General features: G+C 35.3%; 1 protein-coding gene and 1 non-coding gene across 2 annotated transcripts; both read left to right on the top strand.

Moving 5' to 3' along the window:
- Window positions 1-46,721: 46,721 nt before the first annotated feature.
- ST8SIA4 (ST8 alpha-N-acetyl-neuraminide alpha-2,8-sialyltransferase 4) lies at window positions 46,722-141,278 on the top strand. The gene is made up of 5 exons (NM_001037302.1): window positions 46,722-46,834; window positions 53,888-54,019; window positions 63,076-63,333; window positions 94,994-95,287; window positions 140,996-141,278. Exons 1-5 carry the CDS (start codon window positions 46,722-46,724, stop codon window positions 141,276-141,278), a joined length of 1,080 nt encoding a protein of 359 aa, NP_001032379.1.
- MIR548P (microRNA mir-548p) lies at window positions 136,563-136,645 on the top strand. Its single transcript, NR_035895.1, has one exon. It is a non-coding gene; the product is annotated as a microRNA mir-548p (primary transcript).
- Window positions 141,279-144,179: the final 2,901 nt, after the last annotated feature.

Genomic DNA, 144,179 nt, shown 5'->3' with positions numbered 1-144,179 from the left:
TTTGTGGCTCTCAATGCCTGGTAGATTTCATTATTGACTCTAATACTTCTCCTTCTTCTGTATCTACTCTTGTTATTTAACTTTGCAAGTCTTCTCATCTCCATGAGGGAAATGAATTCCTCCATCTCTTTTGGCTTAGTTATGTGACTTGTTTTGGCAAATAGTACATGGAGAAAAGGGTCAGTTAGCCAAATGCTCTTTATCATCTTTGGTGTTGCTATGAGAGTAACACCCCTTGTTAAGCTCACTCATCCAACGATGATCAGTGAAACATAGAACTTATCATCTCAGCTAGTCTTTTTGTCATCTCAGATGTATAATGACAAGAATAATTCGTGACAGTCCTGCCTGGAAGGTCAGAAACCAAACCAACTCATAGATATGTGAGCAATAATTAATATATTTTTGGCTTGTTTTCACCGAGTTTTGGAGTTTTTTTACTCAAGAAGAGTGAACAAATGTTCAGTCAAGATGCGAAGTCCTGGGATAGTATTATTGACCTAGAGTGAGTCATTGGCTATATAAGAGTGGTCAAGGTAACTTGATTTATCATTCTATCAATTTATCAACAATAAGGGGAAGTGATAGATCCCTCCCCCCAAAAAATAGAATGTTCTTAGGAAGAGAAAATGGATGCTGTCTGGGTCACCAAAAAACAGATTAAACAAAAACAGAAAAGCAAGCAAGAAATAAAGTGAGAGAGAAAGAAAGAAGAAGGGAAGAAAGAGAAAGAAAATTCAGCATACATTATATATATATATATAAATAAGGCATATATGTATTTAATATAATGTAATATATGGTGTATAAAACACACACATATATACTTTGATATTTATATATTTGAAATGACATATTAGTGATTAGTGTTATTCTGTAGCCAACATGACAAAGCAGGACTTTTAAATATATTTTTATAGCTAATTAACATAATAAAGCATTAGTATATTACTGAATATAATAAAAATATACATGAGTGCATGATAAAATTTGTTAGTATTTCTCAGTAAAAACATTAAGAAAAATGTAAGGAAATTGACAAACCAGAAGAAGGAATTTGAAAACAACAATTACTTCAATTACTAAAAAGCAAAAACAAAACACTATAACTAAAAGCACGTGAGGCCAGTGTGGAGGCTCACGCCTGTAATCCCAGCATTTCGGGAGGCCAAAGCAGGCTGATCACGAATTCAGGAGTTCAAGACCAGCATGGCCAACATAGTGAAACCCCGTCTCTACTAAAAATACAAAAATTAGCCGAGTATGGTGGCATGCACCTGTATTCCCAGCTACTCAGGAGGCTAAGGCAGGAGAATCACTTGAACCTAGGAGGTGGAGGTTGCAGTGAGCTGAGACTGTGCCATTGCACTCAAGCCTGGGTGACAGAGAGAGGCTCTGTCTCAAAAAATAATAATAATAATTAAATAAATAAATAATAAAAGTATATTTCTAATGTTGCTACAATGAACAAAAATGTAGAATTATTGGAAAAGAAAATAACAAAAATTGCAATGTGTTATAAAAATAAAAATTACTGGAGTTAAATAGTACCTGATTTCAAGCTGAAGATGCAAAAATCATGAAGTATGAAAGGAAAGCACTGACATTCATTACCACAGTTAAAGCTATTAAGTAATAATGAAACAAAAATGACTCCACTTTAGTAATACAATATGATATTTATAGAGAAAAGAATCTTATGAAAACACGCCTGTAATCTCAGCACTTTGGGAGGCTGAGGCGGGCAGAACACCTGAGGTCAGGAGTTCCAGACCAGCCTGGTCAACATGATGAAACCCAGTATCTATTAAAAATACAAAAAATTCAGGTGTGGTGGCTGGCACCTATAATCCCAACTACTCGGGAGACTGAGGCAGAAGAATCGCTTGAACCCGGGAGGTGGAAGTTAGAGTGAGCCACGATCACGCCACTGCACTGCAGCCTGGGCGACAAGTGTGAGACTCCATCTCAAAATAAGAAAAAAAAGGAAAAAAAAAAAAAAAAGAAAGAAAAAAGAAAACACGTAGGTAAACTTTTAGAAAAACTATAAAACCTGACAAGATAAATCGTATTCCTACCCAACTTTCTATGTAAAAATAACTTCCCAATAGATTACAATAATAAATATGAAAAACTAAATATGAAATATGAAAAGTTATTTGAATTACAGAAATACTAAGAAAAAGGTGGGGGCAGTAAATATTTGACAGACTTCTATAGCAGGGTTCTCCACACTTAGTATAGTAAGTTCCTTGGCTGGGAGCCGTGGCTCATACCTGTAATCCCAACACTTTGGGAGGCCGAGGTGGGCAGATCACCTCAGGTCAGGAGTTCAAAACTACTAAAAATACAAAAATTAGCCGGGCATGGTGGTGCACGCCTGTAATCCCAGCTACTTGGGAGGCTGAGCCACGAGAATCACCTGAACCGGAGAGGCAGAGGTTGCAGTGAGCAGAGATGGTGCCACTGCACTCCAACCTGGGCGACAGAGTGAGACTCAATCTCAAAAAAATAGAAAATAAAAATAAAGAAGTTCCTGTGTCAAAATAAATTTCAACTGCCTACATTATAGGTATACTTCTTTTGGTATCTGTTAGATCAATTCAATGTTGCATATGCTATCTATAAATTTATTAGCTTTAAATACATATATGGCTTATTAAGCTTAAAATATTTCACACAATTAAAAGTACACAAACTATTACTTATGATGTCTTCAGAAAATATTTGATATTCAGTTGGATTTCAGGAATCCTCCATTTGCTATTGATCCTTAAGTTCCACTGAGATTAATTTAATACAAGCTAGATAGGAAACTTGTTCAAGAGGAAGGACATTCATTATGGCTTTATTACAATAAGGAATAAATCATAATGGAAAAAAGCAATAGATTTAATATATAATTTACAACTACTGTATGTCAGAAGCTTTAACTAAAATTAAGAGAAAAAGAAAGCAGTACTAAATTATGAGCAACTATTTCAGAACGTAGCTTGATAGAAAAGCCCACATAAATCCATAAAATAATTAATAGAACCTCAATTGTTAAGTGGAGCCAAAAAAGATGAATCAAATAATTAAAATGCCATCATTTTAGCCATTTTATACTATTCTTAAAAATGTAAATTAAGTCAACCAAATAGTAAATACAATTTTTTGAATTATAATGACAATGTTTGCAATGGTGAGATGAATGATCTCATACATTGCTAGTGGTAGTAACGTATAAATTTGGCAAAATAATTTGATATAAAAATATTTTGTTCTTTCACTTACTGAATTCATTTCTAAAGCTCTTTTAAAGAGATAACTTGCATGCTGTAAAATACGCAAAATATCTGTAATGCATTACTACATTTGTACATTTATACTATATTGTTATTCACTACAAAAGTACTATTGCTTTGAATTATTTTATCCATAGATTTTTAAATCTATACTATCTTATTTATTTTGTTTTCTAAGAAAATAAATCCAAGCAGTAAAATTGCAAGGTGTATGTAAATATATATTACTTATGTGTATACCCCATATATATATAATGTATATGCATGTATTTAAATATATGAATGCTGTATATGTACAGTCATGACATGCTAACGATTCTTCAGTCAATGATGGACCACATGGATGACCATGGTCTCATAAGATTATAATACTGTACTTTTGTATGTACCTTTTCTATGTTTAGATACATTAAGATCCACAAATGCTTAACATCCAGTTACAATTGCCTACAATATTTGGAACAGTAGCATGTTGTACAGGTTTGTAGCCTGGGAGCAATAGTCTATACCAGATAGCCAAAGTGTGAACTAGGTTTGTGTAAATACACTCTATGATATTTGCACAAGGACAAAATTGCCTGACAACACATTTCTCAGAATGTATATCCATCGTTAAGTGACACATAACTAGTGAACATAAACATTATATATATGTGTGTGTGTATGTGTACCCATGTATTTATATCATTCTGTGGGTATATGTATGTACATTTAATCAATTCCTTCTCATTTAACTTTGCTTCTAATTTTTATACCACTTTAGTTGTACAAATCACATATGTAATTTTAAACAAATGTAAAGTATAACATTCATATGACATTTTAGTGTATTATGGTTTTATGTTTTTTATACCACCCCATTTATCTTCTTCACTACTCCCATTACACACCCATGGGATATGACAATCAAGCATGCATTCTTTCATATTTTTCTCAGTACTCACATAGTTTGGTAAACACATATACATATATGCAATTTTTAAATAATTTATATTGAAAACATGAAATGATATTACAATGTTTGTATCTTGTTTTATTACATAACCGTTTTTTGGAAATCTGCCTATTACAACGGGTTTAGTTGCTTTAACTATGTGCTAAATTAAGACTGAATATTACTTTTTAATATGAATATATTATAATTATTTAACATTCTCTGATTTTTCAATTCTGTGAGCATTTCTTCAATACTCATTCTTTAAATACATCCTTACTGTGTTTTACTTCAATAGGATATGTTCTCAAATGTCTGACGACTTGGTATAGAATACAGATATTTTTAAAATATGGGCCGGGCATGGTGGCTCACGCCTGTAATCCTGAGGCGGGTGGATCACCTGAGGTTAGGAGTTCGAAACCACCCTAGCCAACATGGCGAAACCCTATCTCTACTAAAAATACAAAAAAAAAAAAAAAATAGCTGGGCATGGTAGTAGTAGCCTGTAATCCCAGCTACTTGGGAGACTGAGGCAGGAGAATTGCTTGAACCCGGGAGGCGGAGGTTGCAGTGAGCCAAGATTACGCCACTGCACTCCAGCCTAGGCGATGGTGTGAGACTGTCTCAAAAAAAAAAAAAAAAAAAGAATTGCTTCACATTGTTTTTCTCTTTCTCTTTCTTTTTAGTATTCCACCCCATGTATTTTGTTGCAATTGATATTGTCTCTGATATTAATATTGAGGCCATTAATATCTTGTTTTTTCCCTTTTTGCATTTATTTATATTTATTTTATATTTTAATTTTTGTTGCCATGTTTTCAATTTCACTGACTTTCTATTTCAGGGCCTAATCTACCAATCAGAATAATTTTAATTTTTGGTATCATAATTTTATCTTTAGAATTTCCCTTTGGTTCTTTTTTTATATCCCTATGACTCTCCTCATTATGTTCATTTTTAAAAATATTTGCACATGCTGCACTTGATAATTATACCTATTTTAAAAAATGTTTTCTACTTTTGTCATCATCTATGTTATTTTTTGATTTGTTTTACCTGGGTATAGAGGTATTTTATCCTCCTTCTTTGTATGTGTGGTAATTCTGGATTGGATGACAGACATTGAAAATGTTAAATATTTGATTACTGAATTTTGTTGTCAGACTTTTATCAGTGTTGAATTTTGTTCTGATAGGCTGTTGAGTTGCATGAAAGTCCTTTGATTAGGGCAAGTCTAGAGGAGGAATCAGCAAGGGATTTTTTTTCTGTCAAGAGCCACACAGTATTTATCTAAAGCTTTGCAGACCGTTTGATTTCTATCACTCTATTGTTGTAACACTGAAGTCTCTATAGATAATATGTAAATAAGTAAAAAGCCATTTTGCAATAAAATTTTAGTTACTGGAAAGTAGTGGTTCAGATTGGTCCTTAATTTGCTGATCCCTGGTCCAGAATAATCTATTTTATGGGACTAGTTTAGCCCAATTACTAGAGCATGGGCCTATCTTGCATCTCTACTACTGCCCATGTATTCAATGACATTACTTCACTTTGTTTGCTAGCACTTGGAAGGAGTCATGACACTGTTTGTCCTATGGAAATTATTTTGACTTATATGCACCCGGAAATTATTCTTTCCTCAGAAATTTTCTTTGCCTATCCTCAGGGAGTTTCACCTTAACATGCAGATTTGCATTCAACTAAAGACTTTGTTGATTCATTATGTAGATTTCTGGAGCTGTTTCTCTGAGTAACTCTTTCTTCATTGGTGATCCGTCCCAAAATATTCTAGCAATCTCAGATTTATACTACAAACACCATCTCCTCATATCAAAAAATAATAAATAAAATGTTAGCTACAGCTCTTGGGAGCTAGTGGGTTGGCTCTCCCTGCCCCAAGATTTATAAATATCCTATAGGCAGAAAGTCAGAATGATTGTAGGTAGTTACCTATTTTATTTCTTTAGCTCACAGTATTTACTGTTGTCTAGTATCTAAAAACATGTTTTATCTAAGTTTTCAATTATTTATGGAGAGAAGTAAGACCTTACCTGAAAGTAGAAGTCATCTATGCAGTTTTTAAAGAGAAACATTTTATCAAGAAACTTATTACCTGTATTTTTTTTTCCCTGAGGAAAAAATTTGGATACTTATGAAAAAAAATACAGAATAGATAGATTACTGTTTTCCACATAATCTACAAGAGGTCAAAGGCCTGTAGAAGTTTTCTAGTGTTTTAGGACGGCCGAACACAACTTTTGAAGTATATGTTAGGAACCACTGCTATAGTTAAAAATGTCCTTACATATAAATTTTGTATGTTACCTGTCAGATAATTAAAACCACAGTTATATTTTTTAAAGTTTAGAATTTTATTTAATATTCTCACTCTTTTACCCATCTAGAAAGGTGTTCAGCAGGAGAATTTTAGAAGAAAATTCAAGTTTTAACAGTGACTTTAAAAATTTTTCCTTATCTGGCCATTCTTTATCTACTTATTGTTACTTTTTCCTAAAACAAGTAATGTTAATATTTTTACTCATTTTTAATTCCCTCTTTCTTCATTTTCCATTTGCTATTCTTGTACTCTAGGATTTCAAATATGAAAAAATTGCTTTTATTATCACTTTCTTGAGAAAGATAGCTGGTATGTAGTCAAAAACCTGTCCTGGCAATATAGTTAGAGATATAATCTCTCCACTAAGCAAACCCTGCTGTCTAAGCAGAGAGTACTTAAGGACTTAGGATAAAGCCATAGAGAGAAGCTAACAATGTGATCCTGGTACATTTCTGAAATATACTTTTATCTAATTTGAATATCCAAGTTTTTCATGACAGCTGTATTAGGTTCTCCAGAGTAAAAGAACCAATAGAATGTCTTGTTTAATATCTCGAAAGAGATTCTTATCTCTTAAGGAATTGGCTCACATGATTACAAAGGCTAGTGAGTTAGAATCTTGCAGCACGGGCCAGGAGGTTTGAGGCGTAGGAGAGCCAATGGCATTGTTCCAGTCCAAATGCTGACAGGATGGAGACTCTGGAAAGCTGATGGTGCAGGTGAAGTTGAAAGGCAGTCTGCTAGAAAATTTCTTCATGCTCACAGAGGCTGGAAATTTTGTTCCATTCAGGTATTCAACAATTTGGATGAGGCTAACCAACATTGTGGATAATAATCTGCTTTACCTAAAATTAACCAATTTAAACATTAATCTCATCCAAAAATACCCTACAGGTTGACACTTAAAATTAACCATCACAATAGCATTTATGCTCTTTCCTTAGGCCTTATTAAAATGCCAACAAGAAGAGAGACAATTTGCAATTGATATAACCAATAAACTAACAAAGAAATGCCAATTTTATAGAACATAATGTAGAGGTAGTATCATGAGGAGGGGAAAGAGGAGATTAAAGAAAATGCATTAGAATGGGGAACACTCAGGAAATTGAGATAATGGCAAACAATAGTATATTTTCTGTTATCTATTATTAAATCTCTAGAGTGTCTACTGTTATCCAAAAGGCCTTACATAAAGAGAGCTGTTAAGACTCATGAGCACTAATGACTTCAGATACTTCAAAGAATAATACGTGAAAGCCATACAATTAATGTGATAATTAGTTAGCAGTTTTAGTAACACAAGAAATAAATTTTTTCAACCATACCCTTTGGTGTGAATATTCTCAAAGAGAAAGAAATATTATACACAGTAATAATTAAATAATTAAACTTTATTAAAGGGAGTTCTTTTTTTACCTACCAACATACAGAAATCAGATTTATTTATGTATGTATATATATATATATATATTTATATGTGGCTTTTTTTCTGCAGCTCTTTTATCAGTCTTAAAGTAAGAGTCAAAAAATGAGCGTGTTCCTTTTCTTAAGTGGGTTCCTTTTTTCCTTGCTTATTTGCTATTGAATTGCATAAATTTCTTACATATTTTGCATACTAACCTCTTATCAGATATATGGTTCACAAATATTTCCTCTCATTCTGTGGATTCTCTTTTCACACGATTGATTATTTGCTGTGCAGAAGCTTTGCAGTTTAATGAAGTTCTACTATTTTTTCTAAATTTGTCTATTTTTGCTTTTGTTGTTGTGTGTTTAGTATCATATCCAAAAAAACTTATTGCCCAGACCAATATCAAGGAGCTTTTTCCTGTAGTTTCTTCAAATAGTTTTATGGTTTCAGGCCTTATGTCTAAGACTTGAATAGATTTTCAGTTGATTTTTGTATATGGTGCAAGGGTTCAAAATCATTCTTCTATGTGTAGATAACTAGTTTTCCCAGTACAATTTATTGAAGATACCATCCTTTCTCCATCATATGTTCTTGGCACCCTGTCAAAGATCAGTTGACCATACATGCATAAATTTCTGGGCCCTCTATTTTGTTCCTTTGGTTTATATATCTGTTTTTATGCTAGTACCATGCTGTTTTGGCTACTATAGTTTTGTAATGTTTTGAAGTCAAGATAGGACAAAGAACCTGAATAGACATTTTTCAAAAGAAGTCATACAAAGAACCCAAAGCTGTAGGAAAAGGTGTTCAATATCACTAATGATTGGAAAAATCCAAGTAAAAATCACAATTAGATATCACCTCACCCCAGTTAAAATGGCAATTATGAAAAAGACAAAAGGCAACACATACTGACAAGAATCTGGTGGAAAGGTAACACTTGTACCCTGCTGGTGGGAATGTAAATTGATACACTCATTATAGAAAACAGTCTAGAAATTCATCAAAAAGTTAAAGATACAGCTATCATATAATATCCAGCAATCCCATTTCTGGTGTATATCTGAAGATAATGATATAACTATGTCAAAGAAATATTTGCACTCTCATGTTTATATTGCAGCATTATTCACCATTGCCATGATATAGAAACAATCTAAATGTCCACTGATAGATGAATGGACAAGAAAACCCAAGATATATAGATAGGTAGGTAGGTTGGTAGGTAGGTAAACACAGTGGAATATTATTCAGCTTTAAAAAATAAGATAGTCCTGATATTTATGACAAGATGATTGAACTGGAGGACATTACACTAAATAAAGTAAGCCAGACACAAAAGGACAAATACTGTGTAATCTGACTTATATGTGGAATCTAAAATAGTCAAACTCAGAAGCAGAGAGTTAGAATGGTGGTTGTCAGAGCTGAGCAAGAAAAAAATGGAGAGATGTTAAGGCTTACAAAGTTTTAGTTATGCAAAATAATCTGTTCTGAAGATCTCCTGTACATCCATTAACAATAATGATTTACATACTTAAAATTTGCTAAGATGATAGATCTTAAGCGTTTTCATCAAAAATAAAAATAAATTTAAATGTGTGAGGTGACACATATGTTAATTAGCTTGATTGTGGTGATTATTTTATAATATAACACATGCATCAAAACATCAAGTTATACTCCTTAAATACATACAACTTCGACTTGTCAATTGTACCTGAATAAAGCTGAAAGAAATGAATTAGCATGTTCTTGAGTGATTTGTAAGGAATTCTTCCCAGCCACCTTGTTTTATTTCTATCTCTTCCCTCAGGATACTTAGAACGTGTAAAATTCCTATGCTTCCTTGATTCTAACCCACCACCCTCAAAGCTAAATGCTTTATTCAGTGATTATGAATATTTTGGTTCAGCTATGCAACCACACTGAGTAAAACTGGGGGAACAAAGAAGTAGAATCCTGCTCTTTTGTGTCAAACATGGCACATAACCAGCACACTCCAGGTACTGAAAGGTAATTAAGCCACATCCATTTTCACAAGCTTCTAAAACACCGCTTTGGAAAATGTCTCTCATTATATTTCTTTGAACTATGAAAAATACTAAAATGACTTCTAATTCATTTGTATTATTTCTTAATTCTTTTGGGATAACTAGTAAAATATTTTTAAAGCTCTCATATTGCATTTTGTTATTTTGTTTGAAAACAATACCAAGAACTATATAAACATTAGAGAGAGTAGATGAGGCTAGAACAATATCAAGTAGATCTATTTTCATCAATCATACATTCAAATGTGTGTTTTCAGGCTTTGTATATGAATGTATCTCAGCAATATGAAAACATTCAGGTAAGTGTTGCTGAACATTAAGTGCAACCGTGTGATTATTCATGAACAGTTGTATAAATTTTTCATTGCCCGTCCAAATACATGCCACATTGAGTATTCAATATGTTTGAATGTGAAATCTCTCACAAAAATACTCTTTCTTCAAACCAAAATGTTATATATTAACTTACTACAGGGCTTTTAAATATTATGTTAGAGTATAATTCTCTGCATATCTTATTTGGGATTCTGTGCTGTGAGCCATGTGATGCTCTTACACAGTCGTTCCTGGATCAATGGACCTAAGCTTTATTATCCCACTGCAAAGAGATAGTAGAGCAGAGGTGTTTGCCACTTACATGACTGTTTCTTATTTTGATTGTTCATTTAGATAGTAAATCTCAGTGGCATTAAAAGTGATCCAAAAGTAAATATTGTAAAAGATTTCCAAAATTAACAATGGCTGCTTCAAACAGCAAGATGAACAAAATTTACTTAAAACTGAAGGTGGCATTTATTGTTTTCTTTACTTCTTTTTATTTTCCTTTAGGGCTCCTAGAATTTCTTAAACAGCTCTATTTTACTAGTCTACAGAGATATTGGGGACATTCTTGCCTGTATTAGGAAGGAAGGGACATCTTCCTTTTGCTGAAGTTAGCTTTTGGAAAATGTGTCAGGAATGAGCTGTATTTTTGCTACAAAATCCTGGGTTTCATTAAAAAAAAGCATTCTAATTCCCAAATATATATTAAACAGCAAAACTATAACATGTATCACTTAAAATAGCCATCATATATGTCAACATTAACAGTAGAAAATAAACATAAGGAGGGGAAGTTCCAAGATGGCCAAATAGGAACAGCTACAGTTTACAGCTCCCAGCATGAGTGAGGCAGAAGACTGGTGATTTCTGCATTTCCAACTGAGGTACCAGGTTCATCTCCCTGGGGCTTGTCGGACAGTGGGTGCAGGACAGTGGGTGCAGCCCACAGACCATAAGCAAAGAAGGGCGAGGCAACACCTCACCCAGGAAGTGCAAGGGGTCAGGGAATTCCCTTTCCTAGCCAAAGGAAGCCATGACAGATGACGCCTGGAAAATCGGGTCACTCCCACCCTAATACTGCACTTTTCCAACAGTCTTAGCAAACAGCACACCAGGAGATTATATCCTGCGCATGGCTCAGAGGGTCCCATGGCCACGAAGCCTTCCTCACTGCTAGCACAGCAGTCTGAGATTGAACTGCAAGGCTACAGCGAGGCTGGGGGAGGGGCACCCAACATTGCTGAGGCTTGAGTAGGTAAACAAAGCAGCCAGGAAGCTCAAACTGGGTGGAGCCCACCACTGCTCAAGGAGGCCTGCCTGCCTCTGTAGACTCCACCTCTTGGGGCAGGGCATAGCTGAACAAAAGGCAGCAGAAACTTCTGCAGACTTAAACGTCCCCGTCTGACAGCTTTGAAGAAAGTAGTGGTTCTCCCAGCATGGAGTTTGAGATCTGAGAAAGGACAGACCGCCTCCTCAAGTGGATCCCTGACCTCCGAGTAGCCTAACTGGGAGGCACCTCCCAGTAGGGACCAACTGACACTTCATACAGCCACGTGCCCCTCTGAGACTAAGCTTCCAAAGGAACGATAAGGCAGCAACATTTGCCATTCTGCAATATTTGCAGTTCTACAGCCTCCACTGGGAATACCCAGGCAAACAGGGTCTGGAGTGAACCTCCAGCAAACTCCAACAGACTTATAGCTGAGGGACCTGACAGTTAGAAGGAAAACCAACAAACAGAAAGGACATCCACACCAAAACCCCATCTGTACGTCACCATCATCAAAGACCAAAAGTAGATAAAACCACAAAGATTGGGAGAAACTGGAGCAGAAAAGCTGAAAATTCTAAAAATCAGAGTGCCTCTTCTCCTCCAATGGAACACAGCTCCTCGCCAGCAACAGAACAAAGCTGGACAGAGAATGACTTTGATGAGTTGACAGAAGAAGTCTTCAGAAGATCAGTAATAACAAATTTCTCTAAGCTAAAGGAGGATGTTTGAACCCATGGCAAAGAAGCTAAAAACCTTGAAAAAAGATTGGACAAATGGCTAACTAGAATAAGAAGCATAGAGAAGACCTTAAATGACCTGAAGGAGCTGAAAACTATGGCACAAGAACTATGTGACACATGCACAAGCTTTGGTAGCCAATTCTGGAAGAAAGGGTATCAGTGATTGAAGATCAAATCAATGAAATGAAGGGAGAAGAGAAGTTCAGGGAAGAAAGGGTAAAAAGAAATGAACAAAGCCTCCAAGAAATATGAGACTATGTGAAAAGACCAAATTTACATCTGATTGGTGTACTTGAAAGTTACGGGGAGAATGTAACCAAGTTGGAAAACGCTCTTCAGGATATTATCCAGGAGAACTTCCCCAATCTAGCAAGGCAGACCAACATTCAGATTCAGGAAATACAGAGAACACCACAAAGATACTCCTTGAGAAGAGCAACTCTAAGACACATAATTGTCAGATTCACCAAAATTGAAATGAAGGAAAAAATGTTAAGGCAGCCAGAGATAAAGGTCAGGTTACCGACAAAGGGAAATCCATCAGAGTAACAGCTGATCTCTCAGCAGAAACTCTACAAACCAGAAGAGAGTGGGGGCCAATATTCAACATTCTTAAAGAGAAGAATTTTCAACCCAGAATTTCATATCCAGCCAAACTAAGCTTTATAAGTGAAGGAGAAATAAAATCCTTTACAGACAAGCAGATGCTGAGAGATTTTGTCACCATCAGGCCTGCCTCAGAAGAGCTCCTGAAGGAAGCACTAAATATGGAAAGGAACAACCGGTACCAGCCACCGCAAAAACATGCCAAATCGTAAAGACCATCGAGGCTAGGAAGAAACTGCATCAACTAACAAGCAAAATAACCAGCTAACATCATAATGACAGGATCAAATTCACACATCACAATATTAACCTTAAATGTAAATGGGCTAAATGCTCCAATTAAAAGACACAGACTGGCAAATTGGATAAAGAGTCAAGACCCTTCAGTGTGCTGTATTCAGGAGACCCATCTCACGTGCAGAGACACACGTAGGCTCAAAATAAAAGGATGGAGGAAGATCTACCAAGCAAATGGAAATCAAAAAAAAAGCAGGGGTTGCAATCTTAGTCTCTGATAAAACGGACTTTAAACCAACAAAGATCAAAAGAGACAAGGCCATTACATGATGGTAAAGGGATCAATTCAACAAGAAGAGCTAACTATCCTAAATATATATGCACCCAATACAGGAGCACCCAGATTTATAAAGCAAGTCCTTAGAGACCTACAAAGAGACTTAGACTCCCACACAATAATAATGGGAGACTTTAACACCCAACTGTCAACATTAGACAGATCAACAAGACAGAAAGTTAACAAGGATATCCAGGAATTGAACTCAGCTCTGCACCAAGCAGACCTAATAGACATCTACAGAACTCTCCACCCCAAATCAACAGAATATACATTCTTCTCAGCACCACATCACACTTATTCCAAAATTGACCATATAGTTGAAAGGAAAGTACTCCTCAGCAAATGTAAAAGAACAGAAATTATAAGAAACTCTCTCTCAGACCACAGTGCAATCAAACTAGAACTCAGGATTAAGAAACTCACTCAAAACCGCTCAACTACATGGAAACTGAACAACCTGCTCCTGAATGACTACTGGGTACATAAAGAAATGAAGTCAGAGATTCAGATGTTCTTTGAAACCAATGAGAACAAAAAAAGACACAACATACCAGAATCTCTGGGACACATTTAAAGCAGTGTGTAGAGGGAAATTTATAGCACTAAATGCCCACAAGAGAAAGCAGGAAAAATCTAAAATTGACACCCTAACATCACAATTGAAAGAACTAGAGAAGCAAGAGCAAACACATTCAAAAGCTAGCAGAAGGCAAGAAATAACTAAGATCAGAGCAGAACTGAAGGAGATAGAAACACAAAAAACCCTTCAACAAATCAATGAATCTGGGAACAGGTTTTTTGAAAAGATCCACAGAATTGATAGACCGCTAGGACGACTAATAAAGATGAAAAGAGAGAGGAATCAAATAGACACAATAAAAAATGATAAAGGGGATGTCACCACTGTTCCCATAGATATACAAACTACCATCAGAGAATACTATAAACACCTCTATGCAAATAAACTAGAAAATCTAGAAGAAATGGATAAATTCCTGGACACATGCACCCTCCCAAGACTAAGCCAGGAAGAAGTTAAATCCCTGAATAGACCAATAACAGGCTCTAAAATTGAGGCAATAATTAATAGTCTACCAACCAAAAAAAGTCCAGGACCAGATGGATTCACAGCCGAATTCTACCACAGGTACAAAGAGGAGCTGGTACCATTTCTTCTGTAACTATTCCAATTAATAGAAAAAGAAGGAATCCTCCCTAACTCATTTTATGAGGCCAGCATCATCCTGATACCAAAGCCTGGCAGAGACACAACAAAAAAAGAGAATTTTAGACCAATATCCCTGATGAATATCGATGCAAATATCCTCAATAAAATATTGGCAAACCAAATCCAGCAGCATATCAAAAAGCTTATCCACCATGATGATGGGGGCTTCATCCCTGGGATGCAAGGCTGGTTCAACATATGCAAATCAATAAACTAATCCATCATATAAACAGAACAAAAGACAAAAACCACGATTATCTCAATAGATGCAGAAAAGGCCTTCGACAAATTTCAACAGCCCTTCATGATAAAAACTCTCAATAAATTAGGTATTGATGGGACATATCTCAAAATAATAAGAGCTATTTATGACAAACCCACAGCCAATATCATACTGAATGGGCAAAAACTGGAAGCATTCCCTTTGAAAACTGGCACAAGACAGAGATGCCCTCTCTAACCACTCCTATTGAACATAGTGTTGGGAGTTCTGGCCCAGGCAATCAGGCAGGAGAAAGAAATAAAGGGTATTCAATTAGGAAAAGAGGAAGTCAAACTGTCCCTGTTTGCAGATGACATGATTGTATATTTAGAAAACCCCATTGTCTCAGCCCAAAATCTCCTTAAGCTGATAAGCAGCTTCAGCAAAGTCTCAGGATGCAAAATCAATGTGCAAAAATCACAAGCATTCCTATACACCAATAACAGACACACAGAGAGCCAAATCATGCATGAACTCCCATTCACAATTGCTTCAAAGAGAATAAAATACCTAGGAATACAACTTACAAGGGTTGTTAAGGACCTCTTCAATGAGAATTACAAACCACTGCTCAACGAAATAAAAGAGGACACAAAAAAATGGAAGAACATTCCATGCTCATGGATAGGAAGAATCAATATCATGAAAATGGCCACACTGCCCAAGGTAATTTGTAGATTCAATACCATCCCCATCAAGCTACCAATGACTTTCTCCACAAAATTGGAAAAAACTACTTTAAAGTTCATATGGAACCAAAAAAGAGCCCACACTGTCAAGTCAATCCTAAGCCAAAAGAACAAAGCTGGAGGCATCACGCTACCTGACTTCAAACTATACTACAAGGCTACAGTAACCAAAACAGCATGGTACTGGTACCAAAACAGAGATATAGGCCAATGGAACAGAACAGAGGCCTCAGAAATAATACCACACATCTACAACCATCTGATCTTTGACAAACTTGACAAAAACAAGCAATGGGGAAAGGATTCCCTATTTAATAAATGGTGCTGGGAAAACTGGCTATCCATATGTAGAAAGCTGAAACTGGATCCCTTCCTTACACCTTATACAAAAATTAATTCAAGATGGATTAAAGTCTTAAGTGTCAGACCTAAAACCATAAAAACCCTAGAAGAAAACCTAGGCAATACCATTCAGGACATAGGCATGGGCAAGGACTTCATGTCTAAAACAACAAAAGCAATGGCAACCAGAGCCAAAATTGAGAAATGGGATCTAATTGAAACTAAAGAGAGTCTGCACAGCAAAAGAAACTACTGTCAGAGTGAACAGGCAACCTACAGAATGGGAGAAAATTTTTGCAATCTACCCATCTGACAAAGGGCTAATATCCAGAATCTATAAAGAACTTAAACAAATTTACAAGAAAAAGTCAAACAACCCCATCAAAATGGGTGAAGGATATGAACAGACACTTCTCAAAAGAAGACATTTATGCAGCCAACACACACATGAAAAAATGCTCATCATCACTGGCCATCAGGGAAATGCAAATCAAAATCACAATGAGATACCATCTCACACCAGTTAGAATGGTGATCATTAAAAAGTCAGGAAACAACAGGTGCTGGAGAGGATGTGGAGAAATAGGAACATTTTTACACTGTTGGTGGGATTGTAAACTAGTTCAACCATTGTGGAAGACAGTGTGGTGATTCCTGAAGGATCTAGAACTAGAAATACCATTTGACCCAGCCATCCCATTACTGGGTATATACCCAAAGGATTATAAATCATGCTGCTATAGAGACACATGCACACGTATGTTTACTGCGGCACTGTGCACAATAGCAAAGACTTGGAACCATCCCAAATGTCCATCAATGATAGACTGGATTAAGAAAATATGGCACATATACACCATGGAATACTATGCAACCATAAAAAAGGATGAGTTCATGTCCTTTGTAGGGACATGGATGAAGCTGGAAACCATCATTCTCAGCAAACTATTGCAAGGACAGAAAACCAAACACCACATGTTCTCACTCATAGGTGGGAGTTGAACAATGAGAACACATGGACACTGGGTGGGGAACATCACACACCGGGGCCTGTCGTGGGTTGAGGGGACTGGGGAGGGATAGCATTAGGAGATATACCTAATGTAAATGATGAGTTAATGGGTGCAGCACACCAACATGGCACATGTATACATATATAACAAACCTGCATGTTGTGCACATGTAACCTAGACCTTAAGGTATAATAAAAAAAAAAAAGAAAATAAACATAAGGAAACCTGAATCAATATCCTTACTACTCCCAGAAGTTATAGTAGAAGCAGGGAGGGAAAAAGCACCTAAAGTACTTATGAACATGAAATCAAGAAGAAGTGAGTAACACAATGTAATTTGCAATCACTTTCTGTAATGGATAATATGACATGCCACCCAGACTCCTCCTGCAGGACTGAGAAACTCGTTCCACCACCTTCTGAAAATGTGAGCAGCTAAGTCTCTCTTTAGAACTCTCTTTTAGCTGGAAACGTGTGCTCGTGTCAGGACCCCTCCCAACATTTAAACCTATTCATTGTCAGTATAAAAGTGTAAAGTCATGGCTCCTTTGTCTCAAGGCAAGATGACTCTGAAGGGTCTTTTCGGCTCAAGCGCTTCTCCTGAAACTATTTGAGGCCATCCTTGTAACTGCATTGAAGCTTAACTTCTTCCTTTGCCAAATTCTAGTGACTTTACATGTTTAAAATGTTGATTTTGAGGATACTGCCCAACAGAGTCCCCACATGCAAAATCCATCTTCATTTCTTTTCAGGGAATCCTGACTTAAGACATTGGCATCATCAAGTCTAAGTAAACATATTTTAATATGAGATATTGAAGCCTGTTCCTCTATCAGCCAGCTGGTAAGGGTGGCATCATTATTGGGAGGAGATGATGGAGTACTGTAATTATAGCAGTGCAATTGTTAAAACTCTAACCTTTGATAAATTGGGATGGTATGCTGGTATAAGTTAATGCACTCAAAATTTCAGTGTCTCGACTTTTGAGTGGCTAAGGGAAGTGTTAGAAGGAAATTGAATTAGATGTTTTAGCTGAGTGACATTGATACATCAGAGAAGACCAATAAAATGTTGTGGGTGATTAATCACCCATGAAAGTCAACTGTAAAATTCAGAGGGCCTCCTTGGCAGGTTAAAAAGAGACTCTTATTTCCTAAAGATAGAGGGCAGGAAAAAACCTGAGAATCAGGTCCAAGAATCAATTATAGTATTGTAATTATAATAGCAGCAGAGAGCTTTCCAGAGGAGGTCGAATTCATAGCCAACAAAGGCTATGTTAATGCCAATGATAGATTCCTGGTTGGAAAAGCTTGGGACCCTGAGCCTTGAGTTGGAAATATTTTTGTTGATGGATTAAAAATCATTAAACCCAAATCCCCTGAATACTCTGGGCTTGAAGAAGATGCACATTCCTTCCTAATAAAGACTAGAATGCCCCCATTGTCTGAAAATGATGCAGTAATTTCCACCTCACCCAGTGTCTTGAACACTCCTCAGCATCTAAACTCAACTCCATTTTTAGCTTACATCCTGGGAAAGTGCTAGGCATGTTAAGAAAGATAAGCGACTATATCCCAAAAAGACCTGAGGACATCTCTCGACAAACTTCTAATGGGTTCAGCAAGACCTAGTCAATATACAATTAGTCCTTTGTATTCACACGTTCCCCACCCACAGATTCAACTAACTGCAGATTGAACATACGACAAAAATACAATAAAAAATAATACTGTACAAATTTTTTTAAAAAGTATAACAACTACACAGCCTTTACATTGTGTTAGGTATTGTAAGTAATATAGAAATGATATAAAGTATACAGGATTATGTCCATAGATTATATGCCAATGCTATGCCATTTTACATAAGGGACTTGAGCATCTACAGATTTGGGTATCCAGGGGAGGTCCTGGAACCAATCCCCTGTGGATACCAGGGATGACTGTATACTGGAAGGAGTTAGGAGAGTGTGATTTGGTCTGTATCCAGAGGCTCTTGTATCAAAGAAGGTAGAATATGAGAATGGATAATGGCTGGCCAGTTTATTGATAAAGGAAAACTATCCCAAAAGGATTTGACACTTTGATGAAAACCTCAGAAAACAGTGTTAACATACTGATTGAGTTCTTAGAAGTTTTGAGAAAGTGGTAGTTTATAGTACGTAAAGTATAAATGCCAAAACTGCCAGATGTGGCAAAGAAGAGTTTAAAATTTTACAAAAGTGGCCAACCTACTGAATATACTATGTAAGGCCAGAAAATTCGCCATTTAACCATATTCTGAAGAAGAGCCGCATTTGCCAAAGCAATATGTGATGTACTAGTGAGAGAAATATCATCCTGGAGAAACTCAATGTCACCTGCCCTCTACTGGGAGGACTTATGAGTAATAAATACTGTTACAGAACTGGGTTCCTCGATGACACAAAAGGTAATGGAATCTTGAAAAGGTGGAGGCCACAAACAGTATTTAATCATCAGAAACAGGATGGAACCAGTTGCCATAACTAGTGGCAAAATCACAATGGCCACCTGTAGGCCATGACTCTCAGAGAGTTATGGAGGTAGTTAATAGATAGCAGCATCCTCAGGTGGGGAGCTGATGAAAGTTTCTCCATATGCACAATCAAAAGAAATTAAGCATGGATGGTCAGTAGACTGAGGGCAGCATCTCCAATAAAATTCCGTGGTTCTTGACAGTTTCTGAACTTGAGCCAGTTTTCATATATGGAGCCTATTGAGATAAGGAAAGAGAGAGGAGGGGGTGGTGGAAAAGAAAAAGAGAAGTAGGATCTCCCACACTTAAGAATATTGCCACAAGCTATTAACAAAGTGACATGCATACCTGCCATCTTTGAGTAGGTCCAGACCAGGAAAGTATTCTGCAGTAGAGAAAAGCTAGAAAAAGTAAAAGCTGTACCAACCTGGCATATTCTTATACAGAGGTTTGGGTAATGGGTAATGATTCTTTGTTATTTATGGCATAGTGGAGAATTATGCAACATTAAAAAAAAACTCTGTTTCTAGCATGTTATTTGACCCTGGTATAGAAGAAATACTTAACCATAAGAAATTAAGTGGCCATTTGCCCTGCAAATCATGAGCTGAGTTCTGTCAGACCCTTCATGTCATAAGCAAGGCAGGCCTAGTAGAAACACATTGTAACATAGAAATGATACATCTAAAATCAGGAATGTGCAGTGGTCCAGACCCTTGTAACACCCACCATTGGTGTACCAGTCCCTCTATATCTGCCTACGTTTATAACAATATAGGAATTTATCTTGTCAAACTAATGGAAGTTGAGCTTAATCAGCTGCTGTACTACAACCCTAATCAGTAGTGGTCCTGAAAGGTAATAATGATAGAAAATCTACATGGTAAAGCCTCAGTCTTAAGACCACTTGCAGAAGCAGGGATGATAATTTATCCCACTTCCCTTCTTTTTGTAAGTTTATCTTGAATTATAGACTAATAAGTGTCACATAAAATATGTGTGAAATTTATCATAGAGTGGAAGTGGACTAAGATAGCACAAGGGGTGAACCATAGTGGATGCTGTGGTGCACAATCCAGAGATCTCCTTCAGAACTGTCAACAGATAATGGTTCCCTGCTGAATCCCTCTCCATGAATTGCCTTAAGTCAAAGAGAGCTGCCTGCTCAGGGTAATATTTGTACCCTGAAGAAACCCAATCTATGACTGATCAATAAAATGATATCAAGACCTGATCCCTGTTCTTCGAGGCTGGATAACACTGAAAGGCTTTCTCAGATTCAGAGTTCCTTGTGGATATGCTAAGGGTTTTGTTAAGACTGAATCACAGTTTACATTTTCTCTGCCCAAACTTTCTTCCTTCACCCCAACACAGATATTAATATCAAAGGCACTGGTAAATCAACTTTCTTCATTCAAGTCTTCATCTCACAGTCTGTTTCCTGTACCAAATATAAGGCATAATCCTTACAGAAAATCAGATTATCTTTATCAGCTAACATATTAATATAATAATTAATTTTAGTTCATTCCAATGCCTAGGCCTTTATTGGTCAACAGGATGACTCAAACTTGTTTAAATCTAGAAAAACCTGAAGATTTTTAGTACAATATTAGTAATACAGAATTGAAGCTAGAGTTCTGATCGAGCGAAAAGCCATTGTCCCTGGCAATCTCTCCTGGATATCTGGAGTACTTCATTTATGACAGAGCATGGTGATCATAATTAAGCATAAAGGGAGATTTCTGGCACACTAAAATATTTGTTGGACACTTATATTTCTCCAGGATAATGCCATTTCCCCTCATAATATAGGATATTGTGACCTATTTCTAGTCTTTCCCCAACCCCAGCCATGCATTCATAGTTCTCTAAGAAGATGAAAATACTTTCCAGCTATCTTGATCTGTTTGTATTGCTATAGCAAAAGAACATGGATCATAGGTTGGGCAGCTTAAACAACAAACATTTATTTCTCCAGTTCTGGAGGCTGAGGATTTCAATATCAAGGCACCAGTAGATTCCATGTCTGGTGAAGGTCTACTTTCTGGTTCATATACAGCTATCTTCTTGCTGTGTTCTAACATGATAGAAAGAACTAGTGAGCTCTATGGGTCTCTTTTATAAGGGTGCTAATCCCATTCTTGTGGGCTCCACCCTTATGATCTTCCAAAGGCCCCACTTCCTAATATCATCATATTGGGGAATTAGGATTTTAGCATATGAGTTTGCGGGATGCACATGTTCAATTCATAACACCAGCTCAAAGAACTTGCCACTCTAGAATTCAGGAGGCTTTTTGTTTTGTATAAAGTACATTGTTCATGGTGCCTATAACTTTTATACTGTTGTATTGGACTAATCTTGGTACTATTTTTGCATTATTTCATGTTGTCTAAAAGACATTAAGATTGGACACTACTACAGCTGATGCTCTCTTGAAAGCCCACCTCCTGGCAAGAGGCCAACTAGCACAAAACATAGTGCACTAAACAACCAAAACTAAAGACCTTCACAGAGTCCATTTCACCTGCCTGTTACTTCCACCAGAGCAAATGCTGATATTCATGGCTAAGATACCTGCAGATCATTCACATCACAAGGCACTGTGCAGATATCCCCCAGGACCAGACTGGAAACGGGTAGACCTGCTGGGTGGCTAGATCCAGAAAAGAGATAACAATCACTACAGCTTGGCTCTCTGGAAGCCACCTCCCTAGGACAGGGGGAGCATACTACATCAAGGGAACACCTTGTGGGACAAAAGAAACTGAACAGTAGCCTTGAGCCCTAGACCTTCCTTCTGAAATAGCCTACCCAAATAAGAAGGAAACAGAAACACAATTCTGGTAATATGACAAAATAGGGTTATTTAACACCCCCAAAAAATCACACTAGCTCACCGGCAATGGATCCAAACCAAGAAGAAATCCCTGATTTACCTGAAAAAGAATTCAGGTTAGTTATTAAGCTAATCAAGGAGGTACCAGAGAAAGATGAAGTTCAATGTAAGGAAATCGAAAAAAAAAAGGATAGAAGAAATGAGGGGAGAAATCTTCAGTGAAATAGATAGCATAAATAGAAAACAATCACAACTTCAGGAAATAAAGGACAAACTTAGAGAAATGCAAAATGTTCTGGAAAGTCTCAGCATTAGAAATGAACAAGCAGGAGAAAGAACTTCAGAGCTTGAAGGCAAGGTTTTTGAAGTAACCCACTCCAAAGACAAAGAAAAAAGAATACGAAAAAAATGAACAAAGCCTCCAGGAAGTTTGGGATTATGTTAAGTGACCAAACAAGAATAACTGGTGTTGCTGAGGAAGGAGAGAAATCCAAATGTTTGGAAAACATATTTGGGGGAATAGCTGAGGAAAGCTTCCCCAGCCTTGCAAGAGACCTAGACAACCCAATACAAGAAGCTCAAAGAACACCTGGGAAATTTATCACAAAAAGATAATCAGCTAGGAACATTGTCATCGGGTTATCTAAAGTCAAGATGAAGGAAAGAATCTTAAGAGATGTGAGGCAAAAGCACCAGGTAACCTATAAAGGAAAACATATTAGATTAACAGTAGATTTATCAGCAGAAACCCTATGACCTAAAAGGGATTGGAGCTCCATCTGCAGTCTCCTCAAACAAAACAATTATCAGCCAAGAATTCTGTATCCAGCAAAACTAATCTTTATAAATGAAGGAAATATACAGTCTCTTTTAGACAAACAAATGCTGAGAGAATATGCCACTACCAAGACAGCATTATAAGAACTGCTAAAAGCAGCTCTAAATCTTGAAACAAATCCTGAAAACATATCAAAACAGAATCTCTTTCAAGCCATAAATCTCACAGGACTTATAACATAAAAATACAAAAAAAAAAACCCACAAGGTATACAGGCAATAAATAGCACAATTAATGGAATAGTACCTCACATCTTAATAATAATATTGAATGTAAATGGCCTAAATGCTCTGCTTAAAAAATACAGAATTGCAGAATGAAAATAATTCATAAATCAACTATCTGCTTGCTTCAAGAGACTCACCTAACACATAAGAACTCACATAAAATTAAGGTAAAGTGGTGGAAAAAGATATTCCATGCAAATGGACACCAAAAGCAAGCAGGGCTACCTATTCTTATATCAAACAAAATAAACTTTAAAACAACAGCAGTTAAAAAAGACAAGAGGGACATTATATAATGATAAAAGGTCTTGTACAAAAGGAAGATTTCACAATCCTAAATATACATGCACCTAACACTGGAGCTCTCAAATTTATGAAACACTTACTACTAGACCTAAGAAATGAGATAGACAGCAACACAATAATAGTGGGGGGCTTCAATACTCCACCTACAGCACTAGACATGTCATCAAGACAGAAAGTCAACAAAGAAACAATGAACTTCAAGTATACTCTGGAACAAATAGACTTAACAGATATTTATAGAACATTCTACCTAACAACCACAGAAAATAGATTCTTTTCATCGGTGCATGAAATTTTCTCCAAGATAGACCATATGATAAGCCACAAAACAAGTCGAATAAGTTAAGAAAATTGAAGTTATATCAAGTACTCTCTCAGACCACAGTGAAATAAAACCGGAAATCAACTCCAAAAGAAACCTTCAAAACCATGCAAATACATGGACATTAAATAACCTGCTCCTGAATGATCATTGGGTCAACAATAAAATCAAGATGAAAATTAAAAAATTCTTCAAACTGAATGATAATAGTGACACAACCTATCAAAAACTCTGGGATACATCAAAAGCAGTGCTAAGAGAAAAGTTCATAGTCCTAAATGCCTATATCAGAAAGTCTGAAAGAGCACAAATAGACAATCTAAGGTCACGCCCCAAGGAAATAGAGAAACAAGAACAAACCAAACCCAAACCCAGCAGAAGAAAGGAAATAACTAACATCAGAGCAGAACTAAATGAAATTGAAACAAAGAAAAAATACAAAAGATAAATGAAACAAAAAGCTGGTTCTTTGAAAAGATAAATAAAAATGATGGACCATTAGCAAGATTAACCAAGAAAAAAGAGAGAAAATCCAAATAAGATCAATTAGAAATGAAACAGGAGATATTAAAACTAACACCATAGAAATACAAAAGATAATTCAAGGCTACTATGAACATATTTGCACACATAAACTAGAAAACCTACAAGAGATGAATAAATTCCTAGAAAGATACAACCCTCCTAACTTATATCAGGAAGAATTAGATACCCTGAACATACCAATAACAAGCACTGAGATTGAAAAGGTAATAAAAAAATTACCAAAAAAAAAATTTGGGGACCAGATGGATTCACAGCTGAATTCTACTGGGCTTTCAAAGATGAATTGGTACCAATCCTATTGATACTATTCCACAAGATAGAGAAAGAAAGAATCCTCCCTAAATCATTCTATGAAGCTAGTATCACCCTAAGACCAAAACCAAGAAATGACGTAACCAAAAAACAAAACAAAACAAAAAAAACTACAGACCAGTATCCCTGATGAATATAGATGCAAAAGTTCTTAACAAAATACTAGCTAACCGACTCCAAAAACATATCAAAAAGATAATCCACTGAGATCAAGTGGGTTTCATACCAGGGATGGTTTAACATATGGAAGTCAATAAATGTGATACACCACATATACAGAATTAAAAATCACCTGATCATCTCAATAGATGCAGAAAAGCATTTGAAAAAAATCAAGCATCCCTTTATGATTAAAATCCTCAGCAAAATTGCCATAGAATGGACATACCTCAATCTAATAAAAGCCATCTATGACAAACCCACAGCCAACACAATGCTGAATGGGAAAAATGTGAAAGCATTCCCTCTGAGAACTGGAATAAGACAGGGATGCCCACTCTCACCACTTCTTTTCAACATAGTACTAGAAGTCCCAGCCAGAGCAATCAGACAAGAGAAATAAATAAAGAGCATCCAAATCGGTAAAGAGGAAATCAAATTCTCACTGTTGGCTAATGATATGATTTTATACCTAGAAAATCCTAAAGACTCATCCAAAAAGCTCCTAGAACTCATAAATTAATTCAGCAAAGTTTCAGGATACAAAATTAATGTACACAAATTTGTAGATCTTCTGTACACTGACAACAACCAAGCAGAGAATCAAATCAAAAATTCAATCTCTTTCACAACAGCTGCAAAAAAAAAAAAAAAAAAAATACTTAGGAATATACTTATCCAAGAAAGTGAAAGATCCCTACAAGGAAAACTACAAAACACTGCTGAAAGAAATCATAGACAACATAAACATAGAAACACATCTTATGCTCCTGGATAGGTAGAAACCCTATTGTGCAAATGACCATACTGCCAAAAGCAATCTACAAATTTAATGCAATTCCCATCAAAATACCACCATCATTCCTCATAGAAATAGAAAAAAAAATCCTAAAATTCATTTGAAACCAAAAAAGAGCCTGCATAGCCAAAGTAAGACTAAGCAAAAAGAACAAATCTGAAGGCATCACATTACCTGATTTCAAACTATACCATAAGGCCATAGTCACCAAAACAGCATGATACTGGTATAAAAATAGGCATAGACAAATAGAACAGAATAGAGAACCCAGAAATAAACCCAAATACTTACAGCCAGTTGATCTTTGACAAAGCAAACCATAAAGCAAAGCATAAAGTGGGAAAAGAACACCCTATTGAACAAATGGTGCTGGGATCATTGGCGAGCAACGTGTAGGAGAGTGAAACTGGATCCTCATCTTTCATCTTATACAAAAATCAACTCAAAGTGGATCAAACACTTAAATCTAAGACCTGGAGCTGTAAAAATTCTAGAAGATAACATCAGAAAAACCCTTCTAGACATTGGCTTAGGCAAGGGTTTCATGACCAAGCACCCAAAAGCAAATGCAATAAAAACAAAGATAAGTAGCTAGGACTTTTAAGCAGAAGAGCTTTTTCATGGCAAAAGGAATAGTCAGCAGAGTAAATGGACAACCCCCAGAGTGGGAAAAAATCTTCACAGTCTATCCATCTGACCTGGGACTTAATTAAGCAAAAGAATTTTGCATGGCAAAAGGAATAGTCAGCAGAGTACTTAGACAACCTCAGAGTGGGAGAAAATCTTCACAATATGTCCATCTGACAAAAGACTAATTAATATTCAGAATCTACAATGAACTCAAACAAATTAGCAAGAAGAAGAAACAAACAATCTCATCAAAACATGGGCTAAGGACATGCATAGACAATTCTCAAAAGAAGATATACAAATGGCCAAAAAACATGAAAAAATGCTCAATATCACTAATGATTAGGGAAATGCAAATCAAAACCACAGTGCTATACCACCTTACTCCTGTAAGAATGGCCATGATCAAAAAATCAAAAAATAATAGATGTTGGCATAGATGCAGTGAACAGGGGACACTTCTACACTGCTAGTGGGAATGTAAACTAGTAAAACCACTATGGAAAACAGTGTGGAGATTCCCTAAAGAACTAAAAGTAGAACTTCCATTTGATCCAGCAATCCCACTACTGGGTATCTATCCAGAGGAAAAGAAATCATTATGTAAAAGAGATACTTGCACACAGATGTTTATAGCAACACAATTCACAATTGTAAAAATGTGGAACCAACCCAAATGCCCATCAATCAACGAGTGGATAAAGAAACTGTGGACAAAGAAACTAATAAATAATTTTAGATTTATTATTGAATGCGAGGTTAATGCCTTTTAAAAAGTTATATTTCTATTTAATAGCAAGAAAGAATTGAAAAATAACACCTTAAAATTACCATTCAAAGTAGTATTTAAAAAATGTTTAGAAATAAATTTAACATAAAATGTGGAAGACATCTCCATTAAAAAGTTTAAAACATAGCTGAGATAAACTAAAACCTAAATAAATGGAAAAATATGCCATGTTTATGGATTAGAAAACTTGATGTTGTCAAGATGTCTTTTCTCCACAAATGGATTTATATATTCATTGCAATCCCAATCAAAATAATAACAGGCTTTTTGTTTGTTTTTTAAAGAAATTGACGAACTGATTCTAAAATGTGTATGGAAATGCAAAGAACCTAGGAAAACAAAATTTTTGGAGCATAAAATAAATGGAGGATACATTCTGCTGATTTTAAAACTTACTATTAAGCTACATTAATCAAAATAGTATTATGCTTGTATAACAATTAACAGATATGTCAATAAAATAAAATACAAATTCTTGAAATAGTTTTACTCATGGCCAAGTGGGTTTTAATGAAAATGTCAAAACAATTAAAGGAGAACAGAATGTATTTTGCATAAATAGTGCTGAAACAACTCAATGTTTATATGGACAAAATATACTTAACCAATAATATATAACATACAAACATTAATTTGAAAAGGATAACAGGCCTTGATATTGAACCTAAAATTCTGAAGTAGAATATGTGTGCGTATATGTATATATGTATATATATATATACACACACACACACACACACACAACTCTGTGGAGAGCAAAGGGGTTTTTAGACAGGACACAAAAAACACAAACCATAGAAGAAAAGCTGATAAATTGCACTTTACCAAATTTAAAACATCTGCTCATTCTTTTTTTTTTTTTTTTTTTTTCTTTTTTATTGATCATTCTTGGGTGTTTCTCGCAGAGGGGGATTTGGCAGGGTCACAGGACAATAGTGGAGGGAAGGTCAGCAGATAAACAAGTGAACAAAGTTCTCTGGTTTTCTAGGCAGAGGACCCTGCGGCCTTCCGCAGTGTTTGTGTCCCTGGGTACTTGAGATTAGGGAGTGGTGATGACTCTTAACGAACATGCTGCCTTCAAGCATCTGTTTAACAAAGCACATCTTGCACCACCCTTAATCCATTCAACCCTGAGTGGATACAGCACATGTTTCAGAGAGCACAGGGTTGGGGGTAAGGTCACAGATCAACAGGATCCCAAGGCAGAAGAATTTTTCTTAGTACAGAACAAAATGAAAAGTCTCCCATGTCTACCTCTTTCTACACAGACACGGCAACCATCCGATTTCTCAATCTTTTCCCCACCTTTCCCCCCTTTCTATTCCACAAAACCGCCATTGTCTTCATGGCCCGTTCTCAATGAGCTGTTGAGTACACCTCCCAGATAGGGTGGTGGCCGGGCAGAGGAGCTCCTCACTTCCCAGTAGGGGCGGCCGGGCAGCAGCGCCCCTCACCTCCCGGACGGGGCGGCTGGCCGGGCGGGGGGCTGACCCCCCCCACCTCCCTCCCGGATGGGGCGGCTGGCCGGGCCGGGGGCTGACCCCCCACCTCCCTCCCGGACAGGGCGGCTGGCCGGGCAGAGGGGCTCCTCACTTCCCGGTAGGGGCGGCCGGGCAGAGGCGCCCCTCACCTCCCGGACAGGGCGGCTGGCCGGGCGGGGGGCTGATCCCCCCACCACCCTCCCGGACGGGGCGGCTGGCCGGGCGGGGGGCTGATCCCCCCACCTCCCTCCCGGACGGGGCAGCTGGCCGGGCGGGGGGCTGACCCCCCACCTCCCTCCCGGACGGGGCGGCTGGCCGGGCGGGGGGCTGACCCCCCCACCTCCCTCCCGGACGGGGCGGCTGGCCGGGCGGGGGGCTGACCCCCCCACCTCCCTCCCGGACGGGGCGGCTGGCCGGGTGGGGGGCTGACCCCCCCACCTCCCTCCCGGACGGGGCGGCTGGCCGGGCGGGGGGCTGACCCCCCCACCTCCCTCCCGGATGGGGCGGCTGGCCGGGCGGGGGGCTGACCCCCCCACCTCCCTCCCGGACGGGGCGGCTGGCCGGGCAGAGGGGCTCCTCACTTCCCAGAAGGGGCGGCCGGGCAGAGGTGCCCCTCACCTCCCGGACGGGGCGGCTGGCCAGGCGGGGGGCTAACCCCCCCACCTCCCTCCCGGACGGGGCGGCTGGCCGGGCCGGGGGCTGACCCCCCCACCTCCCTCCCAGACAGAGCGGCTGGCCGGGCAGAGGGGCTCCTCACTTCCCAGTAGGGGCGGCCGGGCAGAGGCGCTCCCCCACCTCCTGGACAGGGCGGCTGGCTGGGCGGGGGGCTGACCCCCCCACCTCCCTCCCGGACGGGGCGGCTGGCCAGGCGGGGGGCTGACCCCCCCACCTCCCTCCTGGACGAGGCGGCTGGCCGGGCAGAGGGGCTCCTCACTTCCCGGTAGGGGCGGCCGGGCAGAGGCGCCCCTCACCTCCTGGACGGGGCGGCTGGCCGGGCGGGGGGCTGACCCCCCCACCTCCCTCCCGGACGAGGAGGGAGGACGCTCCTCACTTCTCAGACGGGGTGGCTGCCGGGCGGAGGGGCTCCTCACTTCTCAGACGGGGCGGTTGCCAGGCAGAGGGTCTCCTCACTTCTCAGACAGGGCGGCCGGGCAGAGACACTCCTCACATCCCGGACGGGGCGGCAGGGCAGAGGTGCTCCCCACATCTCAGACGATGGGCGGCCGGGCAGAGACGCTCCTCACTTCCCAGATGTGATGGCGGCCGGGAGGAGGCGCTCCTCACTTCCTAGATGGGATGGCGGCCGGGCAGAGACGCTCCTCACTTTCCAGACTGGGCAGCCAGGCAGAGGGGCTCCTCACATCCCAGACGATGGGCGGTCAGGCGGAGACGCTCCTCACTTCCCAGACGGGGTGGCTGCCAGGCAGAGGCTGCAATCTCGGCACTTAGGGAGGCCAAGGCAGGCGGCTGGGAGGTGGTTGTAGCGAGCCGAGATCACGCCACTGCACTCCAGCCTGGGCGCCATTGAGCACTGAGTTAACGAGACTCCGTCTGCAATCCCGGCACCTCGGGAGGCCGAGGCTGGCGGATCACTCGCGGTTAGGAGCTCAACATCTGCTCATTCTTATGCCGCTCTAAGGAAATGAAAAGGGAAGCTTTAGATTAGGGAAAAATACTTAGAATAGGTATATGTGATGAAGTATTAAATTGGTGCAAGTTACTGCAGTTTTTGCCATTAGAAGTAATGTCATTAAAATCACATTGCTTTTACAACCTTATATTTTGTCCAGATTGTATAAAGAGCTCCTATAACTCAACAATAAAAAGAAAACAGACACAATAAAAATAGGTACATTTATTTACAGAAATTTCAAAGATGAATATACACAAATGGCCAAGAACATAATGAGATAATACTTCACATTCAATAGAAGGTACAAAATTGGGAAAAAGACTGAAAATATCAAATGTTGGTGATAATGTGGAATAGCTAGAACTTTCATACAATGATAGGGGGAGTGAAACACACACACACACACACACACACACACACGTATTAAATGACCAAACATTATCACCCCAGAAAATAAAAATATTTTCCAAGAGAAATGAATATCTTTTTTCCACAAAAGACTTGCAAAGTTCTAAGTTTATCTATAAAAGCCTCAAACTGAAAATAACCCCAACTATCCATCAACAAGAATATAAATGATCAAGCTGAGGTATATTTATTCAATAGAATACCAAACAATATTTTTTTGGCAAATGAACTGCTAACAAACACAACATTGAGAACTCTCAAAACATAGATGTCAAACAACAGATACTGCATACATCAATTTTTATGGAGCTCAAGAACAGGTAAACATTTATGGTGAGATAAATAATAGAGAATGATCGTTTATGATAGATGGGGTTTACTAGGGAGAGGGAAAAAGGGATATTCTGGGATGATGAAAATAGTCTATGCTTTGATCAAAGCGCTAGTTATTGCTTACAGATTTTACCAAAATTATTACATTGAACACTTAAGAACGGTACACTTCACTGATTGCAAATTATTACCCAAAAGTAAAAATGATTCTGGCAATGGCAGAGACACAACAAAAAAAGATAATTTTAGACCAATATCCCTGATGATGTATCTCAAAATAATGAGAGCTGTTTATGACAAACCCACAGCCGATATTATACTGAATGGGCAAAACTGGAAGCATTCCCTTTGAAAACTGGCACAAGACAGGGACGCCCTCTCTCACCACTCCTGTTCAACATAATGTTGGAAGTTCTGGCCAGGGCAATCAGGCAGGAGAAAGAAATAAAGGGTATTCAATTAGGAAAAGAGGAAGCCAAATTGTCCCTGTTTGCAGCTGGCATGATTGTATATTTAGAAAACCCCATCGTCTCAGCCCAAAATCTCCTTAAGCTGATAAGCAACCTCAGCAAAGTCTCAGGATACAAAATCAATGTGCAAAAATCACAAGCATTGCTATACACCAATAACAGACAAACAGAGAGCCAAATCATGAGTGAACTCCCATTCACAATTGCTTCAAAGAGAATAAAATACCTAGAAATACAACTTACAAGGGAGGTGAAGGACCTCTTCAAGGAGAACTACAAACCACTGCTCAATAAAATAAAAGAGGACAGAAGCAAATCGAAGAACATCCCATGCTCATGGATAGGAAGAATCAATATTGTGAAAATGGCGATACTGCCCAAGGTAACTTATAGATTCAATGCCATCCCTATCAAGCTGCCAATGACTTTCTCCACAGAATTGGAAAAGATTACTTTAAAGTTCATATGGAATGGAAAAGATCCTGCATTGCCAAGACAATCCTAAGCCAAAAGAACAAAGCTGGAGGCATCACGCTACCTGACTACAAACTATACTACAAGGCTACAGTAACCAAAACAGTATGGTGCTGGTACCAACACAGAGATATAGACCAATGGAACAGAACAGAGGCCTCAGAAATAATACCACACATTTACAACCATCTGATCTTTGACAAACCTGGCAAAAAGAAGAAATGGGGAAAGGATTCCCTATTTAATAAATGGTGCTGGGAAAAAATGGCTAGCCATATGTAGAAAGCTGAAACTGGATCCCTTCCTAACACCTTATACAAAAATTAATTCAAGATGGATTAAAGTCTTAAATGTCAGACCTAAAACCATAAAAACCCTAGAAGAAAACATAGGCAATACCATTCAGGACATAGGCATGGGCAAGGACTTCATGTCTAAAACACCAAAAGCAATGGCAACAAAAGCCAAAATAGACAAATGGAATCTAATTAAACTAAAGAGCTTCTGCACAGCAAAAGAATCTACCATCAGAAACAGTCAACCTACAGAATGGGAGAAAATTTTTGTAATCTACCCATCTGACAAAGGGCTAATATCCAGAATTGACAAAGAACTTAAACAAATTTAGAAGAAAAAAATCAAACAACCCCATCAAAAAGTGGGCGAAGGATATAAACAGACGCTTTTCAAAAGAAGATATTTATGCAGCCAACACACACATGAAAAAATGCTCATCATTACTGGCTATCATAGAAATGCAAATCAAAACCACAATGAGATACCATCTCACACCAGTTAGAATGGCAATCATTAAAAAGTCAGGAAACAACAGGTGCTGAAGAGGATGTGGAGAAATAGGAACACTTTTACACTGTTGGTGGGATTGTAAACTAGTTCAACCATTGTGGAAGACAGTGTCGCAATTCCTTAGGGATCTAGAACTAGAAATACCATTTGACCCAGCCATCCCATTACTGGGTATATACCCAAAGGATTATAAATCATGCTACTATAAAGACACATGCACATGTATGTTTAATGCATGTATGTTTAATGCAGCACTCTTCACAATAGCAAAGACTTGGAACCAACCCAAATGTCCATCAGTGATAGACTGAATTAAGAAAATATGGCACATATACACCATGGAATACTATGCAACCATAAAAAAGGATGAGTTCATGTCCTTTGCAGGGATGTGGATGAAGCTGTAAACCATCATTCTTAGCAAACTATCACAAGGACAGAAAACCAAACACCGCATGTTCTCACTCATAAGTGGGAGTTGAACATTGAGAACACTTGGACACAGGTTGGGGAACATCACACACCAGGGCCTGTTGTGGGGTGGGGGGAGCGGGGAGGGATAACATTAGGAGATATACCTAATGCTAAATGATGAGTTAATAGGTGCAGCACACCAACATGGCACATGTATACATATGTAACAAACCTGCACGTTGTGCACATGTACCCTAGAACTTAAAGTATAATTTTAAAAAAAGAGAAAAAAATGATTCTGGCTAAAGTCTAGAGTGGACAATGAGAAAGGATAACCAAACTCATTATCATACCTTTGTGAACACCTTTATGCTCATAGCTCATTGCTCTCTAAGTCTTTCTGCCTTGATCATTGAGACATTTTGGATTATTAATATGATATCCAAGATTTCTTGAAGTCTATCTCTCAAATATAAACTTATTAATTAATTGAGGTGTTATAACTAAGGGGAAGTTTTCTCTAAATTTAAGATTTGGGAATATGTAAATAAGATATCAGTTCTCTGGAAGGTGAACCCTTTAAATTTTAGGAAAGGAGTGGGAATATTGGTTGCTTTTTTTTTTTTTTTTTTTGATACGGAGTCTCACTCTGTCACCAGGCTGGAGTGCAGTGGCGCGATCTCAGCTCACTGCAGCCTCTGCCTCCCAGGTTCAAGTGATTCCCCTGCCTCAGCCTCCCAAGTAGCTGGGACAACAGGCATGTTCCACCACGCCTGGCTAATTCTTGTTTTGTTTTGTTTTTTGTGTTTTTGTATTTTAGTAGAGATGGGGTTTTACCATATTGGTCAGGATGGCCTCGATCTTCTGACCTAGTGATCTGCCTGCCTCGGCCTCCCAAACTGCTGGGATTACAGGCTTGGGATTATAGGCATGAACCACACTGTGCCAGGCGATAATGGTTGCTTTTGGGGGGAGAAATTTTAAAATTAAAGATCAGAGATACAATGTTATATGAGACAGGATAGCTTCATGCTGTGAATACATAAATGTAACCTGATTATATGGATTAAGAAAGCTAAACAATAAATGGGTCAATCAGAAAGTATTAAGATTAAACCAGTAATCCTATAGAAAAGAAACTTGAAGATACAGGTTTTGGCAGCTGCTAGTTCACCACTTTTTTATGGAAAGAGAGCTTTGGCCATCAGCCTTCAAATACACTTAGACATCTGGCAGAACTATCTCCATCCTGAGATGAATAAAACATGCTCTTTGCTTCATGGGTTTAATAATACCTGTCTGCCCTTTGATATATGGAACATTTGTGGAGTGATAATAGAATCATGTACCTTAGTCAGTAAATTTGGTGGCCAGACATCGGATCACGAAAATTTTACCATAAAAGAATTGTCACTTATGAGAATTTTAGAGATATTAATTAACTACCTTCTTTTTACAACAGTATTATTCTCATTGTTTCATTTGTTTTTATTTTCTAGACTTTTTCAGAAAAAATGTATTCCTGACATTTATTCTTTTCTTAAATCCTCTATCCTCTTGGACCCTGAAGACATCGTCAGCATTCGGATTTTATTCATGACAGATACATGTCTCTTTAAAAAGTGTGGATTTATCTCCTGAATATTAGTCTCTCAATGATTTATCCACCACATTTTCATAACTTGTGTGAGGGATCAGTACCACCTTCCAGTGGTAGATCTTATTTTTGCCGCTCAATTTTTGCTCTGTTCTCTTTCTAGTAAGGGCTTTATCCTGAATCATTTATTGACATGCGGCATATAGAGACCTCCTTAAAGAGGTACTACATTATTGTCCCATTGATTTAGGGCCTGGCCACATTTCAAGCTTTAGCCAGTGGAATGTGAGGGAATATAGCATATAGAAACATCTGAGAAGAAAAAGAAAAACTTCAGAAGGCATCAAGTGTTTCTGACAGGTCTGTCTTGCTAGATGTCCCAAATAAGGACCACTTCTTGAAGAGGATGGAATCTGGTGTGAGAAGACAAGGGGAACAGAGCCACAGAAGTTGATCCACAGCCATGGATATCTGTCTGGAACAATAAATCAATGTCAGTTGTAGCCACTGTCATTTAGGGGGTTGTTTGTTATTAATAAAGCCAACTAATAAAATTCATAACTAGATTAGAAAACAATCAAGATGAAACATTTTAACAAAAAATTTGAATTGCAAATTTGAATGCATCTTAAATGACTCGAGTAAAAAAGTTTGCAGCTTGAACAAAAATAAAAATTTTAAATTTATTAAAATTCACATTAATAAAAAATAATACTCTGCAATCTCGAGTTACTAAAAAGTATGATTTGTTTGCCTTTTGGTTTTAATAATGTATGATTAAATAAACTAGTAGTCTCATCACTTAATATCACTGCTGAGCATTTGAGGAGACATCTCTCCTACTTCAGCATGACCTTACAAAGTGAAGGCTGCTTTTCTTTGACATGTCATCTAAGTCATGGCCAGGAATAGGAAAGGTATCTTTTTTGGTTCTCCATTGCATACACAAAACATCTCTTCATGTCCTTTGGAGATTATACCACCGGTTGTATTTTTCTCTACTACTCCTCATGCTGTCATCTACAGATCACCTGTTATCCCCCAGAAATTAAAGTCATGCACAGCTCATGTAATCCATACTTATTATCGTTCTTAGTGAGTTAAATAATTGTATTGATGAGCTCTTCAAAACCTTAGTCTCCCTCTGTCTTTTACTCCCTCATATCTAGCAAAATCTGGTTTCACCTTGATTTAGTCTTCTGTTCCCATGGAAACACTCTTGTACATCAGTGACTTATTTTCCCCCAGAAATCCAAGTTGTAACCATCTCACTTTCTCAGTATTACTAAATATCTCTCATCTTTTCAGCTCAACTTCTCTGGTAGTACCTCAAAATTGAGATTTCATCCCAAGGAGCTTTAGATTTTATCTTTATGCATGATTCCCTTTCTGTTTTCACTCTCCTTGTTACCCTCTTATATTTGGTGGTTCATATTTATTATCATGAGTTTTTAAGCACTTACAACTCTTCTTTTCTCTTCACTGCTTGAACTCAAGTACATACATTTTCTATGTCTAAACTCCGTACAACTGAACTCAACTGAAAATAGTCATATAACTGTATTGACAGGACTCTATTTAAATTCATCACTGCCTAAAAATAATATTACATGTCCTAAATCGGTTTGCTTTTTTAGAATTTTGTATAGTTATTACAGAAATTTGCTTTCAATAAATCCATCCCTATATACTATTCTATCTTTCTTAATTTATTGTGCTCAGTATAATGGCTTCCATTGTATTCTTTATTTCCTGACATTTCTGCCTAGACAATTTCCACTTCCTGATCTTTGCACTTTCTATTCTTTCAGACTATAAGGCTCTTTCCCCATTCTGTTCTTATTCTGCAGGTTTCAATTCAAATGTCACCTCCTCAGAAAGCCCTTGGATGGAAATCCTATTCAAAGAAAAGCTCCTTTATTACTCTCAGTTACATTGCCCTGTTGGTTCCTTCATAGCACTAATCACAATAATTACCTCCATTTTTTTCCTTTTATTATAACTTTCTACATCTAAAAATGATAGCACTCAAGAGGAGGATGTTTTTCTGTTTTGTATTCTGCTATATCCTTAGTGTCTAGTTTAATGCCTGGCAAAGAGCATGTGCACAGGAAATATGTTTTGATTAATGAATGAATGAATACCACATGCAAATCACTTGCTAACACTAATTCAGTTTTTTCTATGTAAAGAGAGCAGGTAAACATACATCATTTCCAAAGTCTTCTTTGGGGTTTTAGTCTCATCTTTAACCCCTTGACTACATACAGATTGTGAATAACTATGCCAACTGATTAGGTGGGTAGTTGAATCAACTGTTAGTTTGAAGTGTCTATTTGGGTTGGTGCTACCGTTTGTCATAGAGATTTCCTGATGTGAGGCTACTTTTGATGCTTCCTATAGGTGACTACATCTTCAAAGAGATCTCAGCATCCATAAACAAGAATCATCGGCCAGGCGCGGTGGCTCAAGCCTGTAATCTCAGCACTTTGGGAGGCCGAGGTGGGCAGATCACGAGGTCAGGAGATAGAGACCATCCTAGCTAATACGGCGAAACCCCGTCTCTATTAAAAATACAAAAAATTAGCCGGCCTTGGTGGCGGGTGCCTGTAGTCCTAGCTACTCGGGAGGCCGAGGCAGGAGAATGGCGTGAACCTGGGAGGTGGAGCTTTCAGTGAGCCAAGATCGCGCCACTGCACTCCAGCCTGGGCGACAGAGCAAGACTCCGTCTCAAAAATAAATAAATAAATAAATAAAATAAAAATAAAAATAAAACAAGAATCATCAATTGTCCAAACCTCTCTGCTCACCTTAGTAGAGATATAGTAGCTGTCTGTAATATTAGCTACACACTTTCAAAATCTCTATAGGTTCTAGGTTAGTGTTCACAAGAATTTTACACTTTAAAAAAAGTTACAATAATCAATTCATTCCTGAGAACTCACTTTAAATTTATTCATCTGCCAAAAACATATGTGGAAAAATCCACTCTGCTATCTTCTTCATGTTCCCATGTAAGACATGTAGTCACAAAGCAAATAACTTTACATGTAGGTCATACAAAAGTTATTGAAAATCCTGATAGTTTGGATCTTTTGGTAGAGTTTAATATGTATTTGTTTGTTTTTTTCTATTGATGGGATTACAATCAGGCAGCAACTAACATAAGCTGTCACAATTTGCATAAACTTTGATATTTGTAAGCATCATGTGCTTAACCACAATATCTATGCTATCCATAGGTATTGACATAAAGTTTTCTGGTGAAATGTAGGCAATTATAATTGTGGAAATACAGAGGAGAGATCAATTATTTATATTATGTTGGGTAGGCCCAGGTCAGATGTGAATAAGACTCATTATTTTTCTTGTATTCCCGGGCTCCCTCCAATAAGTATCTATTGATTCATTCTCCCAGAGCAACTTTCTCCTGCTGACTGATTAGGCATCTCTAGAGTTGGCATCAAACTTTAGTTCATACGAGTTTTATTTGGTTATTTCCTCAACTATTCACTTTACAAATGCTAAGATTATTGAAATTTTAATCTATTAAGCAGGTCAGTTATGAAATTTGTATGTCGTAATAGAATTATTCACTTTAAGGATTGCGAACTCAAATTCATGCAGGGTCCAAGTAAATTAAATCACTGAATAAAATTTTTGGAATAAACAAAAATTTAAGATAAAGTAAGATGACACAACTGTTACTCAACTCCATCTAATTGTTACTCTTAGAGTAGGTAAGTCTGGCATTAACAAATCACATGATATTTCTGAAAAGCAATTTGAAGTACTGGCACTGTGTGTGTGTGTGGGGGGGATGTTTTATTTCAACCCAATTTACAAAGAAACAAAAGTCTTCTACAGGCTATGTCCATCACTTAGTCTGTCATTAATGATTTCAGTATTGTTATTTTTATAACATTCAAACAATAAATATTAAAAGAATATTTAAAATGTCATTTCCTTTACAAAATTCAATGTACATAGAACTGCTCCATGTAATAATATGTATTTTGATGCAATATTTTTCCGTGATACTCACTGTTTTTATTAGAACTCTAAAAGCAGCTATGTAGGTGTGTAGATCTCAAAAGACATGGACTTATACAAATAAATTTTTAGCCTTGCACAATATGTAACATTATTTCTCCTTCTGCTTTTAATATGAAGGGTTAAAAATAGAATAAAAGGAAGATGAGTTACTCAAATGAAGAAATTAAGTGGGTTATTGGATTGGACAGTATGAGAGACAAAAGATCCTATGACAGGTGAAATAAGTTGGCTAAACCACATACAAGTGAGAATGTTTAAAAAGCCCACAAATATGAAGAAATTACAACTCCAAACAACAAACTTCCTAGAGATAGTGACATAGAAAATTGCCTAGTAAATGATGACTTTTCAATAGGAGAGCAGGTTGGAGGGATATTTTGTTTACTGATTACTCTGTTCCTACTAGACAGTTCCTCTTATCACATTTGATCAGAAAAACAGCAAAAAGAAAACAAAGAAAAGGAAATATATTGCTAGGTATTAAAACAGGACATCTGTGATTTCCCAAAACATGTGTGCGATAGTCTATTTGTTTGTTTACAACATTTTAGGGGTCTATACAGTAGAAAATAAAACAATACTAACCTGGACTATATAACTAAAGGAGATAAATGTAGATAAACAATTAAAATGTGGACTGTGAGCAATTGAAGCGCTTATTACAAATTGGATCTATTTGACCAAAAGTAGTTAAAAGATGTCTTTCAAAGGACATTCTAAATGGATATTACAAATTGAAGACTATTTGACTAATGTTACCTAAGAATTGCCTCTTGCAAGGACATTCATGTTTAAAGAGAGATCAGAGTACTAAATGCAAAGGATAATGCTATAAGTTACACAGGTCAAACATGAAGAGGAATTGATAAGGACAATGATGGAATTTTTCTGTTCTTTCAGAAATTATACTAGATTCATGATTGTGTCTTTTCCCTAATATCAAGGTCATCTTTCTATCATAAGCTTATTATATCTGGTTATTATGGATGAAAAAATGTAACAGAAGAAGAAGGTATGTGAATACACATACAGAAAAATATTAATATTTCATAGGAATTCATGTGGGTAAAAATTAATTTAGAAAAAAATACTTAAACTAGATGTCTTGTCCAGAAAGAAATGAAAGAGAAATAATTGCCCAGTGGTTAACAGCAGTTTTCTCATTTATATGCTTTTCCTCATTCATAGGTAAAAAGCTAAGCATGAATAATCCTCACTATATTGTATAACCACAAAAAAAAATTCAACTTTTTAATTTTCTGTGTCAACTTATCTAGGCCATGGTACTCAGATATGTGGTCAAACACCAGGCCGGATGTTGCTGTGAAAGTATTCTTTAAATAAAATTAACTTTTAAATCAGTTAAAACTGTCAGTAAAGTAGATTTACCGCCATAATGTGGGTGGGCCTAAATCAATCAGCTGATGGTCTTAGTTAAAAACAGATGGATGTTCCCTAAGTAAGAGGGAATTCTGCCTCTAGACTGTCTTCAGACATGGAAGATAGCTCTTCCCTAGGTCTCCAGCCTGTCAGCCTACTCTGCAGGTTTTGGAATTGCAAGCCCACGCATCATGAGGTCTATGCCTTAAAATAAATCTCATTTTCACTATCCATACAAATGTTATTGGTTCTTTTTCTCTGAAGAAAAAATTCTGAAGTATACACTATTTAACATTTCCATTATTAAAAAAAATGCCATGAGTTCCTGCAAAGGGCAATTGGAATTTGAAATGAAACACAGTGTCAGTTACATTAACTCCCCAAACAATAAAATATTCAGGTATAAAACTAATTAAATATGTATAAGATCCACATGAGGAAAGGTAAAAAAAAATGTAATGAAATAAATTAAAGAACAGCTAAATAAATGGAGAGGTAGTCCATATTCATGGCTAGAAATATTCAAACTGTCCAGATGACATTCCTTCCCAACGTGATACATAGATTCAGTGCAAGCTCAATCAAAATCCCAATAAGATTTTTTTGGATATCAAGAAACTCATTCCAAGCCATAAAAAATGATGAGTTCATGTCCTTTGTAGGGACATGGATGAAGCTGGAAACCATCATTCTCAGCAAACTATCGCAAGGACAAAAAAACAAACACCGCATGTTCTCACTCACTCATAGGTGGGAATTGAGCAATGAGAACACATGGACACAGGAAGGGGAACATCACACACCGGGGCCTGTTGTGGGGTGGGGGGAGGGGGGAGGGATAGCATTAGGAGATATACCTAATGTTAAATGAGGAGTTAATGGGTGCAGCACACCAACATGGCACATGTATGCAGATGTAACAAACCTGCACGTTGTGCACATGTACCCTAAAACTTAAAGTATAATAAATAAATAAATAAAAAAGAAAAAAGAAACTCATTCCAAAGATTACACAGAGAGGCAAAAGACCCAGAATAGCTAACACAATATTAAAGGAAAAGAATAAAGTTGGAAGACTGATGCTACCCTATTTCAAGACTTACTATAAAGCTTCAGCAGTCAAGAGAGTGTGGTATTGATGAAAGAATAGACAAATAGATCAATGGAAGACAATAGAAAGCACAGGATAGCCCACTCAAATATATTTAACCTTTTGTTTCTTTGACAAAGAAGCAAAGTCAATACAATGGAGAGAAGACAGCTTTTTCAACAAATGGTGCTGAAACAATTAGACATCGACATGATAAAAAAATAATAATCCAGACACAAACTTTGCATGATTCACAAAACTTAACTCAAAATAGATTATAGACCTAAACAGAAAATGATAAAATGCCTAAAAGGTAACATATCTTAAAAATCTAGTTTATCTTAGGTTTAGATTTTAAATACAACATCAAAGGAATCATCAATAAAATAAATAATTAATATGTTGGACTTCATTAAAATTAAAACCCTCTGCTCTGTGAAAGAAACTGTCAAGAGAATGAAAAGACAAGCCACAAACTGAGAGAAAATATTTTCAAAAAGAGATGTGATAAAGAACTGTTATCCACAATATAGAAAGAACTCTTAAAACTCAAGAGTAAGAAAATGAACCTGATTAAAAACCTGAGCAAAAGTTCTGAACAGACACCTTACCATAGAAGATAAACATGTGTAAATTGCTCAACATCATATAATATCAGGGAATTGCAAATTAAAACAACAGTAAGATACAACTACTACACGTCTGATATAATGGTCAAAATCTAAACCAATACAACAGCAAATGTTGGCAAGGATATGAAACAACAAGGACTCTCATTCATTGCTGATGGGAATGCAAAATGGTACAGCCACCTTGGAAGTCACTTTGGCAGTGTCTTTCAAAACTAGACATATTCTTACCATATAATCCAACAATCTTATTTCTATTTACCCAACTGGGTTGAAAGCTTTACATCTACACAGAAAACTGTACACAGATGTTTACAGCAGCCTTATTCATAATTGCCCAAACTTGAAAGCAATAAAGATGTCCTTCAGTAAGTGAGTGGATAAACTTTGATATATCCATATAATGAATTTTATTTAGTGCTTAAATAAAATGGACTTTCAAGCTATGAAAAAGAAATTGTTTTTCAAGCCATGAAAATAATGGAGCATATTATTAAGTCAAAGAATCCAATCAGAAAAAGCTACATACTCTATGATTCCAACTATATGACACTTGAAAAGGCAACACTGTGGAGACAGTAAAAACATTAGGGAAGTCAGAGCCTCACTCCCGGGGTGACCGGGAGTGAGAAAGAAGCACGAATAATCAGATCACAGAGGATGTTAGGGCAGTGACACTAATTTGTATTATACTATAATGGTGAATATATGTTCAGTATATATTTGGCAAAACCCATAAAATGTGCAACACCAAGAATGAATCCTAATATGACCTATGTACTGTAGGTGATAATGATATGTACATGTAGGTTTCATTGAATGTAAAAAAAGAAATGTACTGCTCTGATGAGGAATGTTGATAGGGAGACTGAGTATGGGGAGAAGGTAGAGTTATATGGGAACTCTCTATTTTCTGTTCAATTTTGCCATAAACCTAAATGTTTTCTAAAAAAAAAAAAGTCTATTAAAAATGTCATGGGTCATTAAAAACTCCACCATGAGACTGCAAGTATCTATTCATTTCTTGCCAGCTAGATTTGAGAGTACAGCCAGCAATGAAAACATGAATTTACATTAAGTCAAACGATAAAGTATCATTTTAAAACCAGCTGCCATTACTCACATTATTTATTTATAGGCTATTGTATAATTGTAGAATTGTGCTGAATAAAGACAAATATATTCTCTTTATTGAAGAATTTACAATCCAAAGATCAAATGAAAATTTAGAAACAATCTTATTTGCTCAGGAGCATCAAACTAAGCATTCTAATAGAAGAAGTTAATTCCAAAAGACTTCTTTATAGTCTTTTGGTGCTCAGGAACATCAAACTAAGCATTCTAATAGAAGTTAATTCCAAAAGACTTTTTATCCAATATTTATAGTTCTTGCACCTATTTACATATTGAGAAAAAACCATGCTGTCCTCACTTTTGTCTAAGTATTGGCCTGTATGGCTTCTTTTTAATTGGCAAATTATAATGGCTATATATTTAACGAATCTAACAATATTAAACAAATGGCATTCAATTACACTCCAAACACTAAATTGCTTTAATTTGGGAAGAAGAATTCCTGGAGTCTCGCTGAACAGTTATCAGTCATTCAGAACTGCTCACCTTAATATAAAAAGTTCTGTACTTAAAAAATTCAGAAACAGCAGCATTATACAATTGGAGAGTTCACTTATTTTTCTTCTGGACATTTAAATTTGTCTTATGTGTTCCTATAACTAGTTCTTGGTTGCTTCCGTTTCGCTCTTGTGTTTTTTTTTCTTTCTTTTTTTTTTTTTTTTTTTGTTTGTTTGTTTGTTTTTTCCTTTTTGGGCTAGGTAAGTAGTTTCCCCTAATGTAATTTAAAGCTTAATATAGATTATACTCACTTTCCTCTTGAAGATTTTCTTGTGGCTTTCTCATTACAGAAGACTGTTCCACACTCTGGAGCCATAGAATATTATGAGTACACCGAAACTTTTGGACCAGCACTCTCCCTTACCACTTTCCCTTCTAACAGTACTGAGCCACTTCAAAGTTGCCCCAAAGCACCAGCGTTTTATTACTCTCTGGAGTTGCGCATACTCCTTTTTCCACCTGCAATGTTCTATCCTCCCTCTGCTTGGCTTACTCTCTTGTCAGCTTTGAAAACAGGAGTCTGTGTGTTCCCTTCACCCGGAAACTCATCTTCCGGGCTTCAAAAGGCTTAAACACCCCATCTGCTTCAACCCAGGAGCTTACTCAGATACCATATATATTTTAAATGATGTTTCTGATTCATGTTGCCATACTGTAAATTATTATTTTTAAAAGATGCCCCCTTTGAGTGAGTAGGATTTGTGTCTGACTAGATGCTAAGTTTTATTCATCTTTGTGTTCCCATCCCCTCACACATTGCCTGCCCCATAACAATTGCTTAAGAAATAATCAGTTTAATGAAATGATGCATATTACTCTATCCCTGACAGAGAGTGATGTTTTACCGATAATCTAAAATATAGTTGTCTACTGTTTAAAAATCAAAGTTTATCCTTGAGAATTTAGCATCCTAACCATGCATCTCTATCCCATCCGACCCCTGCCCTCAGCCCCGGATCCCTTTTAACTTAAATAAGAAGCTGTTTTATTCTGGCAGTTTTTGCCAGAAGAAAAGTGAGTCTAACAGAAGTCAATCTAACAGAAATGCATTAATGCAGGCTGGATTTGCCTAGACATCAATAAACTCGAAAGGCTCCCTGTGGGCCACTTGTAGTGTCAATAAACGTTCGTAATTACTTGCTCCTTGGAGCATTTTTATACCCGACCCCGTTCGCTGTGCTGCAAAGAGGAAATTCAAGATCTCGGAAGTTCTTAACTTCCTAAACTCTAGAGGAAGTATGGGAAACACTGGCGGGAACCTTGGGTTTTTAAGCAAAGATGCTGGCTGTTTTCGTTGCTATTTTAAGCTGTCAGGCGACAAGCAACTCAGAATTCCCCTTCTTACTTCCGGCGGGAGGGAAGATTGGAATTGGGCCTCATCATTTCTGAGCGTGAAAAACCGCTGAAGCTACTGTTCAACCTGAAGGAACACGGAATTCAACTGGAGAGAAACTCTGGCGACCAGGGAGCTGGGGACCGGCGCATATAGATGAGGGAAATCCTGGCTTCCAGACACTGTCTCATGCTAGAGGTGCCTCCCGACCTACCAGCCAACAGTAAAGACCGGAACCAAGGCGTGGTACTAGCAGAGTAGCAAGCATCTCTCCCAATGAGGGCAACGACCGGAGGATGGTGGAGAGGTACTCAGAGTGAACAATCGAACACAGAACTCTTGAAAAGTGTCCCCGCCACCCAATACAAGTACGAAAAATGGTGGGACAGAGGAGAGGTGACAATCAGAGGCTATATATATAATTGAGACTTTTAGAGAGGACTTTGCTCTTCCTTCCTCCCCTCCCTTTTCTTTCCTTTCTTTCTTTCCTTCCTTCCTTGGTATCCGAATGTGTGTGGGTGTACTTGCGTTTAAAAGAGAGGTCCATGGTAGCTGCTTTTTTTTCAGAACCCTGTTTCTCCGCAATGAAGTTTAAGTGGGATTGGCGTTTCCTTGACTTCTGCGTGAGGAGTTTCCAAATGGCAATGAAAGGGAGGCGCATAAATATCCATAAAGTTCCTAATGACACCTCTATCATCACTTGTTTCCTGCAGAATCCTGAGCCAGAGTCGTCGTCCACCACCCATGCAGAGTGGGCCGATCGGCTAACAGGTTCCTGTGTGTATTTGCACTTTCCAGATTGAGTAATAAAAGTCTTCTTCCTTCCACCGCCGTCCCCACCCCCGCACCCCGTTTCACTCCACCTTGGAGGGCGTGTTTTTGCGTGTGAGGGTGTGTGTTTAGCAAAAGCGATTGAAAGAAGATACCCCTCTTGCAATCCACCCCTAGCTCTACCTGAAGCATTCCTCCGGCGGGACGCTTTTGTAATCTGTCCCCAGGCGAGTTGCCCTCTCACCTAGATGCGGATAGACTATCTTGGAGCTCCCAGGTCCAGAGAGCTGATGCTTTGATGTCCCAGGAGAGTATGTGTGATTCTGCGTGTACGTGTGTGTGCATATGTATGTATGTATGTGTGTATGTATGTATATGTGTATGTGCGCGAGCTCGCAGGCGCGTAGCACTGTGAGCTTCCTCTCCCGGCACAGAGCAGGCAGAGCCGGGGACGTTACTCTCCAAGCAGCCTCCGCCCCCTCAGCCCGGTGATTGGCTTTGCGCAGCGTTTATCTCCTAGCAAGAGGGAAGGGCCAGTGACGCCCCCGAACCCAGCTGCAGAAGCTGCCGCCACCTCCAATGCACAAGGTGTCTCATCTGAAAAGAAACCTGAGCCCCAGGGAGGCGGCGAGGAGCGACCCTGGCAGAGCTGGCGCAAACAGGGCGAGAGGTCGCTGGGCAGCATTCGAGGACCAGAGGGAGCTCGGCCACAGAAGACCCCAGCGATCTGATCTCGGGATCCCGGCTCCAAGCTCTCCTCGCATTTTACAGATTTCACCCCCGCGACTATCTCCCCAAAACGGAGCCCTTATATCAAGAGAAGGTGCGGGAGCTGGGGCAACCAGGACTTTCCCGGGCACCCAAGATGCGCTCCATTAGGAAGAGGTGGACGATCTGCACAATAAGTCTGCTCCTGATCTTTTATAAGACAAAAGAAATAGCAAGAACTGAGGAGCACCAGGAGACGCAACTCATCGGGTAAATGCAAAGCTTCATTTCAGGATATGACAAAAAGTCAAGCCATAAATGAAATGTGAATATAGAGGGTAGAGTGATGGTTAGGATAGCATGTGTGTTTGTTTGAGCTTGTGCGTGGTTAGTGTCATGAATTAAATAACAAAGGCTGTTGTTGAGATGTGCGTGCTTCTCTAAGCTGTTCCCAGTATGAGTTCAACTTGCTCTGTGTGGTTGTGGTGACAGTTGTTTGGCCCTGGGTGCTCTCTCGCCAAAGGAGAAGTCACTGCAGAAGTGTCAACAAAGAACGTGTGCCCTTGTCCTTTTAATCTGTGGGCAGAACTCAAGAGAAATGTCTTTATTCACCAAACGGTTGCCTGTTTTCAATGTGCTATCACCTAAGGAGATACTGGAGATAGATGGTTTCTCGAACGGCTGAAGTTAAAGCTTAGAAAGCAGGAAATAGGTATACTCTGTTTCTCTACTTTTTTTTTCTATTTGACGTTGGATAGATTAATGTATTATAATTTGAATTAGAAACTCCAGTACCACTAAGGATACTTCCTTATTTGTTCTTCTACGGCTAAAACGCATGGGCGTCATGGTTACAGTTTTAGAAAGAAACTGGGTACTGTAGCTTCACACAGACTATATTTCTGCTATTTTTTTTAGTTTGTCTAGATGAGTTCAGACTCTCCCCCGCCCCACTAAGTTCTCTAAATATCACACTTCCTTCCACCCGCTGGCCTCTGTGTCTTTGAAGTTTACCCAGGAGGTGGTGCAACTTTGTGTTGCTGACATAGCTTGGAAGGCTTTTTCTGAGGATGTGAACCTGATTGTCAACTCTATTCAAAGTCCTGTTTCGGAAATCCTCCCTGTTCCGGTTTGGAGGCGTCCTCTATCAGAAACTACACACCAGCAGAGATGCCTGCCCAGTTTATATTTTTCTCTGACATTGATTAAAACAAAGAAAACAGCCCTTGCGTGTGTGTGTATGTGTGTGTATGTGTGTGTGTGAGAGAGAGAGAGATGGGACTGCTAACACACACACATGCTCTTAAACTTCCTGCACTCCATTTCTTAATATTCCTGCTCCCTAGGTAATAAGCATTTATTTAAGCGAGCAAGATGCAGGTTGATCCTTACAGAAGGACTTGCTATTCTGTAGAAAACCAGGATAACAGTAGCACAGTCAAAGGGGACTGGAAGAGAATGAAAAAGCTAGCAAGGAATGGGCTGGAATGGTCGTCATGCATCAACGAATCTATACATGGTCTATTCTGAGGGGGTAAAAAAGACCGGTATGAGGTCGTTTACACAAGACTGGGTGGCTTGAAAATCCAATCTAGCTCAATTGTTAGAAAAGCAGGACTTTGGGCAGGGGCGTGGGCATCCCTTGCAGACCTGTGCTTGCCAGGCAGACAAAGGGGTCTTTAGAAAGGTGATGAATGGGCGCGTGGGGCTCCGATGAGAGGCAGAGGCTAGAGCGTGAGGGTCGAGGCTCTTTGTTCCCTCCCGGGCCGTGGGCTAGGAGGATAAGCCTGATCCCAGACAAAGCGGCCAAGGCTCACTAGGACTCCGAGGGTTCGGGCCCTTGGCTGGGACCCTGGAGAGCAGGAGTGGGCGGAGCGAGTGAGGAGAGGGTCGCCAGATACTGCCGAGGTGTCCATCTCCGAGCCTCCCTAAACCGTGGCCAGGAAAAGGAGCGCGCCTCGAGTCCCTGCGGGGGAAGTGGAGCTGGGACACTCCGCATTGCACGGGTGTCATTTCTCCTGTGGCCCTTTCCTGGACGTTGCTGGCTGGTGGGCGCAGCCCTAGACGTTAAGGAAGAGGAGGCGGGCACGGGCGCGGCGGTTGAGCTAGTCGGGCTAGGCTTTTGCCCGCATCCTTTTCAAGCTGAAGCAGTTTCCTCCCAGCTTGACTGAGAAGGCGTTGGGGCAGGCGCTTGAGTAAACCAAACAGGAAGAGAGGCGCGCACCGGGGCTATCCCCTGCTCCCAGAGCGCCGGCGGCGAGGGGGAAAGAATGAGTGAGAAGATAGGGGGAAGCCTTTATTGCAGGACTCAGGCTCCTTTGGTCCCTCCCCTCATTCCACCCCCACCCCCCCACCCCCCACCCAAAGTCACTTTCAAAGCTCAGTCGGCAACTGGCTCCTCCTTCTTAATCAAAACCCGCAATTACAGTGGGGCAAGGCAGAGGGCTGGCCGCGAACGTCGCGCTTACACCCGTGCCCTGTAGCGTCCTGACTGCCTTGGTCTCCTGAGAGACCAAGACTGTGCAAAGAGTTGGAGATGCCAGGAACAATGCGAGGGCAGCTAGGCTCCCTGAGCACTTTCCTTTTTCTCCAGGATGAAAGGTTCGTGGAAAAGCTTGTGACCCGAGCTCGTTATTTCGTTTCAACTCCCAAATAGCGCTTCTGGTGGAGGAGCTGACTCATAAAACCATCTAATCATCTCATTGACTCTCTTTCTACCCAAGCCACGTGGAGAGGCCAGTTTTGAGTTTTGAGTAAACTGGAATGGAGGTTCGGCTCCAGATCCCGGTCCAGTATTCAAGTGAGGTAACCAAGGCAGTCTCTGGCCTTTGGGGGGCACTGCGAGCCTTGTGGCTTGGCAGCAGTTTCAAAGAAGGGCCTTCCATAGTCCTTGAATCTTGCATCACTACCCCAGATTCATATTTAGCTTTTCTGCTACCAATTTTGCAATACAAGGCAGTTCCTTTATCCCTTCGACCCTTCCCCCCCAAATGGAGGTGCCATCTATAGTTACTCTTACAGTATGCCACAATACTGAGCAGTCATACCACGCAGATGGAAAAATAGAAAACCAGCACAACCTTCTCACCAACCATCCACATTCTCATATCTCCAAAGGAATACCTGCGACATGTTTTTTTAAATACATAAGGAATTGTTCCAGCATAGGTCAAGTAATGATTATTGAACATCTAAAATTCATATTTCCTTCCATAAAAGCCTATTAGTTAATAAAGTTTAAGTCGAAGAGCAGTGAAGGCATTAAGTGGTGTGTTCTTGACTAACTTTACTTTCTTAGTAGACCTCACAGTTGGCTTATGACTTAATTAGCTCTGCACTTTTGGGTATAACTGGAAATGTGTTAATGTAAGGCTCCCACAAGTAAAATATGTAAGCATCCTCATTTAATGAGATAATATATTTGAAAGTGTAACATAAACTTTAATGTCATATAAATATTTGTTTTGTTAGTCCTTAAATCTTGCTACACACTATTTTTCTGGTTGACTACAAATGAGACTAACTTACTTTTCTTATTATCCAAAGATCTCTCATATAATTTGACTATGTACTTTAGGTTGTATTACTAAATAATCAACAATATTAGTTCTAAAACCTATGATAAAATTGAAAGTGGAAATAAATATTTTTACTTAGAGTATTACCATTGACAGCAAAGTTAGTCCCAGTTTGTTCTAGGATGAAACACAACCTCGTGAGTGCAGAAATCTAGAATTTGCACTTTACTTCACATTTCACATTTCACAATTCTACTAAAACTCATAAATTAAGGTAGAAACTATCATCTTTATTTTTAGTTGTTTGACACTTAGGTAATGAAAATACAAAATGGCCTGCTATGTGTATTCAGGCTTAGTTTCATGCAAGTTCTTTATTTAAATTTTTATATTAAAGAGGAAGTTTAACCTAGTTAAAAGGGAACAAATACATTCAAAAGCCAAGTCATGAAGAGTTTCAGTAGGGTGGAATACGGGGCTTTTGAGACCTAATACCATGAAGTGAAATTAATCATATGTCTTACGTACTGCAAAACTAATGAAGTAAATTGTGGTGAAGCCTGGAAATATTTGTAGACACTAGGTTACCTAAAAAATGATTAATTCCTGCCACTGGTATCACATAGATGACCATCTTAGTGAATTTTTCTTTGATCCAAATAAGCAGGGATCCTTTGTATTATATTGATTTATGTGGAGTGATTTCGTTGATGTGTTTCGCTATTTTCCTTTTAAAAGTACATATTGAATCTTCTTGTAGATGATCCTATGCAATAAATGTTTTCAGTGCAGCTGTTCAAAAGTCATGTCTGATCTGGAATGAGAGATAAGTAGGGGGGTGGCAACATCCTTCAAGCTTCGCATTCATGGGAAGGAAGAGCCTTTTCTGAGACTGAATGCTACCAAGGTCAGGAGTGAAACATCCCATGGGACCCATTTAACTTTATACAGAGAAATTTACTCTAGAGCTTCAGATTGTACTAAGTTTGACCTTCTCCCACACTGACTATAAAAAGTGTGACTAGTTGTAGATATTTTCATTCAAAATTCTTTCCAGTGATAAAAGTCTGAAATTTGGCTTATCACCAGCTCAATGAAAGCAATTCAAACAGCGGAGTAAAATGGTAGCATTTTATTCATAGAACACTGATTTAAACTTTTTAAATCTTGGATATTCTGAAAAGGCTTGGCACAACTGAAAACATCATATTAAACATTCTGCCATGTAAAAATGTATCTGTATTTCCAGGTCAATGAAGCAATCATCTATAGATTATTTATGTAATTAATTATTTAGTTTTTAGAGACAGGGACTTGTGATGTTACCCACGCTGGTCTCTAACTCCTAGGATCAAGTAATCCCCCCACCTCAGCCCCCTGAGTAGGCACTGCCAACCATACCCAGCTCTTCCACACATTTTAAAGAGTGCAAGCCCATGCATATTTTTATTTCTCCTATGAAAGTTTATTGGTGGTGAAAATAATTATTGTAATGATATCAATCTGTGGTTAGAAAAAGATGACACTGATACATCAATTAATAAGGTGATGATTAGAAATATACCTTATCCACAGAAATAGTGATAGTTTGCACCTGAAACCATGTAGTCATAGCTCCCAAAGTGTGAACGTTAGCTTCTGTGTATAACCACATTTTTATTCATAAGTAGCTATTATCATTATAAATATAATATAAAAATTGACTTCTGGGCCGATGGTCAGTAAAGCACACCCCGTGTTTTCTGGCATCCTAAATGCTCCCTGTAAGGCAATCATTATTTGCCATGCATAGGCATGCAAACATATCATTTTCATCAGTAGGATAGTTTAAGATATTAATTTTTATAGAATTATGAATTTCACAGGGAGTAGCAGCCTATGATGCTTTGAGCTGCTTCAGATTTAAGCTAACATGTTTAAAAAAGAATGCAAACCAAAATACCAAACTATAAGGCTTCAATTACAGAATTCATCCACTAGCTGTTACACAGGCAATGTTTCCATTGATACTAGGAGAGGATTGCCTGCATTAAAAAACCACAGATTTAGACTTTGTTATGGAGCAAATAGTCATGTTATTTTTTAACCATATTTTTGACTTTCTAAGAAGTAAAAGGCGATGTAAAGAAATAAATACAAATATTCAAAGGGCTATGGTTACTATTCGTATACCATAAGAAGTAGATTTTGATTTTCTGAGTCTGGGTTTACATTTATAAAGTACAAGAAAATGGTCTATTGAATAATGAATTTATTCAGCTATAAATGTTTTAATGGCATGCATGCTATTACAGGTATCTGCCAGCATCATCACTCCCACCAGCACCTCAGCTAGTACCATGCCACATGATATACTAGCTTGACACTATTGGTTGCAGGGAGGTAGTTTTTTTAATGTAAGAGAAAATACTAATAATAATGACTACTTAATGAGTTTTCTCTCTACTATAATCTCTGTCTCTCCACCAACTGTCAGGGAAGTGACTCATTGTTGAGATGTTTTGAAATCAATGCAATTTTTGAAAAATTACTTTTACATGCAGAGCCTTACTTGATCCTCACAAAGCCATTGTATATTACATAAAGTTATTGTAATTTTCAAGGTAAGGTAAGACTACTGTGGCTTAGAAAGAGAATAGAGTCTAGGAACTCAAGCAAGTCATAGAATCACAAACATGCCCAGATCACCTGATATTCCAAGTTATTCTTGCTTCAAAACAGAAGCCCCTTCTATTATGCATATATGCCTTCTGTAAAAATGAAATTACAATCTTAGGAATCACAATTATACAGATGGAGGAGCACTGACAAAACATTCTGTCTCTGTTGTCTAAACAGAGCTAGTGAGGAAACAGAGCTTATTTGTTTTATCTTATTTTAGTTGCCAAAAAATTGTATATATTTACGGGATACAATGTGAAGTTTCTACACAAGTATACACTTTGTAATGATAAGATCAGGCTAATTAGCATATCCATCACCTCAAAATCATGTCACTTCTTTGTAGTGTGAACATTTAAAATCTCTTGGAGCTACTTAAAAATATACAATATTATTAACTATTGTCACTGTGTTGTGCAACAGAACTTATTCCTCCCGTCTAAGTGTGAAATTTTGTACCTATTGACCAATTTCTCCCCATTCCCCATTCACTCCTTCTTCCCAATGTTCTGTTCTCTACTTCTATGATTTCCACTGTTTTAGAATCAATATGTAAGTGCAATTATAAGGTATTTATCTCTATGTTTTAGACTTATTCACTTACCTTAAGGTCCTCTAGGTTCATTCATGTTAGCACAAATGGCAGGATTTTGTTCTTTTTAAGGGCTGAATAGTACTCCATTGGTATATATACCACATTTTCGTTATCTATTCCTCTGTTAACGGACAGTTATATTATTTCTATATCTTGGCTGTTGTGAATAATGGTGCAATGAACTTGGGACTGCAAGCATCTCTTTGACATACTGATTTCAATTCCTTTGGGTATATGCCCAGAGGAGAGATTGCTGAATTATGTAATTCTGTCTTTATACTTGGTGATTTTTTTCTTTAAGTACCATAGAGATCTTTTTTTATTCAGAAATTGTTTAATTTCAAAAATATTACGTGTAGATTCTTGTCCTGATAGTCATATTCACTTAATCCTCATAACACCTTTCATCATGCTTGCATATTTCCTTCTAACTTGTAGGGGAAAAAGTATCTAAAATTCATCACCAGTAATTAATTCAAATTATGTACTGTGCTGTATACACAAAATGTTTCTTACTTTCACAAAGCTGGCAATTTTGTTTTGTTTCAGAGATGGTGAATTGTCTTTGAGTCGGTCACTTGTCAATAGCTCTGATAAAATCATTCGAAAGGCTGGCTCTTCAATCTTCCAGCACAATGTAGAAGGTTGGAAAATCAATTCCTCTTTGGTCCTAGAGATAAGGTGAGTTTCTTTACTAAGGCATAATAAATTTCACATCATGTTCTCAAATACGTTGGGCTTGGCAAACTTGTATTCAACACTTGATTTATGGTTTAAGTATGAATACTTAAATAAAAGAATGAACCAGCTCTATTTAATGTTGCTCACTGAAGAATATGAAACCATAAAACTGAAATCATTATATAGTCAGAGATTTAAGGATGAATATGTGAGTTTTGAATACAGTGTCTTTATACTAATAGAATAAAATATTCAGCAGAGTACTAATATTTAACATACTTCACTCAATTACTCAGGATGGACATATATTTTAAGAATTATCTTTAACTTCCCTATTGAGTCTTCATTCTTCTTTTGGGTTTTCTCAACTAGCTGAAAATTAGAGCCTATTACACTCTATTGTGCTGACGATTATAAATAAATTAGTCTTATCCTGTGAATGAGTATTTCTGTGTGGGCTCATGTTTTAAAAATTGGATAAAAATCAGAAAATAAGCTTTCTAGATTACTGACTTCTTCTTTGTAAGACTAGTCATTTTAGCTGAAACCCACTCTTGAAATCATACTCCATGCCTACGTTTATCCAGTATGTAATTTTCTTCTGATATAAACCTGTTACTAATAAGAAAGCTAGGGTCATACCTTCTTAATTATGGAGGAAACAGGAAGATTGTTTTTTCTTTATAGTTACATTGCATTACTGTATTGGTTGGTATATTTGAATCACAGCATTTCAGTAAACAAGAACTCACTAAAAGTGTGAAAGAATACATTCGTTATATAATAAAATAATCCAAAAGTCAATTAATAGTTAGCATTAACACACAGATTTTATAGGTGTAGCTTAGTGACTAAGATATAAGGGGCTAATTAATTTTCTTGGGTTTCTACCTACTCACTTCTTGGATTATACCTACCTTTAATGTAGATTATAAGAAATTTGAAGGAAGAGTCTATTAGTCTATTACACTCATCTTTAGAGTATGCACAGAAATTTCACACAATGTTTTGGAGCAAAGATAATTACAGCATGTTGAAATTTACTTGAACGAATGTCTGGAAATTTTAAAAATATGGGCATCAGGGCAATGTAGGAATAGTATTACTACCTTGGTTTAAAGGTTTGAAATTGACTGGAAAGGGAAACAGGAATCAAATCATGGCAATGTCAAGTGGTGTGTGTTTGTTTGCTTTTAGTTTGGTGGGAGCTTTCTATATTCATGTGCCTCCTACAAGAATGAATAGATGAGTAGAGTCTGATGACAGAGCTCATAAATCAATGACTTCTGGGTAGAATATGGCCAGCAAGCAAAATTTATTTCCACTGGATAAATAAAAAAGAAACCTTAAAGCCAATATTAAAAACCAGGAGGCTTTTAAATAAAAGTACAGATTTCCATAAACTCTTGAGAAATTGAATGATTTGACAACTCTGAATCTGTACTCTTCCTAAGGTTTAGCTGGTTAAAGCTGACCCTAGTCATGGTCTCTCAAGTTTGACATTTTCATACCTGGAGCTCACATCTTTCATGATACTTGTCAAGTGCATTCTTCTCTGTCGCATATCCCCATCCTTATATTTGAATTTAGAAACCCTGTGAGAGATGAGATAATTATGAGGAAAAAGTCACAAGATGTGAGTTGATGTGGGGTTATAAACACAGATATACTTTGGTTTAGAATGGAGTAAAGATTCATATTTCTTGAAGGTATATTGGAAAGAGAGAGAGATAGGTGATTAAATAGCAAAAATTTGATCTGTAAGCAGAAAAATAACTTTCAAATTGGATGGCTTAGCAAGAAAGGAGCCAATTAAGGCTATAGAGATCTGGTAAAGAAACCTGATGGAAGAAAGTAAAATAAAATATTGTAATAGTTTAACTAGTATATCTAGCCATGCTAAATAATGTGTCAGATAGCAAAAAATCTAATAAGTAAATTAAATAAGTAATTGACACTAGTTCAAGTATTATATCTGGTCATGCCTTTCCTAATAGCTATATAAAACTCAAATACTATAAATAGGCTATATATATTTTGCTATTAATAACATATTCAAGTGAAGGGTAGTAAACCTAACTTGACCCAAAAGATTCGTATTACAATTTTACAAATCAATGAGCATTACATTCATGTATTTGAGGGTGATCTATTTTCAATTATAATAGCTGATAGTATGAATGAAATGTTAGTACTATTTTTGTATGGTTCTCCTTAACAGATTAAAGAAATAAACAATAAAACAATGAGCAAATGTTGAATAATACATACAAAGTTGTCACTTCCTTGAAAGGAAAGGATAATTTGTAAAACCATTATTGTACAATGTGCAAAGAGTTCATAAAAATTAGAATTGGCTATAGCAGAAATGACTAGTGAGTATTAATCAGTTTGATACCTGTAATAAAAAAATTTAGAATATGAAAATATCTGACTGTTGGCTTAGCTTTTGCAAATATTTTTGAAAAGACATATTGGAAACTAATTATGGATCGTTTATTATTATTGTTATTATTTTCTTTCTTCCTCACTTTTCTGGCATTTAAGAATTTCCATATCACTTTGGGTCAGTGATTGGGTGTGGGTAAATTTTAAAAGTGTTTTCAAAATTCTACTTTTAAGTTTTTGTTTATTTTTATTTTTATTTATTTTTTATTTTACTTTAAGTTCCAGGATGTGTGCAGAGCATGCAGGTTTGTTACACAGGTACATATGTGCCATGGTGGTTTGCTGCACCTATCAACCCCTCATCTAGGTTTTAAGCCCTGCATGCATAAAGTATTTGTCCTAATGCTCTCCTCCCCTTGTCCATCACCTCCCGACAGGCCCGGGTGTGTGATGGTCCCCTCCCTGTGTCCATGTGTTCTCATTGTTCAACTCTCGCTTGTGATTGAGAACATTAAGACATTATTTCCAACCATTTTTTTATCTTACTGATTCAACTATGATTATAAATCTTTGAAATTTAAAAATCTTATTAAACTTATAATGTTCTTATTATATTCCTAATAATTGTCCACATAATAAAATGTGAAAACAGTTCCTGAGATAATTTTTTTTTACATTTGTGGATATGATTTTCAACCCTATTACTAATCCCTTCGTTCCCACATGCCTTATTTTATTTTCATAAGCACACCAAGAATCGGTTCATATGTATTCATCAAACAACTGTACTTCTATGCAGTTGTCTATGAGAGATGGTTCCGTTACTTCACTGTACTTTGAGGATTCACGATATATGGAGTTTATGCATTCTACAGCTAACTTTGCACTCAAAATAATTATCTTAGTTTTAAGCCTTGATATTGTTGATAAAAGTTTGTTCTTTATTATTATAAGCTAAAAAATAACACATTTAAGATGCATTAGATGTTGTGAATAAATCTGTGAACATCGTACGAGAGATTATGTAGTTATGTCCAATACTTGCAAATTGACTTTTTTTCCATATTTGGATTATTTATTTTCTTTTTTTGTTATTGTTTTTTACATGTTGACTAGAAACCCCGAAAAGTGCAAACATCAATTATAGATGTATAGAAATGTACAAATGTACACATCAGGATAGCTTTATCACATCATAATTAGAAAAAATATTTCAGCTCTTAGTGTCATGATATATCAATAATCTGAAATACATCAAACCTGCAGGTTAACTAAACATAATTGCAAATTTATATATGCTTAACTGACAAGAAAAATTTCCTATTGCATACATAGATTTACTTTACAAAAACTTCTACATACAATGTTTATACTATCTTCTACTTGCTTTGATCAATAAGTTACCGGTAGAGCTAATCTTGGGTCACAAAGCTTATTAGTGGCAGTGTCAAGATTCAAACCCAGACCTCCTGACTGAGGAACCAGGACCTTATAAAATAATTTTGTTAAGAATATATTTTAGTACCCAAATGTATATTATTAAAATTTATCATTATGGAATAAATGATTCTCTTTGCTCTAAAATAACAAAAGACATTTTTCATTCAACATTACCAAATTCTGGACCAAATATCAAATGGCACTCTAGGGTGTAAATTAAACTAAAAATGCTCTTCATCAAGTATTGTGGGACAATTTTGCCTTTTCATTTGTTGTGTTTAAGATTTTTTTTTGACACTAAGATGTCTTTCCCATAACTGCTAGGACTTAGAAATCCTAAACAAGGTACAGTTACACATTTTATTCTTCCAGAGCTTTAAGACAAGTTGCCTTGCAAAAATAATCTTTCAAAACAAACAAATAAAAAATGTGTGTTCTCTCTGTTTTTTTGTAGGCATAATGAAACACTGGGCATTTTTTAGTTTTACTTTTTATTTTCTTTTAGTGAACTGGGTCAGTACTAACTTAATTTACAGTGATTTTTTTTGTAGTCAGTGTCTAAAGTTTGCAAAAACTGATTCCTAACATATGTATCATAGCCTAATTTGCTTCTCAACTTGTGATGCATTCCACCTATAAGATTCGTCACACAGTAGTTTCTGATGGAGTTAACAATGTCATTTAGATTAAATTTTAGTTGCAACTGTGTACTTATTATTGCCAAGAAACCTACAGAGAAGAGTGGCACTTGGTGATAACTTAGTTATATTTAACATTTCATAAGTGAAAACTTGTTACTAAACAATGTTTAGTAAATTAATTTTCTGGGATTCTGCAGTTGCTATTTCAAGTGATAGGTGACGTTGAAAGGGAAGTTCTAGTTGAAAATTCAGTTAAAAGTTTCTGGGTAGAACTCTACTTGTTGTCAGTTCAACAGTCCAAACCAACCTTTCAGTTTAATGCTGATAGTGCCTAACAAAAAATAGTATTTATGACTAAGATATTTAGTTTCACTGAAAATGAAACAGATTTTCAGATTCCTTCAGTTATCTTTAACGTTAAAATAGTTGCTCAATTTAGGTGTTTGCTTATCTCATGAGGATTCAAAAGTTGAATTATGATCACAAAATGACAGTTAAAGACCTGTGAAGGGTCTTTTTTTGTTTGTTTGTTCTTTTGAGTCATGCACAGAAAACACAACCCCTTGCTTTGAATATCGGGTAATAACTTGACCACGTACTAGGAAAACTTGTACTGGTAAAGCATGCATATTAAGCATTAGCTTTTGTTGATTCATGTGTCTCTAGATAGAGTGCAGATATTAAAGCCAGTTTTCTTTCTACCTCTCTCATTGCTGAAATAATTTTTTTTGACCTGCTGTTAAACAAAAATTTCTATCAATTGTCTTCTTAGCAAAAGCATATATGTTCTCCTTGGGGACATGGTGTTGTTTCAGTTCAGTTTAAGTACAGGAGTTTTCTATGCTTCCAATGACATTTAGCTAATTATATTTGAATTTTTTTTCATATTTATAGTCTGAACAACAACTAGACTTAGCAAATTCACAAAGCTTTTAATTTGCCATTACATCTACAATCTAAAAACTGTTTGCACTAGGAGATAAAAAACTAACCTTTTCTTACTGTTTCCAAAAATTATTAAGCACTTAAGTCATAATATTATTCACTCATAGTAATTACTTTCAGTCTTTCTTGGATCCTATAAATGGAATCTTAACTCAGATAATTTTCCATACGTAGAAGACCTAAAACAGAAACTAAAAGTTTGGTTCAGGAATAAGAAAAAACAAACAAACAAACAAACCCAGAGTCACTCAAGTTTACCTCTTTTTCTTTTTACTTTGTAAAATATCGAATTCGAAGTTTTGCCTAAGTTTTTTGTGTTTTTATATTTTGATTAGTCTATGTGAGTTGGTAGTCTTTTCTGTTTTGAAATCACTTTTACTATTTTCACTGCTTCAGTTGAAAAAATACTGCTGAGCCTATAACAACATTGGAAAAACACATAATTATAATCTGCATTTAATAATTATTTCTCTTATTAAGCATTAGTTTCTCCTAAGAGTTAGACAATATGATGTCTTTTAAAACTGTGCTTAACTCTTATAGTTCCCTTTTTAAATCATTTTTCCTTAAGAGTAAATAAAATAAAGAGGTTTAATTATAATCAGGAACTTAAAAGACATGTTTTACATTATTTTTGCAACTAACTGTCTATAACACATCAAAGGTGCTGTTATTGGAAAGTCCCTTTTGACGTTAGTTGACTAGCATGTGTTAACTTTTTTGACCAAATAAAATAGATTTTCCCTTTCGGATTTCCAAGCTACAGAGTCTTTTTTCAAATCAGGACCACTAATCTACTCACTGCAGCTTGCAAACATGCCACTTCTTGGGAGTGTACATCTTCAAATAGATCTACAGCAACCCATTTAAATTATATTCAAAGAAAAACGATAACACCATCTAGCTTGATGATTTAACCACATCCGTGTAGTCTCTATTTTAGAGCCAGCCTTGTCGTTTTCACAGGAAATGAGAAATTTCTGTTGAAGTACAGGTGTCAGATATTAATTATTCACCAGACAAATAAGTGGTACTCAATAAATATATACAAAAATTTCTGTATATTGACACTTTTGGTGCTAGTTGTTAACTTTTGTGAAAAATCATTAAGTGCTTGACATAAACACTTTTCCAGTTTCTATAATGCATAAGCCCTAGGGTTGCTTATTTAAAATATAATTATCTTCTTATATAACCTGGACTTTGTTAAGATAAACTGTTATGATGTGTCAGTGATATTTCTATCAATTTTTGTGATTTCATTTGTAGAGCATTTGTATAGGCTTTTCTGTACAAATTCTACTGTTTTTGAACCTGATATTCAGAATATTTGGGGAAAAAGATCATAACATTATTTTTTCAACTAGCTGGTGGACATATTTCTTGTTTATAAAATTAGAGCAGAGTTTTTCAATCACTTGGTTTTCTAATTAGAACAAATATTAAACTGGAAAATATTTAGAGCAAATCAAAATAAAGACAACAAAAGAAAAGATATGAGTTACTTTCCTCCCTTCTTTGCTAATCATGCTTATGCCTTCTGAGTTAGAGAATTACTCTTTTGATGGAGTCAAGGGAGGAGGTTATATTCTGCTCTCACTAATAAAATTTACCAATTGTGATGCACTTAAAAAATAAGAGCACTAGAGGAAAAATGTTTCCATCATATCTTAAATGTTATAATAATGACATTGTTTTTATTACATTGAAAATACAAGCTTGCACTAAGAGCACTTTAGTAAATAATATCCAATTTCCAAACTAGGTGTAGCGTTTTCTCAAATTGCTTTTTGCTGGTATTATGTTGTATGTCCCCTATTATGTTGGATACCCCTAGAATCAAACAATTCCAGACTTTTGTAGGCCAGGTTCATAGTTTGAGTCAAACACAACCCCCTGCTTTGAATATCAGGTAATAACTTGACCACATACTAGGAAAACTTGTACTGGAAAAGCATGCATATTAAGCATTAGATTTTGTTGATTCATGTTTCTCTAGAGCTCGGATATTAAAGCCATATATATATATGTATTTTTTTTTTCCTTAAAACCTACTAGGGTCCCGGACTCTTCCCTTCTTGTTAGTTCCAGGTGTAAATAACCTCATCCAGTGATTTCTTCTGCTCACTGTTCTTAAGCCTTCGAACTCTCCTCTAATTACTCTGACCTATCCTTTCCTCCTCTCAATTTAATGGCAGCTACCCTTAAGTCATTTTAATCTATGGACTTATATGCGAAGGCAATATCCCTTTTGCTGCCTGGATGGCTCCAATTTATAATGGTATCTCTTGCTGATTGGGGTTACAGGAACATTTAAAAGGTCCCAATCAATAGACTCTCACACAGTTTAGATTACAGGCACTGCCAGATATGTATTCCCTTTCATCTCAGCATGCAAGTTAGTTGGCTATTTTATGCCTGACTTCACCACTTCTAGTGCCTTACTAAAAGGAGAAACTAATGTAAACCAACATACAGACACATTTTAAACAATTATTCAAGAACAACATATTTATTAGATGCATGGCACAACTTCCAAATTATTGAAGACAGCAACTGTATCAGGTGCTTTTCTATATCATGCCAAGGATCATCAGTTTTCCAGCCAGCTATATATATATATTATAATCATTTTCCATCATCTACCTACTTAGCATATGCATATATTTACGTTCATGTAGCCTCTCAATCTGTTATCAATTTATATATTAGGTATGGGCTAGGCTAAGTATTGACCAAAAAAGTAACCTTAAAATTTAGTGGCCAAACAAGTAGGAAATTTCTTTATTTCTCACTTAAACTCACATGATCCACTCATATCCTATTTAATTAAGAAAACTAACTTGCATGACCCAACTGAGCTCTACTTGGGTTTTGAGACTTGCAAATATTCTAGCTGAGCATCCATGTGCCCAAGTAAAACTTAGAAGGTTCAAATATTAGAAGGAAGAAGAGAAGAAAGGAAACTAAGGAATAATTAGCTACCTCTGCCACACAGAGTCCAATGTTCTATCTATTCATTTTGTCTTTGATGTATCCATCTTACTTCCAGGACTCTTGATCTTAGAGAAAAAGTTGCATATACATCTATTGCTATAGTTTTAATTCTTCTTTAGATAATTATAATATACATATCATATGTATAAATGTATATAAGTTTGAGAAGTTCATTCCTTTTAATAGCATTAACTATGATACAATCAAAAACAATCTCAAATTATTTCTCTCCACCTTAACTAGATGATATTAAACAACATTTATGACTATCAAAATAGGCTGAAGCTAGCAGAATAACTATTCAAAGTCAAGTCATGGCCACTGTGTTTTACTTAATAAACCAATTTTTCTATATATTTTGATAATTGGAGTGCTTTTTATAACTCCACAAATAGATGTTTATACTATATCTATGTATACAGTCATTAAGAATCTGTGCAAATGATTTTTAAAATTTTATTTCTCATAGAATCAACTTAATTCATTGGTTTAATCACCACCTAAGATTCATAGCTTACCAATTTGGTAATCTAAGATTAATAGTTTGCCAATTTGTATTTTGTCTTATGTTACTTTGTAAATGACACCATCAGTTCTTGGATATGCTGATGGTAATGTAAAACTTTGCTTGTATTTCAAATACAGGAAGAACATACTTCGTTTCTTAGATGCAGAACGAGATGTGTCAGTGGTCAAGAGCAGTTTTAAGCCTGGTGATGTCATACACTATGTGCTTGACAGGCGCCGGACACTAAACATTTCTCATGATCTACATAGCCTCCTACCTGAAGTTTCACCAATGAAGAATCGCAGGTTTAAGACCTGTGCAGTTGTTGGAAATTCTGGCATTCTGTTAGACAGTGAATGTGGAAAGGAGATTGACAGTCACAATTTTGTAATAAGGTGAGCTTTCTTCTGTTTTTTGAGATTGTAAGTTTTTCAAAGATATTTTACTTGGGGATGGAAAACTGTTAGAAAATTTTAAAGTATTACTAAAACCTCAGACAAATATTTGTCTATGATATCCTTTTCTGTGCAACATTTAAATCACATTTACCCTGGAATAGAATTTTATAATTATTGCATAGTTGAAAGAAAAAGTGATCTTGTCATAGCAACAAGATTCACACAGCTTTTTTTGGTGAGGTGAGGGTGGAGGCAAATGGCAATTTTATTAAATTTAATATTCCACACAAACTTTTTTCTTAGTATCTCTTCTTCATACTCATTAGTTTTGTGTGATTTTATTTGTTGTATAAAGATTATGAATATTACTATGGAATGATGTAATAGATTTATGTTAATGTTACTTTTTATTAATAATTATCTAGGAGATAGTAAGAACATAGTTTAGCAAGTTTATATTTGATATCCTGAGCCATATTTCTTTAATTTCTCTTTATATGTGGTATTTGTGTATGTTAGCATATTTGAATTTTATGTTTTTGTAACATAATTAAGCATGCATGTTTGTTTTTCATTAACAGTTAAAAGATATTTGATGAATTGTGTGTTTTATTAACCTATTAACTGAAAAAAACTCAACAGTAGAAATGGAATTATAATCACATCATAAATATAAGCAGTTTTTAATGATCAATTTTTATATCTGTACAGTTTTTTTGGATTGTTTTAGTTCCTTAGAAAAATTAGCTAAATGACAGAAACATGGATATTGAAATATGAAATAGTACAATATAAAGATGGATAGAAAAGTATGCTGAGTTGGCATGTTGAAAAACAGTCTCTTGAAGATATGCTGGAATACATTATTTTTGAATATTTTGAATATTTTTTGAATATTTTTTAAATAAAGTCTTAAAAGCATAAATAGGTAACTACTTTTTAAAAAAAAGTCATGAGAAATCACACTCAAGCATTATCAAGTGAAGAAAATTCATAATAGCAAATAAAACTGCAAACATTTTACCTTATTATCTTTCCTTTTCTCTCTTGGGTGAAGGGTCAGAGATTAATGTGAAATCAATTTAGCTTTTTAAAACTTGAACTGTTAAACTAATTAGACTATAAGAGAAACCTTGTGAACAAGTAGATACAAACAAAGACAATTGTATAGAAAGAAGATGTAAAAAATTTGATGAGGGAATGGCAATGGAAGTGGAAATCAGGAGCTTCAAATGTTGAAGTCTATGCGAAGTATAGCTGTGAAAAAATGTAAGGCCTCTAGAATTTCTGATGTGACTAAATCATAAGGCAGGTAAAATAAAGAAGTAACGATGTCAAGGCATAATCAAAATTGTTGCAATGTAAGGATTTCAACAATCGCAATAGGGAATTTTAAAAGGTGATAATACTGGAGGAAAATAGAGTCTAAATGACTTCTTATTTCTGTGTCCCTCTAAACTTTGACACTGGGGGCCAAGTTGTTAGATTTAGCCCCACCTGTGACTCTGAAATGAAGACTGCTTTTACATGTGGGTAATGAGAGAGGCCTGATGGCAGTAGTCCTCAAAGTTTGTATCATTTCCTTATTGCTTCCTGATCTGACTTTGTTACTCCAGTTTCTATTGACTGGGATTTTGCATTGTTTCAATTCCTAAACTACTGAGTTCTTATCTCACATGGAATTGTGTGTCCAATAAGTAGGTTCCTACACTCTTTCTCTGTCTTAAGAGTGGCTGGTGGCCAACCTTGCTTCATACTACCACCTCTCACTTTCACTTTTCCTGCCTTCAATTTCTAGAAGTTATATAGCCTGCATATATCTCACTTCCCTGCAATTGGCTATGGCAAGCCTATAGGTTTCCAGATTTCTGGGACGTGGTCAACCTGTGAATAAAATTCTGATCCCAAAAAATCTTTCTGTCCACCTCTCTTATTCTAAAATTGAAGCCTATTTTCTCTTTCACTGGCCAAGCAGCAACTGGCCACTTGATAGTATTGCCTTCACAGCTCTACTATGGACTACTGGGCATTTAGACCACTACTAAGCTACTCTGGTGCTACTCCAGCAAAATGCCTAGAAGTTGATATTGTACATATACTTTCTCTTCCTTTTATGTTTTAGGCACCTAATTTCATGCGTACTTTTTAGATTTAAAACCCTATAATCTGCTGTATATTAATGCACTCCAATTTCAATTTGGAATATTCTTTGATCATTCCTATAGTAACCCAACTCCAGTGATGTTCAGTAAACTGGTTTAACTGTTTTTACTCCATATTTTGTGGCTCCTAGATTCTTTATCTACCTTATTGCTAACTATCAGATGGATTTGAATGTCTATTCTTAGTTTCTTGTCCACTATTGTCAATCAACAGATCTAATTTTTTAGCAGAATAGCCTTAGCACTTCGTTAAGTGGTGTATTAGTCCATTTTCATGCTGCTGCTAAGGGCGTACCTGAGACTGGGAAGAAAAAGAGTTTTAATTGGACTTACAGTTCCACATGGCTGGGAGGTTTCAGAATTATGGTGGGAGGTGAAAAGCACTTCTTACATGGCAGCAGCTAGAGAAAATGACGGAGATGCAAAAGCAGAAACCCCTGATAAAACCATCAGATCTCGTAAGATTTATTCACTACCACGAGAACAGTATAGGGGAAACTGCTCCCATGATTCAAATTATCTCCCACTGGTCCCTCCCACAACACATGGGAATTATAAGAGTACAATTTGAGACGAGATTTAGGTGAGGACACAGCCAAACCATATCATTCCACCCTGGCCCCTCCAAATATCATGTCCTCACATTTCAAAACCAGTCATGCCTTCCCAACAGTCCCCCAAAGTCTTGACTCATTTCAGAATTAACCCAAAAGTCCACAGTCCAAAGTTCCGTCTGAGACAAGGCAAGTCCCTTCCGCCTATGAGCCTGTAAAATCAAAAGCAAGCTAGTTACTGCTTAGATACAATGGGAGTACAGTTATCGGGTAAATACAGCCGTTCTAAATGGGAGAAATTGGCCAAAACAAAAAGGTTACAGGGCCTGTGCTAGTCTAAAATCCAGTGAGGCAGTCAAATTTTAAAGCTCCAAAATGATCTCCTTTGATGCCAGGTCTCACGTGTAGGTCACGCTGATGCAAGAGGTGGGTTCCCATGGTCTTGGGCAGCTCCGCCTCTGTGGCTTTGCAGGATACAGTCTTCCATCCAGTTTCTTTCACGCGCTAGCATTGATTGCGGCTTTTCCAGGCAAACGGTGCAAGCTGTCTGTGCATCTACCATTCTGGGGTCTGAAGGATGGTGACCCTCTTCTCACAGCTCCGCTAGGCGGTGCCCTAGTAGGGATTGTAGAGGGGTGGGGGGCTCCAACCTCACATTTCCCTTCCACACTGCCCTTGCAGAGGTTATCCGTGAGCACCCCGCCCCTGCAGCGAACTTCTGCCTAGGCATCCAGGCATTTCCATACATCTTCAGAAGTCTAGGCAGAGGTTCCCAAACCCCATTTCTTGAGTTCTGTGCACTCACAGGCTCAACACCTTATGGGAGCTGCAAAGGCTTCGGGCTTACACCCTCTGAAGCCACAGCCTGAGTTCCACATTGGCCCCTTTCAGCCATGGCTGGAGCAGCTGGGATGCAGTGCACCAAGTCCCTAGGCTGCACACAGGGATCCTGGGCCCAACCCGTGAAACCATTTTCTCCTAGGTCTCCAGGTCTGTGATGGGAGGGGCTGCCATAAAGACCTCTGACATGCCTTGGAGACATTTTCCCCATTGTCTTAGGGATTAACATTCTGCTCCTTGTTACTTATGAAAAATTCTGCAGCCAGCTTGAATTTCTCCCCAGAAAATAGGTTTTTATTTTCTATCACATTGTCAGGCTGCAAATTTTCCAAACTTTTATTTTATTCAGTTTCTCTTCTAAAACTGAGTGCCTTTAACAGCACCCAAGTCACCTCTTGAATGCTTTACTGCTTAGAAATTTCTTCTGCCAGATGCCCTAAATCATCTCTCTCAAGTTCAAAGTTCCACCAATCTCTAGGGCAGGGGCAAAATGCCACTAGTCTTTTTGCTAAAACATAAAAAGAGTCACCTTTGCTCCAGTTCCCAACAAGTTCCTCATCTCCATCTGAGACCACCTCAGCCTGAACCTTATGATCCATATTGCGATCAGGCTTTTGGTCAATGCCATTCAACAAGTCTCTAGGAAGTTCCAAACTTTCCCACATTTTCCTGTCTTGCTCTGAGCCCTCCAAACTGTTGCAACCTCTGCCTGTTACACGGTTCCAAAGTTGCTTTCACATTTTTGAGTATCTTTTCAGCAACACCCCACTCTACGGGTACTAATTTACTGTATTAGTTTGTATTCAGCTGCTGATAAAGACATGCCTGAGACTCGGAAGAAAAAGAGGTTTAATTGGACTTACAATTTCACATGGCTGGAGAGTCATAAGAATTATGGTGGGAGGCGAAAGGCCCTTCTTACATGGCGGTGGCAAGAGAAACTGGGGAAGATGCAAAAGCAGAAACCCTAGATAAAACCATCAGATCTCATGAGACTTATTCACTACTGTGAGAACACTATGGGTGAAACCACCCCCATGATTCAAATTCTCTACCACCAGGGCCCTCCAACAATACGTGGGAATTATGGGAATACAATTCAAGATGAGATTTGGGTGGGGACCCAGCTAAACTATATCAAGTGAGAACCTCATTGAGTCAACAGTTGTATTTTGACCTTATAGTTTTTCTGTGTGCAATGTGTGCTTTACTTTCTTTTAGATTTCATGAGTATTCTATAATATATATATTTACATCCAAACTTTAAAAGATAAAATTCCTTGCCTAGATAACTAGTAATATTAAGTAGTGTGAAAAAATACTTTTAAAGCTTTGAGAATAATGTTGACATAGTTAACAAACTAGAATTTTCTCTCATTGGTAGTTCCCAGGCGCTTTCTCTTCTCAGAGAACGGATGACCTCAGATGAACTAAAATGAGAGTTATTATATAAGAATATATGCCACACAAAATACTAACTTTCTCAATTCAAAATAGACTTATCTCTATACTTTGTAATACAAGAGTTCTTTGACAATTCAAACAGAGTTTATAAACTTAAAAACAAGATAGGCTTGCTGGAATTTTAATTTATATTTTTGACTTTGGAACATCACCGTGGATTTTTCAAACACATTTCTGTAAATCTACAACCTACTTCAGTCTACCTCCCACTGTTGGTGAATTTCCTACATGAGTCTTACCTGCATACAAAATCAGAAATTTTAGAGTGGAGAAAGAATCTGCATCTTTGAAAAGCACATATATGGGGATTTGACACTTAATTCACTATAATGTAGAAATTTAGTGAATGTAGATACATGTGTTTTATGTATATCTAACTCAGATAACTATGTCTTAGAGTATCAGATTCATATACACACCCACAGGCACATACAAATATCTTATTTAATTATTTTATGGTAAATATGAATGAGAAAAATTGAAATTGCCATAAAAGTGCCTTGACCCCTTTTTCTTCTTAGCATTATATCACCAATTAATCAGCAAATTCTATAGATATTACCTTCAAAAAATATCAGGAGTCAAATGATTTCTCATGACATCCACTGCTGTCACCCTGGTAAAAGCCAACATCATCTCTTGATTAGAACTCTACAATAGTTCCTTGACTGATGTGCCGGGTTGCATTCTTGCTCCCTGTTCCCAAAGCCAAAGTCTCTCTTCATCATAAAGCAGCTTCTTACCACACTCTATAAAATACTAATATCTTGCCAGTAACAATAAATGAGGTAATCTGAAGCTTCAGGGACAGACGATGTGCCTGCCAGTCATTTTCCCTGAAACCCTCTTACCCACATACCTATGGGTGGTTTTACCCCTTATTTGGGGGAAAGGATGAGGGTCTATGCTTGTACAGAATATCCTCTGCAAGTCTTCTCTGACTGTAATATCAGAAACACCCCCTACCACTGTCACCATCTGTCACTATCTCTTTACCCTTCCATTTATGTATTTATTTTTGCATTGTATGTTTATTTCTTTATTGTTTATCTTTACAACTAGAATATGCAAGACAAGCTTTGCCTGCATTTATCCCTTTTTTAATCTCAGACCCTAGTAAAGAGTCTGACATATTTATATATTCTATAAATATTTGCTAGAGGTAAGCAAGAAGGCATGTAGTAAGAAAGAAAAGAAGAAAGGGAGGGAAAGAGGAAGGAAGTAAAGGAGAGAGGGAGGGAGAGGAGGGAGAAAAGTGTTCTATCATGGTCTTCCGTCATCCATCCCACCTTGCATGAATGATAATCCCTTATACAAACTTCAATATTACCATAATAATGTACTTGGTTGTCTGGGATAAGTGGCTGTCACATCATCTCCTCCAAAACTACAGCTCTTCTAGTCATCATCTCCTCTAAAACCTTAGGTGACCAAGTTTCAGAGCAGGATGCAAATTCTTCCTACAGTAAATGCAGAAGCTATCTTACTCTGTCTTTCATGGAGAAACATATATTTGGCATCTGTTGTTTGCCTTTTAGCCCACCATCTCACCAAGCAAAACATGAGGATCTCTGCTTTGCATGCCTCTTTGTTTTCTCGTATTAACATATTTTTAAACTTACAGTATATAGTCTATAATTCCAAATTTATAGAATGTATCTTATGAAACAATTTGCATGAAGTTGAATTTACATAAACTCAGTGTCTTACAACCTAGAGAAATGTTATAAGGTAGAGGCTACTTTACATGTGCACATCTGAAATCTTTTGGTAACTAGATTTTTTTTCTAAACTATTGTCATCTCTATTATATTATTCCTTTAAAGACACAACATCTCTATTATTTCTTTAGAGGTAAAACATTCCTTTATATTATATTTAAAGATGATAAAATTAAAAGCAAATATATTGGACTCTACAAATTCAAATTTTTATGAGCTTAACTTTCAAGAAAAATGTCTAAACCTTTCTCTATAAATTTGCAATGTAGAAATGAGTTGAATAGCCTCAGAATTTACTGATTTGTGCTTGAAAATTTGTAAATGGCAGAGTACACTTAGGACTAGGAGTTTAGGAGTCTCTTGATATTTTAGCAGCTATGATTATTTAAAAAGATTACTTAATAAGAACTAAATAGTGACCAATTGAAGTTCATAATTGTATTCTGGACTTACCAAGAAGTATAGAAAGGTAAAGATAAGCATCTTAATGACGGCACAAAAATTATCACCATGATCATTTTTGATTTCTTCTATATTTTTACTACTTTCCAAAAATAGAGGTTAGAATGTTGTAGATTAAATTATTTGCTAGGGCTCTACTGTCTTTCATGCGGTAAAGGATTATAGATTTGGCATCTGTTGTTTGCACTTTGTCTCACCCTCTCACCAAGCGAAACATGTGGTACTGCCTACCACATAATATAATCTACAACATTCTACAACAAAATTTCTGATTTACCACAAAAAATCAGATTTTCTAATGAACATTTTAGAAAGTATCTACATTTTAGAAACAATATCTACAGAAAAATCATCTTTTGTTACTTAATAGCTAGTTGAGAAATTCATTCCTTTGAGTTTAATTTTATCATTTTATTATGAAATTGTACGTGATCGCTTACTGTATTCTACAGTGTTTAATTGTGGAGATACTTGAAAACTTTTCTCAGTACCTATGAGCTGAAAAATATATTCTTTTATTGTAGGAAGCAATAAGCAAAACACTGATAGTTGGTTATTATTAAGTAGTTGGTGGTTGTATCAAGGTTCAATTAGCACTTAAGAGTCATCATTACAAACAAAAAAATGAGCAAAAGTAATGCCTGGGAATAAAAACTTTTCAGCCCAGCACAGTGGCTCATGCTTGTAATCCCAGCACTTTGTTAGGCTGAGGCAGGTGGATCACCTGAGGTCGGGAGTTCGAGACCAGCCTGACCAACATGGAGAAACCCCATCTCTACTGAAAATACAAAATTAGCCAGGCATGGTGGTGCATGCCTGTAATCCTAGCTACTCAGGAAGCTGAGGCAGGAGAATCTCTTGAACCTGGGAGGCCGAGGTTGCGGTGATCAGAGATCGCTCCATTGCACTCCAGCCTAGGCAACAAGAGCGAAACTCCATTAAAAAAAAAAAAATCTTTGTCACTTCTGAATAAAGACTGTCACTTCTTGTGAAGAGGCATGTGACCTCATTCTTCTCATTTGATTAATTAGGCCACTCCTAAGAATATATCCTTCAAACCATCAAGCCGAAAAATGAGGTGCTATGTCTGGCAATATTAATGATGAACCAAACTCTCCCAGTGCCTAAACTCCCTATAAGTTAGATCCTTTTCAAAGGTTAATTAATAGCCATTTGAATTTCTGAAATCAAATCATTATTTGAGGGGTAGTAAAGACGGAGGAGTAAAACAGAATCCAATGCCAACCCATTTTCCCAAAGACAAAAGTTAATTTCAGCTCACAAATACCAGTTTGTAATTGATAGGTGGAGAGTGTGACCATAAGTAATTTAAATATAGAGTATATGAAACAAAATTCAAATACAATTTTGATAATAATTTTAAAATAGAAGCTCTCCATAATCACGTGTAAGTGTTCAACCAATAGGCTTTGGATTATTTCTTCTGGTACTACGCTTTCCCTTAGGATGATATCTATTTTCTATTTTGAGGGTCATATGGTGCTACCTCTTAACATTCTTAGATTTGTAACAACCCTTGAAAATACAAAATTCTAATCTGAATTATGAACATAAACAAACCAGTCACTTCATTGTGGACACAAGATCTTCAATGACCTAATGTCATACCAGACTTTCATTCCTCTTTACAACTCTTGTTCTTCTTGTTGCCTTCTGACTCATTATTTGTGTAACAAATACATTTCCTTCCTCAAGTGTATGTGTAGCCCTTTGTTATTGCAAATGTGTCTCCTCTACTTTAGAAGGTCCAGAGAATTTTTGCTTCAAATTTAATCAGTCCTCATTATTCTTTCTTGAAATAGTTTCCTAGCCACATTGAACTGGTTAAAATTATTACAAAATTTCAGTAATAATTTTTAGAATCCCTAGAATTTTTTATTATCCTGGAGATGTGTATATATCTGCATAGCTGTAGATATGATTGATTTGTTGGATGGTTGGTTTTACAGTCTGTGTTTCCAGTTTTTTGTTTCTCACTTTTCATTTAACACAGTAAATTTGTTGAGAGAGAGGGGGAGAGATAAATTATACCTGGTTTACTTGCAGTGGGCACTAATTAGTACAGTAACTCCTTAAGGATAAGATTTACCCAGGTATTATACTCAAGTTGACCTCTAACTTTATAAACCAAGATACTCTCTTAGTGGCTGTTTGTATCATTCATTAATCTATTACGTTAAATAATGCTTTTAGTGGGGTATTTCAAAAAATGAGAGTCCTGGTCAATATCATTACATGATGCTTAAAGTTAAAAAAAGAAACAGAAAAAAATAGGAAAATAAATTAAAGCTCAATTTTCATTTCCTACCGAGTGACTCAATATCAAATTGATTTCTAAAATTTAGGTCTCATGTACATGTATCCCTAAATAACAGAAAAATAATCATAAGAGTAAAATTCTTATTTCTTAACAAAAATGTCTAAAACTCTAATTTAAGTAAGAATTTTAAATACACTGTGATCAATGTTTTTATATGTGGAACTCTAAAAATGCCTAGTATTTTTACGAGATTCCTTAAATAGCAAATGTCACGTTTCAAAGAAAGAAGATAGGCTAAGATAGAAAAACAAAGGAAGCCAGTCATTGACTAGGTTAAAGATATCTTACTTCTTGTCCTGCAGTACCCTCTGATAAGAAAGGTTTATAAAAAAAGATAATGTCCTTGTAATATTAAGATTTTGTCATATGATTACAGACAAGCAAAATTTTGACAAATTTGGTTAGGCATTGATGTGCCATTTATATACCATTTCTCACCTGCTTGAGGAAAAAAAGCAAATGGGAGCATAAAAGAAAATATTGTTTTGGTATTATTCCTTAGACGTATCTCTTCAAAGATTGATAGGAATTCTGAATACTCTCGATGAACTACCTTAAAACTGCAGAAAATGATGATTTTCCCCTATGAGATTCTGTATGAAAGAATGTTCAGTTACATATATAATTCGATCTCTCATATTCTCTTTTTCATCTCTGGGATAATTTCTTTTATCCTTCAGATAACATGTGTATTTCTGGTATTATTAAATACAGAGGAGTATAGTTTTAGGCTTTATGTCTTTGTTTTATTAACTAATAAAAGAGAAATTCCAAATATTCAGTTGACTAATGCTACAGTTCTAACATCAATAGTAATATTGTGTGCAGAAGAAGTTAAAATATATGTGATTTTAAAATTGTAAAACACTAAAACACTACTTGATACCACTACTTTTAACGTTAGTAAATTTGGGAACCTCTAGAACTAGTTCCCTAAAATTTGTCTCAACAAGAGTCCACATTAATGAAAATTCTATCAACTGAAATACATTGGTTTTATATTTTTCTTGTAAACATTTAAAGAGAAAATTAGCTGTTAAAAGATAAACATCAAGTTTATTTTATCAAAAACACTAACACTTGTTACATTATTTTATTTATACAATAAACTTTCAAGAGGACCAACCAAGAGCCAGTCATGAACAGTGCCCAATTACAGAAATGAACATCTACATTCATTCTTAAAGGACAACTCGTGCTGTGTGGGGTGAGGAATAATCACTACAATTCAGAGTCTCCAAAGACACATAGCACATTTAAAATATTTGTCTACGGCCAGGTTTATTATTTCCAATAATGCAGAGGGACTAATAGAATGTTTGAAAGAGAAATTAAGGTATGCTTCCAAAGCTGAATGAGGTGTTCCCACTCAGAACTTTATCTGAAGTCTTTGAGATATGTCAGGATAACTAATTAGGTTACTAATCTTTAGATATCACACATAATAAATTTTAAGAAGATATCATTGGTCACTTTAAAGTTTTATTTAAGTGCCATAAGCTATCAACATTCTGCTCTACACCAACCAGAACACCGCCAACATCTACACACCTTATATAATTAACTATTAACAGATTCAGTCACCATCATAAGGGGCTGAAAAATATTCAACTGACTAAAACCCTGGCGGTCTCTACCTACCTGTATTGTAGAATACTTTGACCCACTTTTAGACTTTACATACAGTTCAGGGGATTGTCTAGTACCATATCAGAGCTGAATTTAACTTACATAACACCTTTAATGCCACATAAAATGGAATAATGATAAGAGTAGAATCTTTATTAAGTTAAATAAAAGCTAGTAAGCATTAGAAAAATTGTCCAATTGATATTATTTTTTAAATTTTGCACTTGGATTGTTTGATGTGCTAAATATCATGTAAACATAGAGATAGATAGATGATAAACAGAGATGACAGATAGAAGCTGAGCACAGTGGCTCATATCTGTTATCCCAGCACTTTGTCAGGCCTAGGTGGGAAGATTGCTTGATTCCAGGAGTTTGAGACCAGCCTGGGCAACATGATGAAACTCCTTCTCTACAAAAATTAAAAAATTAGCCAGGTTTAGTGACGTGTGCCTGTAGTCCCAGCTACTCAGGAGACTGAGGTGAGAGGATCACTTGACCCCGGGAGGTTGAGGCTGCAGTGAGCCATGATGGTATCACTAGACTCGAGCCTGCATAAAAGAGCAAGACCCTGTCTCAATAAAAGGAAGAAAAAAGAGATGACAGGCAGAGAAATATAGAGAGGGGAGAGGGGAAAAGGAGAGGGAGAGAGAGGAAAAGGCACAGAGAGAGGACATAAAAATATGAATCAAATTGATGCTGTGCTGCACTGAAAAGCATCACTTCAGATATAGTCCAAGAGTCCAATCAGAGTTTATTGTAGGTGATATTGGATGAAGTTTTTAGCTTTTCTATATCTAGTTTTCTAATTTACAAACTGAGATTAATATATATACTCTTTCTGTCTACCTGGAGTTTTACAACTTACCTATTATAGAGACCACAGAGTGATAGAATTGCTCCTACAAAATCCTTGCCTCAAGTGTACCCCCACCATGTATGCTTATTTGTCAAAAAGTGTGCTGTAAAATTTCAAGAATTGAGAGTTTGAAAGATTGCATATATCATTTATATATCACCATAGGTAAAGGAAAACAGGTTTAGAAAGATTCCCTCATACAATCTGTATAAAGTGTCTTTCAAAACCTTTCTTAGGTTCTTTCTCTTTGAGTACTTTTGAAATTAATGTAATAGTGTGTATATTACATTAAGGAATTTAATTTGTTGGTTGTGAAAATTGTTTTGAATTTTGCAAAGCAATGCTTAAAGTGCTTTTACATTTTTTCTGTAGTTATCTTTCAAGTTTTTACATAATCTACTCTCATAAGTATCTACATAAAAGCATATTCTAATATTTGTGCTAGCTATACTCAATAATTTCACAACAGTGGTTTTCAATAAAAAATATTCATATATTTCCTAATAGTGATTTTGAGTGATGGCAGAGAGCAAAGTCTCATTCCATCGCTCCTAGTCTCCTCTTCCCCACCTTTTGTTGGAAAAGTGGTGGTAAATTCTTTCCTTTCTCTGGGATGGCTGGAGATTGTAGAAACTCTCAAGCAGCACTTAAGTACTGGTTCCTCATAGAAAAGAAACCTTGTTTCCCCTTGGTAACAAGAAAATCTGGCCCTGCACTGTCTTTGGTGTTATATGGTGGACTCTGAGGGAGGCAATGATTAACAATTACAATTGGCACCTAATATTTTTTAACCATCAAATACCATTCCTTACTTTGTTTAAACAAAGCTACTAGAGATAGTGAGTCTTCTAGAGATAGTGAGTCAGAAATCAACTAAGAGCTACACAACACTTTCTTTTGTCACTTTTGGCTAATTAGTTGGAATTTCTAACTTAAGTTTGTTTATTTACTTATTTCTTTCTACTTACCTTTTCTCCATTCTATCTTCTCCTCATCTTCCCTCTAGCTTAAATCACTATCTTCTATTTACTCCTTTTTAATTTCTTAACCAACATCTTCATTCCCTGCCCTGCAGCTTTTTCTCTCCTTGACTACTTTCCTCCTAATTTCCTCTTGGTGCATTTTTTTTTCCTTATAAATCAAAAACAGCAGTAAGATATCAATTAAGAGGGCCACTTAAATGTGTACTTATTTATGTAAGTAAATCCTTGCTACTCAAAGTGTGGTCTTAGATGACCAGCATTATCACCTGGAAGCTTGTTAGAACTACAGAATGTCAGAACTTGCACCTGGTCTGCTGAGTCAGAATGTTCATTTGATTACAGTGTCCAGATGATTCTTATGTGCATTAAGGCTTGAGATGTGCTGGCCTAGACAATATGCCCTAGGCACGCTGGAGCTCCCACTATGTTGGATTTTTTTTTTTTTAGCCCATGTCTTTAGGACCTAGCACCAAGATTGGTACACTGATGTTGGTCAATAGGTACAAAATTACAGTTAGACAGTTTAGTCAATTCTCACATTGCTAATAAATAAATATCCAAGACTGGGTAATTTATAAAGAAAAGAGGCTTGACTCACAATTCCATATGGCTGGGTAGGCCTCAGGAAACTTACAATAATGGTGGAAAGCACCTCTTCACAGGGTGGCAGGAAAGAGAATGAGTGCCCAGCAAAGGGGAAGCCCCTTATGAAACCATCAGCTCTCTTGAGAAGTCACTCACTATCACAAGAACAGGACGGAGGAAACTCCCTCCATGAATCAATTATCTCTATCTGGTCCCTCTCATGACACTTGAGGGTTATGAGAACTACAATTCAAGATGAGATTTGGGTTGGGACACAGCTAAATCCTATCAGACAAAAAGGATAAATTCTGGTGTCTATGACACAATAGGCTGACTATAGAAAGTTACAATGTATTGTATATTTCAAGATACGTACAAGAAAAAAATTTTCAATGTTATCACCAGAAAGAAATGAAAAAAATGTTAAAGTGATGAATATGGTAATTACCTTGATTTGATCATTATATAATCTATACGTGCTGTACCCCATAAATATATAGGATTATTATGTGTCAATTATAAACACAAAATAATAAAGAGTGAATAAGATTTTTTAAAAAGAATATAACTTCCTAGAAAAACCTGATACATTGAGGTATATATAATTTATTTATTGAATGGATAAATTAATGAGAAAATTAATGTAGGAGTTGAGAAAATTTTGGTTTGTATTCATGTATCTGCTGTCAGAATTTTTAAAACACTGAATTTCAAAATTAGTACATACGAGAAGTCATATATAAAGAGAATTTAAACCTTTACAAGAAAATACAGAACTAAGAAGAGTGATACAGTGAAATGTTCTAAAGATTAGGGATCAGAAAATCTGGGTTCCTATTAATTACTATAAATGTAATATTAGACAACCATCACTATTTTCACTGTTCAGTGAGGTCAATAATAATAGGCCTATTAACAGCAGAGTGATTTTCTCATTTATCAGATGAGAACATAGTAAAGAAAAGCACAAATTGTAAAACAAAACTCATAATGAGTGATGCTAAAGGACATCTTGTTTGAGTTCATTGTCATAGGTAAAACTTAAAATTGGCACTGCATTTTCTAACAGCCGTGGCTAAAAGGAAAGCCTGTTGACTAGAGACACAAATTATTATTGTCTGATATGAATAAGAAGATGAACTTTCCCCAAATTTATCAAACATATATAAAGTTGACACTCAATAACTGGATAAAACTGACACTGAATAATATGTTAGACAATGTGATATAAAAAACAAAGCAATATCACTCAGATAGGAGTGTCTACAAAATCTGAGTATGTAAAATTAGATATAAATATAGTGAAGATATATATGTCTTCAGAAAACTAAGGTAATATGGTAAAGATATATTATTTAATGATAATCTATACTCCTAAAAGTAGGGATGATATTTTTCCCAAAGAAAAAGGATGGAGGAATTGACTGGCTGGTACAATGCATTTTTATAACTCAATCAATTTTTTATTCTCCACTGGTAGATAATTTACAGCAAGCTTTAAATCATCTTCTTGACCTCTTTGAATGCTAACTCTTTTATGACAAAATAGACTTTTCTGGAACAGAAAAAAATATCTTATTTTTCTACATGTTCACAATGAATGGCCTTAAGACTTTATCCTTCTACTCTCACAGAGGATATGTATTCCCTTAACTCAAACAGCAAATAGCAAACAACTAAGTTCATGATAGATAGCCAAGTCTAGGGCACTAGAATGATTTTTTTTAAATTACTACTAAAACGAATAACCACTTATAGTTTAGGAATAGTAACATTGCTTATCTAATATTTGCTACACACATTTTCTCCAGTAATTTTGCTTAATACCTTATTCATGATTTTGATCTATGAAATTTTATAATTAGTATAAAACTAATTAAATTGTGATTTTTGTTTATTGATTTTAAATGCAAAATTTATGTTATATGTAGAAATATGATTTATATGTTGTTCTAATTATGAGGTTTAAAATTTAACTTAAAACTACACATGAAATATGAAATATAAGTTGTGATGAGAGGTACAGCTCTTTATTTCTAATTATGTCACTCCTCACACAGAAATTATTTTATCTACAAGTAAAAATTTTAAAAAATGGAAATGATGACAATATCTAAAATTTTAAAATGTTTTAAATGTTTTCACCCATTTTCTGAAACAAAGATTGTAAACAATTTTTCATATATCAGTCTAACAAGGATTTTTAAAATGTTTACTAGTCAGTAAAAAGTTACATTGATGTTGGGACTCTCGTAAAATGCATTTGGAAATGTAAACTGATAACAGCTTTTCCAAAAATCAAGTTAATGATGTCTTCCAAAGCCTTACAAATTAAATTAAATCATTGTACGTCTGAATGATTATTCAACATGTGAAGAAGAGGAATCTGAAGCAATGGGACCAGTAAGCAAACAGACAAATACTTTCCATGATCTTAAGATAAGACTATTCACAATAGCAAAGACTTGGAACCAACTCAAATGTCCATGAATGATAGACTGGATTAAGAAAATGTGGCATATATACACCATGGAATACTATGCAGCCATAAAAAAGGATGAGTTCCTGTCCTTTGTAGGGACATGGATGAAGCTGGAAACCATCATTCTGAGTAAACTATTGCAAGGACAGAAGCTCTTTAGTTTAATTAGATCCCATTTGTCAATTTCGTCTTTTGTTGCCATTGCTTTTGGTGTTTTGGACATGAAGTCCTTGCCCATGCCTATGTCCTGAATGGTAATGTCTAGGTTTTCTTCTAGGGTTTTTATGGTTTTAGGTCTAACGTTTAAATCTTTAATCCATCTTGAATTGATTTTTGTATAAGGTGTAAGGAAGGGATCCAGTTTCAGCTTCCTACATATGGCTAGCCAGTTTTCCCAGCACCATTTATTAAATAGGGAATCCTTTCCCCATTGCTTGTTTTTCTCAGGTTTGTCAAAGATCAGATAGTTGTAGGTATGTGGCGTTATTTCTGAGGGCTCTGTTCTGTTCCATTGATCTATATCTCTGTTTTGGTACCAGTACCATGCTGTTTTGGTTACTGTAGCCTTGTAGTATAGTTTGAAGTCAGGTAGTGTGATTCCTCCAGCTTTGTTCTTTTGGCTTAGGATTGACTTGGCAATGCGGGCTCTTTTTTGGTTCCATATGAACTTTAAAGTAGTTTTTTCCAATTCTGTGAAGAAAGTCATTGGTAGCTTGATGGGGATGGCATTGAATCTATAAATTACCTTGGGCAGTATGGCCATTTTCACAATATTGATTCTTCCTACCCATAAGCATGGAATTTTCTTCCATTTGTTTGTATCCTCGTTTATTTCCTTGAGCAGTGGTTTGTAGTTCTCCTTAAAGAGGTCCTTCACGTCCCTTGTAAGTTGGATTCCTAGGTATTTTATTCTCTTTGAAGCAATTGTGAATGGGAGTTCACTCATGATTTGGCTCTCTGTTTGTCTGTTTTTGGTGTATAAGAATGTTTGTGATTTTTGTACATTGATCTTGTATCCTGAGACTTTGCTGAAGTTGCTTATCAGCTTAAGGAGATTTTGGGCTGAGACAATGGGGTTTTCTAGATATACAATCATGTCGTCTGCAAACAGAGACAATTTGACTTCCTCTTTTCCTAATTGAATACCCTTTATTTCCTTCTGCTGCCTAATTGCCCTGGACAGAACTTCCAACACTATGTTGAATAGGAGTGGTGAGAGAGGGCATCCCTGTCTTGTGCCAGTTTTCAAAGGGAATGCTTCCAGTTTTTGCCCATTCAGTATGATATTGGCTGTGGGTTTGTCATAGATAGCTCTTATTATTTTGAAATACGTCCCATCAATACCTAATTTATTGAGAGTTTTTAGCATGAAGTGTTGTTGAATTTTGTCGAAGGCTTTTTCTGCATCTATTGAGATAATCATGTGGTTTTTGTCTTTGGCTCTGTTTATATGCTGGATTACATTTATTGATTTGCGTATATTGAACCAGCCTTGCATCCCAGGGATGAAGCCCACTTGATCATGGTGGATAAGCTTTTTGATGTGCTGCTGGATTCGTTTTGCCAGTGTTTTATTGAGGATTTTTACATCAATGTTCATCAAGGGTATTGGTCTAAAATTCTCTTTTTTGATTGTGTCTCTGCCCGGCTTTGGTATCAGAATGATGCTGGCCTCATAAAATGAGTTCGGGAGGATTCCCTCTTTTTCTATTGATTGGAATAGTTTCAGAAGGAATGGTACCAGTTCCTCCTTGTACCTCTGGTAGAATTCGGCTGTGAATCCATCTGGTCCTGGACTCTTTTTGGTTGGTAAGCTATTGATTATTGCCACAATTTCAGCTGCTGTTATTGGTCTATTCAGAGATTCAACTTCAAACTCCGCATGTTCTCACTCGTACGTGGGAATTGAACAATGAGATCACTTGGACACAGGGTGGGGAACATCACACACCAGGGCCTGTCGTGGGGTGGGGGAGGTGGGAGAGATAGCATTAAGAGATATACCTAATGTAAATGATGAGTTAATGGGTGCAGCACACCAACATGGCACATGTATACATATGTAACAAACCTGCACGTTGTGCACATGTACCCTAGAGCTTAAAGTATAATAATAAAAAAAAAGATAAGACAGAATTTGAGACCACCCTATTGTTAGGTTCGTAATAAAGAACATTCAAGGGGAAAAGCCAAGATATGCTGAATTTAAATGATGAAGGATCATGACATCATGTTAAGAATTTGCATGGAATCTTATAGTCCAAGAAGGACCCTTGGAGTTTGTTAGCATGTTGGTCTGCTTTTTGTTTGTTTGTTTGAGTTTTGTTGTTATTGTTATAAACAGAAGAGAAACCTACTGAGAAGTACAGAAACATGAGCATATTCACACTTGGAAAGACCATAATAATAAACAGATAACTAAAATATATGAAAGAGAAGGCACCCTAAATGAGAAAGATATTAGAGGAGGAAAAAAGTGATGACATTCAGATCATAGCAGAAAGTAAGATGATAACACCTAGTGTCGATGGTATGATTCATATTAATGTGAAATGTTATCGTTGTTATCCCCCTTTGACATGAAATGGACATTAGCAAATGGTCGGTAGATCTATCCTTCTATAGATTTCCAAAATATGGCTACAGTTTTTGAATTAAAGTACTTGTTATTTTTCAACTATCATACTTATCTGTAAATAAGACATAGGTTAAAAATGTACTCCAAAGCCAAACACAAATACACTTGTCAGTGCCTATTGTTTCAAGTTATATGTAATTATAACTTTCATCTTTCTTATAATTGTTCTTCACTTCTTCATTCAGTGCTTTATCAGAAAGTTCAGATACAAATATAAAGAGCAAGTTTCGACTTTTGAGGTGATCACACTCTAATGAAGGAAATAAATTGATACACTAACGGTGTCCAAATTGCTTTATTAAAGGTACTCACAGAACTATGCACTGATAATGAGGCAAAAGGAGGACATAAGCTCTCATTATTATTATGTGTAGCTTTACTAACTTATTAAAGATGTCAATCCCTATACAAGTAACAAAATATGCCAGAGTTTAATATATAGTAGAATACAGATAAGAGTAAGTACTTTTACACCAGAGCAGTGGAAACAATTTTGCCTGGGAAATTATGTAAAGCATTGAAATGGATATTAATCGTTGAGTTTTAAGAACAAATATGACTTTTTCAGGTTTAGGGCTAGGGTGTCTTAGGGAGAGAGGCAGTTTCAGGTAGAGACATCAGCATAAATAAAGGAATACAGATAAACAAAGACATAGGTAGTCTGATAATATTTGAATCTAAGATGGGCAATAGGATGTATAAAACAAAACTTCTGGGTAGGGGAGGGAATAGTTATGAAAGACCCAATTAGGAATATTGACTGAAACTACTGAAGATGTTTGGTTAGGTTCATAACATGATTAAACGTACATTTTAAACAACAAAACACCATCTCTGAAACAGAGAATTGATAAAGTTGACAGTCCTTGTGGCAAGCAACTGGTTAGAGCAGTGTCTTTTAATATCTTTTCACAAAGATGATTAGTAATAGAATAGATTTTATATCATGATTTACTCCTTGTATTATTTCCCCGGCTACTACACATGCACACAAATATGGAAGTCTTCAACAAATTTTCTTAAAATTATGTTCAAGGAACACTGTCATTTTCTGTTATAATCTGCTCTATCCTTTTTTATTCTTTCAAAATTGATTATGAATGAGCACACAATTAATTCATGATCTACCAATGAGTCTAGTTAATTGTTTGCAAAATAATAAGGACATTATTACAATACTAGTTCAAAGAAACATGGTGGTACCTCAGCTGAGAATGTATCAATAAGAACATACAAGAGGAAATATATTCAGGGGAAATTCTGAGAGGAATTTTTAGGGCTTTGTAATGAATCAGATACAGAGGATAAGAACATTATGGGGATCAGGCATTACAGCTAGGTCAAAGTATGAATCTGTTAAAATAGAGCTTGAGAATGATCCCCTTAGAATAAGTATGGTGTAATAAATGTGAAATTGCCTTGGCCTACCTTATGATATCAGAAATTGAAACTCATTTTTATACACTCATGATATTTTTCCCAATGCTTGATTGGTATTAGAATGCCTGCATCTTTTGAGCATCAAACCAACTGTCTTTCTGGGAATCAGTATTGAATAAATAATATATACTAAGTTAAAAATCATTTTCAACCTTGGGTTATACTTTCAAAAAGGTATTTCTAAGAATGACAAGTGAATATGGTATTAAGTTTTTTTGTTTATTTAAGCAAGAAAGTTAAATGTCAAAGCGACATTTCTGTGGCAATTTGATGGTGTAATCACTAAGAGTTAGATATTTTTCCTAAGAGTTAGATATTTTTCCTACAACCCCTCTAATGTACCCATTGTACATACCTTATTAACAGCATAAATTGCAAAGGGAACAATTATAGTTTTTCTACCTTAGTTTTCTATCATGGGTGATTACAGTATCAGCCATAATAAATGTTGTTTCGTTCTTTTTAGTGCACAACATAATTTTTAAGGACTTAAGTATGATGCTGAATCCGTTCTTCCTTCTGTTAAACAGTAGTAACTGCTCAGCAACCACAGACCAATGGAGTAGTCAGTTTCCCTGATGATTTTGGCAAGAATGTGTCAGGATACATACATCTTGAGAATTCTCACTTGGTTCCCCAATCCCTAATTTTAAATATCCCAATTACAAACTTGTACTCAAAGTTTTATTTCACAATACACAGGGAATTTTTCAACAACTCATATTTTTTCCCTGCATTCCTCAGGCAAATAAAAATTACACTTCTTTTTAATTACAAAGGCAGAATTTTGAAGGTATACCTAGTATCGATTCTATGTGCAGTTTTAAGAAACATATTTATGATTCAAATATCTATTAGTCGACTACCATAAATATATCCACATTCACTTTTGTGAAAAAAGGAAAACAATCACATGCTAATTCTTAATGGTCTGTGATAAATGGTGAAATTAATATGTCATATTTAAATTATCTTGACAATTCATGTAGTGTAACAGCAAGTTCCTAACAATGCTCATGAAGTTTAATGACGTATTTTTCACATCTATGTGTATGTTTATTTAGCCCAGGTATTAAAAAAAAGTTTGAGTGTAGAATCAGATGTAGACTGCTTGGTTTTGAACCCCAGCTCTAGCACTTACAAATCAATGACCTTGGGCTGGTCACCCATCCTCTGTGTTTGTGCTTCAGTTTACTCATCTGTAAAGTACATATGATTGTAGTACTACTTCATTGTGTTGTTATGAGGCTTAAATGTTAAGTTTATGTATATGTGTGTGTAAACATATATATAATATGTATTTTGTGTGTGTGTGTGTGTGTGTGTGTGTGAAATTTAGAAGAGGTCCTGGCATTCTTGAAGTCCTTTACAAGTGTTAAAATAAACAAAGATGTCTTTGTAACATTTCATTGAAGTAAATTTTTCACATAGTCATTATTTTTACTTATACAAACATCTTTTAGTTTACTCTTTGAAATAAAATATGTGTGTTATATGTGAAGGAAAAATGTGATCATTAAATTAAACAATTAATCAAGATATAGCACTTTTAACTTCAAATATTCCATTCATTTTGGCAAATATTTTACATATCTTATTTCTCCTATATTTTGGGCTTTGACTGATAGGCCCTGGAAACTAAAGAGAAAATAGATATGTTTAAGGAATCCATAGTCTGGTAGAAGAAACTAACATAACTATGTAATTAATCCACAATGTGATAAATTCATTGAGAGACAGACACTATGTTAACATTGTGTCTAAGACAGCACTTAGTAAAACCAGTGTTAAAATGACATAATCTAAGGTTTGGTTCTTAATTCTGAAGGCACTGAGAATTACTATTGGCCAGGCCCATGTGTCCTCAAGCTTAAGGGGCAAGCTTATGCTTTCTAAAGCAGACTGACATTCCAGAACACTACATTTTAAATTTCATTCACAGGAAGTCTCATCAAACAGAATTCTCATAATTAGTAAATGTGCATGGATGATTGGAGGAGTATGAGACTAAAGATTGTAAGACCATTTAAATTATAACAAAAATCTAAGCAAGGCGTAACTAAAATTGGACAGTGGCAAGAAGAGTAAATAGGAAGGGTCATATTTCGGTGGTAAAAAGTATATATGAGGCAGAATTTGATGACCAAGAAGATATGGAGAATACAATAGGGAGTGTAAGAAGTCTCTGAGATGCTTGTATTTTGGTGACACTAGAAGTAATGGTGACATAGTATTAGAAAATAAAGAAAAAAACAAGAAGTTTATGGAAGAGAAAAGAGAACACTACAGGTAATGGTTTTCAATTTGAACATGCTGATTTGAAATATTGGGATAGTCACTGAGGAGTTCAGTAACTGATTGAAACTCAGGTAGGAGTTAGAGTTGAAGATAAAGATTTCCTTAACCATGCTAACTGAAGAGTTAGAGTAGTTGATCTCCTGCAAGAGGTGAGGTGTGAATTGAGAGAGAATATGTCTAGTAACAAAAATCTAGAAAATGCCAACAAGGAAAAATTAATAATAAGGAGTGATCAACTGGACTATTTTTTTGCCTTTTTAAAAAACTATTCAGTATCTGACAATTTCTTGTTATTTAAGGATAATCTTTAAAAATGTAGAAAGGGGCCCTGTTGTCCACTACAGAAGCAAAAATTGATCAATATTTTCATTTCTCTCTGCCTAGCAGCAAGGGGACAGAAATGTGGTCAAAACTAGTTTAACCACATTTTCCTAATTATGACTTTGGCTAGTGAAATATGGGGTAAGAAAACTGGGTAAACTGGAAGTTCGGAGTTCCCTGATAGTGAGAAATGCTGAGGTATCCCTGACAGGGACATAACCATTGTTTGGGGACTATGATTTTTTTAGTGATTTCTGTGGTCCAGCCAGCTTTCCAATAAATCTCTTTTTCTAAGTTAAGCCAGAGTCGGTTTCTGGGAGTTAGGTATGGACAAGATAAGAACAGAAACAAAGGAAATAGACTTCACTGAAATTTAAGAAACACTATGCAAATGTCACAAGAAGTCAAATTAAATAATAAACATTATAATAATTGGTTGTTTTGTGGGATACAATTTTGAAAATATAGTATTCAGTTACGTGTATGTTATGTCTCATTGATATTGCTATGTGCTTTGTACTGAATTTAATAAATGAGAGAACTTTACAAAATGATTACCGAACACCTACTATGAGATACTTTGGCAGTGGGAATAAGTAATGAACGAGACAAGATACCTCCCCGCATTAGTAGAATCTGAAGTTTGTTGCCATTTCAGAATTTGCTGTTGGCTTTTTTTTTTTTTTTTTTTTTTTGAACCGGAGTCTTGCTCTGTCACGCAGGCTGGAGTCCAGTGGCGTAATCTCGGCTCACTGCAAGCTCCAACTCCCAGGTTCACGCCATTCTCCTGCCTCAGCCTCCCAAGTGGCTGGGACTACAGGCGCCCGCCACCACGCCCGGCTAATTTTTTTGTGTTTTTAGTAGAGGCGGGGTTTCACCATGTTAGCCAGGATAGTCTCGATCTCCTGACCTCGTGATCCAGCCACCTCGGCCTCCCAAAGTGCTGGGATTACAGGCGTGAGCCACCGCACCCGGCCCGCTTTTATAAATATATTGTGAAGTCCCAGATAAAGAACAGCAGTTAACGCTTTACCCTCCGTATTACTTATTACAAGCAACTATGCATTGACAACCAGATGCTGTTAGAGTTTCTTTTTAATTGGTAAAAGTATTTACAAATTGTTGTCTTTATGATGTCTTATCATTTTAATTTATTCATTTTTTGGTTCCTTTTACAATATGCTCTATTTTTTATCCTTTCTTGAAAAAACAAGTGCTAACTTGTAATTAGTCATACCATTCAAGTCTCCAAGGAGAAAGCTGATAAATGTGAAGTTTTAGTTTGATTTAAAATGTGGATTCACAAGTAAGCACTCTGACTAAAAGCACCTTTCCTGATTTTACAGATTCTTTTCTGTTGATATGCTGAAGTGAATAAAGACAGTGTAAGACAGAGCCGTCCTTACCACTTGTCGGTAGCTGAAGTCCTGGGATAACTCTCTAATTTTATGTCTTATTTTAATCCATTGCTTTATATCAGAAAAGATAATTGTATTTTAGATTACATTTAAATAAATTAAAGATATTAATAGCATTTTAGCGACCTCATAATATTTTGAGATAAAGCTTTCAGTATCCTCTTATTATTTATTTCAAGACTTGAGTTCCAATGCTAAAGAAGATTTTTTTATTTCAGCAATAACATTTGTTTATGTGTAGTTGTTCATACTGGGCACATTTCTTATATGATATAAATCTTTTGAAGAGAAAGAAGATAAAAATTTATACATTTCGATATATTTATTTTAAAATTAAACTTCATGAGTGGATTTTACTTCTCATTTTCACCTAGAACAACTTTTTATTTTAGGAAAGAGAATATAGGCCACTGGTTTTATTGTAAAGAGTCTTGATTTGAATTCATGTGTTCTGAATTTTAGTACTGTGCTTTTAAATGGCATCTCAGAAGTGGGTCATTTTTCTTCTTTCTTCCTTGCTTCCTTCTTCCCTCCCTCCTTTAGTGTGTGTACATCTACTATTAATTACCTAACCTTTTTCCCACACTTCCATCATAGGAAATCTCAGAATCAACCTTTTATTTTCCTTCACATTCTTTCCTATGTCTGTTTTCTTTGGTGGCTTTTCAGAGGAGCACAACCTTCTGTATATTCCTACCTGGGAGTGACTTTCTGCATGCTGAGATTATCCACCCAAGACCCTACCTTTGGGGAGGAGGATTTACAGAAGACTGAGAAAAGATGAAACCTTCACTTTAGCCAATCAGACTTTCAGACCAAACATGAGGTTCAACAAGGTGATAGAAGTCACAGCCATATCACTTGCACATATGCAACTGAACTTTTGACCAAGTTCTTTGTATTTATTTTTTGCTTCCTTTCCATTCTTAGGGATTAAGTGGTACATAATATTTAAGAGCATGAGCTTAAAATCTGCCTCTATTACTTAAAACTATGTAATCTTGGACAAATTTCTTGCAACTCAGTTTCCTCATCATTGGAAAACAGCAATAGTGACTGTCTCATTGGCTTATTGTGAGAATCACATATATTACATGCAAAGCACAGAGAATGCTCCCTGGCACATAACAAATGTTCAATAAAAGGTATTCGGCCAGGTGCGGTGGCTCATGCCTGTAATCCCAGCTACTTGGGAGGCAGAGGCAGGTGGATCACCTGAAGACAGGAGTTTAAGACGAGCATGACAAACATAGTGAAACCCCGTCTCTACTAAAAATACAAAAAAAAAAAAAATGACTGGGGTGGTGGGGGGCACCTGTAATCCCAGCTACTTAGGAGGCTGAGGCAGGAGAATCAATTGAACCCAGGAGGTGGAGGTAGGAGTGAGCCGATATCCCGCCACTGCACTCCAGCCAGGGCGACAGTGCGAGACTCCATCTCAAAATAAATAAAGAAATAAAGAAATAAATATTTTTAAAACTTAAGTATTCTTCTTAGAGCAACAATAAAATATTTTTCTTATCTTCTATATGAATTATGTTATTACAAAATTGTAACTGGGAGGCCTTATTCTCCTGAACAGTTGAGTCATATTCCTCTTTTTAAGTACAATTGACCATGTCTATGAGTTTTAAAGTTTCCACACTGCCTATGGAGTCAAATTTGTTTCATCTAATATTTAAAATATTTGCAATCTGGCCCCATCAGTCATTCAAGTCTCAATTCCTAGGGGATCAAAAGTAAATTTCAGCCAAAATGGCTTACTAAATGTGTTATAAATAAAGTTTGGGCTTCCTTACGCTGTTGCTCAGAGATCTTATTTGACATGCCTTTAACTTACCTGCAGGCATTTCAAAAGATTTATTATCATAATAGATTGTAAAAGGAAAGAGCATGTAAAAGGAATTAGCATAAGCTAATATGTTTTATCCACCCAGGGCAAGGAATTTTGAGAGGCATTCCAAATATTTTGTTTCATTTAATTTTCCCAGTACAGTTCCCATCAGTGTTAGCCTGATTTATAGAAAAATTTGAATCTCTGAAATATTTTTATTTGTCACTTATACTTCAATAAAGGAAGAAGTAAAAAAAGAGTTATAAGCTTAGAGAAGTTAAGTAACTTGATTGATGTGAACTCCATTGCCCACATGGTTACTGATGATCAAATAGCTAAGAATAGAAATGAAGCTAAATATCTTTTATTTCTTAAAGTTTAAGCCAAATTTGGATAAATATGAGGTATATATTTAACATTTTTATTTAAATTAAACAATATATTTTTCCTTGGCATGCTTCCCCTTTTTCTCCCCTCCAAAATCTAAGCTATTCTCTAGAATTTGTGCAGTTATAGCAAATTTGACCAATGATTCCATTTTTCTTTTCACAGAAGTATCGGAATGACACAGTCTAACATATTTCTTGGTATTCAGATCTTTGTTTGCTAGAAGGAGTTTGATTATATTTTCATTCTGTGAATTTCTCTAGAAATTATGACACTGTTCTTCCCACCCTTGCCAGTAATGTTAACGAACCTGGGTTTGTGAAAAATTTCCTCTTCTGTTTAGTCATTTCATTATTTTCATGATGTGTGTTGTTTGTATTTCTATCAAGTTGAGAATTTCATCAATTGGTATTGTTAAAAGCATAAAATGTGGTGTGCGTGTGTGTGTATGTGTGTATTTTGTGTGCCTATTCATCATACTGAACATGCAAATGTTTAATGTGATATTTCAACTTTATTTCTTATATTTTGTTTACTACATTATGGTATACCACATGAAAGTCCATTTTAATCCTATGGTTAATATTTCAAAAGTCTTATCAATTAGTTATTTAATACTTTCTAGTATCATTTTGAAATCCTGTCTATCAAGAGATCTGAGGTATAGATATTATATTTATGTTTTAGATGTTTAAAACCTTTTGTTTAATAACTGCTCAAAATTTGGGAAAGGTCATGGCTGAATGGCCTTGAATAACATACCTGAGTCTTAGGAATCTGAGATGAAAAGCTGGGGATAAATGATAGAACACTCTTTCTTCTATCGGAAGGTTTGTGTGAAGGATGAATTTATAGACATTTATCACATTTCTGAATGAAATCATATGTATAATAGTGTCAGTTAAAACTCCTGTCCTGGAATGATTCCAAACTAGATGGTGCTTTTCATTTATAACCTATATGCCCTTGGACATGTTTCTCAACCACTTTAACCTTAGTTTCTCATCTAAAAGTGAAGTTGATACTACTTTTTACCTCAAAGCAAAATGAATGGTTTCAGGTCTATGTGGAGCCCACAACCTTCATGACAGGAAAGTCAAAGAGACTGGCAGGTCGCATGTGCCAACTTTCCATAGAAATTTTGAGAAAGTAATCAGAAAGTCTAAGAAAAGATAGCTAACAGATTTTTTTTGTTCTATTTGCTCCTCAAGCTGAGAAACAAGATGGGAGCAAACAGGATCAATAAGCTTCCTTTAGGGGCAGAAAAGAGAAGACATTGGTTCCTATTTCACAGTGGATTGACAAAGGTGTTTCCGTAGGTAATAATGTTTTGGCTGAGAGATGTCAGTTAGCACAGGAAGCAACACAGTGGGATTGGCCAAAAAAGAAAAAGGATGATAATTATGTATTTGGAATTTGTCTGAATATTAACAAAGGTGGGGAAAATTTGGTCTATAATACACCTAGAATTGTTTTCTTCTTATTTAATCTGTTGGGTGTGTGAAAGGATGTAAGTGACAACCTCCAATTATTACAGAACACCATGTTTTACACCGTATTTACTCCAGTTTTGGATGATGAGTTCTATACCTAGCACAGATACATACAACACGTTGTAGAATTAAAAAATGTAGAATTAAAAAATTGGATAGATTATGTCATTGTTAAATAACATAAATAACTAAATAGCTAGAAAAAAAGTCTGAGCTTCTAGAGTAGTGTTTGCAAAACAAACTCTCAATAAATGCCTGTTAATAAATGCAAGTGGGATCTCCTAGTTGCATACATTGTTGAACTATCATTTAACTGTAGAGAATAATGGCCAATCCAAGGGAGATTTTTTGCTAGGGAATTCTGTAATCTTGAGGTGCTCACACATGAAATAAACATTTATTCCCTATGAATTCTAAAATAAATATTTTATATAACTTTTAAATTAACATGAAAGCACCTTCAATTTTGCATGTAGGGATGAGAAGCCATCATATGCAGTGTGAAATCATGGAAGAAAATTCAGAGGCTTAGAATACAGTGGAGTTAGCTGCATTCCTGTAGGCGTTTAATCAATATTGGAGAATAAACACAAATAAATTGAGAACTGGGAAGTTTAGAGTAAATAAAGAGTATTGTTAATACAGCTAACTCTGTGTATATGTTTTCAACATGTTAAATATAAAATGGGCACAAATATTTAAATTGGCTAAAGATAATATTGTTTGACTCTATTAAATGTTTATATGCACTCAACAATTTTGACTCACCAAAGTCCATCATTTTAAAATTGGCTACTCCTCTATTTTATGAGATTAAGAGTAACATGAGTATCATGTATTACTCATAAATGCTTGAGACACATTCTGGCTAATTTTGAATATTATAGCCTCTAAGGAATTTTTTATAAAGAAAAATGAAAATTGTGATGGACAATATATTCATAATCCTGCTCAATCAGCAGTTTTGCTGCTAGTAATGTTTGGATGCTCACAACAAGTCTACTGAATTGCTGGAGTGCAACACAGCTCGTTGGTTATTTTTGATTTTTTAATGCTTTCTTTTAAATAAGTGGCATTCAGCTAATTATATGACTAAAAATCTGACTCAACCACAGAGTTGTTAATTTACCAGCAACATGTGGACATTGTATTACTCTATTTTCCAGGGAAAATGTATATATATTCTTCCCCAGGAAAATGAACAAGCTGGACTCCTAAAGCCACAAAGCATTGTATTTTATGAAGTGTCTTCTGTCTTGTTATTTCCTGTACCTCAGTTACTATCCTTGACAAAGTCTGATTGTGCTCTGCTCGGATCCTCAAGACTCTGCATGTGGATTTGTTACTCTTTGATCTCCAATTGCTCTTTTAGTTAGCACCATACTCATTTAGCATTCATTAATTAAATCAAATATGTTGGTTTGTTTCCTAAATTAATCTGTTCTCCATAAATATTCTTATTCCATTAGCTTCTTTTTGCTTTCAAAGTGGAAAGCATTTATCTTTCAGCCTTCAGCTTTAATTGATGAGCATCTTACCACCTTTTGAGAAATTCATGACCAGAAAATCAAGAGTGGGTATTGGCAAATACGGATAGGGGGTGGGATGTTTAAAGATGTGGCAAGAAAAAGTATACAGTAATTGAGTGATTTTTTTCCTGAAGGGATAATTCAGCAGAATATATCATTTTTATTCTATTTAATTGGGTTGGTTTTTACTAGTTTTACTATTATAGTGAAAATAAAGTACAAATATTGTTTTTTCTACAATTGGAATCCTCTAAAAAGAAATTACTGAGGGTTTGTTTTAGTGGAAAAATATGTCCGAAGCCACTTCCCCAACAGGAACATGTTAACTGTAATGTTACATGTATTCTCCCTATTTTACCTAAAGAAGTGTCAGTAATAATGATGTCCAGAATATACTTTTCCCCATAGTATACAAATTCATGTGATAACTAGCTTCATTAGGAGTTTAGATTACTTTTAATATTTGTGTAGAGCACATTTTAGGACTTTAAAATGATCAAGTCCTTGATCTTCCTTGAGTTCCACAAGAAGGTGTTCACTTTGACAAGTATTCGCATGCAGCAAATCTTTTTCTGGGTAGTCCTGTTTGTAATATTCTTACCATAATGAGAATGAATAATATCTAATAATAATTAGTGGTATGAATCATGAGTAGAAAGAAATACATACTCTGTCATATAATATAGTGGATGTAATTAAAGATACCTAAATTGAAAAGATAATAATCTTTATACTTTCTAAATAATATTATTGTGTTAATATTTTTCCCTCAGTAGCTAACCCTAAATAACATAGAATTTGAGATGAAATATATTTGTTGTTGTAGCTAAATATTGTCGGAGATCTAGGAAGTAACAAGATATATTAATTAAGAGAGATAAGGAACGATATATAAGACAGTATTTTTAGTATCAGAACACATACTTTACTTTTTAATTAAAATGTTTAATAATTCAATTAATGTGACAAAATACACAAGGAAGAGAAATGTAAGGAACTTTCATAATGTAGCCAAACATGCAAAAATGCAGAAAAAGAAAATCCCTTCCCTTGAAAGGCTGATAAAAGTATTAAAAATAGTTTCATATTTTCATGAAGGGTTTGATTGAATTGATTCAAACAACTTTTTCCCAATACAGTAAACTCTTGTTTATCAAAATCTAACTTTTCTTTTATCAACTAAAACCTACCTTTTTAAAAGCAAGTTAAAAATAGTTTTTTTTAAAAAAAAAATGAAGCTATTTTTAAAATCAGGTATAAAAAGGTCTATGTGACCGATCAAAGAAGCATCAGAAATTGGTTAAAGGCCAAATTCAAGGTGCTTTTCAAAGCTTTCTTCTAATATAAGAATGTTATATTAGATTATATAAATATAAATAACAGGTTATATAAACAACATCAGGCCCAAGCTCTTTTCAAAACCTTATGGCTCTAGTGGAGAAAACAGTACAACATATTCTGTTCTTTCCCTACATATGCATTCCCCAGGGATGCATACGTCCGAAAAGGGAAAACAGATATTTTGAGGATGTCCTAAAATAACAGGAAGGCTGATATTTGATCTTATAGTAAGAGCTTTTCTATATTACTTAAAACCCAAGAAAGTCATATTAAATATGACATCTCCACTTTTCTTATTTTTCTTCCCCATTTAGACCTATAGAAAGCAATTGTAAATATGTTTGTGTAAAACACTATAAGGAATTGCACTTTTCCCCTAACCTCAGTGTGTAAGTAAAGCCAACTTTATTTCCTTACACTTACAAAGTTGTTGAAATGACTTAAGCTTTACAAGTGGTGCAGATTAGAATGTCAAGTCCAATGTGTTTTATTCACTTGTAGAGCAGCATGTGGTTTAAATTGACTACTGAATGGCCAAAGAACCCTTGTGAATTTACCATCATAAATTCTCTGATTACAAATTCAAATTGTGTGGTTTTATGAGATAATAGCAAAGGATATTCTTAGACAACAGGTTGAATTCATACAAGAGGCATTTTGAGCCCTGTACTGGGACTGTATATTTTTATTGCAGGCAGTATTCCTGCACGTGCGGAGACTTATTGAAAATGTAATCTTACCAAGTAGATGATCTTTTGGTTTTCTTTTCACATGGTTAAAAAAATGCTCATTTCCCATTCTTCTTTTCATGAACACCATTTTACCAGTGAATATTTCTTTTTTTTTCATTTGTCCCATTAATTTTTTCCTCTTCAGGTGTAATCTAGCTCCTGTGGTGGAGTTTGCTGCAGATGTGGGAACTAAATCAGATTTTATTACCATGAATCCATCAGTTGTACAAAGAGCATTTGGAGGCTTTCGAAATGAGAGTGACAGAGAAAAATTTGTGCATAGACTTTCCATGCTGAATGACAGTGTCCTTTGGATTCCTGCTTTCATGGTCAAAGGAGGAGAGAAGCACGTGGAGTGGGTTAATGCATTAATCCTTAAGAATAAACTGAAAGTGCGAACTGCCTATCCATCATTGAGACTTATTCATGCTGTCAGAGGGTAAGTGACTGGAAAGGACCAGTTTGTCCTTGGCACAGTGGAACACATATAACTAAACATTTTCACTAGACAAGAATAAGCTTCAGTAAAATCTCCAAATGGATATATGTTTCCGTTATTTTATAATGGTTACTCTATTTACAAACTTGAAGTTTGTTTATGTACGATATGATTTTAACTCACCCTCTTTTTTGAAAAAGCAAATTGTTGAACCTGGCACTTATTTATGTGTGTTCATGAACAAACTACTAATTTTTATATTTTTGCACTAAAAAGTAATAAGAATTCATAGTAAAATTAATGAGCTTTGGGTAAGGAAACTACAACAGAAGTGCTGAATGGCTAGTGGGCAATATTGTGTAAGCATAAATGTTAGATATATTTAAGGAGCAATTAAGTCCCATCTGTAGCAAGAGGCCTAGTAGTGAGAAAGGAGGCTGGCTGCGATAAAATGCCTTAATGCTTCCCCCCAAAGTCACAGATGCTGTTTTAATGAATTAAGCCAACATTTCCCTTTTATTAACACAAGTTCAGAAAAAAGCATTACAATATAAACTCTTGCTTAAAAGTGGCAAATGACCAAAAGGCCAAATTCACTCATGCACACATATAAGTATGTAAAGTAGATAAACCACAGATGAGAAATTATGTATTTTTACTGGAAGTGTACTGAGTGTCAGATACTGTAGCTTCAAAAATGAAGAGCTGATCACTACCTTTAAAAAATGCATAGGCTTTATGGTACAGACAGAGGCATATACAATTCACTAGTGGCCTAATAGGGGAATATGTTGTCAGAGGTGTATAATTTGTCCCTCAGGTTCACAAAGACACTTGGAAAGTGGACCAAACATTTGAACTGGACTTTAAAAACAGAATAGCAATTGCCAGAGGGATAAAATAAAGAGAATAAGAAAACCAAACAGAAGGAAATGCTGTTGCATTATTAGAGGGTACCAGGTCAAGCAAATGATGAAGTGCACAGTAAACGTATGGAATAATGGAGTCTGTTGTGGAACACGGGAATACAAAGTTGGAAAAGTAACTTGGGATGTGGTTGAGAAGGGAATTGAGTTTATGCTCTATGAAGCACAGTTAGATGTCTGAATTTAAGAAGAAATCTTGTAACTGCAGACATTTATTTGACAAGGACAAGAAAAATGCCAGAGGCACAAAAACCAATTAGGATTTTGATTAATTTACTCATAAGATAATAAGGATGTAAGACAGAAGCAGTGGACTTGGGAAGGAAGGGCAAGTTCAGGGGGCCAATTAAATACAATGGATACAAGTCCTGAAAAAAACAGGTTTCCAAGCCCAGACTTAAAAATAGTTTCTTATACTGTAATAGGAACTCGGCTAAGGTATTTTTGGTTTTGTTCCTGAGATAATTTCCTGCAAGGATTTACCATTTCCTGTTTAAATCTCTAGATAGTTTCTTGTATTGTATTATTTTGCACACAATTAAATTACATTTTTTTTGTTTTTTGTGTTTTGTTTTGTTTTGTTTTGTTTTGTTTTTTGAGACGGAGTCTCGCTCTGTTGCCCAGGCTGGAGTGCAGTGGTGCGATCTCGGCTCACTACAAGCTCTGCCTCCTGGGTTCACACCATTCTCCTGCCTCAGCCTCCCAAGTAGCTGGGACTACAGGTGCCCGCCACCACAACTGGCTAATTTTTTGTATTTTTAGTAGAGATGGTGTTTCACCGTCTTAGCCAGGATGGTCTCGATCTCCTGACTTCGTGATCCGCCCACCTCGGCCTCCCAAAGTGCTGGAATTACATGCATGAGCCACCGTGCCTGGCCTAAATTGCATTCTTATAATTAGATCATGTTTACTCAACACACATTCTCTTGGTGGTTGACAGGAAGTTTCAACAAAATAAGATAAAAATACTGCATTTGGAGAATAAGTCACCGCCTTTTTTTTTTAAGTTACAAATATCCCTGGTAATTACAATTTGACTCTTAAAAAAATGTGCATCTTAAGAAACTGTAACATTACAGTGCATTGTGTTAAGAACATGTCCGTTTTTGTTTGGGTATCATGTTACTCTGAAAAACACCTTAAAAAGATAACGTTTCCATCTTAAACACACACACACACACACACACACACACACATACACACACACAAACACATTCCAGTGATAGCAGATTAAGTTTTAGAAAGAAATAATCTGAAGTAAGTCCTCCCTGACTATGGAAAACTAATGAGAAAACTTAAGATTACTCTGAATTAGTACCTTTGTTCCCTAGATTTTGGTTTATATTTCTCAATCCAATACCAAAACCAAAGCATGAAATAAGAGGAGTGACTGCAGTAGTGCATTTTCAGTAAGTTAGAATCCAGATAGTGTTATATATGATTAACAGTGAATACACATGGGTTTTTACAGATATTTTAAACATAAACTTTGCAGATTCTTTTAGTAATTTAACAAGACTCCTATCTTTTGTCCTATTCACTTTTATAACCATTATAAATATAAACTGCTTCACTAATTCCTAACCATTTTATTCCAAAGAGCAACAAGGCCAAACTTCTGACCACTGGTGAAAGGAATGGTATGCTTTTTTTGGTTACTGTGAATTAGACATATTTTCTAAACTGATTTTGAATTCTGTAGAAATAACTTCTCTCTCCACCTTCCTGTTCACAAATCTACATATACCCTCTTAAAGTGTCAAGGTATTGAGTTCTAAACTGTGGCCAAGAATAATAAAAGTAGCTCTAGAGAGGCTTGTGACTTTTCAAATAGAATGGAAATTTGTACACATGGTGTATGTGTGAAAGGCAACTTCATTTATGGATTTTATTGAAACTAATACATTGATGTATGTAAGATAGCGGTTTGACCTAATGTGTGTACTTGCTGCTGGAACTGTAAATGAAAATAAGGAAGTGTGAGCGCTGATGAAACAAAAATGATTTATGTGATATGAAAGCAAAGGCAAACTCCCCAAAGAACTATTCTTTAAGTAACTGTTTTACATCTCCTTTGACTTACCTCTCTGAAACCCTGTGGTTAATACAGTTCAGCAAAATAAGAAGTTTCATATCCTCTGTTGATTACTGGAGTTGGTTGCCTCTCATGAGCAATTAAAGCACCCAAGACACAGAATTTAGGGTGTGTATAATCATAATGTTAAAATGTGAAGGCTCTTCCAAGTACTGCAATTAAAATAAAAAGTTTAAGTGATTTGTAAAACAAGATTCCTGAACACAGTGAGGATCATTTAGATAGTTTTCATATGGTCAGACATCATTACTTAAACATTTTGCCCTCCAAAAACTGTGATTCCTTACTAACTTTAAAAACCTATTTAATTTTAGATTTTTCTAAAAGCTCTAAAGATGAAACCATCAGTCACAAAATTCAGATACTCTTAGGTATTGTTTTAATGTATTGTCATTCTTTTGAAATCATATTCAGTAAAACAGAAGGAAAAGATATATAGGTAGATTCATAATTTAAAAAGAATCTTGAAAAATAGTAAGAGAGTAATCTAATGGGGACAAATCAGATATATAAATTGCAAGTTTAAGAGAATGTATGAAAGCATAAAATTGGTGTGGGATTGCCACTTTTTTACTGGTATTTCTTCAGAAGCCCCACATGGGCTGCATTTTTCAAATTAACATTTTGTAATTTTTTTTTTTTTTATAAAGAACGGAGCAATTTTGGGCCCAGTGCAGTGGCTCATGCCTGTGATCCCAACACTTTGGGAGGCCAAGGTGGGTGGATTACCTGAGGTCAGGAGTTCGAGACGAGCCTGGCCAACATGGCGAAACCCCGCCTCTACTAAAAATACGAAAAAGAGCCAGATGTGGTGGCACACACCTGTAGTCCCCGCTACTTGGCAGGCTGAGGCAGGAGAATCACTTGAACCCAGGGAGGGAGAGGTTGCAGTGAGCCGAGCTCATGTTACTGCACTCCAGCCTGGATGACACAGTGATACTCCGTCTCAAAAAATAAAAAATAAAAAAAGAAGAGTGGAGCAAATAAGATAGTAAGCATGAAGAGGGGATTTGGGGACTTCAAAGTCATTTAAAAATTTGGCTACAAAATGTAAAATAAAAGCTTCTTATTTATACAGTTCTAAGAAAATTATTAATATACAACTTACTATCTTAATAACCTGTTTAAATTAATGACAGTTTTATATAATATTTTAAATTATTATCTAAGACATAGCTCAAATACATTTTTATAAAATACTTAGAGTTAGGTAAAAATTCTTATTTTACAGTTACTTTAATTTGACTAGTAATAACCAAGTGTTGTTTTTACTTTGGTAGGATGATTATACTTAATTTTCTTACTTTTAATATGGGAAAAAAACAAACATTACAGAAAGTGTATCCTCAGTTTCAATATCGAACTATGATGATAATTTCTTAAGAATCCTTCCAAAAAACCTATAGATAGACAGATAGATAAAGAAGCATATTTTAAAATTATGTTTTATATGCACAAACCTAAATATGTATTTATTGTAGTAGCTCTACAACTCGAATCATATGTACTCTTTTGCACTTTATTTTTTAAATTAACATGACATTTTCTCAACAACACATAAATACAGCTTGTTTTTTTTTAATAGGAAAGTATATTCCATTATATACTTTTCTATAATGTATTTAACCAATCTTGTTTGATGGACATTTGTATTACTTCTCATTTGTTCTTGTTGTATATAATTTTATTTTATTATTAAAAATATTTTAAATTATAGGAAAAATGAGAGGTAGGGAAAGGAAAGTAAATATACAATTCTGGTTAGCTGATTTTATAAACTAATAGTATATTTTAAAATATAAAATTAATGTATGCTTACAATAGGCCGGGCATGGTGGCTTATACCTGTAATCCCATCACTTTGGGAGGCCGAGGCGGGTGGATCACTTGAGATCAGGAGTTTGAGACCAGCCTGGCCAACATGGGGAAACCCCGTCTCTAATAAAAAATACAAAAATTAGCCAGGCATGGTGGCGCATGCCTGTAATTCCAGCTACTAGGGAAGCTGAGGCAGGAGAATCGCTTAAGCCCAGGAGGCAGAGGTTGCAATGAGTTGAGATCATGCCACTGCACTCCACCCTGGGCGACAGCATGAGATTCCATCTCAAAAAAAAAAAAAAAAAAGTATGGTTACAATAATAATTCTGAACAAATAATTATATATAAACTAGTCTTATATTACCTTTTCAAATACAATATCCTGAAGTAACAACAGTTAATATTTGCTCTTATTCATCTATCCTTTTTGTCTGTTTATACATATATATACACACACATCTTATATATATATATCATAGATATATATACACATCTACACAATATGGATTCATTTAGAATGTGTTTTTTTCCCCACAGAAAAGGGAATTTTAATAAACATAGAGGTATGGATGGGTTTAAACCTACTGAATACTGTATAATATGTTCCCTTCTGAAAATATTATCTGTATTCAGATATTTTAATTTTAAACATTAAGCTTTTGATCTGTTGATATTTGAGTCTGGGAAAAAATGTTAAAATATTTACGTTTTAATTCTTTGGCCCCTGCTAATTATTATGAACTATTATTAAAAGATTTAAACCCAAAATGAGATATTTAACTCAATTATCTTATAAATTTTTATGGCCCCTTAGTTTTTTTTTTAATTTTTACTTTTTTAAATTCTACTATAACAAAAGTAATATATATGTACTATTTTGTCACCACATTATAAGTAGTAATTTGTTTTAATATAATGGGGGTTATGCCCTCATTAAATTTATAAGCTTCTACTTTGTATTAATCAAGATAAACACTTGGAATGAGTACTCACAGATGACATTGATAAATGTATATAATATTCTGTGATGTCACCATCATAGTAAATAATTCTAAAGTTATTTACCATTTTTAAACTTACATCTTTCTCAAAAAATTTTTAAAGATATTTCATATAGATTTTTAAATTTTTGATTCTATGTGTAGTAATATGGTGCAAAAGTAGTTGTGGGTTTTGCCATTGAAAGTAATGGCAAAAACTATGATTAATTTTGCACCAGCCTAATACTTTTGGTTTTTGTTATTTATCTTTTAGTGGAGAATACATAGGATACCTGTATACTTAAAAAAATATAGTCTTTTGTAGTGATTGCAAAGGCCGAATATGTGTAAGATAAATGGGCTACATAAACTGCCTTAGATTTGCCTGGAATTAAGAATTTTTGTTTTTATTAGAAATACTTGGTAAACATCTCATGCCCTACAACAGTGTTTTTTTGTTTGTTTTTTGTTTATTTTTGTTTTTTGGGTTTCTTTTTTGAGACAGAGTCTCGCTCTGACGCGCAGGCTGGAGTGCGGTGGTGCAATATCGGCTCACTGCAACCTCCGCCTTCTGAGTTCGAGAGATTGATTCTTCTGCCTCAGCCTCCCCAGTAGCTGCGACTACAGGAATGAGGCACCACGCCCGGCTAATTTTTTTTTTTTTTCTCTATTTTTAGTAGGGATGGCGTTTCACCATGTTGGCCAGGCTGCTCTCGAACTGCTAACCTCAGGTGATCCATCCGCCTTGGCCTCCCAAAGTGCGGGGATTACAGGCGTGAGCCACTGCGCTCAGCCAGCAGTGTTTCTTAAATTCAAGCTCACATATGTATTTTGGAGGTTCTGCGAAAATTTTCTTGATTTTAAAGAGGATTTGAACAATTCTAACTAAGAACACTGACGTAGAGAATTTTGAAGAATTACGCAGAAATTTGATTTCCAAGGAAGACGAAAACAAACCTTTCCTATTCTGACTTTAGACAAGACTGTTTAAATCCTTGAGTGTCAGACTTATAACCATTAAAATATACGTATTGATGTATATAATCGTATAGATTCCTTTGGGCTCTAAGAATCACTGGTTCTGAACTTTGTCCTTACACATGGGAATATTCAAACTGTCACAAAAACACTCTTGTCCTTAATTAAACATCCTCAGGAATGTATTCTCTGTAACTTCCTAAACAGGTTCATTAAATTTTTGGTAATTATGATAATAAAGATAGCTTTCTAAAGTATTTCTTCTTTAAAGTCATTTTCTCTTGATATTTATTCTTTACATGTTTCAACACCACAGTTAAGTTAACCCACCATCATCTAAATGTTTACTTGAAAGCAGAAGAAATATATATAAGAAATATATATATATTTGAAATATATAAGAAATATATATACACACATAGGCACACATAGTTACACATTCATATATATGAGCATGTATGTATACCTAGGTAAATATTATATAAAAAGAATAGACAGACATGTTTGTTGCTGAATTTGCCCTTTCTTTGATTTCTGCAATTATTAATTTTTTAAAAAATGCATAACTTTTTTGATAAATGTCAATTGTGGAAAACCTATATCTGAAGTAGTATTTGTTATATATATGAAAAATAAAATTAGTATACATACATATTTACTGTTATATATACACACACACTGTACAGACTTTATATATATAGTCTACATATACTCTCGATATACTTCCTTTGTAAACACACACAAAACATATATATTAATATATTATATATAATTCTATGTATTCTCTTGCTGTTTCTCTGTATATATACTATACAGAGTATATATACTCTGTGTGTATATATGTGTATATTCTTTGTATATATACACACACGGCACATATATAGAGATACACTGTAAATAATTTACACATACTAACAAAGTATAAAATATACAAATATGTATTTTATATAATTATATAATATGTAATAGTATACATAGTATATATGTTTATTATTCTATACAAGTTACTTTGTTAGACATTTTGTATGTCAAACATAGTGCCAATATATATTGATTTTCTTGTAATAATGGTACATTACTGAATCTTATTCAACTGTGGTCACTTAGGATTTTCAGAAATCAGTCTTTCCATGCTTAATGTATAGTAAATATCCCCCCTCTTATATTTCTGTTGTTGGTGTTTGACATGCCATCTTGAATTTATTTCTAGTAATTTCATCTTTTGTTTTCAAGTAGGTATTGTTTTACATTATTACTTTAAGTGACTAAATAACTTTTGAATAATTTCCTCATTCAGAATATAATAGTCTAATTGATTTACATACTTTATATGCAGTATCTTTTTTGCTTCATTATTTTTATTAAATAAAATTACGGTGAACAAGAGGATATCACTTAATGTACCCGCCCAGGATTCCCAGAGTTTTGCTAGAACATTGATATTTTATTTTGGCATACCTTTCTAAACTACCTGTGCCCGTACTTTACACCACAATGATCAATACCATAATTCCTAGCTAAATGTAAGAGGGAAAAATTACGTCTTACAGATATCAAGTGACATATCTAGCTAACTTCTCATCTGGGTAGTATTCACTCTGTTGAAAAATATTTAATGGTTATTAAAAGAATGAAAACACACATTAGTTGCTTTGGTAGAATATTTTTTATGGTTTCTAACAAATAAACAGATTATATTTTCACACATCATCCATCAACTTTTTTTCAGCATTAAGACTAACAAAAATATCATTTCTCAAATGTTAGTTGCTGCACTCATCTTTCAGATGTAAAAATTCATTTTAAATGAAAGTAAAGGTTAAAGTCTATATAAAATGAAGATGACCTTCTGCAGGATAACTTCATGTGAATGTCATGGGTTTGCAGAAGGATTTGAATCAGACCAGGCTCCCAATAGTCTTTAGCAAAACTATAGGCTAAAATACATCATCAATAGACCTCAGAAAATCAAGTTTATTAGTCATTCTAATGGATTGTTTTGGAGTATTCAATCAACTCAAGTCACATAAGGAAAAGCAATTTAAAAAAAAACAACTTTGAAAAGAGAATATTCACTCCAAGTGCTTTCTGAAAATGGCTTACTTGTTTTAAAATTAGTCTTATGCTAAAAATATTTCCATATGGTTTCTATTTTGACCTATGAGCAACACAGCTGTAATATTTCTTTATAAAACATGTGTCCTAGTTTAATGTTTTTGAGTAGCTAGATGCTGCGTATTAGGTATTTTAAACCAAAGGAGATTTCCATGAAAGGATATTTCTTTCCTTACTGGCAGACTCTGATATGCACACTTCCGGAACTTCAGTGTTTCCTGATATTTTAATCTGGTTACCCTTCAGTCACAATGTTATTTCCTAGCAGATCCCGTTATTCATATTGCATTGTGTAATGTGGAAGTATAAATAGTTTATGTCTGAGAAGATATTCCCAAGTGTGTGGCTCAAACTGGAACCTATGGAAAACAGCTTTCATTCTGCCCCTGACCAATATGCTTCCCAGTTCTGGTTATCTCTCATTGAGACTAAAAGGCTTTGCGAAATATCTAGAATTTCTTTGGAAGAGTAGTTAAGCTTTCATAGCACCCCTGTAACATTGGCAAATTTGGGCTTTCCTTCTTGGTATGTATTTTTCTCTCTTCTTCACATAGATCATTTTTTATTCCTTCAAGTCTCAATTTAAAGGTAAGTTTCAATTGGGCATCATTTCTCACTCTTTTTCCTTTTGGTGAGATTGACCTGGGTTTCTGCTCTCTGTATTCTCTTCTCAAGGGATGTATTTCCCTTTTGGAACATTCTTCAAAATGTATGACTATTGTTTATTTTCAACTCTGTAGGTTTATTTTAAATTTTTTCATAGCAAAGATTGACTTATTCATCTCTATAACTAATAAGAAGCATAAATTCCCAGTATATGTTACGGTGGAGGTTGAGGCACATGTGCAAAGGGGTGGGGAATAAAAATGGGCAAAGTTGTGCTGAAGTTAGACATTGCAATTTGGTTCAGTTAGTTCTCTAGAGCAATTCAAACAAGCAGGGAACCAAGCAGAATTGAGGAAGAGGTTTTTTTCATCGATCTGGGTAGCACTAGAAATTATTTTCACTAGGCAGTATTATGGTGAAGAAGAGGGAAACTTTCAAGAAGGAAGGCTTGAATTCTAAATAGTGAGGATGTAATCTGGATAGTTTGTTTTCCTGCAATTTATTATTAATCAAACTATGTATCAACTTGTGCCCTGAATCTACTAAATTATGAAATTAATGCTTACTAAATTTTACCTGCCTGTGGTGTTGCTGGGGTAAAAATAAAAGAGCAAGTTCTGATAAGAAAAGTAGATGAATCATAATAATGAGGCATGACGCATGGGAGCATCCAGTTTGACCATCTATAAATTCATCCTGGTCACCTGAGAAAAGTACCCTAGATCTATAATTTAGTAACAGTTTTCTCTTGGGTGTTATCTTTCAAAATCTGCATAAAGAAATCAATCCATTATTTTTTAATATTTATCATGGTGCTCAATAGAGGAAAAATGGTTACTAAAAATATTTTAGCTGGGGAAATAAATTAATTGTCATTATTTTATAAATTCTAAGACTAAAATTTCAAAATCAGAACAAAGCGCTATACTGCTATATTAACGAACTACGGGGAAAGCTCAATAATTTGTTCTATTACCTTTTACTTTCAAGGCTCAATCTTTTAATGAGTGATAGAAGGTGCACAGGTAACCTCAGAAATTCCCTTGTTTATTTGACTTTTCAGGAGAAAAGAACATTGATCAATATGCAAAATATATACTGAGTTAATTTGCATTAAGTTATTCTAATTTAAGTCAAGATGACTGGTCAATTACTGCATTCAGAGATTTCTTATATATAGTAAAATAATTAATATATTTTAACTAATTATTAAATATTAAATAGTTGGGAGTTTAAAGTTAAATGCAAATATAAATTTTTAGACAGTGAACATGACTAGCTACTTCCTGAGTTTGTGGAGAAAAGTTATTTAATCAATATTCCCATAAATCTTTGAAAACATTACAGGTCCTTATCTTCTTCAAATGATACAAGTGTACTTTAGCTTGAGTGTAATAGTTTAGATTAGGTCTTTGGTTTCTATGTGATTGATCATGGTCAGTTAACTAACTCTAGTATCTCAAGTGGTTGATCATATAATCACAGCCTCAGGCCACAACTTCCAAATTATGGCTATCGCCATTTGTCAAGCCAGCTCAACATACAAGAAGTAAGTTAGAGAATAAGGCAAAAGACTTGCGGCTTGACCACTAGAATTGCCATGTAGGAAACAAGATACTGATACATTCTGCCAACTTTTTCAGAGACTAGTGTGCCATATCAGATTCCTATTGGTAAGAGATCAAAGAAAGAGTCATTTCTGTTTCTTTTTCTCTTTGCTCTAAAACCTTACCCCCCAAATCATTTAAAAACCTGGATGAGTAAATACATTGTAGCAGAATAAGTTTAAAGCCTTTAGCTATAAACTTATTTTTAAAGTGGCTTTAACAATCTTTTTCAGTTATTTGATTACATAAAGGCAAGTATTGGAGCCACATTCACCAGAGGCAAGCTGGAAGTTTTGTTTCTTACAATTTCCAGTTTGAGCCTAACACCTATGACTGACTTCTTAGAAATAAGCCATTTACTTTTTCACATTCCATGGATAAAATAAATCAAAAAGAATATTCAGACCTACAAGAGAAGAATCACAAAATAGAGCCCTAGTGAAGACCAGTATCCAGTGCAGGAAGTACAATCAAAATGCAGTGGCCTGATTCTGATACCTCTGGCAGCCTCCCCTCATCAATGTGTGTCCCAAATAGCCAGGGTTATTCTATGTTCCCCACTACTGTGCTGGATGAGATTTCTTGTTTATGTGTTAGTAGGTGATTGTACTCTCCCTTCAAGATAGTACCGTTATGATTGAGTATGGTTTTCTGAAGATTATATTTAAACATAATACATGGTGGTTGATACATGTGGGAAATATTGTTCAATGGTTTCTTTTGAGATCAATCAAATCACATTATATACGATGCAAATTCTTACACAACTGTTTCATCCAGATGATCTTATGCTGGGGCTGTCACCTGTGGAGCATAAGTGAAAGCAAAACTATAAAGTATTTGCTCAGTTCTTAAGGAAGGATATTTGCCATCATATCTTAGGAACTCTGGCCCTCTAGTATAACATTGTGCCTATTTATTGGCAAATTAGGGAGCCATCCAGATGGTACCATTTTTGTACATTCCGTGAAGAATTTCTGTCCCTCTTAAGACCTTGCTTCAATATAACTTGAAAGGCTTTACGTCTCAATGAGCACCACCTAAACTTCAAATATTGGAGAGAGATAATAAAATGCTTAAATACCAAGTAAGGTGTAAATAACTGACAGCTAATTCATTCTTAGGGGCAAATAAGTTGTTGAGATTAAAAGAAGGAATTTATAAGGGCCCTATGAACATGTTTTGGGAATTTGCAGAGCAAGAAGTGGAAAATATGTTGGAGCAACAGTATGGCTGACTTCCATTCCTCATGATAACGCATACATTGCGTCTTCATTCAGATGGATCATGGTTAGGCATCATAGTTAAGCTCAGTAACAAAAAATTGTAAGTGACAAATCATTGCTCTGTATTGTGTAAATGCCTGCTGCTTTTTTTATTTTTACATGAGTTTTCAACACCAGACTTCATTTCTTCAGCAATGATATTGTTTAGCTATATCCTCTGGTTAAGTTTTCCTGGTGAGAATACAAGTCGAATGCTAGCATCTTAAGAAATCAGTTACAAACACTCAGTTCTTACCTGCTTCCACTTTTATCCTCCAAACCATCTTCCAGTGACCATGTTGATAGTTGAATGGAATATGTTGCAGAGGGAGATTGTGCTGGCAGTTGCTACCTTATTTCTAACTAAGAATAAACTGATTTTGTTTCAGACAGTATAAACTTTTATTGTCAACATCAAATTGTTTTCATAATGAAAGTATGGTCTATATTGCTTTTCCCATTCTCTAATTAATCATTTAAAGTACACTCCTAAAGAAAATATTGCCTTTTGATGTCACTCTAGAGATAGTAAAATCAGTGGAAAACTATCTTTCTTTTAAAAATAAACAAAATAATAAAGTGACGATATAATAAAGTAATTAGGAATTCTTAGGTAAATAGCTTATATGGATTTCCCTTAATAAATTATTGGCCTTTATAATAGGAGCTTCCTTGGCCTTTATACAAATTTCAGCAAACTTTGCCAGTGTTCATTAAGCTATAGCATCAAGCAACTGAGTTCAACTTTAAAGCTTCCTTGTTTTAGATACTCAACAATATTTGCACCAGTTACAAACTTGGATGAAATTAAATAGCTAAAAGAATCATGTGACTGAATGTATCATAACATAATCTAGCATGGCACAGATTCTACTTTACACTATTAATATATTTGATAATTTGATCTAATAGAAACTTTTTTTTCTTTTCACTCGTGAATCTTAATTAAAGTAAAATCATTACTTGCAGCTAAAGTTCTGATTCTGCATTTTATTCAAATTATGATCATATTCCTCTCAATAGAATTCAGTGAGCTTTTTTGCAAAAACTATTTTATAGGCACATATAAAATCTACAATATGGCAAGCTAACCTTATACCAAAATATATGTTTCTCAATACTGCTTGAAAGAATTGTACAGTCATTATAAATGTTAATAGCCCCTATCTGAGAATAATAAAAACTGGGGATAGTGTTGGGGTGGGATGTGGGCAGTTTATCAAAATTTTCAGCTTTGTTTTTGCTTCTTAATAGTCAACTTTTGTTTTTGTTTTTGTTTTAAAAAAAGGAACTTGATACTTTGTGGAATCCATCTGTGCTATAATCAAATAATCCATCAGCAGGTCTCCATTAATAAACGTCACTACCAGGAAGAATCAATGTTGCTAAAATTTTGTTCTTTGCTCAGCTCACAATTATTTCCTCTTTCTGTTTTCTCTGGAACAGATGCATACATCAGAATTGCTGTCAGTTTCAAAATTAATAAGCTAATTATTTTATGACAAATAACACAGAATATATAAATACAAATATTTTAGTAATGTACAAATTGCAAATTCCTATCAGACTGAATAAAAGTGAAATACAGATATTTTTCATTAAAAAATTCTATTGAAGTAGTAAAATATTTGAAATCACATAATTCCACATTTTGAAATATGAATAGAAGTGTTCCTGCTATATCACGTTCATTCCTTCTATAAACATGTATAGATTGCTATACTGGGCTAGGTCTGAAGCTGCAAAGAAGAAAACAAAGCAGGGGCTTCCTCAAGCAAAAAAACCAGCTTGGTAGCCAACAAGATTACATAGGGAAGTGATAAGGTAGTTTTGGAATGCTAGATCAAGGGATTTGGCAAATGCATGTAATACCTCTGGTGGATGGGACATGTAATTTGTCACTTATTAGAGATTCACAGAAGAGATTCCAAACAGTATTAAAGATCAGCTAAAAGTATAGGCTAAGAATTTACAGTAATGCCTATCCACAAATTGTGTCAGAACTATGTTACCAGTGGAGGGTGTCTAGGTTTTTGGTGTCTTGAACAAATAATTGGACAAAACACACAAACAAAGCAAGGAAGGAATGAAGCAACAAAAGCAGTGAATTATTGAAAATGAAAGTGCACTCCACAGGATGGGAGGGGGCCCAAGTATAGGAGCTCAATAACTGGGCTACAGAATTTTCTAGTGTTTAAATACCCTCTAGAGGTTTCCATTGGTTACTTGGTGTATGCCCTATGTAAATGGAGAGGATATTTCTTGTCATAGCTGAAGTGTTTCCATTTGATTTAGTTCTAAGAAGTCAGCGTGAATTGGCCTTATGTTCCCTGCCTCCAGACCCTATCCTCCTGCCTCAGCAATATACTGCATAATTGACCTCTTTTTAAAGAAATAAGCATAATGACTCCAATACCTATGGCTTGAATAAAAATTTGTGTTGATCCCAATTTACAAAAGCCCCAGTTTACAAAAAGCATCAGGTTCCCAACCATAATTTTACATACTCAACTTTATTCTAGAAGGGCATGGAAGGCAATAAGAGTAAACAGCTATGCAACTTTGGAAATCAGCAACCTGTGTAGAAATTACCAACATGACAACAAAAATACGTTCCAAATAGATTTATGAACCTCTCTTCTTTCTTTATCATGATGTACAGTAGGTTTTGCATTTCCCTTATTTTGGCTTTCTCATTTAACTTGGTGTGCACAGGAAATAAGTTTTTGGATGTCTTACTGTGACACTGAGTGTGATAATGAGGAGGCATACTGTGATTGCAAATGGATTAGGTGGGGGCCAGGGAAAGGGGTACTTACTAGAGAATAAAACACACAGAAACAATCTTTTTTGAAAAAACAAACTATCTTCATTTGTTTTTATTGTTTGGAATATACGTAATAAGAAAACTTTGGGGACTTTTTTTTTTCTTATATTCTTAAGTAACCTAGAGACAAGAATGTTATAAGAAAGAATGTAGGCTGACTGAAAAAGAGACCCTAAGGAAGACAGAAAGCTCCAAAAATGTTAGCCCAGGCTAGTCAGGAGATAATATAGGCATTCATCTTCCTCTACAGTAACTTGTGTGTTAAGAAATGACTTTGCCTTATTCAAGCACTGTGAGTCATGATGAAATGAACCGCTTGGGGGAATTTTGCAACTCGCTCAATGTTCTGACCCTTTTCGTATTTAGGTATGACTGGGGATTTTCTAACCAAGCTGATGATGATATTAGGGAACATTTTCATAGCTTGTTTTTTAGTCCATTAGAGCAACACATTGAAAACTAGTTTCATGGTATCCTTGAAAATTCCCCAACTTGTACCCTAAAAAAAACTCTAAAATTGCCATGTGCGTATGTATGTATATACACACATATATATATAAATAGACAAACATACACACACATAAATATTTCATCAAACAACTGTATGTATTCTCTGCTTTGGATTTCTTTAAAATAGCACTACAATCTTGTTAAAATAAGTAGAAAATACTCTAAAATGTTAAAATAAAAGGGTGAAAGGAAATTTATAAGAACTTGGAGAAATCTAAACACATTTGAAAATTCTCATTTCATGTATTAGACAATGTTGCTGTGTCTCACTGATAAGACCAAATAAGATATGACATGATATAAAAGTTTGGGATCAGGAACAGTTTAAAAAAGACTCCATATGAATTGAAAATATTAAAAGTATATATTTTTATTTAAATATATGTATATATTATATGTAGCTAATGCTTACATATGGAAAATATTTTCATGATTTTTTGACATAATCCAGTTAAATTCCTTATTTTATAAAGGAAACCGTTGCAGCCCAGAGTCTCATCTGCTCAAAAATAGACACTCAGTTAGTGGCACAGTTAGAGTTGCTGATTCCAGGAGCAGCTCTCTTTAGACCAATCTCACTATAGAACAGTGTATCTTTATAATAGCATGGCAATATTTGTGCCATTTTATCATTTCTTTTTGATGTATGATTTTTCAATATAATAAAACCTATTGATTTAGAGACCCTTGTATGTATTGCCAAAATAATATTCAGAAAGTGAGTGCTTTCTATTTATATAAGTTATCACAGATCTTGAGCTGTTTCTGTCTTGTGTTTCCTGGCCAGAGATAAAGAGAAGATTATTTTTCATAGACAAGAAGAGGAAACAACTAAATTAACTGCCTTTGTAGCTAGGGATTTATAGTTCAAACTTTGGACCCAAGTTTTCAAATAATTCTAAAATAGGATTTCAATTGTTATTTTTTCAATTTAACAAAGAGAACATAAATTCTATAGCTGAGTTCTGAAGCATTTCATTAAATTTAAGTTCATTTATCTGCTCAGGCTTTCAGCTGACATCTGCAGAGCAAAATCAAGATCTTTTCTGGCAAATTGATTGATGGTATGCCATATTATTTATAAGGCTCAAACTATGTACATTTGAAATATTTTCATTTAAATGAAATTTGAAACAAGATATGAAACCTTGCAATATGTATTTACCCAGAAAACAAGTGAAATTCATATCATAATTAAATATAATTTTTTTGCATATTCTAAGTTGGCAAAAGGTTATAGAAAAATTTTTAAAAGGGTGGGTGTGGTGGCTCATGCCTGTAATTCCAACTTTTTGGGAGGCCAAGGTAGGAGGATTGCTTGAGGCCAGGAGTTTGAAATCAGGCTTTTCAACATAGCAAGCCCTCATCTCTACAAAAAAGAAAAAAATAATAATGTTCTCTTTTAAGTGCAAGTTTTGTCACTATGGCTTAAATCATTTTGCTAGGAAGTTTATAATGTGGATGTCATAGTGTTGGAAACTGAATGCCACCATTTTATGATTTGCTGAAATTACCAAGTAGCAATTTTATTTTCTATTGTACATATTTGCTAGTCTATTCAAAGCAAATATTCATGAAGCTATAGCAAAAGAAACTGCCAGAGAATAGCTTCTAAGCATCTACAGTGTTGATGACTTACAGTGAGTCTCTGGAATTCACAGAAACATTTTCATTATAAATTCAGATTAAATTAATTACATTCTTATAGATAAATAAATACTTGTAATACAGTGACTTTTAATTTGATATTTAATTTAACAGGTTTTTTTTTCTCTAGTGCTCCAAATTTAATCAGTTACTAATATTTTGACTGGAATGAAAAAAATACATAATTTACATATTACTTCTGGCTAAGATGTATTTTGGTTATGTTATTTGATGTGTATTCGTTAGCAGTCTAAGTAATGTAACATTGGTCTTCATTAAAATCTCTGATTTCTTTCATTTATCTTATAGAAACACCATACTGTAATTTCTGTTCCTTCTTATGGTTGTAGAAGAGAGGTAGCAGACTCATGACTCACAGTTTGACTTGGCCTACTGACCTGCTTAATAACACAGATATTTAAAAATGAAATTAACTGTCAACATCTAAGTATCATGAGATTTTTCAACAGACATTTCAATATCTGGTGATTCTTTTAAAGATCAGAATATCTGGCAGTCCTAGATATCTATTTCTTCATGATTATGGTGAGGCAGACCTAAATCGTGCTGTCTTCTATACTCTAGGCACTGACATCCTGTCCTTCACAGTCCCATGTACCGCTTTGTCTCATTCATCCTGATAACAAGCCTGATTCATTCATCCTACTTTCTGGTTTTATCCAGCTCTCTAACCATTTGTTTTATTATTCTGCCTTATGAGAGTAGAATGAAGTATAAACATATATGGTAATTGATTCAGACACTCTTAGAAATGGAGAATACTGCATAGTTTCCAATGAATATCTCATTTAAAAATAATGACATTAAGACATTCTTGGGCAGATTAAGTGACTTACTAAGACAACATATACAATAGCTAGGTATCAAATATACATCTTTCGGCATGAGTTTAAGAAACCAAATTTGAAACAGTTGCAAAAAAGTAGGCCACATTTCACCAGTAGAGATTCCTTTCAGGCAGTGTGTGCTAGTAAATGTTTCACAACTAACTCTCTGGGAAAACAAAGTGGATTTATAGCATTTGCTGATTTTCATAATGTAAATACTCCCACCATGCCCAATTTCAAACTAATGAGGAGATGACAAGCAGCTCACAAAATTCCAAAAAAAAAAAATTCACTGTGGCTCTGTGGATCAGTAAGGGCCAGCTCTAGCACACCAGAATAAACATATGGTTCAAGGAGATTCTTGTGTAAATTGGGTGAAGAAAACTGCAGCTATTAACATTCAGGCTTAATAAATGAAATCATTTCTATCACACTGGCACCTCAATCAGAAATGTCTATCTCATGTATTAGAATATTTTCTTTAAATTTTAGCTGTCATCATAGTTTAGATTGGCCAATGCAATTGCACTGGCAACAGTGATATCTGTAAACACAAAGTCAATAGCTTTTACAGACTTCATCACTTCTGGTTTACTATACCAATCAAATATCAACATGTGTAATGGATACTTTATATAATAATCCCTAAAGTGGAGTCTCTAAATATTTTGGACAAAGAAAAAGTATTTAAATTCTTCATCCTCCTATTGAGTTTGGACTGGCTAAATGCTTTTGAATAGCATTCAGATTTTATGGTGTGTGTCAGAAATGGATATTTACTCTAAATCTGTTATTATTTTTCTAAATTTTCATCCTTTGTCTAAAACGTAAAAAATTCTAATAGTAATGACATGGCACAGTATATATATTCTAATTTCTCTATTATATAAGCTTAAAAGCATTGACATTATTTAAATGTTTTCATTTTATTCTGGAAACTTGGTAGTTATGACACTGATTCTCACAGGTAAGAAAAATGTTTACTTACATGATTGGAAAAAATTGATTTATTAACTCCTTAGCCTGAAAACGAGATGATATTAGTAAGGTGATTGCTGCTTATCTGAGAAAGTAAAATTATATAATTTCCTTTAGAATTTGTGATATAAGTTTTATACAAGAAACAGAAATAAGGTTTAATTCTTGATAATACATGATTAAAATATGGCAAATATTACATATACATGTATATATATACATTTGTGTGTGTGTGTGTGTGTATATATATATGTATGTGTATATTTGTGTGTGTTTGCATATTCCAGTTAGTATGTATATTCAGGTTATTATGCATTCAATTCTATTCCTAATTCCAGAACTATAATGCAGGATTTTATTAAACTAATTATTAATACAGATTATGATTAATTCTTAAATAGAAATAAGGTATTTGGGTGTAATCTATGCTCAACTTTTTAGGGGAAAAACTCCTTTCACCTTTGATGTTTTACTGTACCTCTCAGTGATTGACTGATAGAGCTTTTAAGTTAAGAACTGAAATATAATTTCTCACTCATTCCATTAAAAAAAGGAATCTCACCACTAAAGAGAAATACAACCGAATATTTTGCAACAGTACTTGAGAATATATAGGTTATCTTAATTTCTAGCATTTTAAATTTAATATTGAGCTTAATGGTTTTCTCAAAATACTATGATTTTGTGGCACTATACGAGCAAAACAAAATAGCAGATGTTTCATTTAAAACCTCTTAAATTCATTCTTATGGTTGAATGTCATTCTATTGCAGCCACTGCATCTAAAATATTTCACCCTTTTTGCTGGAAGGAGACTTGCCGGGTGCTACAGAACTATTAAATGTTACAGATAGAGAATCTGCATCATTTGTTTCCATTAACTGTCCTGTCTGGATGAAAAAAACAATCCATAAAATGACAGATAAATGTAACATTTGACTTAAAGAAAGCAAATAAAGATAAAATTTGCTGAAAAATATTCAAATAGTATTAAACACTAGTAAAAGATTTCTGCTGCTCACAGAACTTGTGCACTCCAATGATTTTACTTACTGTCTATGAAAAGACTGGCAAAATAGATAAGTGTTTGTGTGTGTGTGTGTGTTGAGAAATTCACTTGGAACGGTTGTTGAAATCTGTCCTCCGCTGTTTATAGTTCCTCACCTATAATGTAAAGGAAATCATCCTTTTGCCCAACAATTTGGAGGACTTTGAATTTGAAGTGGACAGTGTATGGAAATAGAAAAGGGCATAAGAGAAAAGTAAAATAGTCTGTGCTCAAGTATTCTAGAATTATTCTTGAGAGAGAATTTGGAGTGGAAATGGTGACATGATACTGAGATTTAAAATGTCTTATTTTCTTGTATGTTCTTTCACAAATTTAATGAGAGAGTATGGGTATGGCAAATAAAGCTGCAGTAGACAATCAATTCTATATCTCTCTATTATTTATCTATCTACCCATCTATCTACTATCTATTCTCTCTCTCTCTCTCTTTCCTCTCTCTCTCTCTCTCTCTCTCGGAAACTAGTTCAACACTGGCTCCCTAAAGCACTTGTGACACTTACTGATGACTCAGGTTTTGCAAGTGGAAAGTAGAGCTAATGATCAGAATGGTATCTCTTATTTCCCTCAGGTATTACGGTGTGTGTGTGTGTGTGTGTGTGTGTGTGTTTTAGCACTAATGAGAAAATTCCCTAGACTTCCTTTAGAGTTCCTATGTGTAAAGTCAATAGTGATAAGTGACGTGGGAGTATTTTAACCTGGAAATTGGAAAGTAAGTCTCCAAAGTATTACATTTTAACGTCAGTACAGAACAGTAGCAATTTTCTCTGATGGATTTTATTTTTTTCCAAGTTTCAGTCAGTGTTTTCTACCAAATCTAAGTAAAAAATTGAATCTGGAGATAATGCTTTTAGAATTTAAAAATTATAAATAATTCAAGTTGATTGTTTAAATTTTGTTTTCTTTAAAAAAATTATTTGTCCACCTGGGAGTTATGAAATGATATCTTTAATTTGCCAAGTTGGAGAAGTCAACGTGAGATTTAACATTTGCTGTAGAAAAGTGAAAGTTATTTATTTCTAGGTTATACTTAGTAAGGAGTACCATATATTTAGCTGAGAAAGCATGTGAACCTTCCTTTCTACATTCAATCTTAGGTTTCTTTTCTATGTATTTTTATCCATTAGTAGTCTACCGTACCTAATGAGAAATCTCAGAACAATGCAAAAAAAAATGAATGCAGCATTCAACCATGGCCAAATTAATAGTAATAATAGAGATCCAGCTCAACGTGGTCTTTAGGGGCACAGATTCTGGAGCCAGATTACTTTGTAATTCCCAGTTCCACATTTTACTAGCTCCATGACTTTGTGCCAGTTAGTTATTATCATCCCTCATCTGTAAAATAAGATTATTAAGAGTGTCTACTCATAGGGCTCTGAGAAATCATTTGAGTTATATGCAAAGCGTTTAGAACAGTGCCTGGCACATTATAAGTGCTAAATAAGGCTTATCTCTAATTAATACATCACTGAAAAATAGATTCAGTAAATTTTCCTTTGGGTAATTAAGCAAAGCTCATTTCTCTCTCAAGGTATTTCTCTCTTTCCAGACAACTCTTCCCTTTCTGCAGGTTTATTCAAATTAATCACAGTTGTTCTAATAAAGTGTCTTGAAATACATAAATGAATTTTGGTTAGAAAAACAAATAGGAGACCTAGAGATCACATCTTATTATGCCTTACCTTGATTTCAGAAAGTAATCTACTAAAAATATCTGAGTTTATCTTCCTTTTTACTTCTATATCTCTCTCAATTTAGATTGAAGTCAACTGATGGTTATCTTTCTATTCTGGTGAATAATAGTAATGAATGAATATGTCCAATGTATCCCCCAAAGTGGGGATAGGTCCATTCCAAACTTGGCAGCTGAAATAGCTGTACATTAATTGTTGGTGAATATCTATGGACTTCACTATGTTATTTCCGAAACAATAATTGGCAACCACAGCATCTATAATGACGTTTTTATATTTTAAACTTCAACTTAAGCTTTTCACAGGAGTGACAAGTACAATCTCAGATGAAAAATTTGGTATGAATGAATACGAATTAGTGGAGAACCTTATTTTAACCACCAGTAATAGCAATACTGTAAGAAGTTAACTTTCCAATGTTTATCTTTAATAGCATTACACATTTTCAAATTTCAAGTAGCCACATTTACTTTGGTTGAAAAAAAAGATTTTTAAAAATTTAGTAGTTTTTCCCATGCATTTTCCTACTCATTTACCTACTTTCATGTGAGTATAACTTAATTTGTTTATGTTGGAAAAAATGACAACCTCTTTCAAAATAAGTAGAGAATCATTCCTGGCTGTCAGAATATCTCACAATTCCATGGAAAATTGATTAACTCTCCATATGATAATTCAAGGGAGAAGTGTCACTATATAGCTAATCATGTGCCATTTACTTATAGATCTGAACTTACAGGTAGCTTTAGCATTTGTGATTGAAAATTTTGTGTACAAACAGAAAAAGAACAAATTAATATATTTTCTGGAATATAAAAATGCTACATCTATAATAACAAGAATGTAAACTGGAAGACATCTCAGCCCTAGTTCCTTGTTTGTTTTTCATTTCACCCATGTTTTACATTTTGAAAAAAACAATAATCCAAGAAGGCCGGATGTGTTAGGCCATTTTTATGTTGCTATAAAGAGATAACTGAGGCTGGGTAATTTATAAATAAAAGGGATTTAATTGGTTCATGGTTCTGCAGGCTGTATAAGAATCATGGCACCAGCATCTGCTTGGCTTCTGGGGAGGCGTCAGCAAGCTTACAATCATGACAAAAGGCAAAGTGGGACAGGCTCTCACATGGTGAGAGCAGGGTCAAGAGAAAGAGCTGGGAGATGGTACACACTTTTAAACAATCATATCCTGTGAGAACCCACTCACTATCGCAAGGACAGCACCAAGCCATAAGGGATCCACCCACATGATCCAATCACCTCTCACAAGGCCCCACATCCAATGTTGAGGCTGACATCTCAACATGGTATTTCCCAGGGACATAGATCCAGATTATGTCACTGAATCAATTTGATCAGTAGTGACAACTTAAGAAAAAGTAATAAACAGTAATAAGAGAAACAATATTAAAGCTTTAGAAACTCAAAACTGTCAACATAAAATAATTACCATAATAATACCTTTTTAGCAATCACATTTTAATGTCCCCATTCGATACCAAATTATAGGCATTTTCATAGATAAAAATATTTCTTTTTAATGTCAGTTAAATAGTTATGAGATAACTGTGCTTAATATTTAAAGTTTTACTAAATGCTAATTTCTAATTTCTAAGCATTCTGCTCTCTATGCCCTACAACTAACAATTGCTCCTTATGTCACTAGAGCGTTTTATGTTTTATTATTCTTTTATTCTTCTGTCTAATTCTATTAAAAATGGACCTTAGTAGTACATATCCATATACATTATATGTGTCTGTATATATAAATGCATGTATATTTAGATGGAATTTTATAGAAATAATGTCTTTTGATTATTATATTAGCACTCATTTGATTAAGATGATATCCTAATCTCTTCAATATCCTTTAATTCTTTCATTCACTTATTCAACAAATATTTATTGAACATATTCTAGGTGCCAGGCATTTTGCTATATCTGGGATGCACATTTGAATTAGATACAGTTCTTACCTCACTTGGATAATTATATCGTTATTAGGAAATTATAGTACCATACGATAAGTGCAAGATGAGTGAGGAGTGGATGCTCCTGGAGAATCCCTTCTAGCAAAACTGAGTTAGGGGACTGATTAAAAGAAAAAGGCTGCTGATGAAATTGATATTCTAGTTAATGCCAAGAACAGGGAAATACGTTTCAGGCAGAGAAAATTACATGTGTAAAACCAGAGGCCTTTTTGTTGTATAATATTAGTTAACACCCATGTAACACTATATGCCAATCATTATTACAAGTGATTTTCACACTATGTAAACAACCTTTTTGACATAGGTTTGTTATTACTCCTATTTTCCTCTTGAGAAAACTGAGGAATGAATTAGTTAAGTAACTTGCCCAAGTTAACATAACCAGTAAAATTCAAGGCTGGGATCCAAGTAGCTTGGTTCCATCATCGGTAAGTTTCCTACTTCCTCTCAATTCCATACTGCCTTTTACAATAAAAATGCACAGAAGATTTAATTTATTATGCTAGGTATTCATTTTGCAGCCCAATCAATTGAGTAAAATAATTTTAGAAACCAACTTACAAACGTTTGAATAATACAAAAACCCTGTGTGTCATCAATCATGAATTTCAACTCAGCAAGAAGGCTAGGAATTTACTTCACTTTAACAAAGATTTATTGTCTTCCTCTACATGCAAGACTCTGTGCTAGGTACCAGGGATGTAAAGATCAGTTAGTTTAATCTCTTCCCTGAAGGAGTTCACAATTTTTCCTGCAAAATAATATGTTAACCAATAAGAATTTATAAAACTTATGCCAAATACAACCAAGCAGACACCTACGTGTGATATGAGGGTACAGAGTTTGCCTGATTCACCTTTGAATTCATAGCACGATGTATATTACCTGACTAAACATAGAATGAATGAATGAACACAGCAACATGCTATAAAGGGAAGAATTACTTTCCTCAGGGTAAATCATGAGATACTTCATTAAAAGGAGGCATTTAGGGCCTGTAAGAGTGGATTGGATTTTCTTAATGGAAGGTGGTAGAGTAGTAAGGTGGATGAAACTTGACACATGGAGGGAAAGAGGAGCAAAAGCAATAGAGTAGAAAAGTTAGAACTGAATAAGAACAATGAGAGAATGTCCTGAAGAGTTGGGTTGGTGTAAGTTTCTAGATGGCCTCGAATGATGTAACAGGAGCCTATAAGAACATTTTAGAGGTTAATTTGTTACCCTTTGTGCAAATTAATGGTGATCTAAGGCAGACCAATGAAAAAAAGAAGAGAAGGAAAGAGATACATGTGGAAGTTAGTTAGGGATGTATTAAGATTATGTTTTTAGAATGCTGCAATACATTTTAGTGCAGTAACCTACATTAACTGAAAAAGGGAGAGTCATACTTTGAAAATAAGAACAATCTCCTTCATTTCATTTATGGGCATAGCAAATTTCTCTTCTTATCACTGCAGTTTCTGTGGTCCAAAGCATGTTTGAAAATGAAACATCTGTGATACTGAAATATCTTCAATAACAAAACATCTGCGATACGAAAATATCTTCATTTTTTTTTAGAAATTGAGAAGGCTTCCCTTAGGCATATGTCCCAGATATACAGTATCACATCTTAGTTATAATTGAAAACACTGTGGTGCCCCAATAGAGCCTCCAAAAGAAAAACTAACCCATATGGATTTAACTAAAATAAATATAAATAATTAATTAAATAAAACCTAAAGTGTGAACTGATTTGTATCAAAGCTTCTGCTTTAACTGTCAATGAGCAGAACACACTTAATCCATCCAAATATGGAGTGTTTGTTATTGATATTTAGTATCTGCGTACAGAAAGATTAAAATAGCATCTAAACTAAACTAGATTCTCTTTAGAATTCATAGGTAAGTTCCTTCCTTCTAAATATTTCCTAGAACCAATATTTTAAATAAAGTTATGGTTCTAGATTCTGAGAGTATACTCAAGTATTTTTGACTTGCATACAATATGTAGATTCCCATCATTTCTCAATTCCTGTGTCACCTTTCCAGCCCCTCTCCCCATAACACAAACCAATTGTAGAAAAGTTAGTTCGAGTTAGATAAAGAAAATTTTTAAAAAATATATATTTTTTGAGCCCCCTGACCCTCAGAGATAATCAGACCCAACTCATATAGGAGCATTTTAGCTCTATGCATTGGGCCTGATGGACAATAATTTCAGTGGAGCAGAGATAGTGGAGAATGAAAGAAAAATGAATTTCATGAAACACAATGGAGATGAGAAAATATGCTGAAGAAGAGTTGTGTCTCTGCATGAAAGAAAAACAATGGTAGTAATAATAATTCCATTTATTGAACATTTCTTTTATCATTGAATCATCATAAGTAGGTTTTATAAGTCTTTTTTTAAGATGAAAAGAATTGTGCCTCAAAAAGAATTAAAAAAAAATCTTGTTAAGAATCCAGGTGGGAAGTTTTAGAATTGATAAATGTTTTATGTCTCAAGGTATAATTTTAGTATTTTTTATAGTTACATTTTGGAGATTGTCTTGATGTGGCACCTGCAAGGCATTTTATTCAGTCCTTTTGTGGTTCAGTAAACAGCTACCTGGGCCTTAGTTATGGGATAGAGACTGTCAGTCACCCCAGGGTAAGGACTATGTCTTTTCTCATCTGGGCCTGTTCACCAGCCAAGTACCTGGAGAACAGTAGTTCCTCAAAATTAAGTGGTCAATGGAGAACAGAAGCAATAATGAAAAAAGAAATCATTCAAAAAGTTAATTTAGGTAGATAAATATAATTATATAATGTAACTAATTACCTCTGGAAAGCTAGCTATTTCAATTTCAATTAATACTATTGAAGAGAGTTGTCACTGGACATTTATTATAAGTCCTATATGTATGTGTAATAGGTTTTATTTTGAGAAGCTATAGGTCTAATTTTAAGAATGCATTGGTTATACTGTGCTTTACCAATTCTAAGTAAACATAATAAAACATAATATTTATATTTGAAGTCATATGCAAGTATAGTTACATAAATAGATATGATTACTGAATCTCCTGTAGAAATTATTTGCTTGTATCCTTTAAAAATTAATTTTAGTTGTACTTACACACATATATTTCTTGCATATTTGTACATTTATGCACACACATAGACAAATATATTGCAACCATTTGAAAGAATATCTTTGTCTAAGTTATACAATAATCAGTTACCATACCATTCTTGATGATGTGTCCTTGACTGCTTGCCTGAACTCATGAAGTTATTACAATATATTACCACCCAGAAATATTATAACACATAAAATAAGTCTGTCGAGGGTTTATAGAGGTATCTTGAATTCAGAAGAATAAAATATTTGATGTATACGGATATCTGCTGCATATGACAGTTTCTAACTTAGAAATGGATTAGGCTTTGAAAATTTGAAATCCAGATAGGAAACTACTGGCTGTTTTATTCAACAATAAATACTACAGTACTAATTATGTGCTAGGCATTACTTAAAGCACTTTACAAATTTTACTTTATTTGGTCTCCATAACAACTCTATAAGGTAGATAATATTCCCATTTTATTGACGATGAAATAAAGCACAATGAAATCAAATATCTTATACCAGCTCACATAGTAAGTGGTAGCACTAGGCTTTGAAACTCATCAGTCTGGCTCCAGAGTCTACACCCGTAATTATTGCACAGAATGTCTTGTAAACTCTATTCCCTTTCACTTACTTGCCCCTCGTAACAGGTCTTCAACAGTTTTGCAAGCGATTGCTAAAGTCTTAGAGTGAGCCACATAAGTATTTTATCTTCAGTGTGGCACATTTATGACCAAAGAATGCAAAAATAACATGAGTATACTCTTAAAAATGAAACATAAATAATAAATAAAGACTTCTTATCTCTTTATGTTGTTTAATTATGCTTTGGAAAGATCATTTTTCCTTACAGAAGAATATGTTGCTAGATAGAAATGTTGTAGTAATTCTTCTTTTTTTTTTTTTTTTTTTTTTTTTTTTGAGACGGAGTCTCGCTCTGTCGCCCAGGCTGGAGTGCAGTGGCGCGATCTCGGCTCACTGCAAACTCTGCCTCCCGGGTTCACGCCATTCTTCTGCCTCAGCCTCCCGAGTAGCTGGGATTACAGGCGCCCACGACCACGTCCGGCTAATTTTTGTATTTTTAGTAGAGACGGGGTTTCACCGTGTTAGCCAGGATGGTCTCGATCTCCTGACCTCGTGATCCACCCGCTTCGGCCTCCCAAAGTGCTGGGATTACAGGCGTGAGCCATCGCGCCAGGCCGAAATGTAGTAATTCTAAAGGATCTGAATGTGTTCGAGAATTTTAGAGGTTATACACAACAAGTACTTTATTATGTCTACTGTAACTTATGACTTTCCTTTCCCCTATTATAGATATATCACTGTCAATATCCTATTTTTTCAATCTTTATTACTCTACAATAGAATTCAGGCAAAGGAAAAAAATTCAAGTAAATGAAAAGATTTATCAAAGCATTTAGGTAATAGTTGGGAGGAGTGAAGGGAAAAAATAGATCAAATAATATATAGGTGCTTGTATTTGAAAAAGGTTTGAGTTTAAATTTCTAATCCATAAGAGACCAAAAGACAAAGAATCTTTAGTGATCATACCGATAGATAACTATTTTGAGGGGAGAGAGAGACAGTGCTGGGGAAGACTGCATGGCTCACACCGCTCTGTAGGGGCTCACTGGGTACTGTTCGCTGGGATTCTCTTGGCAATTAGCCCAAGAGAGCAGAGCATGGCAGTGAGGTGAGAGCAAGCGTGAATACACACTGATGCTCCTATGCGCAGAATATTCGCAGTTTATAGGTAAAGATATATGACTTGCGAATATTCCTACACCTACAAATGACTATTCCCACACTGTTTTTATAGGTCACTGGGCTGTGTTTTGAGCTCAAATATTGCCTGCATCAGAATTCGTAGTTATTTCATAGTGAGTCATTTGCCAAGTCTTTGTTCTTTTCCTGGCTGCAATAATTAAGCTAATGAAAATTCTTCTCAGTCTCAGACCTGCTGAGAAAATTTCCCAGGAATATGGGCCTTTGAAAAAAAATGGAACTCTTCCCTTGCTTACTTAAAAATAGTATAAAAAATAGTATAAAAATAGTAGTTTACCTCTTTTGACTTGAACCAATGCTTGTTCAAGACTAAGGATCTTCCACATCCCACACAGTCTTCTGATCCTCTTCTAGAATTCTGAGCCCTTTCAACCTAAATTTTCTAGAGGCAAAGTGCAGGTTTAGGCAGGGAAATAGCCCTAGAGATGTCTATGGGGTCCCATGAGTGAGGAAATCCAGGGCAAAATCAACTTTTGGCCTGAGAGGAGCCTTTCAGCAAAGACGTGATTAGAAATCTTAAATCCAACCTATGTTTCCGTCTAACAGAAAAGCTTTTGATCCATAATGAGCCACTTTGAGGGATTTTCAAAGAGGTATTGCTTTTTGAGGTCTCAGAGAAGGAAAAGTGGAGCTTGGAGCCTGCAAAAAGCACACTGACCCTAAGGAGTACCGGAAAGTTGCTTTCTCAGGGAGCTATGAGTGAATGTTTTGGAAAGCTGCTTGCCTGGCACAAAAGAGGAATTCTGAAAGGCTGACAAAAATGTTCCTTATTTCAGCACGTATCAATTTATTACTCATCAGCTCATTAGGGTTTTACACGGTAGTTGGTTTATGCAGGCCCCAGTGTGTAATGAACCCGAGAAGTGAAAACTCCCCCAGAACCCCAGGCGCTCCCAGGACAGGTAATTTACTTTCCAGTGAATGGTAGTGGACTCATGTTTTTGTAGTTGCAATTGCAGGTTTGCTCTGATTAGTGAGATGTCCTAGAACTGTAAATTAGAGTGTTTTATTTTTGCTTCAGTATATACATTCTGTATATGCATAGCTAAGTGGATATAGAAATAGATTTCAGTTTGAAATTTGAATTACTTAACCAGTGTTTATCAACAGTGTACAGTACTGATGTTGCACATGGCATCAGGGCAAAGTGCTACAATAAAACATAGGAAATCTGTGATCTTAAAATGCACTTTTCCCTGTCCTTGTAGAGCCGTAGATTGTTGCTGTGAATGTCAGTGCTATTTAGGGAGGAACTAGAGTGACAAAGATACAACCTGGATTTCTTAGAGTTGCCTGTGACCACACGTGCAGTTTGTCTCTGAAGCCAGGGAGTGCCTGATTAAATACAGGGCCTACCCACTGTGAGAAAACACTCTGGCATCCCAGCTGCCATTCAGAATGTGAAATCCAGGATATGACCTGTCAAGATGAGCCACTTCAGCATATTGTGGCAATGCAGCTGTCACTGAGATACATAAGTCTCCAGAGAAAAGCATTCAAACTGTTTCCATGGTGGAATGAATACAAATGCACAGCAGCTCTAGTCATATTTGAATGTGAGTTTTTTCAGCAGGATGGTCCATATTAAATATGCAGATGTGTGCAAGTGACCCCAGTACCTCTTCTCATCTCTGATTGCTGAGCATTTTCTGAAGGCATAATTTTCTTAGTTTGTATCTGAGAGGGGCAGGGAACATTTGTAAGCCATACAGAGTTAAGATATCCATTTGTTGTCCTTTTTCCTTAATGAAGACAAAATTGTTATAGATTATCCATGACACATCTGAAAAAGAGATGTTTTCACAACGTAGATTTAAGTTATTTTATATTTATTTCTTGATATTGAACTTTTTCTCTTCAACACTCTGACAAATGTATAGTGCTAGCAACACATTTATAATAGAACTTCAAAACTTCTGACTTGTACCATTAGTGTCAGGAGAAGCCCAGTGAATATAATTAGTGATTTTATAAGTGTTTTTCTAATAAGGAATTAACGTGTATCACCCCACAAGTGTGCCCAAATAAGTGGTAACAAAAACTTGGGGAGGAAATTTCCTTCCTATGGGATGTGTGTGTGTGTGTGTGTGTGTGTGTATAGAAAACTGAATATATATATTTACATATGTGTTATATACATTTACAGATAGGATTCGATGTATTAATGTATTATATATAATTGTTTATGTAAATATAATATACAACATATAACTATACATGTTATACAACTATTCTGAATAGGACACTCATATAGATATATACTTTATTAATTAGAATGAAATGATATATTACCTAATGATACCCTGTAACAATTTGTTACACTTGTTTTTCTCAGAAACTCTTGATTTTAATAATTCATTAATTTAACAAGTATATTCAGGCTTGTTATGTGAAAATGTTAAGTATATAAGTGTTTCTAGTTTGTTCACGTATAAATTTAGAACTTGCATATCCCCAAATACCTGAAAGCCATAACTGAACTACAGGATAACCTTCAGACCTTCACACTTGTCACTTCTTCATTGCACTGTGATTTTTGTTTTCGTATTTTTTTTTTGGCCCCAATTACCTATCATATTCCCCAGATGGCTTAGCCATCATCACTGGCAGATTATGAATAATGTTTTACATTGAACAGATGTAAGTAATTTGTAATTTTTCCCCTTTCTGAACCAGCTTTGTTTTGATGAATCAACTGGAAATTGAAACTTAAGTAGAACTTCTGTTTGAAAAGGAGCAATGTTTTCCCACATTGGCATATGTAGTCAGCTCTTAAATATAGAGAAGAAACAACGAATAGGGGAACTGGCCAGGGTGTGTGGCAAGAAATACTGGAAGATCATTATTTAGCATTGCCATATAGTTCCAATTTCTTTATTCTATAGAACCACATAATAAAAAAAAAAATTAAGTTGCTCCAAACCAACCAAAAGTTCATCAGGTTGCCTGTGTTTCTATCCAGTAAGAATATTCTTCAAAAGAACTAGAATTCTGGAAATACAGTAAGAGCTGGTGAAATGTTAAAAGAGAAAGAAACGAGCTATCCCCTTGACAAGGATGTGTTTGCTCTGCTGAATTGTATTTTATGTAATTATATAAATTATAATTGTGTTTTTTGACCCTAATATAGGCAAGTCAAATTAAGCATTACTGACAATTTGGTGTTAGGATAAGCTCTCTACAAGCTACAAATTAGGTGAATAATCTCTCTACAAGCTACAGGTTAGGTAAATAATGACAAAAATATCTACCTAAGACAGACCTTAATTATATGGCTAGAAAAGGTACATTTGTTTATATATCGATATCCTATTCATAAATAATATATATTTTCCTTACAATAGCCAGTGGCCAGACCTAAAACACCACTTAATGTCCAGAGTTCAGTCATGGTCCTGCACTTTCAGAGCCTGTTTCTGACCTGATAATTCTTGCAGTGGAAAGAGCAATCAAACTGAGTATCCTTCGCTTTCTTTAAAGTCTATGAGAACAATCTAATTGGCAGTTGGTCTGGAATAAATCTTAATTATTGAACACTTGCAAATTTGAAAACTTCATATGCTACAGACAGAATTTTATAACAAAAATGTCAACTATCCTAGGCAGACACTAATGCACTTCTTATTTCTGTGGTCATTACTTAATTTCAACATCACTGATATAGGAAGTTTAATGTTAATATATAAAATATAATTCGGTAGAATCATAGACCATCCTCAAAGTTTCTTTAACCCTTGCTTCCAAAAAATAAATAATTAAATAAATAAATAAATACACATGAAATCTCATGTCTATCTTTAGCAACATTTACAGTTGCAAAATAAATTAAATAATATGATTTGAACCCAATCAAAACAACTGTATTTATTATACTTCTTCTACTTATATCCCACTCTAGGAATCTGTATGTTTCTCTGACAGCGAATAATCATTGGTTCTAACAATCTGGTAAAATCTCTTATTTTTATTACTTTTTTAGAGACAGTCTCATACTGTCACCCAGGCTGGAGTGCAGTGGCATGATAATAGCTCACTGTAACCCCAGACTCCTGGGCTTAAGTTATCCTCCCACCTCTGCCTCTCCAATAACTAAGACTACAGGTGTATGCCACTACTGCTGGCTATTTTTTTTTTTTGTCAAGACAGGGTCTTGCTATGTTGCCCAGGCTGGTCTCACACCTTTGGCCTCCAGGACCCTCCCACCTCAACCTCCCAAAGTGATGGGATTGCAGGCATGAGCCACTGTGCCTGACCTAAGGATCTTATTAACTAAATCTTTCGTGTAGGCAGCCATTGGAGGAACTCATTAGGTGTATTTTCTTATTTGATTAAGGAACTGAATGGGATGGCTTACCTTGCCCCCCCCCCACCTTTTTTTTCAGATGCTATAATTTAAAATTCCTTAGATATATAACAGAGTTCCTCAGTTCCTGAGTTTGCTTTGATACACAATTGTTAGACCAAAAATAAAAAGCCTTTTTTTTTCATGAATGTTCAAAATGTAGGATCCTCTGGATATCCCTTAAAGAGTTCCCATAAATTTTATGGATTCATAGCCTTCTTCCAAAGAATGAATTAAGATAGCAACCGAGCTATTTCAGTTGTCTTTTAGTTAAGTAACCCCATTAGAGATACAATGTGAAGTTTCTTAATATTTTAAACTTAATATTTCCCCAATATTTTAATGCAGTTTATACTCTAGCACTCTATAGTTTCTTTTTGAACCTGTACATACCCTAGATTCTTCTCTTGCCTTCTGCACTCTACAGGTATTACATGCATTTTAGCAGTTTATACATGAAATTTGAGTCATCATACTAAACAATATTACATGAATGTACTAAAATAGAAACATGGTCAAGAATACTGTACATTTCTTCGTAAACCAACTCCCACAGATTGCCTTTCTTCAGATTTTTTGCCCAAGTAGAACCAATCATCAAACAAGTGATTAGAGAGGCTTTATTATGGAAATATTCCTCTTGAACAATAACAACAACAAAAAGCCATTTCAATCACACTTCCATTTTAAAGAAAGTTATATTTCACCCTCTTTAAGTTTATTGTTATAAAGTCTGAGTTAATTATCTCTATCAACTTATATTCTTATTCAAAGTGTCAGTAAAAAAGTTTGTGACTCTCATTCTTGAATTTCTATTACACCAGTTCGACAGAAAGAAAACAAATTGTATGGAATAAATGTTTGTCTTAGGCAGTGCCTCTAAATTGAAGTGAATTTCATGATTGCTATATTGAGTTGAATTGTATAGTCCACATTCTAGATTGATACCACATGATCAGTTTTCACTGCTTTCTAAAATGTATCCAGTCCAAAAAAAGTAACTATTGGAGTTTTTTGTTTCTTCATTTGTTTTGTTTTGTTTTACCGGATAATTTTCAATTCCTGGTTGTATAATTCAGGCACTAGTTCGATAAATTATTTAAACAAAAATAAGAGTTAAATGAAACTGAACTTAAATTTGTTAGTTGAGTTGAGTGTTATATGAGCAGGTATTACTGGAAAGGAGACCCCATCTAGACCCCGAGAGTGGGTTCTTGGATCTCACATAAGAAAGAATTCACGGCAAGTCCGTAAAGGGAAAGAAAGTTTATTAAGAAAGTAAAGGAATATAAGAATGGCTACTTCATAGACAGAGCAGCCCCAAAGGCTGCTGGTTGCCCTTTTTTATGTTTATTTCTTGATTATATGTTAAACAAGGGGTGGATTATTCATACCTTCCCTTTTTAGACCATATAGGGTAACTTCCTGACATCGCCATGGCATTTGTAAACTGCCATGGCCCTTGTGGGAGTGTAGCAGTGAGAATGACCAGAGGTCTCTCTCATCACCGTCTTGGTTTTGGTGGGGGTTTTTTGTTTGTTTGTTTGTTTTTTTATGAGACGGAGTCTCACTCTGTCTCCCAGGCTGGAGTGCAGTGGCGCCATCTCAGCTCAGTGCAACCTCTGCCTCCCGGGTTCACACCATTCTCCCGCCTCAGCCCCCCGGGTAGCTGGGACTACAGGCGCCCGCCACCACGCCCGGCTACTTTTTTGTATTTTTAGTAGAGACGGGGTTTCACCGTGTTAGCCAGGATGATCTCAATCTCCTGACCTCGTGATCCGCCCGCCTCGGCCTCCCAAAGTGCTGGGATTACAGGTTTTGGTGAGTTTTGCCTGGTTTCTTTATTGCAAACTGTTTTATCAGCAAGGTCTTTATGATCTGTGTCTTGTGTTGACTTTCTGTCTCATCCTGTGACTTAGAATGCCTAATCGTCTGGAATGTAGCCCAGCAGGTCTCAGTCTTATTTTACCCAGCCCCTATTCAAGATGGAGTTGCTCTGTTTCAAATGCCTCTGACACATGTACATAGGTATCGTGACCTGACTTTGTTAATGTGATTTCTTCGACATAATATATTAAATTTCATTTACATATTGATTCGTAATTTACAGTGAACTATTATTTGTATGTTATCATTCAATTCTTTTAGCATTCCTAAAGGGAAAATGTTTTTACCCAAATTTAGAGATCAGGAATCTGAAACACAGACATTGCAAGGACTAGCCAAGGCTTAGAGCTTACACTCTGAGGGCTGACTCCATTCTAAGTCCTAGGATTTTTCACTGTACCGAAGTTGTTCAATAGGAACATTAACATTATTTTGGAAACTTTCTCTATATTAATGTTCTTGATTCGGCAACCATTTTATAAATGCAGTTTATAAATTAAGTGATTCTGCCTAAAATGTGTTGAAGGTATCACCGTTGATTCAAACAAAAAGTAAAGGGAGGAAAATTAGCAATGGTTTGAATAGACTGACATTTCACCAAATAGAGATTGACATGTGGAGGGAAAAAACAATCCAGGTATTTATTAATATTTGACTAATGAAAAATATTTCATAGCGTCTTATAGCCCTTTAAAGTTTCAGGGCTAAAAGTTGAAAGTTTTTCTCTAATTTTGTGGAGCAGAATTAAAACAGTGGCTTTGTAATATAATTCAAAACCCAAAGCCTGCCACCTTGTCATTGTCTTAACATTATTCCTTCATGGAGGTTTTCCTCAGCTGGGAAGTTCCCTTTCTTATATGCTCATGGAAAGCCCTTGTCTGAGTGTTCAATTTATGCCAGGGACAAGGCAATTGTCTAAATGGGCAGTTCCTACAGTATCTGCCCTTTATGGCAGGAATAAAAATAGAGAATAAAGATTTATATTTGACTAACCCCCAAATGCTATTAGTTTGATACTTGCTGGGAATGCTTTTAGGAACCACTTAGAATTTGCTTATGGCTATCTTAATTCTATTCATTTGCTGGGATTTGAGAACTCTGATCTTTGACTGATGTTGAGTTAGTGTACTTTGATAGCAAGAATGTTACATTATTCAATGGAATATAGATCACATTTGTTGGTCCTTACTTTTCTTGAAATTGATTTTAGCACAACTATCTGGGAGGTTAATGTAACCTGACTTACTGATGTAAACTGAGCATATCCATTTGTAAATAGTCCAGATCAAGCTAAAATAAGATCATCAGACCATTAGAAGAGTTGTTTATATTTTATTGTCATAGTAAAATTAACTTTTATTGGGAAACTAACCTCATATAGGCTGGGGAGTATGAAAGTATATTATCTAAGTGCCTCCTTGGACTCCTTGTTAATGTAAAGAAAAAATTTGCATGGATAAACACCTAGATCATTATCGTCTTCCCTATTTAACCCATTTTTACTGAGCTTTAGGATTACCTACACCACTACCATCCCTTGTATTTTAATGCTTTTTTTTTCTTTGTAGGACTCCATGTCCTGTGATAAATGATTGCACTGTTTCCTTTCAATCTGAGTAAGAAAAATGTGGTTTTTGATTTTCAAAAAGTAATCTGATCTCATAAGAACACTTAAATGTTAACCTAATTTAACTCCTTCATCATGCTTCAGAAGACCGTCCCTTTCTATTTTTCTAGTATTTCACTTTTTGTATGTCACCACTTCTTCATTCTGCAAGTTTAGATTATGAGTTTCAGTTTTTTCTCAGAAGGATTAAAAGTGAAGGTCATTAAAATAGTAATGGATTAAAAGAAAAGGCCATTAACATCTGTGGTTTGACATCTGTTTCATATTTTACTCTACCTCCAATTTGCCAGCTCAAGATTTTAAGCATTATCTTTGACAACTCCCAAAAGATATTTTACTAAATGCAGTTATAATCCATCTATTATATGATGCTTATTTTTAAAATTCTCCTTCACCAAAATCTAGCCCACATACGATTATTTAAATCACTCATGTAGTTTGGGAGTCATCTATTTTAGTTCCATTCAACAATCTGACATGGTAAATAAAGTCTAGAGTATTCTCTCTGGTTATTTTTGTTTAATTTTTCTCAGTTTTCAGCAAGATTTCATTTTCCTGTGACTTCATTCTCTTACATTAGCTTTAGCTTTGAAATTGTAAGGGGTCATTTTATAACTTTCAGATTATCAAGCATTATCAAAACATCATGTTTTATATAATAAATATATACAATTTTATATGTCAATTAAAATGAATAAATAAATTTGAAAAAATACATGAATTATGAATTTGTTAGGAGAAAAGATTATATGACCCCTAGTTACAAGTATTACAGGAAAGTGGAAATTATATTGTAAGTTTTTCAGTAGGGATGATCTTATCAAATAGCTCTATAATGCGATTGAAGAGAAATGCTGCATGTTATGTCAGATAAAGTAGGGGTAGTTAGTATCTGCCAGCAAGATATAAAGATTAGACTACTGCTATAGTTGGATGAACTCCCGTGTTCCTTATTGTGAATTCATACTGCTTTTGACCATATAGAAGTGAATGTTTTAGACATAGTGAAACCATATTAAGATCCTCATTTTGTTGGTGGGTAAACTGGGTCCTAATATGTTTAAATGGTTTGACCAAGATCACATCATTAACAAAGGTAAATCAAGGCCGGGCTTCAGTTTTTCCAATACTTTCCCACTATTGAATATTGTAACTCAGGGATTAGCAAGTCATGAGAATGTTCTGTTTTATTAACACTACAAATCTCTAAAATACCAGCAAGAATAAATTAAATAAGCATGCATTAAGTACCTACTGTGTATCCAGCATTGTGTTGAATATGAGTTAAAAATAAAAACATCATTTATCTCTTCTGTTTCTATTTTTATTAGATAATGTTAAACATTTATATTAATATGTAATGAAGCTATCTTTACAAAGACAGCTTCCTTACTCCACTTTCTCTCTTTATAAATGGTTTACTCCATTTTCTCTCTTCACAAATCGAGTAAACAACTAATACCTGGAAATGTTTCTAAGTAATTTTTTAAATTGATTTTCTTGATCAAAACTCATGAAGCTACAGGCCAGGAGGAATATTTTCTGTCTCTTCTGCGTCTGCAGCATACTGGAGCTTGCTTGTACTGGCTTGCAAGATCTCATTGCACCATCTCTTCCCAATTCAGTGTTCACTGATGTCAGGTTGGTAGCTTGAAATCAGCCATGATGGTAATATTTACCTTTTTTTGAATGTTCAATTTATGCCAGGGACAAGGCAATTGTCTAAATGGGTAGTTCCTACAGTATCTGCCCTTTATGGCAGGAATAAAAATAGAGAATAGAGATTTATATTTGACTAACCTTCCCAAATACTATTAGTATGATACTTGCTGGGAATGCTTTTAGGAACCACTTAGAATTTCCACAGAAATTGACAAATGCTAATATATCATTGAACTGTCTCCCGACACCCAGTGTCTGCTTTAAACATTCACCAACGTACCAATGTACAGCTTGTTGGCTGAGCAAAACTGGATAAGCTATTTTACTTCTTGAGCCACAACTGCATCCTCTAGGAAGTAGGGATGATAATATATTCTATTGCGTATATTGTAATATTTTATGAGGATCATGTGAAAGTGGTTTGAAACTATATGGAGTAAAATTATTAATATCACAATATTGAGAGTTACGTATTCACTAAATATGAGACAGTTGGCAAAACCAACATAATATAGGTAGATCTAGAATTTCTTAACTTTGTATCCATACTTGATGTGACAATGTGCATAGACAGATAAAAAGAAGAGGGGTGAAATTCAGAGCTAACGGCAAAGCCTTGTTTCTCTGATAGACGTCAGATAACATACATCGGTACTGAATAGAATTTAGTGATCATTGAGCATAAAGTAGTATCTCCATTCCTTTCTTCATGCCGTGAGTCCTTTATGCCTCTGATGAATTAAGCTTATAAAGTTTGATAAAGTATTGTCTGTATGTATACTATGAAGAGCTTCTGTAGAAAAGATTTTCTACTTTCTTTTTCTCAGCTACTTGACACAGACCTCTGAATACAAAGGGCACATAGAAAACAAAATTAACAATTGACCTCTTAAAGTTACAGACTTCTACTTTCATTTTAATGATACTTCAAAATACCTTCAGAGGCATCATGCAATTCTGCATGGAAATTCTTACCCTTTGGTACAGTGTCATTGCCTTTGTCATTTGCAATGTGGTTAAGTAAAATATATAGTGAAAGTACAAAATTGTCTTCTGACTTCAAGCACTTTTGAGAGTGTACATGAGAAAAGTGGGTCCTTTATACTAGTCCTCTCTTATTTACCTTTGAAAAAATTCCCAAAAAGCTTCACACATAGAAAAAAAACCACTATTGATACTGGCCTGTTAATCACCATAACACCATACAGATCATTATTTATTTTTTCCACCAATTAACTCCATGTTGGAAATGATCCTAAGGACTTGCTATTCCAAGCTGAATGTTCTTAAGTAGCTAAAGAATACAATTTTTTAAAGTTAAAATTAAAATAGTTATAGCCAGATATATGTGAGCTTAAATCTTGGTCCTGTCACCTACAATTTCTGTGACCTTCAACTGATTATTTATCCTTTCTTTCCCATCACTACCAAGCCTCAGTGTCCTCATCTATGACGTAACATCTGCTCACAGGTTTTTGGTGAGGATTAAATGAAAAAGCACCATATATAGAGCTCTTTACACTGTCTCTGGCCCATTATATACTCTCAATAAATTATTCTTATTGCTACCTCTTAGTAATCGCTTATCTTTTTATCCCTAGGTTTACTCTTAGCTTGCCAAATCATGTTAAATATGCCTGTCTGTCCCTTTATTTACACGCATTAGAAGAAGATTTAAGATCTATCACTTATTGTCTGTCTGGCATACTATAAGGATTACTTCATGGCAGAGTGAATTATTCTCAGCAAGTTCAGTGCTGGAAGTTCCACTTTTATTTAAGAAATTTACTATCATCCCTGCTTTATCTGACAAACACAAGCCACTCATAATCTTAAAAGGTATCATGAACTGTACCAAAATAATTTCAAAACAGAATTAACTTGTTTGTGCTTTATGTAATATACTGCAGACTAGAATACAATGAAAGGACTATTTTAACAGTAGGGAAGAAAACAGCAGATATTCTATTTCAATATGTCCACGGATGACTGCTTTAAGTTTCATGTTATGTAGCTGACACACATATACTCCTCATAAGAATGAATGGACATATTGACAAATGTGAATGATGGAATCTCAAAAAACATACATTTATTTATTCCTCCATACTGTGATTTTTGATGGGAAAAATAATGTCATCATAAATGGTCTCTATTAGGTTTCTGGGGTGACTCTAGAGTTGAGAATGTGCAGATATGTCCTGCAAAGATTACTAATAGAAAGCCAATTATTTGGCCGGGCACGGTGGCTCATGCTGTAATCCTAGCACTTTGGGATGCAGAGGCAGGCGGATCACGAGATCAGGAGTTTGAGACCAGCCTGGCCAACATGGTGAAACCCAGTCTCTACCAAAAATACAAAAAAAAAAAAAAATTAGCTGGGTGTTGTAGTGGGCGCCTGTAATCCCAGCTACTTGGGAGGCTTAAGCAGGAGAATAGTTTCAACCCGGGAGGCAGAGATTGCAGTGAGCCAAGATTGCGCCATTGCACTCCAGCCTGGGTGACACAGCGACAGAGCGAGACTCTGTCTCAAAAAAAAAAAAAAAAAAAAGAAAGCCAATTATTTTATAATATCTCAAATTACTGCAGACTGGAAGAACCAAAAGACATTTTTTTAACCCTTGACATAGTCTTCCAGTGGAATGAAGCACAAATCTTAGTTACTGGAAGATAAATATGAGAGGAGAAATAGAGGAGACTCCTTAATTAAGAATATAAAGGTGTATTTTGTTATACACTTCATCTCACATTCCAGATAGAAGAATTTCTGGGCTCATTAATGGAAACTTTGCTTATAATATAACATTAAATTACAACTGTTGGCACAGTGAGATTCGATCCTTGATATTCAAATTCTTCAAGAAATTGTCACATTTGATTTTTGGAAGAAGAATAACATTTTAAGAGAAAAAACTATCATTATTAGGTTGGTATAAAATTAATTGCAGTTTTTGTCATTACTTTCAATAGCAAAAACTGCAGTTACTTTTGCACCAATGTAATACTTCTAAACTTTTAGACTTCTTTATTTAAATATAAACACAAACCAATATTCCTTGTTTGTCAATATATTGAATGTGAGCTCTCCTTAGTATCAACGTTGTTAAATATAACACTTTTGTTCCTAAAACTGTGGTTTCTTGAAATAATCAGGTATTTTGACTCATCGGGTGATTATTACCTGCTTTTATTATGAGATAAAATCTAAAATATTACAGGATTTAAAATCAATAAGCATTTATTAGGTACCTTCTTTTCTTCACAATGTGTTACAACCTGAAGGAAGGAAAGGGAACAAAATGGTGAGGAGGAAGGAGACAAGGAATAAGAGTGTTTCACACAATTTCACGGAGAGAGAAGATTTGAAACTGCAATCGAATTTTATAGAGGAAACCCCAAAGCCATAGAATTAAATGTTTGTTTCAGAATTAAGGAAACATGTCCATTGAGGTTAAACGACGTTACCACAATTGTCCAGCCAATAAGTAGTCACAGAAGGTTCCAAGAGAGAAGTGGGATTTGTGAGTGGGACTGAAGAATGATTGTTTTGGGATATGTTGAGAGCCAAGTAGTATTGCTTATTATATGTCAAGCTTTATGTTCTTTTACCTTTACTGTCTCTTTTACAGCATTACAACCTTTCATGTTAAATATTGTTAACTGGGCTCCAAGGAAGTGAAGCAGCTTTCTCAAGTACTTATAAACATATCACAGATTCAAAGCTGTGTCTTCTGACTATAAATATAGCCTTCTATAGCACACTGATTTAGTGGGTAGAGACATTCCAAATTTTCAGTTTGTTTGAAGTAAGAAATTGAACTAATATGTTGGAGCAAGAGTATATAAGACACCTCACTTAGCCAAAACAGAGCTTTCATGCTCTGTTTTGTATGTGAGAGAGTAGTGAGATCTACAGAGGCTATCAAATTTATTAAAAAGTTATAAATGTTCTATTTACACATAAAGTCCAGAGTGAATGTTTCATACAACAGAAGAAAGTATAATAATAAAACAAAAGGGAAGGAAAGAAGGAAGAAAGGAGGGAAGGAAGGAAAGAAGGAAGAAAGGAGGGAAGGAAGGAAATTAATAATATTAAAAATAAAACATAGCCTCTCTGATGAAAAATAATTTGTATATGTCTATGTGTGAATGTAACATATATTAAGATCCAAATCAGCCAGAGAAGCAAAAGGATGTTGCATGTTATAGCAGTAATTATCCTTATGTGGATGGATTATAGGTAATGTTTTTCTTAGATTTTTTTTCCTTCAAATTTTCTACAAGGAGCTTACATGGATTTGGTAACTCAAAAAAATTAATTTACATAGAAAGAAATACATGTATACAAACTAAATTATTGTTTGAATTTAAAATTTTGCTAAATTTTAAACCATAACATGTACAGTTGGGATAAAAGCTGGAACATGTTATACTGAAACAGTGTGAATATTCCATTATTTTATCAATGCATTATTTTCAATTTAATATTTTTCCTAATGAGGATGAAACACAAGTTAATATTCTATTTTTGATAGACTCCATAAAAATTTGCAGTTTTCAAATATCAAATTGTGTATAGGTAGATATATTCAGGTATGGATTTCAAAATTGTAGTCTGGGCTGTAGCTTTTGATGCTGATAAATATTATCTAACCAATTATGCTGACAGAATTAAAAAGAAGATCTATTCTTGTCCTTTTCACATGTGGAATTTGTTACTGGTTTAATACTGAATTGCAATAATTTAGATTGGCCTATACAATTTCAAACACAACATTAGGTTGATAATAAACACAAAATACAGTCTTATTGACTGTATTTGATCAGTTCTGTGTTTTTAAATTTTTAGAAAGTTATTACTTATTGCCTGACTTAGTGACCTGATTTAAGGTATGTTTCAACTTATCTGTTACATATTGATGCCATTTATTAAGGTGTATCTTTCTGTGACACTTTTTGGAAATCAATAGGATAAGTGGCATTTATTTTGTGTTGTTTCTTCAAAAATGTCCTGAAATATTGACGGTATATTTTTCTTTGAAATTATTCAAACTGTTGCAAATCAAATATCACAAAATTTATTTTTCTGTTAGCATTTCTAAAGCTAAATTAATTCAGTATTTTAACTGCATAGATTAATTTATTTAGAGCAAGACCACAAAAAGTTTTTAAAGTCACTCTACTCATTATTTTCAAATAAGATGCTTTGCAATCACAGTTTCATTTTCAAGACACTTCAGTGATATTCTATTTGTGGTGTCTCATAAGATGTCCTGTATCAAAAAATTTGGAGTGACTTCACGTCTCTGACACCATTTTAAAGCCAATAATTTTGCCTTCAGCATTTCTAACGTTGTAGTTACTTATTTGTATTGCATGTAGAAATTGCTTTGGTATTTGTCAATGAGGAACCATAGTTACATGAACCTCGAGGAAACCTCTCCAGAATTAGGAAATGGAAAGCATTTGTTGATAGTAAGAAGTCTGGAGTTTCATACAAGTAATATAGCAGCATTTTTCTCACTTTAGAAATAATTCAGCATGACCTTCATACTGCCAAATTGTTCCTAATCATTGACTTTGCCTAATGGAAATACTCTTTTCTTTTTGACTGATTTTGAATTTGCTTGGCTTACTTTAAAAATTTATAAATAGATAGATTTTTTTTTAACTAACCAACTCTATCACCTAACCTCTGCAACCATACATATTCACAATACTTTCACATAAAGCACATTCACAATACTTTCTTATAATCATTATTTCATGTTAAAAAACACTTGTTTTCTCAGAGCCCAGAGAGCTTCAGGCCACATCATAATTTCTTCAAAGCCTTCAAAGAAGTTTGACTATGCTCCTTGCATAGAATCACTGTCTATGGTTTCTTCATTGTGTTTATAGTGTATAAGTTATGGTTTTGCTCATTCAGTTACTTTGAGTTATGAGAAAATTCCTAGATGTTCTTCTCTGAAAATTTCTTATAAAATCGTCTTTACTGAGAACAGATGTTCTCAAGACAATTGTGATAATAAAGAGTTCATAACACATTTCATACAGCTCAAAATATTTAGCCCATGGCCTTCACTAAATGAGAAAAAATAGAATATGTGTGAGGCCAATCCTGATTCAGAGAAGGGAGAAAATGAAAGACAAAATATAGAATTATGATGGCTAGGTATATTTTCCCTGTTTTGGATGTTTCCAGTGAAGTTTGAAAGTATAAATTTATTTAAGGAAATGAAGTAACATATCACTTTAAGTTTTTTTCATACTCAGTACTCTAGATGTATTTTATCTCCCCTGGAAAGTTTTATAAAAGTTTTAGAGAAAAAGAAAATAATATGTGAAATCTAAAGCAAGCTTATTAAATACAGCAACAAACAGGATCTAACATAATATTCCCCTTACATTTGGATGGCAGAGCACATATCTCTCCAAATAGAAGACAATAGAAAAACAAAATAATTTTTAAACTTATTAAGTTTTCGTGTTTATCATTGGACAACTTTGAAAGTAAGAGAAAAATCCACACTCTTTCAGCTGTTTTCAAAAAAAATCATTGTCCTTAAGGAAATGAATATGCCAAGAAATATTGGAAGTCTCCTTCCTTCCAGAGATGTGAGTTTGCGTGCTTTTCACACCAATGTTTGACAGCAGTGATGGACTTAAACATTTTGAAGGACTTTATTGCCTATAAAGTACTTATCAGCATTGAAATATATTTTATCTATCTAACAAAATGTTAAATTGCATAACTGGAAAACTATCAATTATTCTACAACTTTTTTTATTGTTGTTCTTATGTGAGTGGAAGTGAGGCTTCTAATTTGCTTTAGTAAATTGTGACTTGGAAAATTGGAACTGAATAAATCAGTTGATATAATGTAGATAAAGCATTTATTTCTTTGGATTTTTAATTGCAATATCTTACATTTTGAAAATCTATAGGCATAGTTTCAACCTTTTTTTTCTGGGAGGATTACTTAATCTCTACCCAATTACCATGACTTCTGCAGTTGTATTTAATCCTTTTTGAGAAGATTTTACTCTGCATGTTATATAAATGTTTGCTATTATTCATTTCAAAAGTGAGATTCTAGAGTAATATTCACCCACATTCCAGGTCCCTTGGGTATTTATGTGACCTCAAGAATAAGAAAGAAAATAAAGGATAAAGAAGAAATAAAATAAAAGCATCAAATTTTCTAAATGCTTAAAAATATTTCTTCAGTAATTCTTTAAAATATTATCATAAAGATACCTTTTAAGTTTTCTGCATTATATACTTGCTATAGGATATGCTCTATGTTTCTCTAAATTCTTCTCTTCTTGATTTTGTTTTTTGTTTTTCCAGTTACTGGCTGACCAACAAAGTTCCTATCAAAAGACCCAGCACAGGTCTTCTCATGTATACACTTGCCACAAGATTCTGTGATGAAATTCACCTGTATGGATTCTGGCCCTTCCCTAAGGATTTAAATGGAAAAGCGGTCAAATATCATTATTATGATGACTTAAAATATAGGTACTTTTCCAATGCAAGCCCTCACAGAATGCCATTAGAATTCAAAACATTAAATGTGCTACATAATAGAGGAGCTCTAAAACTGACAACAGGAAAGTGTGTAAAGCAATAAAGCACATTTTGAAACAAACAATATGCACTTCTTTTCTGAAGATGCTTCCGAAGATTTGAAAATAGGATCCAAAACACGGCTGGGTTTCAGCATCCACCAATGAACTGAAAGGTGAATAAAGGACGTTCATGAGAAATCGACTACCAGCTGATGAAATACCTGCAAAGTGCTCTAAAAATTAAATATTTTGACTTTAAGGGTCCTAGTAAGTGCCACTTCCACTAAGAATACAGTTTGAATGTATAATCAGTAGTGTTTACAAGATCCAACAGTGCACTCATCATTAGTTAACAAAGCAAATATGTTCATCACTGTCAGGCTGCCCACAGCAACACCAAGCACATTAGAAGAGGAACCCCAGGAACACAACTCAGACCTTGGGAAATTAAACCATCCTTGTCAGCAGAAGCCAAGATGGAAGCAGTTTGAGCAATGAAATCCGTAAGATTAAACAACTCAAGTAAATGCCTTCAGTCAGGACTCTAAGTCTGATCATGAATTTTATGTTTTAATTTATGTTTTTTTTGTCTTCTGGAATCTCTTTTGGTTTGGATATTGGGATGCTTAGAAATCCTTTCTGAGATGCATATGAGTGAGGAAATAAACTTTAAGTAATTATTTTTAAAGTTCTTATACTTTTTAAAAGCTATCACACAAAGACTTTTTTTTTTTTTTTTTTTTTTTTTTTTTGTCTCGCTCTGTTGCCCAGGCTGGAGTGCAGTGGTGTGATCTCAGCTCACTGCAAGCTCCGCCTCCCAAGTTCACTCCGTTCTCCTGCCTCAGCCTCCGGAGTAGCTGGGACTGCAGGCGCCTGCCACCACGCCTGGCTAATTTTTTGTATTTTTAGTGGAGACGGAGTTTCACCGTGTTAGCCAGGATGGTCTCAATCTCCTGACCTCGTGATCCACCCGCCTCGGCCTCCCAAAGTGCTGGGATTACAGGCGTGAGCCACCGTGCCTGGCCGACATTTTAAAAAAAGTTTTATTTTGCACGGCTCTAAACCTCCATGTTATTTTCCAGTGGTGTAGAAGGTACCAGCTAAAGTGAACCACTATGTAATATTAGGCCATTCTAAAGGAAAGATGTTCCATGTCATCAGAGATGGTAAAATAGGCAGGGAAAAAAAAATCTTTGGTACCAAAGATTACACTTGTGTTTCTACACAGCAAACCATTTTTCTTTCATGAAAATAATATATTATTAACATGAATATATTATTTTGCTATTAATGTGAAAGTTGTCTCTAAATATTTTTTAATTTTCAAACTCATACTTTATTTTCATTTGGAATGTTTTTCACACCTTTTGCATTACATAATAATTTTGTGGAAGCATTTTGCCCTTTAGAATAAATATTAGATTGATATAGCTGAAATGTGACTTCCAGTTCTTTGATATTCCCCTTGTTATTCAAATAGAAATATGGAAATGCTTTATATATTACTGTTAAATTTCTTAGTGCAGAAATAACATTATTAATAGAGTATTGTTTTCAAAACAGAGATGATTAATTTCAAGAGGTTTAACAGTGAAATTGTGTCAATATTTTGCATTTAAAATGAATTTAATTGACCAATATTTTCTGTAGTTAAATTTAGTCACAATATCACATGTGTTCTTCAAGAAACACATGAAATTATTAATTAAGTAATTAAAAAAATTTTAATGTATAACAGAATTGACCAATAGGCCAGTTTTCTGGTAACTTATGATAGTAGATTGTTTCTTTAGAAACTGGGCAGAAGCACTGCATTCTCACTTGTACTTTGATTTCTTATTTCTTGGGCAGGCAATTTGAGGAAAGAAGAAATGGCATGGAGAATATATATGTTTTGTTTCTTAGGGAAAACAGTCTGAGAAATGAATAAAAAGCATGAAGTACGTGTGTGTGTGTGTTACCATGGAAAAGGATATTCACAGTAGTACAGTTCTCAATATTTTTAATTAGATGTCATATTTTTTTAATATAGTAAAACCTTGGGATATAGAATATTACATCTTTTGAGAATGTATGTGTCTCTAAGTAAGTAAAATCTAATGCGTATAGGAGACTGATAGCTAAAAATGAATGGAACATTAATGTACTTTTATAATTAAACCTCTTATCTATCAGAAATTGTAAGAGAATAGATACATGTTTTGAATGTAAAGTTGAAAAGTCTGGTTTACTTAACAAATTGAAAGTGATTTATAAAATCTAAATTTGGACTACTTGCAAATGATAAGCTATTCTAGTAGCCTTTAGTTTAAATCCAACAGAAGTCTAGAAGTCACAAGCAAATATCTTAAAGGTAAAATCCATCTGGGCACTCATTTAAAGTATATCTTTAAAAAGCAGCAGCAAGGTACCTTGCCATTTTTAGCATATTTTCTTCCTTTTTCTTTTTTCTTTTTTTTTTTGAGATGGAGTCTCACTCTGTCACACAGGCTGGAATGCAGTGATGCCATCTCAGCTCACTGCAACCTCCACCTCCTGGGTTCAAGTGATTCTCGTTTCTCGGCCTCCCAAGTAGCTGGGGTTACAGGCGCCCACCACCACACTCGGCTAATTTTGTGTTTTTAGTAGAGACAAAGTTTCACCATGTTGGCCAGGCTGGTCTTGAACTTCCTGACCTCAGGTTATCCACCCACCTCAGCCTCCCAAAGTGCTGGGATTACAGGTGTGAGCCACTGCAGCCGGACCATTTTTAGTATATTTTCAATAAATACATTTAAACAATGTTAAGGCCACAGCACACATATCTCAGCCATTCATTGTTCTGTGCATTGATGTTTATCTCATAGATGCATTGAGTAGTGCCTTTTTAGCTTTTTCACATTACTTTGTCACCATATCCTTTGTGTTCTCTAAATACATTGCCCACTTCCAAAAATGTTCAGCATGAAAAAAAGGGCTTCAGT

This window comes from Pan troglodytes, chromosome 4 (assembly GCF_028858775.2).
Source record: "Pan troglodytes isolate AG18354 chromosome 4, NHGRI_mPanTro3-v2.0_pri, whole genome shotgun sequence".
NCBI classification, from domain to species: Eukaryota; Metazoa; Chordata; class Mammalia; order Primates; family Hominidae; genus Pan; species Pan troglodytes.
Note: the sequence above shows the minus strand (reverse complement) of the source record. Positions and strands in the feature narration are given on the sequence as shown.

Excerpts from the sequence above, each read along its gene's own strand:
- ST8SIA4 (NM_001037302.1), top strand. The coding sequence starts at position 46,722 with ATGCGCTCCATTAGGAAGAGGTGGACGATCTGCACAATAAGTCTGCTC. Across the intron at positions 46,835-53,887 it reads CAGGAGACGCAACTCATCGG|AGATGGTGAATTGTCTTTGA; the intron begins GTAAATGCAAAG and ends GTTTTGTTTCAG. Across the intron at positions 63,334-94,993 it reads AGTCACAATTTTGTAATAAG|GTGTAATCTAGCTCCTGTGG; the intron begins GTGAGCTTTCTT and ends TTTCCTCTTCAG.